At 42.0% G+C, this 102,313-nt stretch overlaps 2 protein-coding genes across 3 annotated transcripts; one reads left to right on the forward strand and one right to left on the reverse strand.

The window, feature by feature from the left end:
• Positions 1-330: 330 nt before the first annotated feature.
• On the reverse strand, positions 331-57,139 carry LOC310984346 (glypican-5-like; the record flags this gene model as incomplete). Its single annotated transcript, XM_083969531.1, has 11 exons — positions 56,936-57,139; positions 54,359-54,520; positions 47,816-48,366; positions 45,986-46,168; positions 43,768-43,952; positions 43,546-43,605; positions 42,833-42,955; positions 29,060-29,180; positions 22,376-22,508; positions 2,645-2,754; positions 331-432 (listed from the first exon to the last, which is right to left on the reverse strand). The coding sequence occupies exons 1-11, from the start codon at positions 57,111-57,113 to the stop codon at positions 331-333; spliced, it is 1,908 nt and encodes a 635-aa protein (XP_083825657.1). The 5' UTR covers positions 57,114-57,139.
• Positions 57,140-61,175: 4,036 nt separating this feature from the next.
• LOC310984563 (histone-binding protein N1/N2-like) lies at positions 61,176-68,073 on the forward strand. 2 transcript variants are annotated; one of them, XM_083969806.1, is made up of 15 exons: positions 61,176-61,336; positions 61,792-61,842; positions 62,582-62,695; positions 62,913-62,993; positions 63,163-63,269; positions 63,546-63,917; positions 64,145-64,215; positions 64,298-64,368; positions 64,487-64,560; positions 65,083-65,271; positions 66,052-66,224; positions 66,336-66,428; positions 66,541-66,615; positions 67,120-67,251; positions 67,860-68,073. In XM_083969806.1, exons 1-15 carry the CDS (start codon positions 61,287-61,289, stop codon positions 67,896-67,898), a joined length of 1,692 nt encoding a protein of 563 aa, XP_083825932.1. In that variant the 5' UTR covers positions 61,176-61,286; the 3' UTR covers positions 67,899-68,073. The 2 variants fall into 2 exon arrangements, with proteins under 2 accessions (XP_083825932.1, XP_083825931.1); XM_083969805.1 differs by lacking the exon at positions 63,546-63,917.
• Positions 68,074-102,313: the final 34,240 nt, after the last annotated feature.

Here is a 102,313-nt window from a genome sequence, read left to right on the forward strand (position 1 = left end):
TATATATATTTGTATTTACATCTCTCTTCAAAAAAAAAGGAAAAAAAGAGAAAAAAAAGTCAGTAGTGCTGTGCAATCTATCCTATTAGAGTTAAATAAAAAATAAACACATGTAGAGGTCAGTACAGGTAATATAAAAATGCATACTGTGCACCTGCAGCTTCGTCACACCAGCCGGGCCACCAAAAACACAAAAACAATCGGAGTGGTTCAGCCGTGCTCACACAAACTCCAAAGAACCAAACGCTACCACCACCGAACATACAGTTTGAGCTCGTCTCTCAGTCTCTGTCCGTCTCTGTCCGTCTCAGGGTCTTTGTGTCACGACGGTCAGCGCGCTTCCCATGTGGACAGCAGCAGGAGCAGCAGGGTCATCAGGGTCAAAGGTAAAGGTTCAACAGTCATCGTGTGGGCGGAGCCTCGCACGGCCACCTGACAAAGAGCCCGCAAAAAGATACAAAATTATAGCAGAAGAGAACGTGAGGGAATGAAAATGTGAAAGAAGGACACTGATAAGTCATTATTATTATTATTTTGATGTGATTAATTGACATAGAGTAACAATCTGTTTGAATTTTCTGTAAAACATTTGTGCATCTGGGTATGTCTATGTGTATATATGCATAACTAACTCTGTGTTTCTGACAAACATGTTAAAGCAGATATCAGCTTCACGGCCGTTTCGGCTAATGCTGCGTTCAAGGCAGGCTTTTGAAACCGTAAGTTACAGCTTCAAGTCACAACTACGACTTGGTAGCGTTCCAGGTAACCCGTAGCTCGTGTTTTTACCATCCTGTTGTCTGTGAAAGTTCCCTATAACGGCCACTCGTAACTTCCGACCCGTGAACTCGTACCAGATCGAACTGGTATGACTTCACAGGAAGGAAAAACACAAAGTACGAGTTTCTTTGAACGCACCATGAGTTAGCAGCCCCCGCCCTTGTCAGGCATCAATTGGTCCTCGTGCTACGTCACCACATTCACGCGCATCCCTTGGCTGCACACACAGCCCTTCATGCCGTTCTCTCTCCTCATTGGATAACACTTGTATCCCACAAGGAAAATTTTCTCCTCGGGTTACAGCAGAGCAGAGTGACTGAGAGACTCGTGTTTAGGCTGAAATACTTCATGTAAGTGATTGCTGACGGAAAATAGGACTATTTAGGACTTATATTAACAAAAACATTCCACTGATATCTGCTTTAAGACTAATCTGTGGAAAATGTTCATTATCCAAAGAAGAAATAACAGAATTAGCTCCAGCCTCTGTGGTTGGTTCTGTACTGACACTGCTGCAAGACAGAAGAGCAGACAGCTCACACTCTTTAAGTTTTTTTTTTTTTATATTGCTGACAGCTTTCTTCAGCTCTGCGATCAGTGCTCTGCCAGTCAGTTTGACACACTGGTGACAGCTGGTACAGGTGCACACGGGCGACTTTGGATGGCAAATGCATTAGGTATAAGTTGTTCTGTTTTTTTGTGCACAGTCTCTTTTCGTGACAAAGTATACTTTCCTTAAATCTTCTAATGCAGGAACTAAACAGAACTAAATGTCTCCATGTCAAGGTTCCTAAATAAAACAGCTTCTGGCTGGCGACCTCTTTTGCAAACTCACTGACAATACTACAGCGAATGTAAATATATTTTCTTATTTTTATTAAAGCAATAATAATTACAATTGTAACAGTGGAGTGTGTCCATTTCTATAATGTTAGCAGGCTAAATGCTAACAAGCAGCAAGATATTACAGAGGCAGAGCAGCTTGGTGTCAACAGGAGTTTATGATGTGATGAAAGATGTTTTGTCTTTAGGCAACCCGAAAGATGAGCAATAAGATATCAATATAATATTAAATACTATTTATAATAATGAACATGATACAATTATTCAATAATCTTTTAATGATATTTTTCCTCATTATCTTTCCAATATCCCGAGGACCCCAGACTGGCCCCTGGTGGCCTCCAATTTGAAAAAAACTCCTCTACCGACATTTTAACTGCATTCTTTTTTTTTTTTGAAAACTAAGACTAATTTCGTAAGACGAGCTTCTGTGTCTTCACGCCTCGTTTTCATGACATTGCTGCAGTTCAGTTTTCCCCCTGCAGTGAAACAAATCTTCTTTTGTTTGTGAAAGGGATTCATGCCTTCGTGGCGCAGCCCCGTTTCGTTGGCCGTTGGGTTTATTAAGCTTCAGGGAAAACAAACAGTGGTGCTGCACCGCACAGCAAAGGGCACAAACAATACTAATGAGCGAGGCGATGTAGGAACTGCACTGATCCTGACGACGAGCTGTGTCAGGATGTGTCTGATGGAGCTCAGCAGGTAATGGACAGATCGATCAGTCTACGTTGCCTAAACAGTAACTAATCAGTGCAGCTGTTGGAGGGGAGGAAAGCCAATATTGGAAAACAGTAAAAGATTCAGTTGACAGATCTGGAGTCAGAAATGAATGATAAAGCTTTAAACTGCATTTCCACTCTTCAAAGAGCGACAACAATCCTCACAAACTCATTTCCTCCAGGAGACCTGCGATAAGAGACTTTTTCTGACCTGTGTGCTGCTCTAACAAGCTTTGACTTCAGGCTGAGACACCGAGTCATTAGTGAATCAAACTGTGAAAGGAGGAATGCCGGCGACCTACCTGTGGAGGTGGGAGTCGCTGAGGGGGAACTGGGCGACGAGGAGGAGGATGAGGAGCCGCGTTCTTCGTCTCTGGACTTCGACCGCTGGAGGAATCGGACGTCTCATCACCTGAACACATGCAACAATACAGTACAATGATATAAGTCTGTAAGATTACATGTTAATCATCAACATTTCTTTGTTTCATTTTACTGACATGAAAATGTTGATGTTTGATTCTTAAAGGTATAGCCTAATATGTAGGAATTACCCCCATCTAGCGGTGCGGTTGCATATCGAAACATATTCTTGATGTTGCATTCACGTGAAATCGGGCAGAAGTCAGACAGGACAATAACAGGATAAACAAGCCTCTATGTAAACAAGTGGTCCGCCAGCACGAGGCAAAACAATACAGGCATGACAATATGTTGTCATGGTGATGTCGGTCACGCTGCCACTGACCGTAAAAAATGGCGATGCAACATGGCCGCCTCGGTTCGGTGCGCCCCCCCTTGTATATTTGTAACGACTTGTAACAACTCATTCTAATACGAGAAAGCTTTAATTTGTATGCGGGTGTGATTCGACTTCAGTGAAATACGTATTTATGAAAGCAATATTTGATTTTTGCTAATAAAAAGCCAAATAAGTTACATACTGGGGCTTTAAACATGGGAAATAAAGTGATTTATGAACCAACTTTTACACGCAATGAGCTCAAATTCAAGGAAAGATCAAGCCAAAGAAGAAAACAAAACAAGTTCAGGCTTCTGCGATCACTTTTATAAAACCTGGTCAAAGCAGCTCCATAAATAAATAAACCCATAAATTAAGAGAATCACAATTTGTGAAAATCACTGCTGGTTCTGTTTTTAAAACTCATGATTGCACATTGCATTATTTATGGCTGTTTTGTTTTTGTTTAGCTCTGAAAGATTTATGGATTTCACCCCACCTACCCACAGCCTCGCACACTGTGAATACCGTTACCTTATGCACACACACACGCACACACACAGATTTGTGAAATGTTGCTTAATTTAATGGGCATATGGCCGGACTTCACCAGCTGCTTCAATGCTTTAATATATGCAGGTGTGTGTGTTTGTGTGTGTGTGTGTGTGTGTGTGTGTTGGCACTTCTCCAGGCCCCTTATGGGAGGAACTCAGGTAAATGAGTGGATTAGGACAAGAGGAAGACAGACTGTGCTGCTGGCTAAATGTGAACACACACACACACACACACACACACACACACCCACACGTATCAGAAAGAGACATTCACATACCCACCTGCGCTGTCACAGAAAACACTTAGTCTCAACATGCGCTATCTTGGCATACACACACATACACTCACTCACACATACACACACACTCACACACCTGTTCTGCCAGAAATCTGATTCTGTCTCCTACAATACACATTGTCCTGCAGTACAATAGACAAAGAGCTTCTTTCAGCGGCTGAGGAATGAGGTGAGTTTGTTAACGTTCACACACTCACACAAATATTATATCTCATCATAATACTGACATAAAGAGAGCGGGAAAACACCCACACAAACACAAACACACACACACACAAAACAACCCAGACACTCTGCTCTAGAAAAATAAAAAATAAAAAAACGGACGAAATAAACAAAGGTATAATAATAATGGTGTGTTTTGTTTCTGACTGTATGGATGAGTCAGATGTTTTATACTCTCAGCAGACTGTTTACCAATTAGGCATCTGTCCTTTATTGTCTGCTCGCTTCACAAACAGCAGCATGGAGCAATATGGGACACCGGGTTCACGGCTGTGTTAGCGTGTGTGTGTGTGTGTGTGTGTGTGTGTGTGTGTGTGAGTGTGTGTGTGTGCTCTATTTCGTGTTCATCTTTTCCGATCAGAACTGAAAACGTTGCACCACATCTGGTGCGACATGGACCATGTTGTGATTATTGCTCCTGAGTAAAACAGAGATCTATACTTTAGTTCAGTGTCATCTGTGATTTCTCCACTTCTCTTTCAACATTAAACAACACAGTGACCTTGTTTGGCTCGTACACTTGAGCTGGGTCAAATGATGAGAAATAGCAACAGCTGATTGGTTTGTGTCACAGCAGACAATACCCAACACACCAGAGTTTCTCTCTAATAGGCGAGACACTACAGGCAAAAACACTGTTTTTTCATGCACTGTTCAATTTTGAGATTTTGGGCTAGTTTTCTTCCTTAACATGTATTCTTTCAGAAAAATCAAAAGAAATGGTAGGAAATCCACATTAAGGTTTTTATTTTACTTAATTTTGTCTCTTTCGTCAGTAGATTTCTCCTACATTTACAAAAAGTTAGCATGCTACTGTGACATACTGTGCTGTGCCTGTTGTCTGACCCATGTGATGTCAGGTATCATTGTAAAGCTCTCTCTCTCCTGAACAATGATGGAGGCTCCAAAAATGACAATTTTCTCCGTATACGCAACCAATCGTAAAAGTACAATTTACATTAACAATCTATGGAATTTTACATTACAAGTCTTTAAAGGCCATTTTCTCAAAACAAGTTTTTCCTCAGACTCTGAGCTAGAAATCTCCACTTCAGCAGCACTTACAGACACCAAACCTTCCAGTTTGATCCCTTTCTATATTCTGAAGGTTTTTACGGAGGGATTTGTTGATATATCATTCAAAGCCTGATTTATACAACATTTCATTTCTAAAAACAGGGCGAAATTGGATTTTTTAGATGCTGGTGTCGGTGACAGTATTTTCTCATTTACAGAGTGATAAAAAGAGATATCCAAAATCCCCTCAGTAAAAACTTCTGACTGTAATATGTCAACAAAATAAAACAAGAATTTTGAAAGGGGCTATATCCATTGTTCAGATTTCGGTTCTGGAAATGTATGCAAATTAGCACATATTTCATTAGATATGGCCTCATTTACATATCTAAACATAACATTTAACAAAACTTGTAATACAAAAAATATTTCTCTTAATGTAAGTGATAGACTTGGGAAGTTTCATGGTGATATGTGCTAGTTAGATTTTTTTACCCTATTCACCTGTAGTGTCTCTATTGGTAAACTCAGTTCAAGGGGAAAAAAAGATTTCAAATAGAAGAATTCAGTAATTAAAGTTGGGAACAAAAGGTTAATGAGATATTACTTTTTCCTGCACTAAATCAAATGTTTGCTATTTTTGCTCAATACAATTATGACTTAATGAACTGCCCCTCCTTGAACCGCCACCTTACCGTGGTGGAGGGGTTTGAGCACCCGAATGATCCTGGGAGCTATGTTGTCCGGGGCTTAATGCCCCTGGTAGGGTCTCCCAAGGCAAACAGGTCCTAGGTGACGGGTCAGACTAAGAGCGGTTCCAAAACCCCTCATGAGTGGAACAATATCGAGGACGTTCACGTCGCCCGGATCGGCGTCACCGGGGCCCCACCCTGGAGCCAGGCCTGGGGTTGGGGCTCGCAGGCGAGCGCCTGGTGGCCGGGTCTCCGCCCACGGGACCCGGCCGGGCTCAGCCCGAAGGAGCGACGTGGGCCCGCCTTCCAGTAGGCCCACCACCCGCAGGAAGGACCATGAGGGGCCGGTGCCGTGTGTTTTGGGTGGCAGCCGTGGGCGGGGGCCCCGGCGACCCAATCCCCGGACAACGACTCTGGCTTTAGGGACATGGAATGTCACCTCGCTGGCGGGGAAAGAGCCTGAGCTCGTGCGGGAGGCTGAGAGGTATCGACTAGAGATAGTCGGGCTCACCTCCACGCACAGCCTGGGCTCTGGAACCCAACTCCTTGAGAGAGGCTGGACTCTCTTCCACTCTGGAGTTGCCCATGGTGAGAGGCGGCGAGCTGGTGTGGGCTTGCTCATAGCCCCCCAGCTCAGCCGCCATGTGTTGGAGTTCTCCCCACTGAACGAGAGGGTCGTTTCCCTGCGCCTTCGGGTCGGGGATAGGTCTCTCACTGTTGTCTCGGCCTACGGGCCGAACGGCAGTGCAGAGTACCCGGCCTTCCTGGAGGCCCTGGGAGGGGTGCTGGAAAGCGCTCCAACTGGGGACTCCATCGTTCTGCTGGGGGACTTCAATGCCCACGTGGGCAGCGACAGTGTTACCTGGAGAGGTGTGATTGGGAGGAACGGCCTCCCCGATCTGAACCCGAGCGGTGTTTTGTTATTGGACTTCTGTGCTAGCCACAGTTTGTCCATAACGAACACCATGTTCAGGCATAAGGGTGTCCATCAGTGCACGTGGCACCAGGACACCCTAGGCCGGAGGTCAATGATCGACTTTGTAGTCGTGTCATCTGATCTCCGGCCGTATGTCTTGGACACTCGGGTGAAGAGAGGGGCTGAGCTGTCAACTGATCACCACCTGGTGGTGAGCTGGATCCGCTGGCAGGGGAGGAAGCTGGTCAGACTTGGCAGACCCAAGCGTATCGTGAGGGTCTGCTGGGAACGTCTGGCAGAATCCCCTGTCAGGGAGGTCTTCAACTCCCACCTCCGGGAGAGCTTTGACCGGATTCCGAGGGAAGCCGGAGACATTGAGTCTGAATGGACCATGTTCTCCACTTCCATTGTTGACGCGGCCGTCCGGAGCTGTGGCCGTAAGGTCTCCGGCGCTTGTCGCGGCGGTAATCCCCGAACCCGGTGGTGGACACCAGAAGTAAGGGATGCCGTCAAGCTGAAGAAGGAGTCCTACCGAGCCTGGCTAGCTCGGGGGACTCCCGAGGCAGCTGACGGGTACCGGCAGGCCAAGCGGACTGCAGCCCGGGCGGTCACGGAAGCAAAAACTCGGGTCTGGGAAAAGTTCGGGGAGGTCATGGAGGAGGACTACCGGTCGGCCTCGAGGAAATTCTGGCAAACCATCCGACGCCTCAGGAGGGGGAAGCAGTGCTCCGCCAACACTGTTTACAGTGGAGGAGGGGAGCTGTTGACCTCGACTGGGGATATCGTCGGACGGTGGAAGGAATACTTCGAGGATCTCCTCAATCCCACTGACACGCCTTCCGTCGAGGAAGCAGAGGCTGAGGATTCAGAGGTTGATGCATTCATCACCCAAGCTGAAGTCACTGAGGTAGTCCGGAAGCTCCTCAGTGGCAAGGCACCGGGGGTGGATGAGATCTGCCCTGAGTACCTCAAGTCTCTGGATGTTGCGGGGCTGTCGTGGCTGACACGCCTCTGCAGCATCGCGTGGCAGTCGGGGACAGTGCCTCTGGACTGGCAGACCGGGGTGGTGGTCCCTCTCTTCAAAAAGGGGGACCGGAGGGTGTGTCCCAACTACCGGGGGATCACACTCCTCAGCCTCCCGGGGAAAGTCTATTCCAGGGTGCTGGAGAGGAGAATTCGGCCGATAGTCGAACCTCGGATTCAGGAGGAACAATGCGGTTTTCGTCCTGGCCGTGGAACGCTGGACCAGTTCTACACCCTCCGCAGGGTGCTCGAGGGTGCATGGGAGTTTGCCCAACCAGTCCACATGTGTTTTGTGGACTTGGAGAAGGCTTTCGACCGTGTCCCACGTGGCATCCTGTGGGAGGTGCTCCGAGAGTATGGGGTCGGAGGCCCTCTGCTGAGGGCTGTACGGTCCCTGTATGACCGGAGCAGGAGCTTGGTTCGCATTGCCGGCAGTAAGTCAGACCTGTTCCCGGTGCGTGTTGGACTCCGGCAGGGCTGCCCTTTGTCACCGGTTCTGTTCATTATTTATATGGACAGAATTTCTAGGCGCAGCCAAGTGCCGGAGGGGGTACGGTTCGGGAGCCACTTGATTTCATCTCTGCTTTTTGCAGATGATGTGGTCTTGTTGGCTCCCTCGAGCCAGGACCTTCAGCATGCACTGGGGCGGTTTGCAGCCGAGTGTGAAGCAGCTGGGATGAGAATCAGCACCTCTAAGTCCGAGGCCATGGTTCTCGACCGGAAAAAGGTGGCTTGCACCCTCCAGGTCGGGGGAGAGTTCCTGCCTCAGGTGGAGGAGTTTAAGTATCTTGGGGTCCTGTTCACGAGTGAGGGGAGAACGGAGCGCGAGATCGACAGGCGGATCGGTGCGGCGGCCGCAGTAATGCGGTCATTGTATCGGTCCGTCGTGGTGAAGAAGGAGCTGAGCCGAAAGGCAAAGCTCTCGATTTACCGGTCGATCTACGTTCCCACCCTCACCTATGGTCATGAACTCTGGGTCATGACCGAAAGAACGGGATCCCGGATACAAGCGGCCGAAATGAGTTTCCTCCGCAGGGTGGCGGGGCGCTCCCTTAGAGATAGGGTGAGGAGCTCTGTCACCCGGGAGGAGCTCGGAGTAGAGCCGCTGCTCCTCCACATCGAGAGGAGCCAGCTGAGGTGGCTCGGGCACCTGTATAGGATGCCCCCTGGACGCCTCCCTCGTGAGGTGTTCCGGGCATGTCCCACCGGGAGGAGGCCCCGTGGAAGACCCAGGACACGCTGGAGTGACTACGTCACTCGGCTGGCCTGGGAACGCCTTGGGGTCCCCCCGGAAGAGCTGGAGGAAGTGTCCGGGGAGAGGGAAGTCTGGGGATCCCTGCTCCGACTGCTGCCCCCGCGACCCGACTCCGGATCAAGCGGATGAAAATGGATGGATGGATGGATGAACTGCATTAATCATTAAGACTGTACTGTATGTCTTAGTTTAAATCAGCATCATTGAAAGGCTGCTCTTGTTTGTGCATGAAATACACGTTTATGTGTGTGAGTCTCTGTGTGTGTGCGCGTGTGTTTTAAAGAGCAAGACATGACACAGTCTAATTCTGCATGCCCTTCACTGTGTTTGTCTCTTAGCAACAATGACAAAACTTGTCATATGGCAATTTATCAAAAAAAAAGTGTGGACCATTATGCCGAGTTCTTCCTGCATAATACAAGTACAAAGCGTTGTGTTGCACTTCAAAATGCCACAAAGAAATAACCTTCAGAGCTCTTCGACCACACTGGACCAATTGAGTTGTTTCTTTTAGAGCATTTGAGTGAGTCTCCAGTTGTAGAGAAACAATATTTCAATATTCTACGTTTTTCTCTGCTTTTTCTACTCTGCAGGCCTCTGACATGTAAACTTACCGAGGCAGCTCCAAAATGTCTGCACCTGACTCACTGGTCCACTGCTGAGTGTGTGACAAAGGCAAAGAAAGACCACTGCTGGATGAGGATGTGCACGAAATCACACACACACTCACACACATACACACACACACATACAAAGCCAGAGATGAATGATGAACAATGTCACCGGTCATACTCATGGGGTAGTTTAACCTTTACTGCAATGACTGATGAGTGTGTGGTTTTGTCTGTCTATGCATGAGTGTGTGTGTGTGTGTGTAGTATGATACAGAAGAGTGACATTTGAAGGATGCTGTCAGTAAACTGCAGCAGTATTTTGCAGTATTCAGGTCAGTGCTGTGCTAAATCAGCTAAAAGTTTCCACCTTCTCATTGACGTGAAACATAAACGGCTCCATTCACGCACAGTTAACGCCCTCAGAGGAGCCGACGGTTCACAAGCAGGGACACGAGTGGTGGTGGTGGTCACCATGTAGCGTTAAGAGCTGAAGACAGGATCTGATGAAAACATTAGGACAGTGATTCATCATCCCATTACAAATAAATGTGTCCTCTTTACCACTGGCTTGTAATTTAGATACTTCTCCCAAAATAATAAGATTAAAAAAAAAAAAAAAAAAAAAACGAAATTGAATTGAGAGCACGGCGTGCACCCGGGGGTGAGAGGACAGTGACGGCCCCAAGCGCTTGGAGCGAGGCCATAAATCAGAGCTGTGGTGAGTGACCCACAGGAAGCAGAGCGTCTGCTAAGCACCTACTGCATCCCCCCCCTCCCTCTGCCCCCACCCCAAACAGACACACACACACTTGTCACTTTACCAATACCGTTCGCTGTAAACAGGAGCAATTTGAACATGATGATAAAATCCTTACCTTCAAAGTAATTCATTTTTAAATAGGTTCTCTAATTAAAATTGGTAAAACATCAATCTAATTATACATATGTATACACATGTGTTTGAAGGTATGTGTATACATGAATGTGCAGGATGATGTATAGATGATGTGTTTTATTACTTATTTATCTAGTTAATCATTTTATTAATTTATCTTATCCATTTCTACACTTATTATTTATTCTTATTTTAATTCCCTCCCTCCTTCTCTCCCCTTTTAATTTATCTATTCATTTTATTATTTATTTACTTATTTATTTACTCGTATTGTAACTCATTCTACTGTACGGTCTATCACACATTTTCAAAGTCATATGTCAGGAAATGTTTAAAAAGTTCTAAAAAAAAAAAAAAATTTGGTAAAACATCTGCCTTTTAATAATGGCTTTTATAAATTCTTATCTGTGTTTCATATAAATTGCACTATGTTCATCAAAAAGCCTCAAGCTGTTGTTGCCAAGAAGCATGCGTGTCTACGGTGACCACACTAAAAAAAAAAGAAGAAGAAGAATATAATTATTAGAGGAAACGCTAACCTGATAACTTGTGAGACATCTTGGTGATTAACTAACCACTGACGTCTTTGGATTATAGAGACAAAACAAAATCACCATATGCACCTGTGGTTCTTTAATCTTTCAGACTTTAGCATTCCTGTATCTACTCTAGACATGCCAATACCCAAACCTCAGCATAACTGTATATAATTCTGTTTCATGCATTCCTCCGTCTGTCTGCCGTGTGAAACAAAACCCCGCTGACAACACAGCATCTTTCTAATAACAGCAGACAAAACTGTGGACGCGCTCACACAAACATGCTCGTTATGCTTTGATCAGACACCTGTACGTAACGACACAGAGGTGAATGAAAGCGTCTTAATATCTGAAACAAGGAGCAGGGTAACAACCTCAGGTAGTTACACACATACTTGTGTGATTATGCTGCTCACTGTACAGTCCGTGAGACTGGAGGAATAAATGGATGTCAAGGCTGCATGATCTGATGAGCCAAAGTTGATAAGTGAACCGACAGCAAAGGTGAATACAGTGTGTGTGCATGTGTGCGTGTGTGTGAAATAGAGTGTGGAAGATGAAGTGTGTTAATGACCGTATCTAATATCAGATGCCTGTGGTGTATTGTACAGAACTGTCACTTTAGGCCCCAATTATGCCCAATCTTGTTGCTCCTCAATTTGTATATATACACACACAACAGACAGTCATTCACAGTCTCACTCTCACACACACACACACACACACTCACACAAATGGTGCAAGGTGACCTTGAAAGCGTCTGGATAACTGGTGTGTGTGTGTAAATGTATCCCCAGCATTTCCAGCTGAATCAGTAATGAGCATTTCATTACTTCAGCCTCAGTTCCCAAGGGAGAGGGGGGGGGCAAACACACACAACACACAACACACACACACAACCAGCACAGCAAAGCAAAGCAAAGCACAGCACAGGAAAAGCATGGTAAGAGGCAGCTGTGGATCATACAGTCAGCAATTACTTATCAGAATCAAATTATAACATGGTATAGCAGCAAAATAAAATAATAAAAGAAACCAACAACAAAGAAATAAAGAGCGGTCGGTCCATGTGCTGCGGACCAGGAGCAGCTTGGAGATCACACATCACCACCAAGGCCAATGACAAACAACACACACCAGCAAATTCAAATTCATAGAAAATGATCCGGATGTGCCGCAAAATTGAATCTGTTCGTCCCTGGCCCGAGTCTCATCCCTCCTCCAAGGTCAGAGCAAACCACTTCAGTACTTTTTAAATGTAACTGCTGCTGACAAATGAACACACACGGGTGAAAACATGAGCTCTGGTAATAAATAGTGTATGTTAAATAATTACTTTGTACTTTGTAAAGAAGGGTTAGAGTTACCAGTGTGATTCATCTCTTCATGTTCATCTTGTTACTTATGGACTTAAAGGGATAGTTGAACGTTTTGGCCAATTGGCCCATTGCCATAATCCCTATAGTCATAGCAGTAGGTTTGTTACCTTTAATTGTCAGTGCAAGCTGTTTTTAGAACGGCGGAGCAGAGCCGCGAGCTGCTCAGAGCTACGCTACGGAAGCTCATGGGATTTCTTGGTTTCCCTCATCAAACTCATCAAATACACAATCCAACAACTCCAAAACGCTCTCGTGGACAAGTTGTGACCTGCACATTCACCACGCTATGAGATAATAATGGAACGTTAAGAGACAGAGTTGTTTTAGAGGTAAATTCATGCAAAACCGCTGATGCGCGTTCCCGTCGGGAGCAGTTTTTCAGCAAGCAGTCTCTGCATTTACCTCGAAAACAACTTTGTCTCTTAACGTTCCATTATTATCTCATAGCGTGGTGAATGTGCAGGTCACAACTTGTCCATGAGAGCGTTTTGGAGTTGTTGGATTGTGTATTTGATGAGTTTGATGAGGAAAACCAAGAAATCCCATGAGCTTCCGTAGCGTAGCTCTGAGCAGCTCGCGGCTCTGCTCCGCCGTTCTAAAAATAGCTTGCACCAACAATTAAAGGTAACGAACCTACTGCTATGACTACAGGGATTATGGCAATGGGCCAATTTGCCAAAATGTTGAACTATCCCTTTAAAGTATTATAAAATTCCTCTGCTGGTCAACTCACTCAATGGGACAAGAATCTGTTCACAAGGAAATCACCAATATGTCCGTGGTGGGTCATTTGCCGTGATGTTTTCCAAGCAATTTTAAGCAAATTTGCACTGAACTACACTGAGTGATAGTGAGGTTTATGGTGTCAGAGGGGGGGAAATGGGAACTTGCAATATATAGCTGAGAGGCTACTGCTGCACACAGTAAATAACTTTGAAGGGATTAACCAGAGATAGATTTCAGTGCAGCCCGATCAATGTTAATTTTAAAACGGTGCAGTCATTATTGCATTACAACCAAAAGCAAACACCACAGACATGGATACAATCAAACCAGGAAGGTGTGCGATGATTAAGGGTTGATGTTCAAAGCATTTCAGAAATTAACAGGGTGAACACAGCTCTTTGGTTTTAGCCAATGGTCTGAGGGACCACTGCATTTCATTACACTTACAGTACTTACAGTAGAAAAAAAAGCTAATGTGTATTTCTCCTTATCACAGCGCTGCAATGGACACAGTCCCAGCACATGGAGGGAATTTCTGTTAAACAAAACGGAGAGTCTGTGGTTGTGATAGCAGCTCTGTGAGGCGGCACTGAGGCACAGCGGAGCTTCAAATCAAATGCTAAGGTCAGCGTGCTAATGTGCTTACAGAAACATTGTTAAAATGCCAATGTCAAGCAGGTATAATATTTGTAATCAGTTCTCATGGTAACACTTGATAACAATTAGCAATCAAATACCAAGTCCCGAGTGTTTTGCATTTACTTGTGGTTAATTATAAACTTGATTGTGTGCAACTTATCTAGTTAGTTTGGATTTCCATCATATTCATCTCTTACACAAAAAATGAACTGCAAAAAAAATATAAATATATATAATATAATGCATAAAAATAATATCTACTTCAATGACTAGAGCTTGTTTTCCTATGACGTTAATAACAGTCAACGGTTTGACTTGCAGAGAAGCGTCTTCCCAAGGTCACACTCACTGAGGTTAAGCACAGCCTCCAGTGGAATCATAAAACCTTTGGAGAAAACACAAGGAGGAAAAAAAAAGAGCTCAAGACTGTGATTGGAGGTGGATGAAAGGATGATGAGTGATTGGTTGAAGGTTGCACATCAACACAACCCAATCGGGGTTGGGGTCTCTTATGTGTGTGGCATGTAAATGCCCATTTGAATACATGAGGAACGAAGCTGGAGGTGCAGCTACACGAAGGGGAAGCGAGACAATGCAAGGGCAGCGGATTTTGTTAATAAGGTCAAGTACGAGAGCAACAGCGTCAGAGCCGAGGAACGTGCTAATAAACAGATGATGTCTAATCAGGGTTTTGCATGAACAAACTCGCTCAGGTGTAGAGAGACGAGCAGGGAGTCAGAGAGAAGGAAACAGGCAAACAGACATGGGTGATAGACAGGCGGGCAGGAAGGCAGTGAACAGAACATGACAGCTAATACAGGAGACGCCTGATTGGAGGATGTGGTTGTGTTTGTTGATAGCTGTGGTGCACAGAGTCGACCCTGCACGTAGTATTTATGCAGTAGCTGTTGCTGTGTGTGTGTGTGTGTGTGTGGTTGGCAGCATTTCATGTAAAGTTCAATTCTATTATCTCTCTCTCTCTGGGTGTGTTGAACACAAGCGAGAGCCCTTAGTCTCGGCTTTGAATCGGAGGCACAGTGAGAGCAAAGTGAATGTGTAATTCTTTAATGAGCCACATCTCCTACCCTCAGGATCTATCATTGTAACTCAACTGCTTATTAACCATTGCCACATGCTGAACGCACACACACACACACACACACACATGCACACACACCATTTATGACTCCTCTTTAACGCTGCACCCACTGTTAACTCCTGACATCCTCTCCTGTATCAGCTCCTCCCTACCTCCTCCTGCTCTGCTCCCCTCCCGATTTGTATCTGTTTGTGTGTGTGTGTGTGTGTGTGTGTGTGTGTGTGTGTGTGTGTGTGTGTGTGTGTGTGTGTGTGTGTGTGTGTGTGTGTGTGTGTGTGTGTGTGTGTGTGTGTGTGTGCATATGTGTGTTAAGCATACTGTATGTGTGTGAATGTGTATGTGTGTGTATGTCATGTTTGTGTGTAGCACTTCTAGTCAATATACCCCAAGCTGCGAGATCGTACACAAACAAAACCCAAGACAACCGAGTTCACAAAAACCAAAGGAGCAGATTAAAGAGAAAGAAGAAAAAAGAAGATTATAAATAACACAGAAATCATAGTGATCATACAAATTTAATTTACATGCCATTCATTTGTTTTGGCAAATTCATTCTGGTGGATACATGACTGTTTGTTACCGTCAATCTCTAAAAACAGATCAAGCTCATATACAGTTTTTGTAGTTGCTTTAAAAAGAAGGGCTGTATAAATGTTTTAAAGCAGCAGCTACACGCGGTAAGAAGTATATTACATGGGGACTATTTCCAGCTGCACTATGACGCTAACTGTTTACGACAGCAGGGCAGTGGATGTGGGACGAAATCTAAAATAAAGCGCCCATGTGCATCTCTGAAAAGACACATGCCACAGCGATGTGCCTCTTTGACGTCTTTGTAATGACTTGTGGAAAACAATGGGGGCACACGGGGATAAAAAAAAAACCATCAGGTTGTAGCTTCACAGACAATATGTTAGAGGGATAAATTCATCTCTGATGGGATTTCACGTCAATACGAGAAATTGTAGAACACACCCACGCGTTTGCTTTAAAGTACGGGAGGAATTCTCGACTTCAACACTGACCTTTCCCTGTGTTTAAGCAAGACCCGGACCGTCTGAGCAGATGTTGTAGGGTGGGCCAATAAAATGGGTAGATGGCAAATATTATGGTAATATATTCAGTATGGACTTTCTGTATGTCAGATTTATTCAGTATACACAGTGAGCATCTCCTCATTATGTCAGTAAACAAGAAAATCAAGGCTTCATTATTATTCCTATAAAGTGAATTTGCTAATAGTTAAGTGTATGGGTGTAAATCTGGGACATGGGCTCTATAAACTAAATGTGAAAGAGCACAATGGGTAGAAAAGGTCTCAGTCTGTGTGCAGCTACTGTATCAGTAGCATGCTGCATCAAATTCATGGCATGTGCATGTTTTACACCCTAATGTCCTCCACTGCAAGCATGTACAAAGAAAGCAGTTTCATTTTATAGCGCTGATCAATCCAATCCAAAGGCTCGCTCTGGGAACTTTTATAGCCACCAGTGCAGATTAGGAGGCTCACCAGACTTTTTATTGTTCTTTCTGGCTCCTTTTACTGAGCAGTGGATGCCTACGAATGCAGATCAAACTGTCCTCGGGCGAAGGGGCAACATGTTCAAGCGCTGGAAAACACTGGCCTTTCCCTTTAAGATGAAATAGCTTCTAAAGGCTTTGCGAATCGGGCCCCAGGGAAGAGGGGGAAGAGAGGGCAGTGGAGCAAGGCAATGATGATGGAGGGAAGATACATGGAAGCAGGACAATAAATAGAGAGATGCTTCGGCAAAGTGTAATATCCTGTTGTATTTTTAGTATTTGGTGTAGATTTATGATGAGGAGCAGGATTTTCACTGCACATTGAACTTCGCTTAACCTGTTTCAGATCTACTCATGCATGTGCGTAACACAGAGGAAGTAATGAGACTTACATAAAGCACAATACATTATGTTGCATGGCCAAGAAGAGTCGACCACGCCTCCTCTCTCACCTTCTACATCACTCTTTATCTCCCTTTCTCTTCTTTTTTTTCCTGTTTTCAAACAGAGCATTGTCATCAAATAGGTACCCATGGGAGGGCAGACCACCTGGTAACCATGGTTACAGGGATTGAGTGCCACTTGTGAGTACACGCGTGCACATTCTCCTATGTACGAATTTGAGCAAACACATCCTGTACTTGGTAAAAGAAAGATACAAAGGTGGAGGACAAACTGGTCTGTTGTCCTCCGAAATATTTAGTTGGAAAAGCTGTGGTGTTTTCCAGACTGGCATCAGTGGGTGTAATGTGACTCATCATGGATACCTGGGGGGGGTTATGGCACCCCCACCTCTGCAACCAACACCACCACATCACAGTTTATAACAGGGAGCAATTAGGGTGACGCAGGAAAGAGAAGAGAAGAGAAGAGAAGAGAAGAGAAGAGAAGAGAAGAGAAGAGAAGAGAAGAGAAGCTGTGATTACATTTACATTATTGACGTTATAGGACCTGGATACGTCTGGGGAGACAGAGAGATCGGAGAAAGGGCAGTTGCAGGAGGAGGATTGTGCTGGTTTGAGGAGAGAAAATCAATCAGTTTAATCTCTGTGATTTCCAGAGAAAAGGAGGGAAAGAAATGACTGAATGAAGAAAGAAGAGTGAAAAAGAAGGGGAAATGATGAATGATTAACTTTTTTTTTAAATAGCATCCGTGACATGCATTTGTGTGACTGTTATCGCACTGTGAAAAGTGTAAAAAAATTATATCTCTAATAATTATAAAAAGATAAAGATGAAAGGTTTTAACTCATGGATCTATAGTTATGTGAGTGAACCACTTCTGTTCTTGCAAGTAGCTAACCTTCAGTAAGACACTGATTAAATTCATAATGTAAGATTTGCTTTTTTGTTTCTTAAAAAAAAGAAACTTTGAAAAAATAAATGGCACAAATAGTGCTAACTAAAGCTCTGTGCTTTTAACTGCTCATATGTTAGGATGCTTGGCTTTCTTCTTAGTTTTTGATCTGCAACAATGTTTGCCAAGTGATTCTCCGTCTCTGGGCCGAGATCAACTTTCCTTGATGTGGAAAATGGACTTAAATCAAATAATAATAGGCTGTGCACTGTCTTGGCATGACTAAATTAACTTCTTACTGTTAACTGGCCCACATAAATAAAACACAGGCTTGGCATTGAAGCGTTAAAGGTTTGACTTCAGCGCCTGGCACCGCATCGCCTCCTCTCATCCTACACTTCTCTTGTCTCTTTCCAGCATTCAATAAAGCCCAAATGTCATGAGAATTAATTACAAGACAGGAGGAATATTCTCCTCATTTTATTCTTCCCTGTTCATATCTGCAGCCCAGGGACTGAAAGAGAGAGGGATAGAGAGAGAAAACTTAAGCTCAATCATGTGTGTGTTAAAGAAAACAGTGGGTCGATATTAAGAAAGACATTACAAGTCAGGACTGAGCACACTATTGGATCTGCTTCAGTCAGACGGCCAGAGAACTGGGCCATCCATAAAACATACTGGATTACGCAGGCCAAGACTCTGCAGACACAGATGCACAGCCTGCAATCACATAAACATATTAACTGTATGTGTTGCACATAAAGCACATGGCAGGCACACACACACACACACACAAAAACACAATGCCGTAAACATTAATTTGTGAGCGCGCATCCACGCACTCGCAAACACCCTTTCTCACGCAAACAGAAATGTTGCTTCTATGCTCTTCCTCTTCTGTGAAATAATAAGCTCCACATTTCAGTGAAGCGGTTTGTCGGCAGAATTTTAAAGAGACAGAGTCTCCGAGTGTGGATGGGCAGATTTAGTGGCAGTTCTATCAAAGAAATCAGACTCCTGTATTTATTCGATAGATGGCGTCTTATTTGTATACTAACTCAAACTACTGATTTAATGCTCAGCATAAGCATAAAAAGTAGAAATAAGTCAAAAAATAAATGACTTGCGGTGCTTTATCTCGGAGATTTGTGTATTCTGGCTGATACTGCATTCGTCTTTCAGCTTCAGTGCATGTGAGCCTTGTTTATATGCATAGAGATGCCAACGAGCACGGAGACATGCAGAAAAACCCCCTTTTGTCACTCTTTATTGTGATTCTTTCTGCAGGAATTCAATGCGGCTTGAGAGGCAAAGGCACGATCCCAAAGCGCCGCCACCAGCTTGGTAAATCATAACCTGCAATTTTCTCTGCAAATAGCCAATGTACCAGTTTCAGGCCCAGCGGGAGGCCAGAGTTTCCAAAGATGTGTCACATCAAGGTTAGCGGAGAGGCTATGACAAATGTACCAACAAATACCTTATTTTATCAGGATAAGAAAACAACCATTTACACATAAATATGCCACGGAGAGGTGTAAATATCAGACGAACACAGCCCTCCACACTAGGACAAAATAATTCTGATGTGCATCTGAAAACATGTCACTCATTATCATTACCATTATCATCATTTGCATTAGATTAGATCAATCTGGTGCTTTTTGCTATTCTGATCGGTGCCGTCCACTTTCCTGCCATCACAGTCGAGATGAGAGAAGATCTGAGTCGACAAAATTGTTGATGATACATCTGAATTTCTGAAGTTCTCTTACTCACATGGTTTAAAAAAGGGCTTGACGAGCAGAAGCAAGTGCTTAGTAGACTTTTTTTCTTGCCCTCAATTTTGTCTTTCAAGCAATATGCCGTACAGGCTGCCCTATCCTACTGCTAAAGAGTGTTGGGGCTGTATGCAGCGTGGAAGCAGAGCCTGCAGACACTATTCAAGGCTGCACAATGTTCCTGCTAACTTAATTTTTTTGTTAATGTTATGGTTACAGTGTGTAATGAAGATACACAGATGTTTGCCGCATTAACAGTGTATTTGAAAAGGAAGGAAGAAAGTTAAACCCATACAATAAACAAGACTAAGAAATCACCACCTCGCAGTCGGGCGTCTCCACCAACCAGTCAATTTACAGGAAATACGGTCACAATGTCCCCGTCCAGTCCTGAGTTATAGCTCTGAATAATGGCCAGAGGGGTTTTTGCAGAACATTATGATGTCACAACGAAGTTCACCTTTGACCACCTGAACATAAAATGTCATCACTTCATCATTTCGTCCTTACAGATATCTGTGTTAAACTGTGTCACAACGAGCCAATGAATTCTTGAGTTACGGCTAAAACCACGTTTTATGAGGTCACAGTGAACTTGACCTTTGACCGGCAAAATCTCATCACTTCATCCCTCCAGGCGTTTTTTTCTGAGATATCACCATCACAAGAATGGCACATGCTCAAAAATGTTAATGTCTCTCTTAGTCTCTGCTGTGGGTGGCGCAGAGGCTTAAAAAACATCCTGAACCCGACCTGAAACCCAAAACTCAGTCTGGACGTGTTGTCGTCGAGACAGAGAGCAAACATTTACACAGCACATGCTAATTGAGTCGGAGTGACAGACTGATTACCTCGCATACTGATGATCTACTTAGTGGAAAATGACAAATGAGGACAGCTCAAGTTAGAAATAACCTATGAAGTTTTAAAACTATTATTTTGCTCTTTTTTTTTCTTCCAATCAGACACAAATGTCCAGAACAACCACTGACCAACAACAATGCATACTACAGTTACAGTACAGCTGTGCTTTACAGTACGTCACTATGGGGATATACACTCCTGACTCCAACAGTGACGAGTACAGTGCATTACAGCGCTGCATCCTGCCCTCGGGGGCAGAGACCCCATCACTCGATGACATCACCAGTGTGTTGTGTTCATGGGTTACCGGGCGCTGATGTGGAAGGACGAGACTTCATTCACTAATTTATGACAATCAATAATCAATGCATCAACGCCTCAGATGACGACATTGCTCTGTTCTACTTCAGCACAATTTCCATCCCAGACAAACACGCTGGTGATGTTGGCTGCTATGACATTTATGACATTATTGATCGGACCTGTAAATAATTAGCTTGGGTCGACCCTTGAAACTCCAGTCACAATCCACTTGGGTGTCATGGAAAGTTCTGTCCCCAGAAAGGGGGGCCGGGGTCTTCTCATATGTTGACCAGTTAGTTAATCAACATATGTGTTTTTCCAGCTAAAGATAGACACGGACAGTAAAGCTTTCCATAGCGCGTGTAGAGGAGGGAGACGCCGCAGCGTGTGAGCAGCCCTTCGAGGACTGTTTGTCCTTCAGACCTGTGGTTTGGAGACACTGATATCCAACAAAGAACTGGATCTGTTTTCTCTTAATCAGTGGAAAAACATCAGTTTGAATGAAGGTCACGACGGTGGATGAAACAATCGCTGGCAGTTTAGACCTTTAGCTTCGCACCATAAACAATGGGGTCATGCATGAATACATTATTATCTGGTTTGCTTTAGATGAGCTTTCTGTATTTATTTTGTATCTCCATCCATCTCTACCCCCACTCATATTTAACAAGCCTCTGAAAAGCAGAGAACATTTTGGAAACTCTGCTTAAATAAACCTGCCCACGCTGGGAGATTTTTTTAAAAGTAGAAGTGACATGCAGCCATTGTGCTAATCTACATTTCCAACACATTTAACAATGCAATGACTACATTATGCTCCAAAACAGAGACCTCTGGTTGGAAAGTCTGTACTTTGAAGAGTTTGATTTAATTTTCCGAATCCTCCCACGTTAAACGAGCTCTACCAACCAGTGGGGTCCTCAAGTTTCCCCACATCAACAACGTTAAGCATTGCATTTGGTCAATACCCTCAACACAGAGTGATGTATTCTGATCAGCAATTTAGATTTTCACCAAATTTTAATTACATTCACTCTGTGGGACAGCCTCAAGGCGCCTAGGGCTCCCCAGACCTCCCCATCATTTACATGTTTTATGTATAAGCACGGGGCACAATGAATAAGTCAAGAGATAAATGAATAATCGCAGTTTATTTTTCCATTTCTCTTTTTGGGTGACCTGGTTGTTAGTGCATCCTTTATCTTGGCCGAGGAGGAGAGAAACAAACTGCTGAGACCAGCAGAAAGAGAGATGGCAGGAGTGAGAGAGAGGGAGGAAGAGAGAGAGAGAGAGGACTGTTGAATCCATCTCTCAGTACTATCCCTCCCTGTGGGCATTCCCCTGCTGGCACAAGATATGTGGAGACTGTAACACACACACACACACACACACACACACACACACACACACACACACACACACACACACACACACACACACACACACACACACACACACGCCTACACTTACACACACACATTCATAATGTATATTTGCTATATTTGCAAAAGACAAGCTTGCATATGTGCAGCACCTCGTGTGTGTTTACTTGTGGGTGTCTGTTTGCTAATGTTTTTTTTTCCCCCCATATTTTTATATGCTTGTTTGTGTTTGTGTGTGTTTGTATGTGTGTGTTTCTGTGTATGTGTGACTCACCGTTCTCCGCGCCAGATGCTTCACAGCCATCTTCATCATCACAGTCGTTTCCACTGCCTGTGTCTGTCTGTGCGCTCCCTCCCTCCTCCTTTGCTCTGGCTTTGCTCGCCCAGCCGAGCTCCACCAGCAGCTCCTGAATCAAACACACAGTTGTACGTAACATGTTACACCTTCATGCATTTCTGAAAAACAATGCTGACATTTCCTTTAACACACTTCCACTCAAACATCATTGTAAGGAAATGGGAATATTTTAAAGGGATAGTTCAACATTTTGGCAAATTGGCCCATTCCCATAATCCCTATTGTTTTAGCAGTAGGTTTGTTACCTTTAATTGTCAGTGCAAGCTATTTTTAGAACGGCGGAGCAGAGCTGCGAGCTGCTCAGAGCTACGCTACGGAGGCTAATGGGATTTCTTGGTTTTCCTCATAAAACTCATCAAATACACAATCCAACAGCTCCAAAACGCTCTCATGGACAAGTTGTGACCTGCACATTCACCACGTTATGAGATAATAATAGAACGTTACGAGACAAAGTTGTTTTAGAGGTAAATTCATGCAAAACCGCTGATGCGTGCAAGCAGTCTCTCCATTTGCATCGAAAACAACTCTGTCTCGCAATGTTCCGTTATTATCTCATAGCGTGGTGAATGTGCAGGTCACAACTTGTCCGCCAGAGCGTTTTGGAGCTGTTGGATTGTGTATTTGATGAGTTTGATGAGGGAAACCAAGAAATCCCATTAGCCTCCGTAGCGTAGCTCTGAGCAGCTCACGGCTCTGCTCTGCTGTTCTAAAAATAGCTTGCAACGACAAATAAAGGTAACAAACCTACTGCTATGACTATAGGGATTATGGCAATGGGCCAATTCGCCAAAATGTTAAACTATCCGTTCAAAGGACTAGTTTGACATTTTGCTTCCTTCAAGACGACCGATCTTGCTTTTAGATCTGTACACTGGATATGAAGCTACAACCAGCAGGTGATTAGTTAGCTTAGGATAAAGACTAGATACAGTATAGGTAGAAACAGCTTCCTCACTCTCTCCGTTAAAAGGTGGAAACCACACGTACACCTTGACCTAGAGCAGTGACTTCCAAAAGTCTTATCGTCAGCGTGGCAAGCCCATTTCCAGTGTTTATGCTAAGCTATGCTAAATGGCCTGTGCTTCACATGGAAAGGACAAACACAGTATTACTCTATTTGCACCAAAATGAGCGTGTATAAGCAGGTTTCTTTTTTCTTTTTAAAAGGCAATCAAGCCCTAACAGCTGAGTTTACCTTTCTGTTTGGAGGAGACACACACAGCTGCAGGCGAGAGAGAGAGAGAGAGTGAAGTGCTGGCTGCTGTGCAGACAGACTCTAAACCTCAGCAACAATGTAATATGTTTATTTCATAAAATGTCAAACTGCTCTTTTAGTGATCATAACAATGCTGCAGCTATTATAACACAGATGCTAAAAAACAAGGGATGTTTTCCAGTGACATTTTTCCTCTTCATGCACCAACTGACCACGGACAACATGTCTGCACAAACACAGAAACACACGCACACACAAGGTCACAGGGCGGACTGAAGGCTAATTGAGGTCATGCAGCCTCTGTATGAACCCGTGCTCTTTCACCACTCTGTTAAGTCACAGCGTGGATGCTGTGGCATGTTACATAATTGTCATGTTGGATGAAAGCCTGATATCTAAAACTAAACTATTGTGGTTGCTATAAAAAAACTAAAATAATCAATCTAGTTTCAAATATTGAGAAAAAAAAAGACAAGATAAACTTTTTTGTTCAAGTTTGAAACTAAAAGAAAAATAATAAATTGTGGACTTATTTGGTTTTCACGTATACACAACGACAGCAACATATAATTGGTTCGCAGTGTGATGAATGTGTATTGCAGAGAGTTAAGGTGGGTAATATATAAATTCCAGCTGAGGACAGAGATAAGGCAAAGAGCCACCAGTTTTATAAAGGAAAAAGATGCATTGTACTGACATTTTATGATATTTTACTTTGCCAGAGGATAGGACTTCTATATAGAGAGAGATGCCACAAAGATTGCCACATCTATATTAATGATTTATGTTACCTTAGTAACAGAAATCTGTCCAGCAAATGAAATCATACAAGAGGCCAAACTGAGAGTCGACTGTATGGGATTTGATAATTACAACCTTTTTTTTTTTTTTTTTTTAACTGTTGTCATGCAGTGTAAGAGTAATTATATCAACGCTCCCCCACCTCAGTTGCTATTCAAAAGCCTACCTACCTTTTAATCTCTTTAACAAATGGTGTAAGTTGTTATTTATTACGCTGCAAGTTGTGATACACACATACTCACTAAGGGAGCACCCACATGTTTCTTTGTTGGACTGAAAAAGAGCAACAATTGTAAACATACAACTGTATTGCACTACATGTGTTTGAAAGGATCAAGGCTAAACAGTGTTACATGGAAGAATGAATGGATATATCTGTAGTATTTACTGAATGTGCAAAAGAATTCATGCACAAATAAACGAGAGCCTGTGCAATAATTCCTATCGATCTGTTTATTAGTTGTTATTTCTTTTATTTATAGTCTTTTATCCAGTCTTTTATCTTTTACCCAGCTCTTATTATGCACTTACACTGTGATTTTATTCTATTGATACATTCGTTCGTGCTCTTACATTGCACACTAGGCTGGCTTTGTAGTGTAGTGTAGTGTACTGTACTGCCTCATCTGTGTTTATTTATTTATTTTATTTTATTGTCCCGTTATTGTATGTACTGGTCTACTGGTCTGCGTTTTAACTGTTTTAACTGTCTGGATGAGCGAGAGACACCTGAATTTCCCTACTGGGATTAATAAAGTATCTATCTATCTATCTATCTATCTATCTATCTATCTATCTATCTATCTATCTATCTATCTATCTATCTATCTATCTATCGAATCTGCACAACACAAACACAATTTGAGAAAGAAAGAAAAAAACAAAACATGGACGTAAATTCCCCCCTCAAATAGCGATCAGGGATACACCCTACTTTTAATGTAGGTTGAGTAATTCCCATCTAGATGCTGGGTGAGTGTCTGAGGACATCTGGCCTCCGCCGTACAGTACAGTAGGTGTGGAGCAGCCATGGAAACAAGGGGGAGCCAAGGTTATTTCGTGACAGCATGTCCGAGGGGACACGGAGAGGGAGACTAGACTCTGTGTGTGGTGATTCACCATCATGTCATCGTGCTGCAAATGAGGACTGAGGGAGGACAAAAATACATTACAGCGATGTTTCCACCAAGGCTGTGTTTTCTTAATCGTGTGGAAAGGCTAGAATTTAAACAGAACTTGGGCCATGTGGCATTGAAACTCTCCGGAGAAACCAACAGGCCGACTTGAATAGGCCTAAGTGAAATTATTCAAGGGTGGCGGCTCCAGACTGAGCTGTCGTGTCTAATTAATGGCAGGAGAAAAACACACAGCTCATAGCTACAGTGGCAACTTCAGATATTATCCTTTTTTTTTTGGTTTGTTTGCATCTTATAAGAATTTAAAAAAAAACCTGTGCAGCTGGGAACTTAAACAGCTCTATACAAGACAGAGAGGACAACACTGATTTAAAATAATGAGCTAACAAGAATGACAAACTCATCAGATAGATAGAGACGAGTATCTTCTCAACTCTCTGCAACTAATCTTAAAAATGTCAAACTTTTTCTTTAACACAACCTAAATTAGATGCAGAATTTGCGATGAGACACAAACTCTGCTTCTCATGATGAAATCCAGTCGTGCCAAACCATCGACTTCCTGTAATGGTGCACGTTGGTGTTATTACTGGATGCAATAAACGGCGTGCTGCTTGTTCAGTTCGTCAAACATCATTCCTGTGGAGACTGAGATAGTCCTCTAACGAAGCCGTCCTCGTGGATAAGAAATGCTGAGACCACGACCCTTTCTATACAGGGCCAGCTCTCACAGGGCTGATTAGGCTCTTCCTGATTGGCTGAGCATGTACATACAAATTTTAATTGCCAGGATAAGCGAGTCGTTACTCTAATAGAATCCCATTAGAGGGCAAAGCCTGTGTGAAACACAACCCACTGCTGCACGGGTCTAATTAACATGTATTACAAATTGGGACAGTGAAATACAAAATGAGACAAAGGGAAAGACGGAGAGGAAAAACAGACACTGGAAACTAAATAATTAAAATTCCAAGGATGCTCCTTTGTCCTGTTACAAATCTATCTGCCTTCTCTCATCCTGGCAGCGCTAGTCTGTAAATGGCACACGTGACACTGTGAATAATAATTCATAAATGGCGAGCGTTAATGTCTGTGACGCACATGGACCGTTGAGCGTGAGAGCAGCAGAGCCGAACCCAGCAGTTGGATTTGGATGATTTGGATAAACTTGTTCGGGAAAAAAAAAAGGGGACACAGGGTTTTTTTTTGTTTTTTTCTGTGTGCACAGACTTGAATTCTTTGAATCTGCTAAGTAGATGCAAAGACGGCACAACCCTGTAGAACTGAAAATAGTTTGCGATGCAGATGAGTTGTGTTGTATCTGACATTCCCCATCTGGTTCATGTTGTGGCCTGTTAGCTTTACCATCACGAGTCCAGTGGGTGTGTATCCCAAGTCCAAAAAACACTCATCTAACCTCCCCTATCTTCACAGAGCCGCCTGAGTCTGTGATAGTATGCATTTGTTCATGTTAGAAGATTCACAGAAGATTCATTGTTTTTTGTTTTTTTTTAATCCTAGACCAACAGACCATGTGCAGGTTACATTGATTTAATGGGCCTGAGAAAGCAGCACATCTCATACAGCACATAAATCGCATGGTGCATGTAGGGTGTGTGTGTGTGTGTGTGTGTGTGTGTGTGTGTTTGTGTATATGGCAGGGTGGGGGATGATGCTGACTTGGCAATTCCTGCATGTAAATGCAACATGATTAATGGACTCGCCACCAAAATTAGACGAAGCACAGAAAGAGCTTCAACAGCGGGAGGAGGAGGAGGAGGGGGGAAGAAAAAAAAACAACCTTAACTTGCTCCATCCAATGATTTTCCATGAATATTCCATTAACATCAACAACACTTACGTTAACAGAATTGATCAGGTTTTCATGACAGACACTTAATGCATCAGCGCTGACAGAACGTGTTGCCACATCAAAACATTTCATTAGCAGCCCGTCTCCGAGCTTGACTGATTTTCTTAAGCATAAACTGAGACCTGATCTCTGTCTTTAACAGATTAATGACTCGGCTGAAAGAAATATTACTTTAAAACTTTGGAGTCTGCCGAGACTCCTGGTCTTATCGATCATAACAAATCCCATGAAAGGATCAGAATAAAGACAGAGGATTGATCTCGCTGCCTATGTATCCAAAGCTTAATATTCCCCCCGTGCCTGCACCGTCCTCCGTTGTTGTCCAAACACGACTAAGAACAAACAAACGAGCCGCACCGTTGAGCCAGGTGACACACTGCTTCGTTATGCTGAACATGAGCTCTGTCGTTTATTTTGAATCGATTCCACACACGGCGTCCCGCTGCCATGAATTCATGCGAGCACGCCGCCGAGAACTGTCCACAACAAATGCACTGCTGGAGGAACATTTGCCAAAAAAAATGACAGCGCCCAGCTGTTTCAGGAAATGATATCGCCTTTGCTGTGTACGGTTTATATTTAAGACCTGTCAGTGCCACAGACAGGCTGGACAGGTGTATTGTTGGCTCTGCTCTTCTCATGGAAGTTGTTAATCACAACTAAAATAGAAGAACATCATCAGCCTTTTACTTTAGTGGCCAATACACCATGTTTCTGTCTGTGTATCAACCTGTCCTGAGCGCAGCCACATGGCCTTTAGCACACGATGAATCATCATCATTATGACGAATCCCCTTGATGTATCATTTTTATGGATTATATTCATATAACTTTATGAATCATCCGTTGCAAATTGTACTGCCATGCTGTCCTGAGCGTTCAAAGTGCTGCATAAATCGGCTTTAATTGGTGAATTAATTAATTTATTATTGCCTGTTATTATCTACACCTGTTTAGAGTGGTGACATTTAAGTTTATTGGATGAAGCAGCACTTCACACACGCAGTGATAAGAGATGATTGAGAGCCTGATGAAGATGAGGACACACACTCAGACTGTACACACACACACACACACACCTGCGGTTTGAGAGAAAGACAAAGGAGACAAAGAGGTTGAGAGAAGTTGATGCTGATGCAGAGTTGGTATTTTGGCCTGGTGCCGGTGGTGAGGCGACAAAAAAAGGAAAAAAAAACCCAAAGTAAATCTTGAAAATGTCTCTCTGGGTGGTGGTGGTGGTGGTAGGGACAAATTAATTCAGTCAATTTCATGACAATCTGCCCACTAGATTTCCTGTGTATGTGACAGCGCTATAATAAAAGGTCAGAGGGGTCACCTACAGACAACTCTTCTGACAAACAACGACATTCAAGAGACCCAGTCATGATCCAAAGTGTCGGTGATGGTGACATCCAGGTCACAAGGTCACCACAACAATCAAGACATCATCTGATATCACATGAAGTGTTTTGGTGTGTGTGTGTGTGGGGGGGGGGGGGGGGGGGGGGGGGGGGGGGGGCAGTGAGGATGGTGTTGCATAGTAAGATGTAATAACATTTAAGTGTGTTTACCTGTGTTAGCTGCTCCAGTCTCTGCTTCGCCCCCTTCAGGACAGGATCTGTATTACGGACGGTCATCTCGGGATTCTCCCTCTGGGCTTTTAAAGTGCTGCCAACCACACGACCTGCATAACTACACAGAGGCAGAACAAAAGAGAGACTTAGTACTTTCTGCCCCAGTTCTGTGTGTGAGTCCATGTGTGTGCATGTGTCTGTGTGTGTGTGTGTGTGTGTGTGTGTGTGTGTGTGTGTGTGTGTGTGTGTGTGTGTGTGTGTGTGTGTGAGTCCATGTGTGTGTGTGCGCTGCCCCAGTTTTCCCACAGTCACTTCACTATACTAATGTGTTCATACTGTGTTGAGACTGGGTTACATGGTTTCATGTTTGTGTGTGTGAGGTGGTCAACTGTTGGATGGCTTTGCAAAACACACACACAGCCACACACACACACACACACAGCCACACTGTAAAATCAGTTTTATTTCTAGCGTGTGAGAAGAGGAGACATCCGAGACATTTAAGCATGGTGACATGAGCTCATCTTCTGGCAGACTGATCGTAATCTTAATCATCTTGTTTAAGGCAAAGATTTTTTTTTTATTAGGGACCATTTTACTGTTACTGGTGGTTTTCAACAAGGTTGCAAAATGAATCACTGAATGGGAAGTTTCCAGATGTATCCACATCCGTGAGAATTCACTCCAACGCATTTAAGAGTAAAAAAACACTGCATCATTATTATAATTGCATTGATTGTGCAGTTTACTGATGATTTTGTAAATTACAACTTTACATACAGCAGGGACTCTTAAAGGATAATTTCCGTTTTTTACAACCTGGACCTTATTTCTAGCATAAAATAAGATCATTTTACTCACCCAGAAACTTTGGTGTCATTTGGAGTTGTTTTGACGAAATTAGCCCCAGTGGAGCGGCGCGTATATCCGTATAATGCGAGAACACGGGGCACGCAATGCAGCCTCTAAATAACACATTATCCGCCGCAAAACTCGTTCATTTCGCCAATATTTTGTTATGATACACTAGTGATATTCCCCTCCGAGCCCGTGGTGGCATGTTATCAACATGCTGCGCCTGTAGGTTGACTACTAACCTCTTATCTGGATGATGTCATCTCCGACCGCTGCCCGGCGCGGCTAACTTGCTACGGCTAATGCTATGGTTCGTTTCTGCGTGTTTCTGACTTGTCAGAACAAAATGAGCAGCTGGATGAAGTTCAGCTTCCACAGGCTTCCTCTCCTCAACCTGGACTCACTAAAGCTCCGGCTAGTTGAGCTAAAAATGGACCCGAATGCCGAGGCAGAATGATTATTATCAGAATGAGCCGGGCAGCGGTCGGAGATGACATCATCCAGGTCGGAGGTCAGTAGTCAACCTACAGGCGCAGCATGTTGATAACATGCCACCACGGGCTCGGAGGGGAATATCACTAGTGTATCATAACAAAATATTGGCGAAATGAACGAGTTTTGCGGCGGATAATGTGTTATTTAGAGGCTGCATTGCGTGCCCCGTGTTCTCGCATTATACGGATATACGCGCCGCTCCACTGGGGCTAATTTCGTCAAAACAACTCCAAATGACACCAAAGTTTCTGGGTGAGTAAAATGATCTTATTTTATGCTAGAAATAAGGTCCAGGTTGTAAAAAACGGAAATTATCCTTTAAAGCCCCTGTACGGAGCTTTTAACTGGATACGCAAAAGTCTCTGGTTTCTGCTGACGTGTCTCTGTTACCTACAACAGCAAATGAGCCCATCAGTGTGAAGATACGCTATTTCTAAGTAGTCTAATTCTATACCTCTGGAAGGCATGGTCGGGTCGGACGACTGACGAAACGATACGAATAGATACGTTACGCTGCTAAAAAAAAAAAAAAAAAAAAAGCAAGTCCGGTCTTCTTTCCGACGTTTACAAAACAAATCTACACGCGCCGGCCAGACAAACGTCTTCATGACAGTGGGAAATGCAGTCTTCATTCTGCCGCTTTCGTCCACAGGGGCCGCCAAAATCAACACTAAATGAAAAGTCTGTACAGGGGCTTTAATGATGATGTACGGCTTCTTTAAACCACCTCTAGATATGTAAAGAACTTCATCTGAGCACCCAACATTTACTGAGTTACATTACTGTAAATAGAGTATTTCATTAATTTAGTTCTCTATTTTTGTTGCTTTTTTGTACATAAGAGTTCATACTAACTATTTGAAAACATTTAGTTTGGGCGGAGAAACTAAAAGTCCTCGCCATATGTTTCTTGATGCGTCTTTCTGTAGTGGGCTTGAAGTATCACATCAGTTTATGTGCGTGGGGGGGTTTCGGAGTGGGTGGATCAAAAAAAAAAGGATGAAGTGAGAGAAAAGCAAAAGAGAAGAAACAACAGTTCATGAGTCATATTTTTCCGAGTTTCCAGAACCAGCTTTGCTAACTAATACAATCAGCCACCAACTCACTAACCACCGAGTCCACACCCTCGAAAAACACAAACATACTCCGGCTATGGCAACAAGGGAAAAGGATTGTGGGAAACGGAGAGCAGAGACTTAAATGGCTTGACTAATCTGCAGAGATGATGGTGAAGTGGTGATGACCCCAGTGTCTGCTCCTCTGCTGATCTGGAATCAGATCCCATTAGAAACTCCAACATGATGCCCACAGTCTCTAATTAAGCTGAGCAGAGCTGCGTTTACGTCTTATATTATAGACTGAGACGTTCAATGCATACAATTTTCCTGATAAAAAGGAAGAAGTTTCATTCATGTTCAAACTAAAGTTCATCTTCTTTCCTGTGTTTTGGCTTCACATTGGGATCCATGCTTATTGCTCTGAGAGTGGATCTTATGAACTCTTATGATCTCTGTTGAGATACATTTTCCAACCCAGCTTTGAGCAAGTTCATATTAAATATGCAGCAAATCACACTCACAACATCAACAGATCAAGAGCAGCATGTTTAATTTAAGAGAGGATGAGTCTACAGATCCTCATGGGGAAAATTAGGTCACTAGAGAAGCAAAAAAAAAAAAAAAAAAAAAATAGTATGATGCAGCGGTGAACACAGCACACGACTATAATCAAAATAATGAATAGAAAGAGACCTAAATAAAATACACATTACGTTGCTGACTCATGCAACATATCCAGCAGCCTCAAGTGGGAGGTTGTGCTGCTCATGATGAGATGCATCAATGGTTGTTTCTGCTGCCAACGCAGAGAGGACCGCTGGAGAAACACATTTTGATTAGGACTGGATATTCATTAACTGATGCTAGACCAATGTACCATAGGGTTTTATTACTTTATTACATTATATATCGTATATTATTGTGATAACAATCCAAGTGACTAATCGCAGTTCACACAGAGGCATATATATAAACAAACAGGATCATGGGTTACACTATTCACCCACTGTAAGACAACTATACATGCTATACACTTCTCAAGGTTTTCTATTCAGCCCATGTCGTGGAGAGCCTGACAAGCCTTTGAACACAGCTACACCGAAAAACAACCAGTCATGGAAAACACTGAGATACTCATATCGCATATCTGGATATGGTCAAATTATAATTGTTCCTGTGACAAACATTGTGTGTAAGCTAAATCGGTGAGTTGATTTGTTAGCGGTCGCACTGTTTACATATCTTTCTCAAATTCCTCAATCCCAACGTGCTTCATCTCCAGAGGAAGTTCGCCACGTTGCACAAAATCAAAGTGAGCGAGCCTTGTAAATCTGGAAAGCCCGGGTTAAGCCCGAAGTTAGCTGTCTAACCCACTAATCTAACTTTATGAGACAGGCCGTATCTCTTGGATCTTTTCTGTATTGCCACATAAACAAAAGGGAACACTATCACCATGGAAACTGCTCATATTGCCTACAAAGATGCACCAGTGACCAGCAGAAAGATCATAAGGCGCATCCCTGTGTGTACAAATAATTCATTCTATGTCTGGAGTTCAAGAGAACGGCTCATAAAAAAAAAGGATACGAGTATTATGTGTAATAACAGGATACATGTAAGTGCATGAACACACACGTGGTAAAAAGGCTCAGCGGACCCTCCCCCCTGAACTGATTTATAAAATCTGAGGCAATAGAAAGGGGAAAATATGAGAGGGAAAGAAGAGGAAGAAAGGGACAGGAAAGGAAGAGGGGGGTGGGATGGAAAGAAGAAAAAAAAAGAAATAAAAGCTCAATTAAAAACCACAGGCTGTGGCCCCTGGGGAAATCCCATGATTCTTCAGACTCCAGCAAAGATTTTAGGGATCAGTCTCAACAACACCACACATTTTTATGAGTTTGTTACAGACGCAAAGATTGTCAACACCTCACAAATAATCTGGAAGATTTTGTTTTGTGTTTTCTTTTATCATTGTGGAAGCTGGGAATTGGCTTGTCTTCAGTCCTAACAATGTACCGAGAGTGAGTGAGAAGTAATTGATTTGACTTGTGTTCATACGAGATTAGCTGAGCACATTTGCTCTTTTTATTGCAACACCCTATATACAGTCAGACACACAGAAAAAAAACAAAAAACAATACACATTTATCATCCAAATCATTACCTGGATGTATGAGGACATTGTTAGGAATGGGTTTGAAGTTACATAAGGATAAAATCTTTAGGTTTTACTATATTCCAATACAAGCACACAGACCACAAATATACAAGAAGGTAATTTTCCAGCAATATATTTGTAATTAATAAACACCAACAGTTATTATGTCTCTGGGTGAAGGACGACCAACTGACCTAATCATGAAAAATGCAGTGGCGATAAGTGTAATTATCTCAAGTAATAAATCCAAGAGCTTAATGGTAAATGGTATCTAGGGGCCTAAAGGTGAGGGAGAGCACATCTATAAATTACATCTCCATAATCGCAAGACGCAAACAACCTCAACTGTACTTCTCCTTCATTTCAGAGATTTCTGCAAGCCAGGAAATTTAACATATTTTCTTTTAAATGCAGTGACCTTCTCTACAGTAAAACCTGCAGAGGAGACATGCAAATTACTGTAGGCTAATGCATATATCTCTGGATCTAGAGAACATTTTTGTTGTAATTAAAAGAGCTTTTTTTTTTTTTTTTTTGCTATTGCTCCAATGCCAACATTAGCTGTTTACTTAGCAGCCCTGCCCAGTGTTTTAGCCACAGCTGTGTTCACAACAGGTCATAATGGACTTGCTGGGCAACGCTACTTCTTGAGCACAGACTGGACATCAAAGTGACTTGTTATCAAAAACAGCTGCTGTGCTAATGATGCCTGCGTAGCAACAGCAAATCTAACTCCTATAAGAGTTGATAGGAAGTAAAGTATTGTTTGCAATAAATCATCATATTGCTTGAATGGCAAAATGGTTTTGGGCTAAAAATGGATTCCTGTTGAAAAAACAAACAGACAATGGGGCTGATTTCACCCTCAAACACTGACGTCTGTCTGATTAAAAAATCATTTACATCCCTTCTGAAGGAGTATGTGTCACTTCAAAAGTACACAATCACCCGTTCAAAAAGCTAAAAAAAAAAAAACATTAATTAAACAGGACAAAGTAAGATAACTGCAGGCATGGGGCTGTGATTGGCCGGAAGAAACAAGACTGACGTGGAGGTCTCTGAGCGGTTTGCCTTCGGCTGTTTATCGATCAGCGTTTCAAGGATAAGTGACAGCTTGGAGAACATGTGAGGTCATTGCAATCTCGACTGCAAACGCAGAGGGACCAGATCAGCCCTATTTTCCACAGCTATGACTATGCAAAATGTAATGGCAGATCAATTATTTATGAACTAAGCTCAGTGACGATGGTCGCAGAGGAGGGATGAAGAAAAGATCTGTGTTGTTTCACCCAACAACTCTGTGAGTAAATTCAAGTTCAGCAAACGTTGCAAATGTTTATTCAATTAATGAAGTTACAACAAATTTAGTTTTTCATATTTTTCATTCTTTTTTATTATTCATATCTTTCTTAGTTATAATTACGATGGCAGATGCACAAATCTTCTTCTGCAGTTTGAGTGACAAATGCGGCCCTGTGGATTTTGCTTTATATTCAGGTGGAGGAGGTATCGGCAGCATCTGCACATCTAAAGCATTTTGTCATGTCCAATATCTGCTGTCCCGCTGAATGCATCGGAAGCTGTCTGTTCTGTGAATGAGCTATTGGCCAGACGACACAGTGTCGGGCTGCGCTGTCTGTTTGACACCAGATGATAATATTGCAGAAAGTGTGCTGCAGATGAGACGACACACGGACGGAGAGAGGTGTGACTATGAGTGACACTTAATAAGATCTGGAAGACGACAGACATAAATCACCAACGCCATAATGACAATGCTGCTCTGCTGTTGCCCTCGGTTACTACAGGGTTGCTAATGGTAACACACACACACTCACACATAGATCCATTCTTCTGTCTCATCCCTGCACCGAATGTTTCCAACGTCTGTTGCATGCACGTAAAACACACTTTCACACGCTCGCACACACACACACACACATACACACACGCTCGTACATGCACAGTGAAAATGAAATTACCTTAGATAGTGATCTGATGCAAGAGAGGTGTGTAATTACAGGAATCACAATCTCAATTGTACATTTGGCTGCACTCCTGATGAGGCATTTACATAGCTCTGTCACAATAACACACACACACACACACACAGATTTTTACCTTAAGGCTTACAATACTTTGAAACAGAAATCGAGCATTTCTATCTAAGGTCTTTTTTGTAACATGTTACATGTGTCTATCGAAGGCTCAACCATACAGCAGGGGACCTCCACAGCCTGCAGAGGAGCTGCATGTGGTGGACACAAACTGGGACATGAAAACATACAAAGGCTTTTTTGATGTCTTTTAACATGTTTTTACCAGTTGATTTGCCAAATATTGTGAAAAATGACTCTAAAATCACTTCAATATGTATTTCAAGACTATATATCATGCATACAGTTTATATTAGTGGCTATTATTGTGTCAGGCTGACACAATAAGCAGCTAATTTAGCACTAGGATTTCCCTTTGAGGTTCTGAGGTAGTGAAAAAAAGGCAGGATTCACACAAGACGCTGCCTTACGGTCACAATCTAACCCACCACATTATAGCACTAAGTTCCTCACTGACTGCATTTCAGTCAAGTAAATAAATAAAAAAAGGTACAGAGCCCACACCCTCAGAACTTCTAAGGAGTGCTCTAACGCACTGTGTTATTTGGTCAAAGACACTCGAGGTCTGTTTAATGGAGAAGTCTTTCATCTACGTGTCGGACCTAAACTTCACTGACGACTGAACCCAGAACCTCAAAACTTCAGAGCAGCCGTCTGTTTGGTCAGACACTTCAGAACTATGAATGTCTTAGAGCATTTGAGTTCTTGCATGAGGGATTTGAAAATTCACTGAGTTTAAAAGCTCATACCCACATCCTCAGCACTTCCAAGCGTTCCTCTAACATCCTTTTCTGGTTGTAAAAAAAAAAAAAAAAAAGCCATGACCTATATTTATTCGAGCCTGTGAATGTTTACTTCAGGTGTTGGACTTCAAAAGTGCAGCAGCACCTGAGGACGGAGCCCAGTTTACTCAAACTTGAGAGAGATGCTCTAGAGCAGTAGACACATTCGAACGTCATTCATTTTGCTTTTGAGTCACTGAACATCATACTTTAGCGAGGATTATCATTTAGCAAACATTTCATCTCGACTGGTATGTGAACAGCTGTTGATGCTTAACGCTGGAGATGTCGCAATAGAATAACTTACAAATGGCTCCTTAAAACCTTATGTGCTCTTTGGAAGTCAGACAACACCATTTACAAGGCACACTGAAACTTGAAACTACACGATCTGAAAATATAAAAACAAGACAGTGAGCCATTTATATGCAGATATACACTGAACCGTCCAAAAAAAAAAGGTGTCACCACTTGGATTTAACTAAGCTAATACGTGAGAGCCTCCCATTGGATGGATAATGATGTTTCAGCTAACTTATCTAACCCTAACTGATGCAGTCTCATTTCTTCCATGTGGTGTAATGGAGAAGATGTTAATCTGTTTCAGAAGGGTCAAATTATTGGCATGCATCGAGCAAATAAAACATCTAAGGAGACTGATGAGACTACTAAAATTGGGTTAAGAACTGTCCAACACATTAATAAAAACTGGAAGGATAGCTATGTGGGGAACCATCATCTTCAAGGAAGAAATGTAGTCCAATGTGACCACAGAGTCCAGACCTGAACCCCATTGAGAATCTTTGAAATTGTATTTAATGCAACTCTGGACGGAAATAAATGTTGTGACATTGCAGAAGCTTATTGAAACGATGCCACAGCAAATGCGTGCAGTAATCAAAGATAACAAAATGACTTTTTTTGGACAGGCAGTGTATATTGACCTAGAGATACAGATGTTATAGATATAAAGACAGAGAGTGTGAGTATGGTATAATATATCAATATAGTATGTGTGCATATTTCCCACTACCCATGTTGGCTACTGGTCCACTATGAATGTGACACAATGAGGAGGTCCACTCTGCTCTGTCCCCCCTAAATTCCTCTCCACCCCCTCTAAACAATACGTATTTTCCTTTCTCTGTAATGTTGCTATGAATGAAGTACAGCAGGATTTATTCAGCACAACAAAACACATCAAAAAAATTGGGTGTGGCAGGTGTTCAGTCTGGTTACTGAGGATGATGATGGTGATAAGACGCCTCCCTCTACTGGACAAGCTCAGCTATTACAGCTCCAACCAGCTACAGTACAAAGAAAGAACAGCTTAATCTGCAACGTCTTTAAAAGCTTCTGTGCTACTTGTACTATCGGTGCTATTTGTATTACCTTTCAGTTCAGAGGTCTGTCAATTAAGAGTTCAAATATCCGATTGAGTCAGCACAGAACTACATGTGTAACATTTGTACCGTTCTGATCTCCATCTCAAACATCGGCAGAGGGAGACATGGTGGAGTTAAATGAGCCACAGATGTCGGCAGGAAATGTTGGATAGGAGGTTGCACAGTAAAAGTGCTGCTTTAAAAAAAGTCAGTGATGATCTGAAATCCGTTTTTATCTCATCTCAGTTTGAGTTTCACAGTTTTTGTCAGTGCTACAGTGTCTATAATATAAAGAAAGGATCACACAATGGTATGTTGTGACTAATGTCCTATTATCTTTGTGCCGGTATGAGATTATTTCTCTGTATGACTTTTTGTTAACAAAAGAAAATTAAACCACATTTGCCATATCTAGTATACTGTATGTGTGAGTACTTGAACATAATTAATTACTGTGTGTCTGTGTGTGTGCGGACAAGGTGAAGTGCCTGCAGCAACTGGAGGACACTTTGCTGCCAGTTGGGTTCTTCCATCACCTTAGTTTATATTTGGCCTTGGGCCTTCAGTTTGTGTTGGCAGCCAATAGCATTTCCTCCCTGGTCTCCAAATTGTTGGGTTGTTTCAGGCTGCTTGTTGATGGAGGTTTTCTCTGACAGTCCGTTTTCAACTTTCAATATTGTAAATATGGCAAAGAGGGTACTACTTAAAATTCCTGTAAAGGTGCAATTTAAGATGCTTTTTATGGAGTAAATGTTTCCACTACATTATTCCTGGTTTTCAGGGTTTGACTTGGACAACGAGGAGGAAATGAGATCTTACGTTGCGCCCTCATTTCGCTTGACAGAGGTGTGACCGTCCGCTCGTTACCCAGAAGAAAAGAGAGGTTTATAATCTGCTCTCCTCTCCTTTATCATCCGAACGCTCAGACGTTCTCATCGTTCTGTGCATTTTGCCGACTCTTTCTCTTTCTCTACCTCACACACACACACCACACACAGACACACACTTTCACCAACACAGACATTTGTAAGTGAAGTGGGTCAGAGGGCGGAAGAGATGAATGGAGGTCTGAATAGACGGATGGAGAGATGAATAGATGGTTGAATTAATGAATGAATGGGTGGATGGATGGATGCAAGAGAGAAGAAGATGTAAAGAGGTCAGAGAGGCACAGACTGGCTGCGCTCCAACACAGGCCAAGTACGACATCTCTTCTAAACCTCTAAGAAACAATTCACCACCCTAAACCACCTAACTCCACAGATGACGACAGTCTGAGGGTTACTCAGGATTTTACTTGTTTACTTGTGTAGAAACAACGCCTCAATAACAGACAGAAATAAAAGTAAAGCTGGGATTTTCGAAAAGGAAACTGAAAATGAAAACTGGCATGAGTTGATTCTGATCCATATTACATGTTACTTGTCAAACCCCTCCGTGTTTTCTTTTTCTGATCTGCCATCAAAAGTTTAGGGACAAACAAATACTGTCACAGTCATGATCATCACTATGTTCAAGAAACTCTGGTGTGGCGTCTGCTTTAAAGGGATAGTTCAACATTTTTGGCAAATTGGCCCAATGCCATAATCCCTATAGTCATAGCAGTAGGTTTGTTACCTTTAATTGTCGGTGCAAGCTATTTTTAGAACGGCGGAGCAGAGCCGAGAGCTGCTCAGAGCTACGCTACGGAGGCTAATGGGATTTCTTGGTTTCCCTCATCAAACTCATCAACTACACAATCCAACAACTCCAAAACGCTCTGGTGGACAAGTTGTGACCTGCACATTCACCACGCTATGAGATAATAACAGAACGTTACGAGACAGTGTCGTTTTAGAGGCAAATACAGAGACTACTTGCTGAAAAACTGCCCCCGACGGAAACGCGCATCAGTGGTTTTGCATGAATTTACCTCTAAAACAACTCTGTCTCGTAACGTTGGATTATTGTCTCATAGCGTGGTGAATGTGCAGGTCACAACTTGTCCACAGGAGCCGTTCTAAAAACAGCTTGCACCGATAATTAAAGGTAACAAACCTACTGCTATACTAGACTATAGGGATTATGGCAATGGGCCAATTTGCCAAAATGTTGAACTATCCCTTTAACTTGATACAAACACAGAGTTGCAATATTGAGAGTGTGGTCATCTGCATTTCTTCAACACATAATACACACTGATGTATAATGCATATTATGTAATACTGTGTGATATCAGAGTGAGTGGGTGTTTGTCCTTCTGAGTTTTATCATATATTTAAAGAGGAGGTCCTGTTCCACTTCTCTGACAGTAAAATATCAGCAGACACAATGAAATGGCAGAGCTATTAAACACAAGGTTTACTGGCCTTCGCTGCAGCACTGATAGTGACAAAGCAAAGTGCCTGGATGTGCGTGTTTGTGTATATGATGTCCTTGCAAAGCTACATGGCCTGTTTCATACGGCTGATAGACCATTAATGGAAAACCTTCTCAATCACAACCGATTCCCCACAGAGAAAGATTGAACTTCATGTTTTTTAGTTTGCGTGCATGTATGTGTGTGTGTGTGTGTGTCTGTGTTTATGTGCACACCTATTTGTCTTGTTACCAGTTTAAGCTGCCAATGTAATCACCATGAGAAAGACTCTGGAAATGAACTCTCTAACCTTCACAACCCTGTCACCCCCCTGCCCTGGCAACTGTTAGGAGCCACGCACACACACACACACACAGACAAACACGCACACACACAGACAGACAGACATGCACATGCACACACACTGCAGCACTTCCATATCTTTTTGGATGTAGAAATTATTGAGTAAAATTAATATACGGTAATGGATGAAAATACCCAGATGAGGCTGTCATTTCCTGCATTTGATGCGTATTAAGTTTTGTTTCAGCTAAATGTTAAAAAAAAATACAAACACTGGATGGATTGTGAACCTCTAGATAACAATGCAGGAGAGTTGACACTCACATCAGACTTGGCTAAAGCAACAAAAACATTAATACAACCAGTAAAAGGCAGCTGAGTTGCAGTGGCACTTGATGTCTGTCTCACACCTACTGGATTATCGCTGAATGCACAATTGTACCAGGATACTATAAGTACACTGGAATAAATACTCCTCCTGTTGTACATTAATATTGCTATGATTTACTAGAGTCTGGACAAGACTAATAGGAGCAATGCAGAATAGTGTAACATGACTACATTCTGTATTGAGATAATAATTAATCATGCAATCAAACACCTCTTTAGATTACCACAATGCTGCACAGCCTGAGATTTAAGTCTTGATCCCAAAACCAACAGCTGATGAAATCCTGAGGGGCAAACATGGCTTAGCATCCACAGCCAGCATTTTTACATGACAACTCTCTTTCTCCAAGGTCTTCTGTTGCTCATTCAGACATTATTCAGTGCTGCAGCATTTCAATAATGAAGTTTTGGTTCTGTGCAAACAATGACATTCAAGTTCCAGGGCTGCAGACGGACACCATTCAAAATCTGTGTAGTGCAACCAAATATTTTCATTGTTCGCACCAGTATGCCTGATATTAAGCAGGTCTGTCTCTATATCAACTGAATTATTTTTCTCCCACCCGCATTCTGCCAAGACCCACTTCTGCTGTGGCGCTGTCTGATTGGGTCTGAACCTCATATTTGTCTCCAGTCCGTGTAGGGGAAAAATAAGGCGTGTGCAAATAAAGCATGTGTTTATTGAAATCGTGTGCTGTAGTCCTCAAGCAAAGTCCTTAAAGGGATAGTAGCATTTTGCAAGTGGGGTTGTATGATGTACAAATAGCCCCTAAGTACTTTAATTGCAGTAGAAGACTCTCTGCACTCCTCCCGTTAGCAACGCCAGCCCATAGCCCTGCCCAGAGATTTACAACATACAGTGTTGTGAATGGACCCAAAGAAACGGCCTATTTTCACGGCCTAAAAGAGGTTTTACCTGAAAAAAAAAACACAGTTCCATTGTTCACTATAATATAATTTTAATTAAACCCCTCAGAGTGCAGGAAAAACACAGTTTTTATTTGGACCTAACCAACAGCTGATCGGCGGGCGCTAACCCTGGGCGGAGGGATACGTGAGTTGGTTAGGTCCAAATAAAAACTGTGTTTTTCCTGCACTTTGAAGGGCTGGAAAAAATTATATTATTGCGAACAATGGAACTGTGTATTTTTTTTCAGGTAAAACCTCTTTTAGGCCGTGAAAATAGGATGTTTCTTTGGGTCCATTCACAACAATGTATGTTGTAAATCTCTGGGCAGGGCTATGGGCTGGCGTTGCTAACGGGAGGAGTGCAGAGAGTCTGCTACTGCAATTAAAGTACTTAGGGGCTATTTGTAGATCATACAACCCCACTTAAAAAAAATGCTACTATCCCTTTAAATTAAACCATACCTGTAATTCAAACTAATAGGAATACTGATTTCCCCCCCCCCAAATGATGCTGATGAGGAAATGTAATTAGTTATGAGATAAGATGCTGAATATTGACCAAATATCTCCAGCAGAGATAGCCTCACCTGACTGCCAGCTAGAGCCACAACATACACAAAGACTTGGATATGATAAAAACTGAAAAAGGTTATATTTGAAATGTATTATTATGACACTGTGAACAATTTGTTGGTGTACCTAAAATAATTTTCGATGCACCTAAAGCAAAAAAAAAGTGATAAAGCTAGTCTGAAACCCTGCATTGTCTCCATGAGGGTTGCAATTTCATTATTTGTCCTGTATTGAACTTGAATGAAATGCCAGAAACTGGTGCTCAACTCAAGTAGTTGCCCAAGACCACATACAATGTCTGAGCAACTGTTCTACATTCTCGATGTTTTGTGCGTCCTTCCTGGGAAATTTCTATTGCTACAAAGTGATGCATTCAGTGCAACACACACACACACACACACACATACCTCTCTGCGACGTCTTGGCCGCTCCAGCATGTGTGCTGCTCAACCTCCATCTCACTCTCACAAAGCATCTCTGGCAGCTCTGAGAAAAACCACTGGTACCGCTGTATAGAGCCCTCAAACTCCCTGAAAGAGAGACAGAGAGTTGTGCACAGTTCATTGCCAGGGTTGTTGTAGGGAGGAGTGGGATCAATGCACCATAAGTTTTTATTTGTTCCAATTAGGACTTGTCACGTCCAATTACCTGTGAAATGCTTTCTGATAGACTCTGGTAAGTTACTGAAAACAACACAGGGAAGGGAAAAGGGAAGCTCTTAGCACTTTTGAAAATGAATGCGTAATCGAAAACTCATCTATAGGGGTTCATTTCATGAGCTGTCTGATTGAAGGTTTTATTTTCTGCAACTCATATTAGATACTGATTGTATCATTTTGAAGACAATAAACATGAAACAAAGAGACTGTATTGCTAAAACGCAATTAAAGCAACCCAAAGTTGAACATTTGGCCGTTGACTAGTCATAGTAAAGGGAATATTTGTTAATTTAACCCTATAATTAATAAAGTTTCTGGTTCTTCTCTGACGAACAGTAAATGAGTGTTGCAAAATACATAAAAATACATTGATTAGGTGTCTGGCATTTTACTTCTTGCTTGAGGACAAGTGTATGGGATGTAACGACCCAGTTGAGCGGAATAGACGGAGGTGAATTTACCTGGAGAGTTTTTTCAGGTTTCGACTCTTGTCACCTCTGGAACCTTTAAGAGGAAACGACCTAGTGGGACACAATTGCACACACAGAAATAAATGAATTGATTTCCTTCTGTTGTGACTCAAGGTTGAAACTAAATAAAACCCTACACCATCTCTGTTTACTGATTTAATTCACCTACAGTGGCCTCAAATGTTCTCATACATTTCATCAGATGTGACTCACCTCCTCGACTGCAGCTGCAGCCGCTGATGAGCAACAGGCGCGGTGGAGGGAGGCGACGTGATGACGGACGACCTCTGTGAGGTTGGAGATGTCTCGGGAGTCGCTGAGGTTGTAACATGGGCAGTGGAGGGATTTGTATTTGTCATCATGGGTCCAGCTGCCAGGGGACCACACACCTTCTCTACCTGAGGGACGAGACAGTCCACAGCGGTGTTTCTGACAGGCTCCTGATGTAGCGCATAGTGATGTACACATGCAGCATCAAGAAGAGTGATCTGAGACATTGATCTTTTTTATTTATTTTTTATTTTTTAGTAGTTTTCACTTGCAGACGCAGAAGTTGGATGTTTCAACCATGTATCATTAGCTATTTTCGATTTTGAGTGCAAGTTATCAGGGAAACCAGAAAAGCAAAGGCATCACTCCTTACAGTGTACTATCATCCTAGTTCAACTACAGCTGTAAAATGGATATAAAGTGGAGTAGGAAATACAATATTTCCTACTGAAATGTAGTGGTATAAAATATTATAAAATAAAATTAGTCAAGCAAAGTGCAAGTGTCTCAAAATTCACTCAGCCTACAGGGAATTAACAGTGGAAACAAAGGGAGTTGCTGTAACAAAAGCTAATATCAAACAGGCAAAATACTAACTAAACCAATACAGCCACAATAAGATAACTGAAGTAAAACAAATTTTAGCCACAGTTAGTTGTTTACATTTACCTTCAGTGACAACATTTTCTAACGGTGAAGTTTGAAAAATGGTATGGTCCACTTTAGGAGAGTGAGAAATTGTATCACAAGATTGTTCCAGACCTATTTTGATGTTCACAGTTACAGGTAATGATGATAGATAAATGCTTCAGCCCGTCCTGAAGCATTTATCTGTTTTTATCTCTTTTAGAGAGTCCAAGTCTTAATCAGAGGGACCACCACCCCAGCCCTAGATGTTTTTATAACCCTGGTTATTTTAAATTATATGCTTAGATGCAAAGTAATTTGACTTTCAGTAGCAGATGACACATTTCCAATGTTGCAGCTGACTTGAAGTTGTGCGGTTTTGTGACCAATTCCGGCTATCACTCGAATTATATGAAGAGTTCATTTGCAAAAGCAGATAAACGCCATTTTGAAAAAAATTGGCTGACGCTTGTGAATTATTCTTACCATAGTGTTGTTTTCAATAAAGCATTATTTTTTTGAGATACGTCTGTTTTGTTACATCTCATCTCCTTGGTTAAAGCCACTCAACTTTGGTTTGACTATAAACTCTTATTATAAACTCCCAAAATAATATAAAATATAGCTGCAATCGAAAACATCGGAAACTGGATGTACCTTGCAAGTTAAGCGTCCCATTGTGTTAAAGAAGTTAGGTTTTCTCAGTTATTCTTTATCTGTTGGAGCCTAATTCAAACTTTTCGCAGCGCTTTTTCAGAAATAACCGCAATCTATAACCAATTACGGCACAACTATCCATAGACCCCAAATACTGCACCTAGTGTGGGTAAACTGTTGAGCGGGTCAGAGGTTAGCCTTTAGTGATGTGTCCAATGAATGAGAAAGCTTGATCAAATATTTGATGAAGTGGTATTTTCTTATTAGCCACAATTAGCAGTGTGATTATGCTTGTGTGTTTGTTTACCTCTCAGGAATCTACTCTACTAAGTCCACAATGTTCTCTCAAAGTTGGACGGCTACTCTATTCCTTCCTCCAACAGTGTGTGCATGCATGTGTTTGTGTGTCGTCTGTTTGTCCAGAGATTAGCCACAGAAACTTTCTCATCACTCTGAACCAAGCTGCATTCTGGGTATCGGTTGTCCCGCCAACCAAAGCCTTTGTCTGGCACTGGATCTGTATTCACACTCACATACACACTCGCACAAACACAGACTGAGGGGAACCCCAAATTCTCTGAAGAATGAGGCTGTTTTTAGCCCATCTAGGTACAAGGCTTTTGTGAGGAGATCCAACTGCCATGGCTGAAAGAAACCCACGGCCTTCTTCACTCTGTGTCCAAAATTCAAATGACTTTATTATGGGACATATGAGTAAGGATGTTTCAGTAATCTGTTACTTCTCCTGCTTCAGTTCCGACCTGTTCAATGATTTTATTTCACAGGCGGCACAATTATTTTTTGGTATCAACATCCTGAGTCCATATGTCTAGGATGCTTCCCCTCCCTCCCTCCCATCATCCCTCTCTCCACTTACTGTGGCTGTAATCCGTGGCCCGTGCAGCTGAGCGTGCAGTATGGCATCGTTCACATGGTTTCGCACCGCGAGCAGAGCCAACTCCAAGCTGTTGTGGTTGCTGCTAGTCGCTAAAGTGGCGGCTAACCGTTGAAGCAGTACCACCAAACTCCCCCAGGGGGCACCGAGCTCTGACACACCCACCTGAGGAAGACAGGATTAACAGGATGCATTAGAGGTTGTAGAGATGAAGAAAGAGGAGGTAAGAAAGAGAAAGGAACTCATTGAAGGCAAGTTTAACTGGCATCTAGCATTTGTTGGCGTGCAAGAGCCTTTTTTTTGCAAACACAACTTGGAAAAAACACCAAATGTCAAAATCAATAACTCAAAAACAAATGGATGGAAGGAAATGAGCCAATGTTTGAGATGACTGTCTGTCAGTTCCCGTCTCATGACAGGATAGACCACATTTCCCATGAACCAAATGGCTCCTCTCACAGTAGGAATGTTCCTCTTGTCCCTTTGACTCTCTTTTAGCTTTAATGTCATGTGTTTTTTTTCTTTTTCTCTGCTGAAGAGAGGATAACTATGTTGGGAGTTGTTTTTTCCGTCACATTTTCTTCGCTTCCAAGAAACTTTCAAGCAGGATAAACAGTGCCATCTTCTACTTTTTGTGCCATAAAGAAGTCTCTGCATTGTGGGCACTGCTAAAGCTGTCCAGCAAATTTCGAGGCAGCCCAGTAAGATGCACAGAAGACACTGCCAGCTCTCTTGGCAAAGCTCTCGTTATTTGTCAGTCTCAAACTTGGGAATGATTTATTGATGATAAAACGCTGCGACTTGGTGAGTCAGTAATGTGAGCGATGGGAGCAATGCAACAAATCTTTACTTGCTTCTCAAGAGGCAGAGGAAAACAAATACTCCCAGAGGCCTCCCATGCATCTAAAACAGTATCACAGACACAGTGCAATACACACACACACACACACACACACACACACACACACACACACACACACACACACACACACACACACACACACACACACACACACACACACACACACACACACACACACACACACACACTTGACCTGAAAAGAATAACATTAGATGACCTTTTGCTAATCGCCAAATTCTCAATCTGGAAGGAGACTACAAATCATTTTAAGGTGGCAGGAAGTTCTACAGAAAGTGAATTTAAAGGAATAGTTTGAGATTTTTAGGGGAAATGGGGACCATTTTACATTAGTTTTTGTGCATGGGTTTAATAATTAACATATTACAGTAGTTAGTAAAAAAATTGAGGTGCTTGTAGGCCAGTTGTTACACATTGTAGAGGACCAACCAGGGTAACTGTTTCCAAGTGCTTCCAGTTTTGGTAACCCTTTAATTTACAGGCCGCTAATTACGTGATGTCAAGAAATAGTCAAGAAATAACAAATAATTGCATCATAATGTCTAGAAATAGCCTAGAAATAATTGTCAATTGCAAGGACTTGGTGGAGAAAAATTCTGGCCTTTCCCAAAAAATTCAAAGCATGAAAAGCATGTGTAATCTTTTGCTTTAATGAAAAACATAACATTACTATAATGAAATTGACTGTTATTTCTTGGCTATTTCTTGACATTATCATGTAATTAGCAGCCTGTAAATTAAAGGGTTACCCTAGTTTTTATGCAAAGCTAAGATAATGGACACCCAGCTCCATATTTAGCATTTAGAGTGTCATCAGTCTTCTTATGTCTCCCAAAAAGTCAAACAATTCCTTTGAAGAGGCTGGAGCTTCCTGTACTCACATATTTAGAGAGAGATTTATATATGAGCGCACCAACATTTCAACCACTCACCAGACATCCTCTCATGATGTTAACACACAGTCCGGTACAGGGCCGTATCAGCGTCAGCCCTCTGCAGTGGGAGCAGTACTGCATCCTCACTAGCCCTCGCCCACACTCTCTGGACAACGTCGCCTTCTCCGTCGCATTCACGACCTCTCCGGCCAGTCTGAGCAGTCGGCTCAACGCTCGGCCCGCCCCGAGCGCCCGGGACAGGCCGCTGACCAGGAGGCGAGGGTGGGGTCCGAATGGGCTGACGTCATGCCGCGTCATCCGCAGGCAGTCGTCGTGAGTGGTGGAGGTGGAGACCGGATGAGACTGGGGCGACATGTGGCCGATCCCGGGGTTGAGCAGCCGGCGGTAAACCAAAGGGAAGAGGTCGTTGTAGAAGCGACGCACGGTGTTGTCTAGTGAGGAGTCAGAGTCTCCGGAGAGGTGGCGTTTGATGTCGCTGAACAGCTGGAGCACAAGGGGTCGACAGTCGGCGGCCAGAGCGGAGTAGGCGCTGTCGAACAGAGAGCTGGTCAGGTTCAACGTGAAGGACACGAGCGACTCGAAGGTCTCTGCAGCAAGAGAGAAGACAGAGGGACAGGTATTTAATTAATTTATGTGTGTGCAACCACAGCAAACATCCATGATAACTGGTCAGTCTTCCATCTAATGACCCATCATCAGTGTTGGACAAATAACCTCCCAACAGTTAGCAGTGACTTCTTTCAACACTAATTTAATTGCTTTACAAATTACTTCTTCAAAAAAGGAATTAATTACTTTGGAGAGTAACTTTTGCATTACTTTCTTTTCATTTCTCCTATTAATGTGCACACATGTTGCTGTTTTGTTGCTCCTGTAGCAAAGTGTAGGACAAGACAGCTGTCAGAGTTCATCCATCATTGTGCCCATTTTCAGTAGAATTGATGCACAGCACAAAGCAAAGCACATACTAGATGACGACACCACAATATTGTTTTGTTTGTCTTTTGTCTTTTTTACATAAAGTTAGTAAGTCAAAAGCCAATTTAAATGGTGATAATTGCAATTATGTTGTTGGATTTGCAAAAAGCAATTGTTGTTACTCTATTTGTTACTGCAAAAAATAGTGGCCATTACCACAGCACATTTTCATGCTGAACAAGAAAGTGTTTGCATACCAAGCATTCCTGTTGCTCACCTGTCTGGCTAATCCAGATTTTAGGACCTTGCAAAGTGAATTTAATTCACAAAGTAATGAGTGATGATGTTTCAAACCTTTGAGCGTCATATGAAGTTAGAATGACAGTTTTATCAGTGTGAACTGACTCCACAGATTTTGCATAGACATTATATATTTAAGCCAAACACATTGCGCTCCATGTGTGAGGCTTTTGGCAGCCGCTGATGATTATATTTGCTGGTGACGTGCTGCAATAATACGTTGTTTTCATTTGGCTGCTAAAGTGAGGGGTCACCACAGCGGATCACCATCCACATATTTGATTTGGCACAGGTTTTTACACCAGATGCTCTTTCTGATTCATCCTGGATTAAGCCTCCAACACAGAATACCCAACCCCCTCTACTTTTACAATAACATCAATAGCTTTAATACTAAGTGTTGGAGTGGTATTTGGGTATCGTTTTGAGGTGCTTTCACTTCTGTCCACTTCTTTATAGCTCTATGCTACTACACTACATTTATCTTACAGCTCGAATAACTTGTTACTCCTTAAGATTTTGTGTACACACATGATAAACCAAGCAGTAAAACACTCCTGTCCAACCCTTTGGGCCTGTAAACATCATATTAAAAAAAAAGTGCAGTAATTATTGCCTGTTGTCATGTTTGAGTTATTAGCTCCACCACAGAGAGAGAAAGAGAGAGCTGCTCTCTTAACATCTCACATGGTTTAATTTCATTTAGAAAAGATTAAAACTGATTTGTGTATCAAAGCTGTTCTTCTCCTATTCATCATCTCATGGCGCCTTTTTATCTTGTGACCCTTTGGAAAGGCCCAAACCCTGAGGTTAGAAACTCAACCAGCTTCATATTAAGTCCTGCTAAAAACTAATGCATTAGTACTAATCCAACAGTGTCATATCCTATTGTCCATCAGACAGATATAATAATACCTAAAAAAATTACATTTTCTATATATGATCATCAATTATTATGTGTTATGTGACTTTTTTTCACAGCAATCCTATATCAAATGGTAGAAAAAAAAACTCCCTGGTGAGCCGACCTTGGACTGACATTATCCAGCTGCATGTATGAGCCAAAATAGCTCACAACTTAATTCATCGCCGAGCTCGTTTTCACTTCCCTGTTATCTATAGTCAGGTGATAATGAGAAACTCAATCTCATGATCCGCTGTGTTTCCGATGTCCGGCAGGCTCTAATAAAGTGGACAGCACCTTCCCCTTAACACAGGCTGTACGCCTCTATGTGTGTGTGTGTGTGTGTGTGTGTGTGTGTGTGTGTGTGTGTGTGTGTGTGTGTGTGTGTGTGTGTGTGTGTGGCTATGTTTGAAACTTGCCAAGTAAAAAGGATGATGTCAATCTGCTGGCATCTTGACACACACACACACACACACACGGAGAGAAAGACTACTGGGAGTAAGAGAGAGAGAGTGAGACAAACCTATTTATCTGTGACTTTCACCAAGCCCAGTGAGTCAGTGTGCAAGTTCGTATGTGTGTGTGTGCGTCTGTGTCTGTGTCATCTTCGTATTTCACTATCACAGCTGCAGCCACCTGACTCTCCATGTGACTGCAATTTATTAGGGATTTTATTTAATAACTCTCAAATGCACTAAATAAAGAAATCAAATACCCAAGTCAGCAGCAGCAACATTTGAGCTGACTGTAGGGTTGGGCGGTATGACGGTATTATACCGCGTGACGGTATAAAATGTCTACCGGTAGAGATTTTGCAATACCGTTTATACCGGAGAAAGAGCAGATGTCTGCGGCATCTCTCTGAGTCACTGTAGTTAGACCGCCTCGACACACGGGGGAGCCGGCACTGCAGCAGACTGCTTGGCGTGGTTGCATCAGCATGACGAAGAAGATTCACTCCAGCCGTAATTTTTTTCGATCGATCAGCTGTGTTTCACGTACGTTTCACGTACCGTTTCATGTGTCATAGTTCTGATGGTTAGACAGATGAATTAGACCTCTAACACATCCTAAAGTTTGACTTGTCAGAGTTTTTCAGAAGAGGAGTAAGTCAGGTTATAAGCGATGCTAATCTCTGTTAGCCCGTCTATGGTGTTTTACATTATACGTTAGCATTAAGCTAGCGGGCTTTTTATGCTTAGTTGTGACACTGGCTGTGTGTGTTTTAAACGTTGTTTCAAACTATGTGGGTTTGATTGAACATCTTTGATGCCTAAATATATATTGCCGCTTAACATATTGCTTTACTCCTCTTTCTATGTGCCATTTTTACGGTAGGACAGGCTAGGACACAGTTTATTATGGTCACTTCCGTCCCTCCCACCCACCGTTTTTCCGTCAGTTGTTGAAATTTGAGCCCTTTTGTACTACTTTACGTTGACTGTAAAGGTTACTTAGGAACTCTAGAGTAACTTCTTTGATTTTCCCGGTTTGACCTGTTTGAACAGCCATAGACAGCACAGACCGTAGCCATTTTTGTAAAATGCAAATTTGTGATTCTGTCATTTATTTTTTTTATATATAATTGCACTAACTGGAGCCAGACTGCTCTGGCATTTTTCCTGTCTTTTTTAAATAGAAATCCAAGTTGAAAAATAAAAGAGGAAAATGATCAAATGCGACAGTATGGGTTATTTTAAGCCATTAATTGAATTTACAGGGGGAAAAAACATACCGTGATATATACCGTTACCGTGATATGAAATTACTCATACCGTGATATAAGATTTTGCTCATACCGCCCAACCCTAGCTGACTGTATTAAAAAGTGCATTTCTTTTTTCTTTCTTTTTTTTAACTGTGACCTGCAGAGGAATTAACGCAGCATCGCATCATTTGTTTTCATTCTGTGCATTCATACTGAATAGATGAAGTAAAAATGTGCGAGCAGAGGAAGAGAAGTGGTTGGGGGATGAGGTTTTACAGCAGCAGTGGCGGGGGCTCTTAAGACTAATACGCAGAGTGAGAACGTCTCACTTTTATGTGTTTGCATACCCATGTCCTGGCAAGAGCAAGTCAAACAACGCACAGCATCAAGTGACAAGGCAAAGACCACTCGGGGGGTCATGTGATTGGCTCTTTAGCCGCCGTGATTGGACGACAGCTGCAACGTGGAGAAGAGGGCACCGGGGTCTGGTGGTGCCAGGAGAAACACACGCAAGCATGCAGACGCATATTCACTCACACACACACACACGCACAGACACAGACACATGCACACACACAAAAGTAATCCGCAGAGTGTAAATGGAGCCTGACTACAACCGCTCTGGGCATGTCTCAGTTTCTCTAGTGGGTTATAATCACTGTGCTGTGGAGAGGAGATCCTTTGAGATTCGGCTCAGCTGTTCAGGAACGCTGCCCACAAACCCACTAAACACACATTTTTCTCACTTTCTACTTCAATTGTTTAGCTGTTTGGATAATTATTGTTTTATCTGTCAGTGTTTCATGATATCTGGTTAAAAAACTGCAGCAATAAAAAAAGTTCACTTCTTGGTCTGCATTATATAAAAAAAAAACATCAAATTGTCATTTCATGTCTTTTCATCTTCACTTGCAAAATATAAAATTGGTGATGTGATTTTTTTTTGTTGAGTCTTGTACGAAACAGACACATCCCATTTGTTAGTTTCTGTAGCAACATACTCATGATGCTAACAATGCACAACAAAGCTGTGACACATTTTACCTTTATAAGAAGAAAAAAAAAATCAGCTCCTGCTCTTTGGATTCAATTTCACAGAAAGTAGTGGTTGACCACGGTTCGCCCACAGAATATTGTGACTGTGTGGTCTCTGTTTGTCTTTTATTGTATTTTTATATTTCTCAGTGTTTTATCTGATCTTATGTTTTTCTTATTACTTTTATATGCTTTTAATTTACTGTATTTTAACTTTAACTTTCTTTATTTTACTGTTTCGTATCTCTTGTACAGCACTTTGGTAACCTTGTTGTTTTTAAAATGTGCTATACAAACAAAGTGAATTGGATTGGATTGAATTGGATTGGATTGGATTGGACTGGACTGGACTATATAAATGGGATAAATAAACATTACAGCAGGTAAAATCCATGTGTTTTCATTCCAAGTATTTTAACAATGAAGCTCGACTAAATAAAGACTATCCTCTTTTCTCTGTCCGTGTTGTTCAAAATGCTGCAAAAACTGTAAAGTCCCATTCACTCCAACGAGTATTTAGTTGGCTGCAGTGCACAAATTGTATTGTTTAAGCCCGTTCAACTCTAAGTGAATAAGCAAACTGTGAACATGATTCCTCTGAACTTGCTGCAGTTTTAGAGGCCAGCCGCTCTTTGTGTATGGGTGTTTTGCATTAATTTTACCCATGGATGCTTTGGCCCTCCGCTGGGCATAAATAGCAGCTGAAACTGAGCCTGAGAGGATTCAGATGTAGCAGTGGGGGGACGAGAGAGAGAGACAGAGGAGACAGAAAAAAAAAGAAAACAGAGAGGTGCATGTTTGCCTTGTCTGTCTGCTAGGTTTCATCAGCTCGATCCCTCTCATAATATCCACACTACATCAGCACACACACACACACACACATAGACACACAAGGTCTCTCTCTCACACACACACACATGCTCACACAGACTGGTGAATAGCGTTGAGAGACAAGTGGACAAGCAGAGTATTCTTCCTCCTATTCAGAGCAGCCGTTAGAGACCGGCTGTTGCCCACGGCAACAACACTTTGCTGCGGATACGTACTGAATGTAAACATTCTCCGTCCCCTCGCTCTCTCATTGGTCAAGAACAAAACCTGATTATTGCGGCGACAGAGACGGACGGACGCAAGAAAGAGAACGGAGAGTTGTAACAAAGTTTTCCGCTGCTCCCTCTGAGAGTTCGCTCTCACAAAGACTCAATCGAACATCAGTTGTTTGTTTGGCTAGCCACTGTGGCGCCTCACAAAATAAACTGGCCTCGCACCACCACCCTGACACAAACTAGCCATTTCATGATGAACACACAAAGTGAGAATGACAGGGGGGCTACGGGCACTTGACAGAACTGTTAAAGCACCAGAATCAGCACCACCATTAAAGTCACTTTGATTTGAGTTCCTGAACCACCCACAGGCATGTCTCTCCAACCATTTAGGCCAATAAATAGTAGAAAATACTGGAAAAAATACTGGGAAATAGCCACAAGTGAGTCCAAAATGAAGTCTCGGATAGTAACGATGGGAATGCCACACAAAATCTAAGGATATTGATGATTTGATGAATAAAATTTTTTTTTAAAAACTTGATATATAGCTACCGAAAGTGCTGATTAACTGCTCAATAGCTTTCATGTAGACATTGTATTTGTGCATTGCTCTCTCCCTCCTGCAAAATCTAACACGACCCACCCCATGCACCCTCCCTCTCTACCTTGGTAGGCCCTGGTGTGTCCAGCGATCAGGTACTTCAGTTCGAAGCTGTACGACTGCATCTTCTGCTGCGTCTCACTGCGGACTGCCGCCATGTAGCTGTCCTCCATCTTGCTCGTGCAGCAGGTGGGCCCGGGGTGGACACACACTCGGAGAGACTCATCTGAAAGACACAGACGGGGGGGAAAACAGCTTTTACACGGGCTTTTATTATAACCTTCACTTAGAGATCTGATTAATCTGATAAATATCTAATTTGCTTTCTAGAATCGGGTCCCAGAATTAATTCTACCATTATAAAAACTTAATAGACACTCAAAGTTATAAATTTGTTCCTATAAGCTTAATGAAAACACTGTATAATCACTAAATAAGTCACTGAAAAGAGTCCGTCTTTGTCATCAGTGAACTTAGTTAATCCACTGAGGGAGCTGAAGGCATTTAGTGCACAACGCTTCAGGACAACACACACAAAAATAATTTTACAATGGGCCTGTTGGGACCCGACATGATGACATGCACAGTGGGCAACACTTCAACACTCACATCAGAGTGTGTGCATGTGTGTGTGCGTGTGTGCAGCAGTGTGACTTTGGTAGGCTGCTGAAAGCCAAGCTGTCAAGCAGCTGACCGAGATCAAGGCAGAGAGGGAGAGATGAGAGAAATGGACTGTTCACCTACGTCTGACCTGACACACACATAGACACACACGCATATGGATCTGTGTCAGACTTTGAGCTATTCATATTAGCTCTGGCCCACCGTGGAATACATAACTGGGATAGCTACTCTTTATTGGTAATTGTGTGGTCCATCCCTCAATCGCAGTTAGAACAACAACAGGTTGGTTGGAGGTTGGAGACGTCACTGACTTAGATGTTAATATCAGTGTTTGTGCATCAAGATGAACGTCCATTCACTCGTATTCTGGCTGTTTTCATAGGATTAAATCATTGTGGATGTGTGTTGGTGATGCTGGAAGAGGAAGTTTCTTTACCACAATTTGAAATCTGCAACGAGCCTGCAACGCGAGGTCAGGTTGGTTGAGGGCCTGACTATAGTTAGACAGTCAGACTGCGCGATGTAGGCTCGGATTTTGAAAATAACAAAATGAAAGCAATCCTATGCAATGTCTAGTGGATAGTTTAGTTGAAACTTTACAGCATTTATTAAACATATTTTGTTTGACAGGTGCAGTAAGTGTTTGAGTGGACGTCTAAGTCAAAAAATAAAACAGTCAGTCACTTGTGGAAAACCCACATCATCTTCCACCCACGGTCCACAGCAGATCAATGAGCGCCAGACGAAAAGACTCAGGAGTAGACGACGTTAGTGCAAAGACTCTGCTGTCGTAATTATCTATAATTAGCAGACGACTCTGCCAAAGTCTGCTAAGGTCGCCACCACAGTATATTGTTAACTAGCTGTTAACAATCACAAGCAGAAGCACAAGGCATACGGCCAGTCAGCGCAGTAATAACAGTGACATCACAGAAATATTACAGTGCCTTATTTGGTTACCTGAAGTTAAATGAAAGTAATTGTGACTTTTTTTTTCCTCTTTAGCAGCTGCATGAGCTTCATCTATAAAGACACTGTGTCTTCTTGTTATATAACATGAATGTGACCCGTGTCTTGGTGAGAACCACCACCTTTTTCTGCGCTTGGGATTCTCTGCAGAAATGGATGATCTGTCTCGCTCTGCCATTAAGAAGTGGTTGCACACTTGCAGCAGTCTGCAGGTTGGTAATAATGTGCATAGGTTTTACTTATAAGCTGCAGGGAAAATCTAAAATGGGCACTTGTATTTTAGAAAACAGCATCTTAACACCACCACTTATAGCCAAGCAAGCGTTTTAGTAGATCTATATATGTGTTATATATGTGTTCCAGTTAGTTTTCAACAGATATAGCCTCTCTCCATAGGTGCTGGATCATGCAGCATATTTGGAAATTGGGCCTGTACTTCCAAAGCGCATGAGATAAACTGTGTGAACCACATGCTGCAATCATATCAATGTTTGTATTTTATAAGCATTTTAAATTTCAAAGCAAAGGAGGTATCAAGTTTAATTTAATAGCTACTGCTGTGTTAATAGTGACATCTGAAATCCCAATTTAGATCATTAACCTTGAGAGATGACTCAATAACATGACACTGAAAATCTTTTACTTTATTCCATTGTTAGCTTATTATACCCCCATGCATTGATATGCAAACGACATTTTATGAGGTCTGTCAAGGTGGAGCTACTTCCAACTACATAATAAACTAGATTCATTTATAACAATGCATTATATTATTTTATAAATTCACCATGTGTTTTTATTGTACAGGATAAAGGGCAGGATAAGTAGCTGTCAGATCAAAGGGCAGTAGAGTGAAAAGTTTAGGCTATGCTTCACCCAGAAATGTAGTGAAATACATTGAAAGTTTGTTTTTAAGTTATAGCCTATATGATAAGTACAGAGCTTCAGTAAATAGATGCTTCCCACCCCTGTGTGCTCCGTGTGAGTTTCTTTTTTAAACTAGAATGAGATTCCTGCTGCTCTAATATTTCCAAAGGGACTGACTGACCTGTTCCCGGTTTGTCTGGCACGAGCTCCACCGGGCCAATCTGGCGCATCATGTAGGCTGTCTTCACCTCATGACAGCTGTCTGCACCGGCTGATCTACAGCCGCTCTCCGGCAGCAAAACTAAATAGAGCAAAATCACCCAAAACAAGTCCACGTTTTGTAAGGCTGCACGGAACATCGCGACATCTCAGTCATAAGATAGAGAGTCTGGATGTTTGATATGAATCCCACAGAGTCTCCGTCCGGCGCAGCGCGAATGAAAACTTCATCTGCAGCCTGAGTGAGAGTGAAGAGTCCGCCCGGAGCTCAGAGTCCGGCTCAGCGCCCTCCTCCTCCTCCTCCTCCTCCTCCTCCTCTCTCTCTCACTCCCTCGCTCCAGCTCAATTACTTGATGGACATGTGCCATCACACTTCTCTCTGAATCCTGGTCTGCAGTTGTAGCAAAGCAACAAAAAAAAAAAAAACACAAAAAAAAAAAACATGTGTGACATTACAATCACAGGAATAATAAAATAATAAAATGTAATTCACTCACTTCTCACTAAGGTGTGAGTTTGAGATTTTATTTATAAATGTTTGTATAGTCTATCTCTCATTTCCAAACAGCTGCTCCTGGCTCCATTAAATTTGACGGACTTAGTGAAAATATGGAAAACACTGTTTAAATGGTGCATTGGCGCCACCTGCTGGTAACTTAGAGTCATAGCAGTCATAAACAACTGAAAGAAATATATAAATTAATTTCCCTCCCTTTTTTGGATTAATTGATAAGAACATATTCTCATGTTTAAAGGTTAAAAAGAGCATTCAATGTTGTGAGCGTGTGCAAAACTCTGAAAGCAATAAAAATACATAGGCCTAGAACACATTCAAGTTCATCTAGCAACCTCATTCCACTAATCATTTTAGCTGTGTCTGCCATTTTATACTGTACTCTGACCATAGACTGTAAAAAGAAATGGACGTAGACTTCCGGTCTGAAAAGTGAAGCCAACGCGGAAGTAACTTTACTTGCAATCCCCCCGAGATCCGCTAGGGGTGTTTCCAAGAAGCCCTGGTTCCAATCCACTCCCATTCATTTTCAATCATGAAATACTCGATCAATAATTTTTTTTCACAACTGATAACGGTCTAAAAAGCTAAAGTTCCTCATCCTTAAATATGAACTGGTGGTCCATCTGAAAAAAATTATATAATTAATTAGATATTAATCCTTAAAGGTTGGTATAACTGACCAATCACCTTCCAGCACGGAATATGATTGACAGCCTGATGACACAGACGTCACAGGTCAGACACAGTGGATCAGACACCGAGGATTAACACCGGAGGGGACCTCCCGTCGTTTGCGTATTGTGTTCAGTCAGTTTTAATTTAATTTCTGATATTTTGTCGATATGTGTGGATGATAGATAGCACGGGTACAGTGTTGGCAGTTAATTAATTTCACCCAGTTTTTCGTTTATGATTCGTCCGACGGTGCTAACAGACCGGAGGAAGCTGATATCACGATTTGGTGAGTAAGTTATTTTTTTCTTTTTCTGAATGTGTAAAAATTATATTTAATTTGTTGTATATTCCAGAAGACCACTGATTACTTTCCTGTGTGTTCTCCTGTGTGTTCTGACCGGAGAACATGAGACTGTCACCGTCCAAGACAAGTTAATTTATAGTTAATGTGAATAACCGATTCACTTTGCTACACGGCTAACGTTAGCTTGCCGTTAGCTCCGTGTTAGCTCCCGTGTTAGCCATGCTAACCGTTAGCTCGTCTCCGACTTTTACCGGACCGGGATAAATCCGGTTTAATATTTAACGACCACGGCGTCATGTTTAGCAGAACAGTGATCGGTAGGATCGGTCTACAAGCTGCAAAGCCCCCAGGTTTATCCATCAACTTGTTATCTTGCTCGTAACGTTATCATACTGTAACGTTACTGATAACTACAGGTGGGGATTTGTCATTTACTGCTGTAAAATCACACACAAAAAACTGAAGCAGACAGTCCTGCACCTCTCAACAATGTTTTAATTTAAGTTCTTGTGTTTTTCTGTGATTCTAAGGAGCCACTGTGAGAACTGAGTGACCGGTGCCAACAGAAGGAGGACATCATGTGTGGAGCTGCTATGATGATGAAACCAGAAAACCTCTGATGAGAGAACTAAACAGACCAACTGTTTTATTATTCTATGTCCACATTTGACCTCACACTTTTTAGGGTGAACCTAAAATTGACAGTGAAGATTTTGAAGCAGCTATTTTCATAGTCCAGTTAATACAAATGCTTTATTCAGTCAATGATTGTTATCATTGAACATGTAATAATAAAGAAAGTTACTGTGATTAAACTGTAGTATTTCTTTTACATATTTAACATAACCTCGTGGCCAATATAATGTGACACTTTGGTGAATTATTGTTTTCAGTATCATAGATTAGTTGACAAGAAACATCAGGAAAGCACAAGCTCTGATATTCATCTCTGGATGCTTTATTATCATTTCAAGGAGGGTAACAAGATTAAACATTTGTATTTTTCTTGTGTGTAATGAAAGCATACATAGAAATAGTCCTGTAAGTTTTTCCTGAATTAATTGATTACAGCAGTGTGTCTTGGCATTCATGTTACTGTACAGATCTGGCCCATTCAAAATCAGTGAAGCAATTCTTAGTAAATACATTAATTTCAGGTTTAAGATGCACTTATTTTAGCATTTTACAGCACTGAAAACGTTTTATAAGCTGTGGATGATGTTAAGGTGAGCCATACTGTCAAAAGACAAGCTTGTATTGTATTAGCTGAATTTCCAGTACATCATCATGTTGGTAACCTGCAAAAAAGACGTGCATATATATAATAGGAATGTAAAATAATAGCTAATAGCTGGGTGAATCTGCAGTGTAACGTGGTCGACAGGTCGGAGCTGCAGCAGCCGATCATCGGTGATGCAGGTGAGGTAACGTCAAGTCCAGGAGCCGTAACCCACCAGTCTCAGTCCATGACAGTTTAATGTGTTGCAGCTTTACAGTCTGAGACAGAAACTAGTCTCTGGGTTCTGAAAAACAATTTAAAACAATATCATAATACGTTTCACAGCTTTACATTAGCTTATTAATGCTAACATCGGCTACAATAACGTGTCACATTACTCCTCATGGGATCTTATGTAGGCTAGTTCAAACATGGACATGTATTTAATAAGCTTCTGAGATTACTTTCACCATTAAATATAAAGTTTACCTCGAGTTGTAGATGCTAACGGTGTTAGCAGCGTAGCCGCTCGGCAGTTAGCCGGTGTTGCTGGGTAAACTAGCAGCCTCGGAGACACGGGTCCGACCCGCCCCTCGACCTCCTTAGCTCCGCCCCCTCGTCCAAATATGGTTTCTTCTGGCTCCAAAAATCAAAAATGGCGGCGCCCTGAAAGCCAATCTCCTGGCTTCACAAACCAATGGGTGACGTCACGGAGGGTTGCCACCTGACTCTGACCCAACAATTTACTGTACCAACTAGCCACCACAGTAAAAGTTTTGTTTAGTTTTTTTTGCCACCACAGTATTGTTTTTATTTACATACCGTTTCTGAGGTAACATCTTCGATTCAGGGCTTGGACTTGTATCTTTCAGGCTACATGTGGAAAAAAGCAACAACAAAAAAATACCAAGGAAAATGTTGAAGTCAAAGTTTTGGGAATTGTAAACATTACACACAGAGCTTGCTGTAGGCTAGTAGCAAAGATACCGTCTTTGCTAGTAGTCACAGGTCAATATCTGGCTGTGTATTTAGCAACAAAAAAAACGGTTGGTTAGTTGGTTTATATCGCTCTGGGTTTATCCATTCATCCTTCTCCAATCAACTTACCTGAGTCAAGGGCAAGTTAATTAATTGCAGCTGTGGAAAAACGTGTTAGTTCGAACCATGAAAAACTATTGAAAAGTCCGAATTTGACTACAAACGCACGTGTGGTGTTTTTTTTGTAAAGTGAAGGATCTATATACATTTCCCATCTGTACATTTAGGACTTTTGTGAACTCGACACAAGCTGTTTTCTCTTTTTTTAAAAACACTTTCCATCGACACCATGCTCGTATGTTACGTTTGAACGACTGTATTTTTTCCCCAATGCGCCGTGAACGCCTCACCACCGCGGTCCGTGCTGCGGCCCCTTTAAACTCAATCTCCCGCGTTCCAAGTTAGGCGGAAGTAGAAACCCTATCTGTTCTCTATTTAAGCGCGCCAACAAAGACTCAACAAACAGGAGGTCTATCTTGCACTTCGTTCACGGAAGCTCCACGCCGCCTGTTGTCATCATCCTCTCTCTCTCTCCCCTCCACCGTCTTTCCTTTTTGAAGATGCCAGAGGAAACGTCCGCCGCCGCCGCCGCCTCGTCCAGCACCGGGAGGTAAGAGCCGTTTGAGCCGTTGGTGGTGGTGGTGGTTTCTCTGCCGGGGAAACGCGGCTAGCTTAGCGGTTAGCATACGAGCTAACCAACCAGCGCGACCTACGGTGTTTTAGTTCAAAGTCTGGGTAAATGTCGACTGTACAGACGTGTAACCGGTGGCCGTGGCTGTTTAAGTAACCGCGCTGTGACCCGGTGGATGTTCACGTCACGTCACGGCGCTAACGGACATCACTAAAAGCTCGGCTAGCATGCTAGGCTAACCGCCGCACGGCTGCAACACCACAACAATAATACAGATATTAAACTGCGGCTGAACGGTGAAAACTTTCAGAGCGCACAAGACTCTGGTTATTATGTTTTGTGAGAAAGTGACTCGGATTACTTTGTTTGTTTTGACGTTGACTGACTGAACTCGTTTTGAACTCACGTTTGTTTTTGTTTTTTAACTTTTGCAGTGTGGAGGAGAAGCCGTGCTCGTCGTCATCAGCCGCAGCAGCAGCAGACAGGTGAGAGAGTGTCTGCACGGCTGCATGCACCACATCTGTTCACATTGTTATACAACACTTGACATGCATGTCCTCCTGTCACAGCAGCAACTGTTATAAACGGACATTAAAATGCAGTCTTTTGCACAATTTGCACGCATCCCAAACAGAATAATTTGCATGCAACTTAAACAATCATTTAATATAGTTATTTCTATAACATTTTGATATGAAATTTCGTGTCTGGCCTTTAAAATTGCAGTAGAAAAAAAAGAGTGAGTGAACTAGTCCATTATTTATTTTTTATTTTTTCAAAATGTTCACATTTGCTATACAACATTTGACATGCATGTCCTCCTGTCACAGCAACAACTGTTATACAGGGTATTACAAGTTTAGTTTATTTGTTTAATTCATGGAAAAAATAAAACGGTTCAATACTAAATAATTATGCAACTCTGAATGAAAGGGGGCAGAAAGAAGCAAGAAATCCTTCTACAAATTATGGTAGATAATGTTTGTTCACATTACAACACTTGATGTGTATGTCGTCCTGTAACGGCAGCAACTGCTATATCACAATACACTTTTTTGCGTGCGACCTAAACAATAATTTAAAAGTAGTTTTAGTGATTTCCATAGTGTTTGATATGAAACTGGCCTTTAAAATGCAGGAGAGAAAAAAGTGAATTAGTTCATTTCCCACAATTATGTATTTATGGTCATCAATAATATGTACTTTGTTTTTCTTCCCTTGTAGCTCTGTCGATGTCATGGAGGAGGCAAAGAAACTGATTGGCACAGGGAAAAGACATCTAGTGATGGGGGATGTTGTAGCTGCCGTCAGTGTTTTTCAGGAGGCCTGTGCTATGCTGTGAGTACTTGTCTATTAAGATGGACATTTGTTCACTGTTCCTTTTCTGATGATAAAATAACTGAAATGCTTATTAAAATGAGGTCAGATCATATCTTGGTTTGTTGCCTCATTCCAGTATTGCACTTTACATTGTGCAATATTCAGCTGCACTTTGACCCATCGCAATAAAACAAATCTTCACAACACTTGTGTCTTCTCTTTTTTTTTTTGCCAGGGCTGCAAAGTACGGGGACACTGCAGATGAGTGTGGAGAAGCCCTCTTCCTGTGTGGGAAGTCCCTGCTGGAGCTTGCCAGGTCAGTTGATGCAGTACTTAATGGCAATTTTGGATGTGATGTCTTTTATTAAACTGGGTGCAAAGTAAAATATCGTTGGACTTGACAAGTTCTCTCCAACCCAAAGCAGTTATCTCTGTTTATTTTGGATAACCCGATGGGCCTTTTTTTTTGTGTGTGTTTTTGTCAGGATGGAGAACAGTGTCCTTGGTAATGCCCTGGAGGGAGTCCCAGAGGAATCGGAAGAAGAGGAGCAGCAGCCCAACTCAAATATTGAGAGTGCCAACAACCTTGATGGTCAGTGGGAAACTTTTCAGAGAATGAGATCTTATTTTGAAATGGATGAATGATGATCAATGTTTTTAACTATTTATATTAAAAGCTGCCTTCATGGTTAGATGACATTGATACACTTGTCATTTCGTATAAACCCCGGTGGGTCTAAAGCATTTAAACCCAAAACACATCAAGATGGCAGTGGAACAGTAATTTTCTCTTGCATTAATCTGGCAGTGTAACTCACATTTGTCAGTGTCAAGAAAAACTCAGCTTTTTCATGTGACACTGGTGCAGAACAAACTAGAGATGAGCTACGAAAGCAGGTCTATGACGCAATGGCCGAGCAGGAGGCGACTGACACCAAGTCTGGAGATCCAAAGAGCCCTGCTGAGGTGAAGAAAGAAAACGGGAAGGCAGGGTCCCCAGTAAAACTCGTGAATGGGTCGGAGAAAGCCTCCGATGCCCCCGTGAACGGGCAAGAGAAGAGTTCAGTCCAGGACGCTGCAGTGAACGGAGCTGAGAAGACGCCAGATGCCCCTGTGAACGGTGCGGGGGAAACTCCTGCTGCCGAAACTGTGACGGAGAAGAAGCAGAACGGAGAGACGGCCGAGGCCAAGCCGAAGGATGAGGAATCCAACCCAGAGGCTGAAGAGGAGCCTGAGGGCAGTAGATCTGTGGATACTGAGCACTGTTGGTGTGGATGGGTGTGGCACAAGTCTGGTATCGATACAAAATAGTCAACAGGTGTTAACAAGGTGGAGGGGAGTGCACTGGAGCAGGTGGAAACAGCACTTTTATTTATGTATATGTGCAGATTTTCATTCGGTTTCTATTGAAAACAAACTAGAAAAAAAGAGTGTCTTGCTCTTAGTAATTATCCTCCATCTCCACAGATGATGACGATGATGATGATGATGACGACGATGACGATGAGGAGGATGGAGCGCAAAATGGACAAGAAAAGGCGAGTTCACTTCCATGGGAATTTGACACAGTTGTCAGTATGGTTTTGGTTTTGTTTTTTAACATGCGACTCTGTGTTTCAGGATGAGGAGGAAGTTGGGAATTTGCAGTTGGCCTGGGAGATGCTGGAGGTGGCCAAAGTCATCTTTAAGAGGTAATCACTTGGAACGATGGTAAAAAGAAATCAACCAAGTCAACATTTAACTCTCTGCCTGAGTGTGTGAGGCAGTGAGGTGACATTGCCTTTTATTAATTCATTTTCATCATTGCAGGAAGGAAAGCAAAGAGGACCAGCTGATGGCATCCCAGGCATATCTCAAACTCGGAGAAGTCAGTGCTGAGTCCGGTATGTTTCATGCACAAGACGACAAACATGCAACATTCACTGGTCATATAGATGCCCAGATTTCACCCTCTGAATTTGTGTGTGTGTGTGGCCTCTTCTTTATCTTAAGAGGTTGAGTCAGATCAGTCTGAACATGAACAGTTTGAGGGGACAATCTAAATAGTTTGTGCACACATCAGGAACCTTTGGGATGGTTAAGTTTCTATAAATCATTAAACGGTGTGGAGAGGCTGCGTTGTCTGTGTAGAGCTAAAACGACTGCATTCACAGCTAGAAATACAACGTGCCAATGGACATTGTTCTAAGTTGACTTAATTTTCCAGTAGTGACAACTGGTTCTACTTTTTTCTTCCTTAATGTACAATGCTATAGTTTATTTCAAAACTGATTTAATTTTTAATAAAAATGTACTGAGAGAAAAGAAAGAAAACGTGTAGAGATGATGAGGAAGACAATCAAAACTGACATGGAAAACCAAAAAGCACAATGCTTTAGTTTAACTAAATGTGTTGTGTCATCCAGGTAACTATCCCCAGGCACTAGAAGACTTCCAGGAGTGTCTCACCCTGCAGCTGAAGCACTTGCTTCCCCACAGTCGTCTGCTGGCCGAGACCCACTACCACGTCGCCACCACACTGTGCTACATGGACCAGTACAGCCAGGCCATCCAGCACTACAACAGCTCCATAAAGGTCATCGAGGCTCGTCTGGGTAAGAGGTTTTTTCAGAAACTTCTTCTGCATAAGACTGAGATTCAGGCAGGTGGAGACAACAGACTGAATTTATCCACTTAAAGGGATAGTTCAACATTTTGGCAAATTGGCCCATTGCCATAATCCCTATAGTCATAGCAGTAGGTTCGTTACCTTTATTTGTCGGTGTAAGCTATTTTTAGAACGGAGGAGCGAGCGGCAGGCTGTTCAGAGCTACACTATGGAGGCTAATGGAATTTCTTGGTTTCCCTCATCAAACTCATCAAATACAAAATCCCAAAACTCCAAAACGCTGTCGTGGACAAGTTGTGAGCTGCACAATCACCACGCTATGAGATAATAATAGAATGTTACGAGACAGAGTTGTTTTAGAGGTAAATTCATGCAAAACCGCTGATGCGCGTTGCGTTCAGGGACAGTTTTTCAGCAAGCAGACTCTGTATTTACCTCAAACGGCTCCGTTTCGTAACGTTCCATTATTATCTCATAGCGTGGTGATTGTGCAGGTCACAACTTGTCCACGAAAGCGTTTTGGAGTTTTGGGATTTTGTATTTGATGAGTTTGATGAGGGAAACCAAGAAATTCCATTAGCCTCCATAGTGTAGCTCTGAACAGCCTGCCGCTCCGCTCCTCCGTTCTAAAAATAGCTTACACCGACAAATAAAGGTAACGAACCTACTGCTATGACTATAGCGATTATGGCAATGGGCCAATTTGCCAAAATGTTGAACTATCCCTTTAATGTTCCTGTATCATGTATTCGTGGTCTATGCACAGCCATGTTGCAGAAAGTGATTGATGCAGCAGAGGGAGCGGATGCAGCAGCAGCGGAGAAGAATGAGCTGGAGGAGCTGAAGCAGCTTCTGCCCGACATCAAGGAGAAGGTGGAGGACGCCAAGGAGAGCCAGAGAACAGCCAGCACCGCCTCCCAGGCCATCCAGCAGACACTAGTGGGTGCACACTCGTCAGCCTGGATTAAAACCCGCTCGTTTTTGGCTCACCAGGCTGAGTGCTGATGTAGAAACTGAACACAAGTGTGGTAACTGACTGACCTCTTGCAGGGCGGAGCCTCAACCTCATCGGCGTTCATGTGTGAAAACGGGGGCCCTTCGTCGTCGTCCTCATCGTCTGCAGCGTTTGCCACAGTCAGCCAGGTAAGGACTTGTGCTGATGTTCACTCATCTAAAAACCATAATTTGAAAAAAAAAAAAAAAGGAAAAATATGCAACACGAAGAGATGAGAGCAATCAAACTTTTCCCTTTCAGATTCCAGTCAAGAAATCTGACAGCGCCTCGTCTTCCAAAGCGGTCTCGGACATCTCCCACCTCGTCAGGAAAAAGGTGAGGACGACTCATCTTATGCAGCTCCTGTTAATAAAGTTTTTTTTTTACATGTTGTCCTCTTAACCAGTTTGATCCGACTCATCAGAGGTGGAACTTGACTCTCAGAGCTGCGGAAGACAAACTATTCTCCTCTTATAATTAAAACTGGCCTTGTTGTTGTGCGGTTTGTGTGATTGCCTGCTTTGGTTGCAGGGATGTCATCATGGCTTTGTGTTGCTGCTTTTGTGTGACGTGTGCGGTGACTGTGAAGTGTGACTTTGGTGTTGGTAACTGTAGTGTAGTTGTGGTCTGTGTGTGTGTCAGATGATGGAGTGGTGGAGCTGAATCCAAGATCATGGGCTTGATGCGTGTGCATGATTCATTTAAATTGTGACTTCAATGGGCGATGGCAGCTCGTGTCGACTTTGCACTGTTTTGCTTTGAATGAATCCAGTTGTGTCAGAAGCCAACAATTTCCTCCTCACCACCCCTCTTTTGACCTGGTCTTATGTTTCTACACAGAGGAAACCAGAGGAGGAGAGCCCAGTAAAGGACACTGATGCTAAACAAGCGAAACAGGAAGCCACAGTTAATGGCAGCGGTGACTCTAGTGCCAGCCAAGGCAAAGGAGTCCAGGAGGGAAAATCACAGGAGGCGAGTGATAGGCTCATGTCTTTGTACTCACGTCTGCACGATTGTGCTGTGACGTTGTAGTCGCATGTAATTTTGAGTTCTTTTGGCTCAAGTTGCCGTTTTTAGTATCTGAAAGTTTTGCCTGGATGAAGAAATTTGCCTCATGCAGCCAAATCAGAAGTTGATAACCTACAGGAAGTTGAGTCCTGTATAATTTGATTCTTTTAGCTCATGCATGTTAAACATGATGAAACTGGGACTTGTCTTTGCTCAACAAGGTATAATCAAAACTCCAACTTCTCCAGTCCTTGGAAGTGGCATTCATCTGTAAAGAGGCAAACGACGGCACCAGCTGTTGCTGTGGAAGTTGATGCAGTCTTAAATCGTCCAACTGGACTTGAAACATTGTCTGTTTGCATCACTTAACGTTCACAGCTCTCTGTGTAAACGTTTGTCTACAGTTTGCAAAAGGAAACAAATAATCTATCAGAGACAAACCAGCAGTCTGGAAACATTTCCTCCTGATGAGGATGTAGAGATGCAAAGCAGGAAGAAAGCAGAACCCCTCGTCTGAGTATTTGTTTTTTTGATGTGATGCTAAATGCTTGTTCTTGTCTCATTTCCTGTAGCCTGCCAACCAGTCAGCCTCTGTCCAGTCTTCAGCGTGACGGCCCAAGTCTCTTTTCTGATCTTCAAAACCAGCACAGCATGCCTGTCCAGCCCCTCTCCACCTTCAGCAATTTTGTTCTGTAAATAAGATCCATTTTCATAGATTTGTCTGTCCAGTTTTGTATACTTGTAGTAAAAAAAAAAAGAAAATAATAAAGAATTTGCAGATGTAAATTTGTATCAGCACTTTATTTTTTTTGGGTTAAGATTTTCTTGGCAACTTGATTCAGCCAACCAGGTCCTTACACCTGTGTGGGCTTCCTCTTCCATCCACCTTTTTTGTTAAAATTACACGTGTCCCATGATTATGAACAGTCATGAAGAAAACCAGACATTTTTATTTTCATTTGTAGTTGAATTAATCAAGTTCGTCATTTGTCACCAGGCTCTTAATACAGTTTCATTCCCTATTAGTCATAGTTTTATGTTTTCCATCATTGTGCTGCTCCTCATGTATCTAAGAGCTGTTCTCATATGTTTCTATAGTCGACTCCCTACAACAAAATGATACAAAGAGAAGGAGCTGCCTCACTTAAACTCCACATGATAAAATTTTTACATTTGAGATCCGATGATACAGTACGTCCTCACTGTAGAGGTGTTTTCCGCTGCATGTTTGTTTCTTTCAGCTCTGCCTGGCTTCATCCGTGGGTGGAAGGTCTGTGTGCTGAGCTGCGGTCGGTGGGGAGGAGAGATGATCTCCTCCTGTGGCTCGTGGAGCTGAAGCCATCAGAGCTGTGTTTCTGTGGACGGTCGCAGGGAGAGAGGACACCTGTGTGGAAACAGCAGTTATCACCAAATGAAATAGCATTCACCTGATTTTAGTGCAAAGTGATTATTCCTTTCCTACATCTATGGTAGCCCTGAGAGCTCAAGGCAAAATTGCAAAACTTCTTCCAATAACGTGGCTTCTCATACAGAATAGTTAAAGTCAAAAATCAAAACTCCCCTGTTAACCTACCACAGCTGGGTATTTGTAGAGTCTGGTGCTGCTCAGGTCGGGCTTTGTGAGGGTCTGCACATCTGCATCTCGGCCGTTGACCAAACGAACACACAGCTCCATGTTGCCCACCTTCAGTTTACACAAACGCACATAGTCAGGTGTGTTGTCAACAACCTGAACCCCCAAAAACTACCTCTATTAACTCTATGGAGTCTAGTCTTTGTACCTGGGGTATTGAGCTGAGCTGAGCAATGCTTAGTGAGGGATTAATGGGCAGCATACGCACTGGCGCCCTCCAGTGGCCGCTACGGAGCTGTTGGAGTTGAGAAGATAAAACTTTTCAGTGTTTTTAAGAGCAAAACAAAAAAAAAAGTAGCAGATGGTGATTTTTCAGATCGTTTTAGACTACGGTTAATAAGACTAAACTCTGCCAGATGGTGCAGCCACTTTCCTAAATGCTGCGGCAGGTGAGGTGCAGAGAGGTTTAGACATTTTGTCTTGAAATAAAGAATTTACTATTTAGGCCTGTGGTCATTCCCAACCACTTCAATGATGAATGTTATATAGAGGATGGCTCTAAACCGACAACTCCATCATTTCAAACAGCAGTTATGTAGCATATCGACCTGGTTGTAGTGGTCGAAGAGCTCCAGTTGTGTCCAGCCACAGGACGCCAGTCTGAAGACCTCTCCTGCTGCCTGCACCTCCACCAGCAGACAGAGGGAGGGCGACGGCTGCATCCTGCAGGACAAAGGTCACTGGACACGTGAGAGTTTGGCCATGGCTCTAACTTGATTACTTATATGCTGCTCTGTGGTGGTGGTGAGGTTTTTATATAGTTTATTACGTAAACCAGCAACCATTACATAGTAAGTTTTTTCCTTCTGACCTAAGATGATTTTTTGGTTTGTTTCCTGTCCTTTTCAATTTTCAAATAAGTGCCTACAAAAAAGGAGAAAGAGAAAGAGAAGGGGAAAAAAGAAAAGATAGATAGACGAGCTGTGTCCACTGCTATTTTGCTTGATTGTTTTCTTATTATTTTATGTTTCATCATCTTTAATTTTTTGAAATAGTGTATACTGGTGTTGATATTAAGCCAATGCAATTACAGTATATATCTAGCCTATAGAAAGGGGTAGCCACCATAAGTTTTTCTTTATCCTGCTCCTTTTTCATTTATCGTGTGAAGTATGTAAACCATGAATGGAATAAATGGAAATGAAATGATGATAATCTACACTGCCCTTACCTGGTTGCAGGTTGTTTGACCGACAGGAGTGCACAGTTTCCAGCGGTGAGGCCGGTGCTGTAAGGCAGGGACCTGACAGGAGGCAGATGATGCGGGGGTCCTACCTGCAGACCCTCGGAGTAGAGAGCTGCTACCAGACGCAACGCTTTCTGAGAGGCATCGAGTCCCAGAACCAGGTCAAAGAAAACCACAAAGCCTGCTCTGAAAGACCAGAAGATGTTGTTTAAATGTGTTTAAATTTAAAGAAAGTAAGAGGTTAGTAGAGGATGTGGTATGATTAATGTGCAGCCAAGTCTTATCGATTCAGACATGTAAATGATCTGTGGGTGGTGTGGAGAAGGGAACTGACTCTGGATCGTAGGGAGCTGGACCCAGAGCATCCAGTGGGTCCATCATGGCTCGTCCGGACAGAGAGGAGAAGGACCTCGTCTCCAGCTGATGGAAAAACAGAGATTATTATTGTTATTATCATCAACCTCGAGAATCAAGACAGCTGCAGAACCAGTCTCTATAAACTTGTACCAGTGAGAGTGGTGCATTGGTTTGGAGTGGGAGTGGACCAGGAGGAGGTGGAGGAGGAGGTGGATCGTGTCTCCAGGGCCTGGGGGCTTCTTTGCTTCGCTCCATCTCTGCCTGTAAACTGGAAATCTGCTGGAGAGTCTCCCTCTGGATCAGCTCCAGCTCAGTCCTCCTCACTGCTGCTGCACAACAAACATGTGTAACTAACACCAAACACTGGAGGACTATAGGACAGTGAAGGTTACACCTGCTTTTCACCAGCATGTTATTTATCTCCACTGTGGCTCAGTCTTATTATATCAACATCACTAAACAAGCGAACAAAAGCATTTTAACCACGAACTCACAGAGGATTTGTTAAAAACTGTGACAATAAGACGATATATAAGACTGTCTGACCGTCGTTGTCGTGGTTTCTCTCTCTGGCCAGTCGGACCCGGAGGATCTCCTCCTCCAGTCTCTGGTTCTCCTGCTCCAAAACCAGCAGCTCCAGGGTCAGATGCCGCTGCCGAGGCTTCACCTCTGCATGTGGAGGAAAACAAAGACCAACAGGTCATCTATACCCTCAGTTTTATGACATAAATTTGCAGCGTGTCAAGTACTGTTGGCTTTGCTTTATTTCGAACATGTATGAGTAACACAAGAAAGTAATCTGAGAAACAAACAAACAAAACCAATGGGGCGTCGCGTGGCGTAGTGGTTAGAGCGGGCGCCCCATGTATAGAGGCACAGTCCTCGCTGCAGTCGGCCCTGGTTCGAGTCCCGTGTCGGGCGCCATTTACTGCATGTCATTCCCCCTCTCTCTGCCTCCCCGTTTCCTGTCTGTCTCAACTGTACTATCTATAAAAGGCATAAATGCCCCCCAAAAAAAAAAAAAAAAAAAAAAAACCAATGAGAATAGTCAAAACAACAATAATAATTTGAACCCAACATGTCCGAAAAGGAGTAAGATGAAGCTTATGCTTATTTAAACCCTTTTCCACTAGTCAATTAACAACCAGTCTCCCCAAACATACATATTTATATAATACATATTTACAAAAAATAGAAAAAAAACAGATACATAAATCATTTATGAAAACACACGATTGTTAAATCATCAATCATCATCTTTCTTGACCCTAGATATGATTTCCATATTTGAGTGTGTGTGTGTTAGTCATGGACTTAGTGCAAGAAATCTGTAAAGTCAGCTCAGTGAGTGCAGCTGTGTTGACAGCCACTGCGTATTTATTTATATTTTATTCATATTTACATGTTATCCAGGCTTACTTGTCGTCTTGGCCTTGGTGGAAGCTGCTGCTGCTGCTGCTTGGTTCCTCTCCAGACTCTGGGCTTCTGCCTGCAGCTCAATCATCTGAGCCACAATGACTGGATCTGACCCACCGGACTGTACATAGGCCCGTCGCAGGCTTCTGCAACAACCAGACCTGATTTACCCTCAAACACAAAGAGGCAGCTCAGGAAAACTAATTCATATTCACAGGCACAGGGGTTTTTAAAAAATAAACCCCTCAGGATAAAATGGATGTTTATACTTTATCTGGGCAGAGAGAGGGTCGTCTACACAGGAAACAAACTCGTAGTTGTCATGATGCATCTTTTTCTCGTGGGCCGGATCTGGCTGATCAGCAGGTACAGAGACCTTTTGTGCACTTAGAAGAGAAGAAAACAAAAAAACGCAGTAGATCATCTAAATTGGATCATCTTGTGACATCAATGGAAAGACTCCGAGCCTGAAACTGCAAAACAAAATTCAATCTCCTGTACCACAAATGTTGCAATAAGGAAACTACTTGGGAATAATAAAATACAGAATTGATGTTCTGTGTCTTAGAAGCCTGGAGGGGGAAAAAAATAAAAAATCAGATTTCACAGAATAATACTCTTGGTGGCAAAGCAGTGCAGACAGTCGTTTCTCTACAGAAGTGTTTGTGCAGACATAAGTCACCTTATAAACACATTAAATGAACTCTGTGTTGAAGCAGTTAGTTGTTACAGGACGTATGTTACCTGGGTGTTCACATTTTAAGTCTTATTCACTGTGTTGAACTACAGTGAAATCCTGTACCTTTCACTTTATGTCTTTTACAGCTGCAGTTACTTTACAATTTCAAAATGTATGTAGTTGTACATACAGTAATCACTAAAATCGTTTCCATTTATCATCTGTATAAAAACAGTTGGATGAAACTAACAGAAATGTCATATTTTCCACAGTTTGAGGTTTGAATGGTCCTCTTTTAATGACATCATCACATTGCGCCCCCTTCTTCTATAATTGCCCACGTTTATCTCAAGGCACTTATTTTCTAATATTCAAAGACTGCATTTCAATGAGCCTCTATTGACATTTAGTTGCAAAGCCAATAAATGGCTCGTCCTCTTCTTTAGGTCTATTATTAAACTATGTTTAGGCTTGTACTATAATAGCGGCAAATTACTGGGAAATTACATTAATGATCAGAAAAAGACAATTAAATCGTCAATTGCAATTATTTTTATGGCAATTTACCATCAGCCAAAATGTTGTGATTGTAACAGGCCTAAATGTAATATTCAAGATTCAAGGTTACTTTATTTGTACCCTTAGGTAAATTTGGACAGGACATGTTTGACAAAGAGACGACAGTACTCAAGGCTAAAAGGAAAACCCCCGGTAAATAACCAGAAAAAACAACAAAAAAGACACAAGATATGAATAAAAGTAATAATAAATTAAACAAAGGAGTAAGAACGAAATAAAAGAAATATGAATGAAATAATCTGCAAAAACACTCGTAGGTAAAAAAAAAAAAAAAAAAAACGTTGACCAAGTGGGAAGATGAGGTATGTATGCCATCAGAAAGAAACAAGATAAAAGAAACATGTATTTGAAAACTTTTCATAAATAATTTAAATGTCATTATCATTATTACCCAAAGGAAAAATTACATGCAGATCACAGAATACACCTGAATGATGTCTATAGTGGTCAGGATAGAAAATAAAATAGAAATAACAACAGGAACACTGGAGCGGACACACACACACACACACACACACACACACACACACACACACACACACTTACTGTAATGTACGTAGATGTTCAGACAGCTGGTTCAGTGTTTCCTCGTTCTTCTCCTCCTGCTCCCTCAGCTCCGTCAGCAGGTGCTCCAGGTGAGTCGTGTTGTTCTGCTCAGACAGGAAGCTCACCTGCTGGGTCATCTCTGACACACACACACACACACACACACACACACACACACACACACACACACACACACACACACACACACACACACACACACACACACACACACACACAGCACAGGGTGTCACACAGAGGCGGCAGCAGCAGCAGCAGCTACTTGGCCTGTGCTGGACTCTGGCAGCTTTGTGTTGCTCACCATCTCGCTGCTGCTCCAGCTGCCGGTTGTGAACGTGTATCAGGGCCAGTTGTCGTTCATGGAGCGTCGCCATCTCCTTCATCTCCCTCAGTGTCTCGCTGTGACCCAGATGATGACGACGCCCACTTGAAGCCTGAAGAAGAGCGTGTGTTTATAAATGGACAGATTTATGCACAGCGTTTGGGCTCTTGAACACGTTGCACCCTGGAGCAAAAAGATTCATTTCCTGTGTCACCTGGAGCCCCAGAGTCATTAAAGTGTGTGACCTGTGACTCAGAGAGACTCCAGGGGCCGAGGACTTAGTCTATTATTCAGGAACTCCTCCAGTATAGAAGAAACATGAGCACTTATAGTATCCAGACACACATTCAGGCGCTAATTACACATTATATAGGCTGAGTCGAGCAGTAAGGGGAAGAATCACCCATCCTACCTCGGTGTGTGTCGACCTCGGTGACCAGTTTGTCGGATTTTCCTCAATGGACATCCTCAACCTGTGAAACTGAACATCAGAGGAAAGACATCATGTTGTTTTTTATTAATATATAAATAACACTTGGCTGTGTGTATTGTGTGTCATGTGTAATATAATACCTTGCCTAATCCCTTTTGGAAATTGCTCACCCAGTGTGTCTTGACTGTCATAATCACATTCAGACATGAATTTTTAATCAAAGATTATTTGAACCGCCTGCAGTGTTTGGTAAAATGACAACAAAAATACACAACATGTTGCAATGACGCCTTCGTCTCTGTTACAGTAAGTTCTTACGAATCAGGCTGATGGATGAAGATGCGAAGAAAGTGTGTCTGAGGTGCATGACTGTTCGGCTTTTACCTCGTCAGTCAGATTTTGCAGAGCAGCTCTCTCTGTGTGACGACTTCCTGCTTCGTCTTCTGCTCTCACAGGCTTTGGCTCGACGTCCGCACTCCTCCGCCTGACGACAACGCTGTTCACCCTCTGACCTCCCATCTACACACACACACACACACACACACACACACACACACACACACACACACACACAAACACAGAGTCAGGTTTGTTTTCAGTTGTTTAAAATCAGCTTCACTGCTGTTCATCTCAAAGATCTAACTAGATAGATAGATAGATAGATAGATAGATAGATAGATAGATAGATAGATAGATAGATAGATAGATAGATAGATAGATAGATAGATAGATAGATAGATAGATAGATAGATAGATAGATAGATAGATAAGCCGATTGATAATAACAATGATAATAGGTAATAATAAATAACAGAGTAATTAAGTCTTTGTTTCCATAATATATGTGTTTTGATGGAGCTTTTTGTGATTAAAAGAGAAAAATCAGGAATTTATTAGTGATTTATTAATGTTTGTTTTGATTTACCCCCAAAAAAGCTGGATTAAAAGAAAAATGAATGTGAAAATGTGATATTTATCGTGTAAATGTATTTATATATTCACTTTACTTCACTCAGTGACAAGTTCAACTACAGTTACAGCAACATCATTTAATTCTTCCCTTCTAGTTTAATCGCTTGACATTATTTGGTTTCCTGTATCGTAGGGTCAGATGCTACAGTTACCCGTGACCTTCGACCCTGCTGAGATCGCTCACCTGAACCAGATCAGGCGTTCTGGTGTGTTTGGGGTCCACCACGCCTCCTCCACCTCGGCCGCTGACCCGTCCTCCGATGCAGAACAGTGCAGCGTGTTTCTCCAGCAGCCTGGTGGAGCGAAACACCATGTCACAGGCTCCACAGAACAGATCCTCCTCCATCTGGTGTCAGAGCTGCTGTTTTAACAAAGAGACAAACTAAGATGCAGGATGGAGACACTGTGATATTAATCTGATCACCTATTAATATCCAACCCACTAACTGAAATACAGGAGGAGGAACTCACTTCAAAGCTGCGAAACAGAATAATATCAGGTCCCAGAAGATTGTCGCAGAGAAAGGTAGAAAAAAAACTCCTCTTATTGTTATTCCAGATTAAACCAAAACAATTGGCTCAATTAAAACTTGCAAAACATGTTTGGTTTGTTCCTCCTCAGCTTAGCTTCATGTTTGTTGGTAACTGTCACCATGTCACTGACTCTATTGTCAAACCGTGGTGAGTTGTTGCTATTGCTACCTTTCTATTACATGTGTTATTTTTCTTATACTTTTCCACTAAAATTGGGCACAAATCTCAAAAAGAACAGTTTGTATGGAGACGGAAATTCAAAACTCAACAAAATGTGGGACACTGACTCATGAAGAATGATCAAATACTGTAGGAAGACTTAGAGTTGGAAAAGAAAAGAAAAATAGCTTGTGTGAAGTTAATAACCTGCTACTTACTGTGTTATTCATCTGGTAATTATTATAATCTTTGTGTGCTCTTCCATTCATAATTGAATTTACATTTAAATATATATATATACAGTATATATATATATATATTTAAAGGTGTCTTCCCCTCTATATAGATAAAGGTTTGAATGAATGTTAAGTCTTAGACCTTGTGAATCAATACATATCCAACAATGGGTCATTTTTATAAGGTGCACCGCAAGGACACAGCTGAAGAGATTTACACACATCTGTTTGTGATGTGTGTGTTTTTGTTGTTAAAGATATGCATATTATGAACACGTCATGTTGCTGTCAGACACAGACTGTCGGACATGACGCTTCTTCTTCAATTAAAGCAGTGATTTAATGGAAGATTTTGAGTGGAAAAACAGAGAAAACAAATGTGTTAATGGAAACATAACAAAATATATTTTACATAAGTTTTAGTTTTGATTAACTGGTGCACATGTGGATGATTGGGAACACATGTAGCTGCAGCTTTTCACCCACTGCAACTTTTAGTTTTCTGTGATTCTAGTTCAAGGAGAGAGGTCAGATAGTGATTATATTTATTACCAACAATCATTCATATATACAATTGCAACTATATTGTTTAATTCATAAAAGGCCTTTAATCATCACAGCTCTTTGGCCTGCTGTGGTGTCCGTGGAGTAGCTACTTGTGATTTCTCTGTTCCACATTTAAGCCAACATTGTCCATATGTTTTCTTCTGTCCTGCTGAATATTTATAACATGGCTTTTTTTCAGTGCTCAGGCTGCCTGATGTTTTCTCACCCTGGAGTGAGGAGTGAGCGCTGTGAGCAGCTGTCTGCAGCTGTGCAGTGGACGTCCGACTTTGTAGTGACTGCAGTAAAGACCAGGAAAACCTCAGTGAAAACAACAACCTGACATGAAACAACAAAACTCATCATAAAACTCTCCAGATAATAAAAAAACAAAACAATATTCTCACATGCTGCTGAGGTGACAGTGGCGGGTAATGGGACACCTGCTGCATGAATTTTGAGTTCAGGACATGACAAGGACAGTTCCTCGGAGAGGAGCTTCACTCGTCCAAGATAACACCTCAGATCCGTCACACACCAGATAGACACAAGTTTTTTATCTGTTTCTCAGGCTGTGCTGAAAAGTGTAGTTTAGCATCAAAGCATTTTTTTTAAAAAGCATGTTTTTTCTCCTGCTCCTTTAATTTTTCATTCTTTAACCACAGAAGACAGCGCCCCCTGCTGGCAGCAGTTTGTACAACCAGCTCTACTGTGTCCACAGCTTCAGCACTGCAGTAAGTTACAACAGCATCATGCACTTCTTCTTTTTTTAAATGGGAACAGGCATATACAATGTATAAACCGACAATACACTGACCAATAAACAAACAGATCATGCACTTCTTCACAGAATTAACCTACACACTAACCAGTCTGTGTGTCAAGCTTGCACAGGATTGTGTGTCTGTTGTGACTTGTGAGTAATAATGTCGTCAGATGTGGAGAGAGTTTCTGTGTATGAACTTTTTTGAAACTTTTCTGCTGCTGGACATTTTTTAATCCCCTTGAAAATCTACAAATCAACAAGTCAAATGATGTATTTTAAGTACTTTTCGGGTATTATTATTATTACAGTGGTGTATGCAGCAATGGGCCACAGGTTGAATACAAAGCCATGAGCCACCAGGTTCCCTCAACACAGAGAATATATTAGATCTGGTTGGATTAGTCTTTGCAGAGCTCAGGATTTGGGGCCATGTAGCTCCTTCCACCCTAGATATGTGAAGTGAAACAGCTCATGCACAACAATCAAAGATTAAATGGAAACTTTTCTTTTTCTTGTCATTTCAAACAAACACCTCCACTTTCATCAGATCCAGATGCTGCTTTGAGTGTTGCATCACCGGCATTAACGCTGCTGAGCGGCTGTCACTTCAAAGACATCCGCTCTTTATCTCATTAGCAGGATGATTTTTAAAAGTGCTGTTTGTGTTTCCGTGGCATTAATTTGGTTGTTTGTAGCCTATGTGTTTTTAGATTTGTGCAGACAGTGAACCAGTGCAGCTGAGAGGAGAATGAGTAGGAGGAAATGTAGAGGTTAAGTACATTAGGTAAAGTTAGATCCCATTAATGTAACATGACAAGCAGGGTCGCAGCATCACTGAGGTCTCTGAGGTCGGGTCATCGCCATTTCCTGTGGGTTTTTTTTTTTAGAAAGGTGGAGAGTTTGTTCTGGTATTTCAGAGACCATACATTTACATTTCAGTTCAACAGACTCATGAGAAAGGTAAAATATTCATTACTTCCTCAGCACCAGTGTGAGAGAGTTCATAATTTTTTCGAGTCATTATTGATGTCACACTAGAATTTTTTTTGCATAATAACATGTTCAATATAACATATTGATATAACAATATGTTTTTCAATTTACTACAATATACAAAGTTATCACATGACAATATAATGATGAATGAATGATCATCACTCTGTGTGTCATAATAGTGTGAAGATAAATTGTTATATAACAATTTTGTTAGTGCAGTAGACTTATAGTTATGATGTGATAAAGTGTTTTCTTTTTTTTCTGTTGTGGTCGTTTTACATTTCCACATAAAACAAAGGTCATGTGACCACATATGTTCAGTGAAGCAGATTTGATTTGACTGCATGGTGTTCTTTGTCTTTTCATGAGATTCCCTTTAAAAGCTTTGGAGGATGTAACTCAGGCTGCTGAAGCCTCATCGTGTTCACACTTCAGATAAATTTTGCAGCACATGCAGAGCAAAGACGATGGGGTTTGTCCCTCAAAACTGGGATAGAAGCTCATGAGTTAAAGGGATAGTTCAACATTTTGGCAAATAGGCCCATTGCTATAATCCTTATAATTTTAGGAGTAGGTTTGTTACCTTTAATGCAAGCTATTTTTAGAATGGCGGAGCAGAACCGTGAGCTGCTCAGAGCTACGCTACGGAGGCTAATGGGATTTCTTTTTGGTTTCCCTCATAAAACTCATCAAATACAAATACACAATCCAACAACTCCAAAACGCTCTCGTGGACAAGTTGTGACCTGCACATTCACCACGCTATGAGATAATAACGGAACGTCATTTGCCTCTGAAACAACTCTGTCTCCATAACGTTCTGTTATTATCTCATAGCGTGGTGAATGTGCAGGTCACAACTTGTCCACCAGAGCGTTTTGGAGTTGTAGGATTGTGTATTTGATGAGTTTGGTGAGGGAAACCAAGAAATCCCATGAGCCTCCGTAGCGTAGCTCTGAGCAGCTCACGGCTCTGCTCCGCCGTTCTAAAAAATAGCTTGCACCGACAATTAAAGGTAACGAACCAACTCCTAAAACTATAGGGATTGTGGCAATGGGCCACTTTTCCAAAATGTTGAACTATCCCTTTAAGATCTTGTGTGAACAGGAGGAGTGTTGCAGCCTGTGTTAGAGCTGATATCTGTTTTAAGACACATTATGAAACTGTCCTTTGACTAACTAACTAACTCCTGCTGCTGCATACAGTCGCAGCAGCAGCAGCAGCAGCAGCAGCCTCCATAGTGATGAGACAGAGCTGCTGCTGAGCTGAAATATTCAGCATCCATCCACACTTTGCATAGAGAGACAGAAACACACACAGGGAAAGAGAGAGAGAGAGAGTTGAGGACTTGAACTCCTTTCTCTCTCCCACATCTCTCTCCTCCTGCTCTGACTGCAACACACACTCACACTCACACATGCCAGTCTGTTGTTGCTAGGCAACTGTAAAATAAAGCAGCAGGCTCTGGAGTCAGAGAGAGATGGAGAGAGGGAGGTATAGCTAGAGAGAGAGAGAAAGAGAGTTCACAAGTACTGCAATCCAGTCCTGTTTGTTTGGCTCTGCTCATGATCCCACCACCACAGCCTCTCTCCGCTCCCATCTGTGGATCCGTGTGTGTGTGTGCATGTGTGTGTGTGTATGTGTGTGTGTGGGGAGGACTTGACTGTGACTTCTGGTTCTCCCGTCAGCCGGCCAATCAGCGTCGGCGAGGGGGGACGGGCCCCAGCGGTTCCCTAGGTTACCTGTGTGATTGACGTCCAGCCTCCTGCAGCGGAGCGCGAGAGAGCGAGCAGAGCAGCGTTATCACTGATGCTCCCGCTTCCCCACACCACCACCACCACCTCCTCCTCATCATCATCCTCCTCCTCCTCCTCCTCCTCCTCCTCCTCCTCTGCCGGAGACTGTGTGGAGCAATCTGGAAGAGAGGAGACCTGAGAGGCAACACGAGAGCGAGAAGAATGACAATTATTTAAAGTCTTCATCTTCTTCATCTTCTTCGTCCTCTTCCTCCTGCTCTCTTCACGGGGAAACGATGAAAGCTGGAGCGCAGGAAGAAGCCGGCTGAAGGGAGAGGGAAGGAAGGATTCCTGGAGAAGGAGGATTTGTTGGTAAGAGAGAGAGAGAGAGAGACCCTCACCACTTTTTCTGTGTATGTGTATAATGTGTTTGTGCGTGTGTTTGTGTTGGCTTTTACAATCACCTGTCCTCACCAGCAGCACTGAATGACAGGCTCACAGGTGAACAGATATGTCCATCGGCTGTGTGTTTCTGTAAGTGTGTGGGTGAGAAGAGAAGAGAAGAGAAGAGAGGAGAGAGAGAGACAGGTCCTCTCTGCATGCTGCGTGGCTGTAGAGGGGGTTTGGTGTTACTGTATGAAACCCACATCACACTGGATGCCTGTTTTACAGTATCACTTATGCAAAAGCTGCAGATCTCTGTCTGTGATGTGGACAACACTGTATATGTATAGGAGCTGTCTCAGTCCTTTTGAAGGGCTACAGTTCCAGCTGAGGCCAGGATTTCTCTACTGTATCTGCATAGGAGGAGGAGTATTAATTACATAACGCTCCATCTATACTCTTGTATCAGGGCTGTGCAGCATCACACTGTCCCACTGGTCCAGAAAGAAGAGAGAGTGTGGTCTGTCAGTCTCTTTTACTGTAACCTAGAAAGACTATAGCTACAGCTTCTACTCTCAAACAACTTTATGTGGAGAAATCCATATGTATGTGTGTGTGTGTTAGCAGCCTGCATGATGCGCTGCACCGGTGTGGACTAGGTGTGTGAGTTAACAAGTGGGCAGGTGGGGGGGGGGAAACACTTGTGAACGTCATATAAAGAGATGAGGAGGATATGAGTCGTGCTCGGTGTGCGTGCAGCACAGCAGCCACCAGGAAGAAGACACCCCCCACTTCTCCATTAGTAACCCGAGGTCAGGCGACAGCCGGCTCCCCCTGCCCTCAGGACTCCTCTTTGCACCATCATGGACTCAGGTTTTCTGCTCGGCTGCCTCCTCCCCATCCACAGCCTTCAGCCCCCACCACCTGTGAACACTTACAACACTCTCAGGCTCTATTAGATGAGGTGTGAAAACTTTCACTCGTGCAACGTCTCTTTTCCCCCTTTTTAGTCGAGTCTGTGAGGTTGTGTCACACACATGCATCCAAAAAATAGATTCAATGGCTACTGTACTGTTTTATCAGGAGTATAGGGCCCTAATGATTGATCCTATAGGTGTACACCTCTTTTGGTCCCTTCAAACTTTGCAGGTGAACTGCAAACTGTCTGGGTTTAACTTACAGATGACATCCTTGCATTGGTCTGCATTTGATGTAGTTGTTGTGGTTATTCAGCTTGTGGTTCTCTCTTTTCTACAGGTTTGCTCCACACAACACTGTAGTAATGACTTATTAGAAGCTTTTCCCCTTTTTGTTGTTATTCTCATTGATGTCATTTACATTTTCCAGGACTTTTACTGCAGTGATGCACTGAGGCCATGGTGGATAATAAAAGTTATTTATTGTTAAACAGTAAAATTAAGTGTTTAAACCATATCTTAAGGACTACTGTAAAAAATACACAAGGATAATCAGTTATCAGACTTTTTTTACTCTCTAATATATCAGTATCAGCCCCAAAAGTCTCATATCATGTGGACTCTAATGTAGAGCTTGACGTGAGTTTAGATCTCCCATCCATCCATCCATCCATCCATCCATCCATCCATCCATCCATCCATCCATCCATCCATCCATCCATCCATCCATCCATCCATCTTCAAAACTGCTTATCCAGCATCGGGTCGCAGGGTCAGCAGATCCATAAATGAGCCCCAGACTTCCCTTTTCCCAGCTCCTGCTGTCAGATGTAAAGTTGCAGTTGCTGTAACAGACATGTCATCAAAGAACTACACGTTGGTTTTTAAGTCTGAATCTGATCATTGTTTAGAGTACTAAACTTTGCAAAAGTAGGAAAGAGATTTCATGTCTACTTGGTCAAGTAGAGACGACTTGAAACAACACATAGGCTATATATAACCCCAACCCTATATGAATAAAATGAACTGAACTTGACTATAATAAAGCCTCACAGTTTTTATCTGCAGTTAACTGAGAGTTTGAGCTCATCACCTAGTGAAATAATGATCTCATCCAGTTCCTGAAAATCCCATATTTTATTAAATATGTAGATGACTTTAAAAATGTATGATGGAGACGGCCAGCACTTGTTTTATTATGGGCTGATAACGTTTTTGAAGAGGATGTTTTTTTGCTTCTTCGGCCCCATTTTCACAACCTCCTCCTGAGTGGAGACATTTTCATTCCAGCCGTCGTGATGTTGTCTGACTCACAAACTCATCTGCATCATCTTATCAACAGGAAGTGAACTTGACATTAAGGGGCAGCTGTACTGTCTTTTCTTATGCATCCTATAGTTTACCATGTCCATATATCTCATGAAGCTGTTTTCTGTTTTCTGTTATCAAGTGCAGACAGTGAATTCAGATCCTCACTGCAGGTATAAATCAACAGGGAAACATCTGGGAGCTGTAACAGCTCAGGTGGAGGCTGCAGGTTTCCTGTTTGTTGTCAGAGAGTTAAAACATCCTATATCATGACAGTAGCTACACTTGGAGGTATTAGCGCCTCTCGAGCTGCTGCCTGTCTGTCTGCCTGCGTAGGAGGAAGCATCTCAGCCTCTGTCTATTGCAGATATAAAGCTCTGGGAGTCGTTTCTGCTTCATTAGATTGTATGCAGAGCTGTGGCAGAGAGGACCACAGAGAGAGAGATAGAGAGAGAGAGAACGAGGGGATGAAACAGGCCAGGAGCCAGATTTTATCCTACGGCATCGCAAGTACATGGCATTCACCATAGCCCACGGATTCACTGGTATGCCCCGCAGCTGAGACAGTCCTGTAGCCAAGTGTACAGTAGCAGCAGTAGAGTCCTGTGATTACAGCCTGAGCCCCGGTATAAGCCTCCAATCTCCCCCCTGACTGCTGGGAGGTTTGACTGTAATGAATCATGTTTGAGTAAAGTCAGTTGGATCAAAGAGTGACAGCGTGTCAGCGACTGCGCCGCGTCAGGACGAGCAAAACTGTAATTAATGCCAAAGTCAATCATGAAATATCACTGAAATGATTGATAATGCAGGTGTTTCCAGCTGTTCTTCAGGGAAACTTTCCCCCGAGAGTCAGTTGGTATTTGACAGCTTATCAGACATTTCACAAGAAGAAGAAGACTAATCACAATTTGTATTAATTTAAAGGGACATTGTTAATGACTTCTCAGAGCTAAAATCAAAAACAAAATTAAGTTAAGAAACAGTTGATTGCTACCTGCGCTTCATATTTAGGAACAATCTGAGAAATTATGTTCTAGTAGGCGAAATTAACACTTTGAACATTAACATCCTGTGGATATTCTTACAAAACCAATTAGAAATTCTTCATTCTTCAGTTTACTGATTGGAAATCAGTCAGAAGTATGTTTGTAAGTGTAGCTGGCGCTGCTGAGGCTGTGTGGTTTGGTGGTGCATGGATTATGTTCATGCTTATGCTTATTTCAAATATGTTATTAACAAAAATAACAGACAAGAAACAGTTACAAGGTAGAGACTGTAAAGATGACAGACAATGAAAACTGAAAAGCAAAGAAATTGTCAATTGTCTATCTCAGCTGGCTTAGGGCAGGAGGCGGGGTAGGCTACACCCTGGACAGGTCGCCAGTCAATCATAGGGCTAACATATACAGACAACCATTCATACTCATTTAGAGTTGCCAATTAACCTAACCTGCATCTGCGTCTTTGGTCTGTGGGAGGAACATGCAAACTTTCACCTCCTGCTGTGAGTCAACAGTGCTAACTACTGTGCCACCATCATCGCCACCACAAACATTTGTTGATAGTTTGTTTAACATAGGCTATACGAAAAAGAGTGAGAAGAAGGAAAAAGGTGAAATTGAATGCATGATCAATATTTGCCTGTGAATATTCTCATTTGTCCAGGTCATAGTTATCTCAAGGAAATTTAAATCAAACGCAACTGGACTTGGTTATTTGTCTGGGAAGACGTTTCACCTCTCATCCAAGAGGCTTCATCAGTTCATGTTTGCATCTGACCAGGCTGAGACTGGTCCAACTATCTGGTGTGGAGATATTGTATCAGCAGTCATACTGTATGTGATTAGATGAATAACATTTTGTCTAATGATCATGATACAAAATTAAAAAGAAGCATGTCGTCTTATCACTGACATGATGGTAATCTGCTGGTTTAGCTTCACCTTAACCTTCTCAACTTCAAATCTAACTCCTTCGTGCACACTGCACACTGTTTGTTACAACTTTATATCTTAAAGCTAAATATGAACCCAGAGAAGAAAAATCTTCAGCTTAGCTTAGCATAAGCATTTAGCCAAAATGTGAAAATGACAAGTTCCTGTGCTTCAAATCTCCTGTTGGCTGTATCTTAGTTTCTAAACCTGCACTAGGCTATGTGATCTTTTTGATTTTAAACCAGTGCTTTGACAACTTTATTCTGGAGATCCCAAACTTTCAGAGTGCGTCTGGATGAGCTGTCTGAAAACAGGTTTAGTGTGAAAACCACAGCTTTTGCCTGTAATCTGCGTGCGGGGACGGGACTGAGTGAGTCACATAAGGGGTTTTACTGGTGTTTGATGACACTGACACACAGTGCTCAGGAGAGGTGAGTCATGCAGAGCTGGCTATGTATAATTTTATACACCCACATGTGTATAAAATGATGCACAAGACATAGAGAATATTTATATGTGACAGGACGATGCAGCCAATAAAAACAAGGCGTCGTCAAGCAGGCACAGAAAATACTTCAGGTGATGTTGTCAAAATGTCGAGATAGTTGATAGAGAAGTTGATATGATGTCGTGTGGAGGTGGAGGATTTTCTCTCCACAGGCAGATTCTTGTACATTTGGTGTTGATGGTTTTGATTCAGTGTCCAGCTGGTGCTTCTGTCTGTGTGTATGTATTTATATCCAGATGATTGTCCTGTCTGGTTTCAAGGTTACTCTGTCTCTACCTGGTCACAATGACACCCCTGTGGCCCACACACACACACACTAAAACATGCACGCACAACACTGTGGGGTTCAGTTATAACATCCTACAAACACAAATGTAGTTGCTAAGCAATATCATCCAAGATGCTGCATGGAGACTGCAACTGTATCTGTTGCCTGGTAACATTTTCTCATGGAGCTTCAGCAGTTTTGATTTCTAATGAGATGAACCGGTGACACGCTGACCCGTGTCGATAGAGTCTCAGCAGTTTCTAGTATTTGCACCACGAAGCTTGGCGGGGAGATTGATTCAGGAACAGTTATTTCTATGTATGGACGTCCTCCGTCGTGCGCGGGGAGCGTTTTCTATCGATTTAATTTCATCTGTACGTCAGATAAACAGGATCTCGTATTGACAACATCACCTGGTGTGAGAAAATGTTTTTTTTTTTTCCAGAGTTCACTGCAGCAACTACAGCAAGAGGAGAGGGACAAAAAGGATGGAAACTGTTTAAGAAAATCTTAAACCCAAGCTTAGATACTTGGCTTGCTGTGCGTCATCATATATCCAATACAAATGTTATACTTCAACTGACAGCTGACGTCCTCCCACACGTCTATAAATAAAAGTCATCGCTCATCATCATCGCTGTTAATCACACTGTGCCACACATTGTACCTAAAATCCCCATCAGCCACGGGCAGAGAGGCCATACAGTACACACAGTCTTAAGTTGAGAACATTGGAGAAGGTTTAAGAAGCCAGTTCAGGGGGACTATTTCTTCCCGAGGCGGAGGGATATGATTCTAGTGCTGGCGACAACTTGATTAAAGTGTCTGCATGCACAGGTGTTTTCACTGCTGGCTGATTACAGCTCGTGACAGGACTGTGTGGGCACGTACAGATCAGACTGGACACACTCTGTTCCTCTCATGCACCGGACGGAAAGCTGGTGATGTTTCACAAAAAACAGAAACCTAGCTGCTGCACCCATGATTCAAGTGAAGTAGCTGTATTATGAAATGTCATAATGATTTGGTGATCCTGTGCACAATAGGCTCTTTTTATCATCAGGGGCATTTTGACATGTCATGCAGGAAGAAGTGGGTTTGAGAGGAAGGAAGGAGCCACTGTTAATGTTATTAGTGACAAGTCAAAATGTCTGCTGTGAAAAAGGTTGTTTTCCCACTGGGGGAGGAGATCTCATTCATCTCATCAAGGACATAATGTATCTGCATGGACAAAGACTCTTTGAAAAGTTTAAATGACAAAATATGTCATTATCTGTCATATAGTTGCCAGTGTTTGTTTTCTGAACTGTCGCCTTGGAATCGTGAATTATGATTATGTCTTTTTTTTTAATCTCCAGAAACCGTTACAAATAAATCAGCTTCATGATCTATCATGTGATTTAGAGTTAGAGACAAATGTGATTGTTTGCAAAAGAAAATTTTCTGCAGCCTGACCTCCTCACAATGTTGACTTATTGTTACGCTGAAGTGACTGATGCTTCTTCTCCAAAATGTTTGTTGGACATGACCTTGTGACCTTGTGTTTCCATATCTACCATCCTCTGTCAAATCTGTCCACAACTGGACACCATGCAGGCTGGACCCTGACACTTTTGAGACATGGCACTTTATTCACCATCTTTGTTTGAGGGTAGGGTTTAAAGCAGAAGTAAGCGGAATGTTTGTGTTAATATAAGTCTTAAATAGTTATATCTTTCGACAGCAATCACTTCTATAGAGTGTTTGGTCTGAAACACGGGTCTGTCAGTCACTCTGCTCTGCTGTAAGCCGAGGAGAAAACTTTCCTTGTATCCTACAACCTTTATCCAATGAGGAGAGAGAACGGCATAAAGGGGCGGTCCTCTCTGTGTGTGCAGCCAAGGGATGCGCGTGAATGTGGTGACGTAGGGACGAGGGCGGGGACTGCTAACTCCGTCGGCTGACAGAAAGTTAGCCAAAACAACCGGATCGCTCACTTCTGCTTTAACTTAACAGAATAATAAACAGAATCAGTATAGCTTTTATTGCCAAATTGAAATAGCGTAGACTTACAAGTATTTTGACTAGAATCTGTGCACAGAACAAGAAAGAGGAATTGTTACATAACATACTAAACAGTATCCACTAAATATAGATAAGGACAAATTAAGGAGGAACTATAGATTTTTTTTTTTAAATGTCAAAAAAAGCTGTGGTTACAGTGCAACACAGTCTACCACATTTACCTGGCTGCCTCTGTCACTTGTTACGACATGTAATGTTAAAATTGCATTAATGCATTTAAAAAATAAAAACAGTTTTATGAGCAGCAAGCATTAAGCTTAGAGAAAAGCACAAAAATGAATATACATTTATTTATTTCTCTTATCTGGTGACCTTGAGGTTGAGACCTTGTGTTTAACTACCAGTACAAAGTAAAATGTTATTTATTCATGGATGCATCAGTGTTAACAACCTAATGAAGTCATACTGAACTATTTCTTTGATACTTATAGTTTAGTATTTAAAAAGAAAACTGCAGTGGCATCTCAGTAATGGATCTGAACACTTCTTTCATCCCTGCTCACGCTGACTTTCAGCAGTGAGAGTTGATAAACGACCCTCTTGACTTTGCTATGATTTGAATAGTAATGATAATACACGAGAGGACTGAGGGCACCTCTGACTGCTGCTCTACCTGTTGTAAAGGTGAGACGGCTGTTTTGAAGCTGATGAAGATTGATAGATAATCACAGAAAGAGTCACAGAAAAACATCTGTAAAACCAATCAAATTAAAGTAGGTCCTGTCACAACTGGGGCGCCCCTGACCTACATATACATATACAGACAGAGCTGGAAACTAGTAAACGTCTTTTGTCTGTGAATGAACACAGACAAAACGCAGATGAAATATTTCCTAAGTGGTCTGGTTTAAGAAATACTTGCGTATGTGTGTCACTGTATGAGCATGTGTGTGTGTGTGTGTGTTTGCTTGTCTGTCTGTGTGTAGTTACTGTATGGTTGCATCATTCTCCGTAGGATTATGAAACAGCGAGAAATGTGCAGAGAGAGAGAGAGAAGACAGAACGAGACAAAGGGATAAAAAAGACAGAGAGAAGGAGAGAGAGAGAGAGATGAAAGATGTAGACGTTGCCAGGTTTCTATGTGGTTTTTTGTTTTTTTGTGACACTTAATAGCAACAATAAAAATATATTTTGTTCATGTGTCACAAGTCAAGGAAACGGTATGATAGCACAACAAGTACTTTGCACTGAAGTAGAGACTCTCATAACTTTTGAGCGTTTTGTTTTTTAAATTATTATTATTGACAATCATGTAAACACATTAATCTGTGATCAGCACGCACACAACAACCAATAATCAATGTCAGTAATTATCCTGCAGCTTAAGATAACCACAGTTGGTCAGATCCAACTGTTTCTATCTAGTGTAATGAATCAATACGCACAGAGCTGAGGATCCATGTTTTTAATGTAATGCATGTTTGTCTCAGGTATTTCAGAGACACAGTTTTCTTGATTCAACAATGAATCCTGCTTGTATAAAACCACATCCGCCTACAGTCGCTCCTCAGGCTCTCGCAGGAGCTTTTGTTCTTTCTTTTGTCTCCTCTGAGCAAAATTTCCACTCGGTATAGTTCTTCACTACAGAACCATTCAGGGAGGCCGAGCACCGCCATTATCCCAGCACACCTGTTCCCACCTGGAAATGTTTCCCACTCATACTTTCTTTTGTCTTTATTTCACTTTATTTTTTACCAAGTACAATTACACATTGTTTGTCATTACATGCCTGTTTTTTTTGTTTTTTACCAAACTGTACAATATCATAAGAAATAAAGCGCTAAGGCGGAAATGACGCACATGTAGCCTATAAAAAGTGTTTTACTCTTCTTGTCTAGTCTCTAACTCACAGTTACTATACTATACAAATCCTTTTGCTCACTACTTGATATTTTTTAAAGTTGGATTAAAATTCACTTCAAACTAATTATTAATCAAAATAAAACCTCCATAGGTCAGTCAGTATCCTTCCCCACGAGTCATCTTTTGCAATTTAATATAGGTCTAATGTAAAGTCTTGTCTCAGGGGCCTGATAAAGATGACCCACCCTGGCCATATACTGCTAAATTTATCCTGATGCACTCTGAGGGAATGTCTTCATATCTCCATTGTGGTTATGATGGACTATTTCAGTCAGACAACTCATGAGTAAAATATTTTGCAGCTTCAGTATAGAGAGTATAGAGTATGGCTTTACATTTGGAGCATGGCGTATAGGCTCTGAGCATGAATAGGATTTTATTAAAGGGCTAGTCCAGCTTTTTTGAAGTGGGGTTGTATGGGGTACAAATGGCCATTAAGTATACTACTTGGTTTTTCTCATCAAACTCATCAAATACACAATCCAACAACTCCAAAACACTCTTGTGACCTGCACATTCACCACGCTGTGAGATAATAACGAGACAGAGTTGTTTTCGAGGCAAATGCAGAGAATATTTGCCGAAAAACTGCTCCCGACGGGAACGCGCATCAGCAGTTTTGCATGAATTTACCTCTAAAACAACTCTGTCTCGTAACGTTCTGTTATTATCTCATAGTGTGGTGAATGTGCAGGTCACAACTTGTCCACCAGAGCATTTTGGAGTTGTTGGATTGTGTATTTGATGAGTTTGATGAGGGAAACCAAGAAATCCCATTAGCCTCTGTAGCGTAGCTCTGAGCAGCTCGCGGCTCTAAAAAAATTGCGTTCTAAAAATAGCTTGCACCGACAATTAAAGGTAACAAACCTAATCCTTATAGGGATTATGGCAATGGGCCAATTTGCCAAAATATTGAATTATCCCTTTAACCTGCCCGTAGCCTGCTGGGGTGGTGGGGGTGCTTAGGCAATAGGCGATAGTACGCGGACCAACAGTGTCACTGGCAGCAAAGATGGTGGAGTTATACTTTTTTTTTACCTGCAGTCAGCAGGATTGTCCCAAGGCCTATCTCTTGTGGGATATTGCACAGGTAAAGAACATCAAATCTAGAAGTGACAGTGGTTCTGAATACTTCCTCTAAAGTCTGATAGATTCCACTGATACTTCAAACTTTTTTCTATTTTTACTTTTGCTGGTGTGTGGGTATAAACAAATTACCCGAACTGAGTTTAACAAATGCTTGCAGGTGCAGTCAGACATTTATTTGTTTCTCCTTACGTATGAAAGTATTGAGATCGTGCCTCTGTATCAGTGCTGCGGCCCCCTCAAAATCTGACTCACCCCCTATAAAGAAGCTGATACTTTTTGCTTATTAGCATCCTGGATTGATTACTGAGAGAGCCCAGTCAGCAGAGGCCCCTGAACCAGAGTCTCTGTGTGAAGTGACAGATCAGACTTCATGTTGGAAAATGAATTAATGAGCACACAGGGCGGTGAAGAGAAGATGGGTCTATACACCCATACTCCTATCTGCAGTCATTTCGTTATATAACTAAAAATCATATATGTATTTAAATCTAATTTTACTTTTTGCCACTTTATGTGAAGTTATATATCATTACAAATAAATATAGGCTAAGTGGACTTCAATGATATTGAGTTTTCAAAGCGCTCTATGCTACATTCGTTCATTCTTACAGAGGCTTCCCCTACACATATAACACTTTTTACTACAATGCATGAACATTTACCCACCAGTGACACATCAGGGCCAGTTTTTGGCTTGGACAGGAAGAGCTGGGGATTGAACCACGGATCTTCTGAGCCACAGCTGTAATAATTAGCATGTATATTACTGCCAAGAACCAACTCTCAACACATTTTTGCTTCGCTCCCCCCTTCTTTAAAAACTCTGAAGCCTTTGACTTGATCCCTGCTCTCTCTGCACCGGTGTGGTGACTTCAACTGACGTCTGACAAAGTGCCTCTGAATCATGTTGTGATTAATTTGCTGCATTGCGCTCCAGGGTGAACGCAAAAAAAACAAAAACAAAAAAACAGACTAAGGAACAAAGGGCTGGTATGTTTACAGCCTTACAGTTTCTTTGTTTACATCATCAAGTGTCACAACAGCAAACAAAACACAAATCCACCCACAATCACTTTTCTCTGTGTTTGATTTGACATAGAGGGGGGAAAAAAAGTTCCAGAGATTTCCAGTAAACTGAAAAATTGTCTTTTCCTTTGTGATCAAATCTGGTAGTTCAATAGAAAAGTAAATTAATTTGATGATGTCGTGGGCATATTTGCTTAGTGTTCTTGCTAATTGTCATTTTAGCATTTAAGTTATTAATTTATAAAGGAAGTTGACAGGAAACAAATCATGATTCACTCTGGAGTTAAAAGAAAGAAGCAGAAAATGGCCGCGTTTCCCAGATTCGATCTTTCTTAAGGACTTAAGAAGGCTCTTAAGAAGGGTTCGGCTAAGAAGGAGCGCTAAGATACGGGTGTTTCCCAGATGCGTTCTTAACTGCCTTCTTAAGATCACGCCAAAGAAGCTTCTTAAGAAGCTCTTAACGGGAGCTGTCCACCACCACAGTACTGAAACTGAATCAATCGATGCCAGGCAAATCGATTATTATATCACACGCCACCTAATACACACATAGATCACACACAGTGACAAGCGCAGCTGCACCGACGGGCGATGAATAAACCGAAGACGGGATTTCCAAACACAGGTCCCGGTGTCGGCGGGCCTGATTAGAAACTTCTCCGCTGTTGTTGCCGCGTTGGTCACGGGCAGTGACGGACTGGCCATAGATGACACGGCACAGCCGCGTAAAGATGCGGCCGAGACGGCTGCGTGACCATGTGATTGATGTGTGTGAAAATAAAAAATAAAAACGTGCGCAGGGGCTGGCTGGTTTACAGCCAGACAACTCTGGAAAAGAAAGTGGAAGCATTGCCGTGGTCTGGGTTCGAATCCACCCACTAAAATATTATTTTGGTGATCAACACGTTTTTCTTTTCTCATCATCATTAAATGATCAATGCAAGGCTACATATGTATAGGCTACATATATATTTAGGCAGTGGAGTGTTAATGCGTGACAGTCTTTTTGGTGCCAGTATAACATGGCACAGGAGGATCGGTGTCACGGCTGCCACACTCCGTGACACTGACCTTTGCTTGCGATGCCCCCACCACACCAAGAAGCTGCCCACTGTGTAAAAACACGATGAAACAGCGACACTAGGGGTTGATTTAAGAACGGTTGTTTTTGATGTTCATGCAGATATGGGACGTGGATGTGTGCGTAAAAAGTTATGATGAATGATGATGATTAATTTTATTTGTGTGCCTGTCCCTGATGTGCAGAGCACATGTTATTCCTCATATTTAGTTTATTATTGTTCTTATTTTATTTTTTTTATCTCTTTATTTTTTATTTCGGCACATAATTTAATGTTTTAAACATACGATGTGCACTGTTTAATATCTTGCTTAGTGTGATATTGATTTGCCTTGAAAACGTGAGCGTTGGTCGCTAAGAAGACTCGTAAGAGTGGGTCCGCTCGATCTTACATTTCCTTCTTAGTGAAAGATCTTCTTAGGCTAAGAGCGACTCTGGGAAACACGTTCTTCTTTCACAGCGCTCTTAAGAGCGCTCCAAAGAAGATCTTAGCGCTAAGAGCTTCTTAACAAATCTGGGAAACGCGGCCAATGTTTGTTTGTTTAACTGAATGATGGAAATTGTCTCTTGTCTTGAAGAAAAAAACATCTGAAAAGTGAAATATACCAATAGATGTAGAATAGATCATGTAGTCTGCACCAAACACCAAACAAATATAAAAACACCTTGCAGCTACATTTTTTACCGTCTGTGATAGTGATCAGTAAACTGCTTGTTCCTCCTGTTGACAGCAGAGACAATCAGACTGCTGTCTGTTAAGAATCAATAGACTTGAAGATCAGGACAAGCCATCAAAACACTTCTGTGAAGATCTAAAAATAATATCTGCAGGGGTGGAAATCCACCTGACGTGTGTGCCTCTGCATCTAATATCATCTGCCAACTTAAAAAACACTGAACCCACTTGTACTGACTGAGTTTACAGACTGAATGCTGTGATTATTGAAAAAAAAGGACTGATCAGCCTGATAGATCGTGATCAAGATCTGCTGGAGCACTTATCGTCCCATGTGCTCCATGCGTGATGATGGTTCAGCAAAGCGGCGCAGGGGCACAGTGGTGATAAATGCTGATAATATGCTGTTATTAAAGGAATAGTTCACCCAAAATTCAAATGTCACTCATTATCTACTCACCCTCATGTCGACTAAGAGCTGTGAGAATTTTCAGAGTCCTCCGTGCCTTCTCTGAGTTACGGGGAGGTCCGCGCAGCAGTATTTGTCCATATAATGGTTGTGAATGGATACCACTTTTCTTCGTCGAAAAAGACACACCAAAAAACATCCAAATACCTCCATACTGCTCGTCTGTAATGTCCCTCTTGTATTGAAGCCCTAACATGAGAAATTGTTCCAAAAAAAATTAAATAAGTATTTTAAGCTTGTTTGTAGCGGAAGCTCCCAGTGTCTCAGTTCACTGCTCTTCCTGTGTCAGTGCAAATCTCACGTGATTTGCACTGACCGGCGGAACAATTTCTCATGTCGGGGCTTCAATACAAGAGGGACATTACAGACAAGCAGTATGGAGGTATTTGGATGTTTTTTGGTGTGTCTTTTTCGACGAAGAAAAGTGGTATCCATTCACAACCATTATATGGACAAATACTGCTGCGCGGACCCCCCCGTAACTCAGAGAAGGCACGGAGGACTCTGAAAATTCTCACAGCTCTCAGAAATTTGAATTTTGGGTGAACTATCCCTTTAATCAGGCGTAATGAGCTCCATGTTCACTTCTGTAGTTTTTAGCACACTGACTTTTACCAGTGAGTATGAAAAACAAAAAGTGAAGCAAAACTAAACAGTTCGACAAAAAAAAAGAAAAAAGAAAAAAAGAAACATATGAAAAAGTTTTAACAATTCATCCTGAAGGCAACAGTAGTATCTGAACCTAACCGGTGGGTCATCAAAATCAATATACTCTACTGTCTGAGGTCAGTATGACTATCATGACTGTTCTCTTTTGGTTCAACGGTCAGATTGAATTTCGGTTGGAGATGAAGCAATTAAAAGTGATTGATCAGGAAACAAATCAGTGCTCAAGGACCTCAGAGGTCATAAAAGGAATATCTGAGTGGTTTTTACAAGAATTATAGGTCTTATATATTGGTCAGTATAGGTCTGGATTAAATTTGTGAAACATCCCTTTTCCTTTCCTTTCCTTTCCTTTCCTTTCCTGTCCTTTCCTTTCCTTTCCTTTCCTTTCCTTTCCTTTCCTTTCCTTTCCTTTCCTTTCCTTTCCTCCCATCCTAAGCTGCAGCTCTGTAGGTTACCATAGCACCCGCGAGAGAAAAAGTCAACCCACACAGAGTCTCCTGCCTACCACTCATTCTCTTCCTCTCTCTCCCGTTCAAGTCAACCATTGTGTCTTTCCTCTTCTTTACTCTCTCCATCTACCTCACCTATCTCTCTTTTCTCTCTCTGTCCTTCCTCTCATCGTTGTCTTTATATCTCTGTCGTTGTTTTGTTTACATCTCATGGTGAATGTTGTCCACCTGAGTGAAACCATCATAGATGCTTGGTGATGAATATGCAGATATGTTCTTCCCAACATGACAACTCAGCCTCACTGTCCACCCACACACACAGGATGCCCATGGACACACACACTCACACACACAGAGATCCACAGGGGAGAGTGGGCTCCGATCGAGGCCCGGCTTCACATCATCCAAACTTGTTTCCTGCAGCCAGCTATAACACAGGCCGCTAATGTGTGTATAGAGTCCTCCGTCTCCTTTTGTGCGTTTGTTTTCTTTGCATCCCTTTGATACTCGTTAAGTGTCTGTTTAAATGCTAATACAGCGTCCATTGGAAATATGTCATTGTTGGTGAGTTTGTGTTTGTGAGCGTTTGAGAGCGACAGTGAGTGAGTCATCAGAGAGCCTTTCCCACCATTAGCCAATTAGACGGGGCGGTCTGAGGCTGCCGGTGGACGACAGCCTGCGGTTCTTACATGAAAAAGGCGGGTTTACATAGTGTGAGTGTGCACAAAGTGAAGCTGAATTTATCTACTGTATGTAACTGTGCAGCCTCTGTCCTCCTTACACTCATCACAGATCAAATCAGATTACGTTTATTGTCTCCAATAGGGGAGACTTGAGATGACCATTCAACATATTAATTATAATACAAATGTACATAGACATATAACATATAACAAAAATAGATGGCCTAATCAGAGTATTGCAGAGTATTCCCCCTCCTCCCCCAAACACACCTGCCCCCCACACACATGCACGCACACTTCCTGTCTTAGCAGTGGAGAGAGTTGAACTAAAGACAGTTTAAACTTTTTGAACTCACAGCTCAGTAACCTAAACCTTCGGCCTGAGGGCATCAGCTCGTACTCTTTATAAAGGATGAGATTTGATCGGGTGATTTTAAAGCCTCCACAGCTTCAACACCGTTTCCTCAAACATGTATAAAGCCGTCACGTATACAGCATGTTGTCATATATACAGTACAAGCAAGACAGAAGTATTAAATTAAACGCTTTGACCATTACAAAACTAACTTGGAGAATTATTTGGATTCAGGCACAAAAGCTACTGTGTCAGTGTGCCCTTATGTATTCATAGATTTTGTTGCACTCTGCTTCATGTCTGGTCCTTCACCAGCTCAGCTCCGTCCCACTAGTGAAATCGAAGCATTCAAGGGCTTTGTTGCTCAATTCTTTTCAGCCCTTTCTGCAACTCCGCAGATTTTGCTCAAGGAAATAACCCACAATGCTTAGCACTGTGGTATTAAAACTGTAAAGTAATATTTTACTTTTGTATTACACACACACTTACATCATTTACCAGAACTGTGAATGTGTGGTCTTTTTGCAGGACGGGGAAATGTTTTACTTCCAGCATTATTAAAATACTTAATTCAGCATTTATAAAGCATTTTTCTTACACTAATTGGTATGTTATCTATAAACTGTTATGAATGTTAAACTCTTGCTCAATAAGCGCGTCTATAATAAAACAACAAAGTTAGTGACCACATCATTGCATAAATGTCTTGAACTAAAAACTAAATAGTTTGTTCATCATTTAATGACATTTTATGAAGTGATCTAATGAAGCTGTTAACAAAGTCTGCATGAAACTCCACATGACAAAATATGGAGTGACTGGAACTGGGAAGAATAAAGGGGAGGGAGGCGAAGAGGATTAGAGGAAGGACATGAGGTAAAACAGAGGAGAACAGTCTGCTCTGGCACTCCACCCAATCTAGTTTCCAGTGATCTTTCACAATACCATCTGCTGTCTGCTCCATTCACTATTGACTGTATAAATAATCAATGTGATCTGATGATCAGCAGGATGCTTCACCATGCTGTCCGGATTTGGAAATTTGGCAAACTTGGTCAATCCTGGGATCCCCAAATTTTCAATCAAAGTTATTGTCCACAACAGCAACAAGGTTAAAGCAAAGTGTGACTAACAACATGCAAATTATTGCAGTAATGAACGTCATGAGTATTTATCACCTGAATCTGCAGCTCTAAGGAGGTTTATACCAAATTTTACCTGTGATTCACTCTGTGCTCACTCGCAGCATCTAAAATGCATCTATCTAAAAAATATCAAAGGTTTCATCAGGAATATTAGACCTGATGGACCCACACAACACATTTGGTGAGAAATTAATTTAAAAGAAAATCAGCACAGGGTCCTCGGAGTCTCATTACGAGATGCAGTGACACATCCTGGATAGATTCATTTCTGTAAACTGCAAAGCTCAATAAAAAAGCTCACAAAGTAATTGCCAAAAGACCCTTAGCAGCGGTTTGTGTGATGCTGGTGTTTTAAGAGCAAAAATCGGTTGTGAGGTGGCGTGGGCTGTCCTCGGTCAGAGAGTTAATGGAGTTTTTGCACAAACAAAAGCAACAGGTGTGGGCAGGTAGAGGGAGAAATACTGTATGAGCACTCAAGTTGAGAAACTCTAGAGGTTGAGAGCGTGGTCACTTCCTTGCTGATGTGTTTAAAGACACATATATGTTGTGTGTGTGTGGTGGGAGTAATCGTCACAGACTGCAGTAAAGCAGCCTCTGAACACAGCTGGAAAAAAAAAACGTGAATAATTTGTAAGTACGGCCGCCGTGAGTCATGTTGAGAGAACTTTATTCAGATTTAACAGAGTTGTGATTCTGTATGATAATGAGTCAGAGAAGCATAAAAAGGTTTGTTCGTAATGACAGATTAAAGGATTTAAATGCTGTGTGTATGTGTGTGTGTGTGTGTGTGTGTGTGTGTGTGTGTGTGTGTGTGTGTGTGTGTGTGTGTGTGTGTGTGTGTGTGCTTTGTCCTCCACCACAGGGGGTTGCACGCCATCAGGCTGCGCTGGCCTCAGAAATCTGACTTCCTGTTCAGTGAATGAGCAGGAGGAGAGCCTTGACAGCTGTGTGTGTGTGTTTGAGTATGAGTGTGTGTGTGTGTGTGTGTGTTTGAGTATGAGTGTGTGTGTGTGTGTATTCCTATGCATGCGGCAGGTGGAGCCCTGGTTCCAGTATTGAATGTCACACTGACATCAGACACAGCTGTGTGCCTCCTCCTCCTCCTCGTCCTGCTGCTGTCTCATTGTGGGGATTTACCTCCTGGTCCCTGCATGGTTAACAGCTACTACAGGGTTAAGATTTGTTTTTTTTGGATTAGGTTACACTCACCTACAGGCAGAAGGTAGGGTGAACATGTGAATCTTGGCTGAATAAAACGAGGTTAGAGGTTAAGCATTGTTTTCACCGTTAGTAGTTACAGGTCTGTGTAAAAGAATCAGCTCAAGACACCACTGCACTAGAATAAATACAACAATATTTATTCACAGACTTTGTTCTTTCGCCTGATAAATATTGTTTATATTTCTCATACACAAGTGCCGGTCTCTACTATTTTTTGGGTTAGGGTAATGTTTTTTTTTTACCCTACACCTGGACCTGCTGTTGTGCGGATGTGTTCTCCACACTTTGTTGATAGTAGAGAGCAACATACTTCACTACAGCCAAACAATCCCACAAAACTGTCCCAACTCAGATCTGAACACTGTGAATATGCCAGATTTAAAAAAAGAAAAAAAGAAAAAAGAAGAAGAAAAGATTCAACCGTTATTTCCTGAGAAATTGATGAAAACATTGGAAAATGTTTGTTTCATTTTAAAGACAAATCCTACATCCGCTCCTTTAACTGGATCTGCACCAGTGCGTTCCTCCCTGACCCACGTCCCACATCTGCACAAAGTTTTGTCCAAATTGGTTCAGTATGTTGTTACTGTAATAGTCCTGCTGCCAAACAGGACACGGACAGAGTGCAGATGTCAAACATACATCAGACTACAAGGGGAAAAACAAAACAAAACAAAATTACACTAATTGGTCTGAAAGTACCTACCCCAAAATGTAATGGCCCTCTGCCTGTGGCATGTAGATAGATAGATAGATAGATAGATAGATAGATAGATAGATAGATAGATAGATAGATAGATAGATAGATAGATAGATAGATAGATAGATAGATAGATAGATAGATAGATAGATAGATAGATAGATAGATAGATAGATAGATGTCTTTTCCATGCTCAGCTCATTAGTTTCCATGGTAACAGCGTGTTGCTGAGCTGGTCGTCAGGCTGCCCACTCAGCCCGCACTCACCAAACACACATGTACACGCCAGCACAATCAGTTATCTACTACACACACACACACACACACTGAGAAATGCAGTACAGTTGCAGTGACTCATACAGAGACAACACAACACACATTAATGACACAGTTACATACAGAGAAATGCACACACACAGAGTTGAACTCATACAAGTGCTTTGATGTTTCGAGGCTTTTCGACCATTAGTAGACCTTGCTGGTCATCTCTCCCATCTCCTTTGACTCTGAGCAGTGAGTAACTGTGTGTGTTAGTCGCAATATTACGACGAAACGGAGACAAAACGACTCTCTCTGCGTCAGTAAGGTCAGTGGTCAGATGCTTCCTGACCCCCAGCCCAGACATAAAGACATGTTTATTTCAATTAAATCATGGTACAAGTGCATGAACACACATGCACAGAAGTCGTTGAGATATGGTGTGTATGGGGTACTGTAGCTAGCCCGCGCCGAGCGCTGCAGAGACAAAGACTGAAACAGAAATACCAAAGTAGGTTAGAGCAGAGCATTCTGGGATAGCAGGATACCCCCTGGGCTTCTGCAAGAGGCTCTCTTTCTTTTTTCCCTCTCACTGCTTCTAGCTCTGACTCTTTTCTTTCTTTTCACTTATCTTCTGCATGTTTTCCTTCCTGCTCTATTTCTCTCTTTTGCACCGATTTCATCTCTCTCTCTCTTTTTCTCTCTTTCGTCTCTTATATCAATTTAAACTTGCTTGAGTTCCCGTGTGCATGAGAGAGACAAAGAGACTATCCCTCTCAGACACCAGATGATGACTTAAATCAGTGTTCAACTTTAATTGGACCCAAATCTTCTGATGTGTTGAGTGCTCATTACTTTGTAGCTGGAGCCTTCATCCTTCCCCTGCTGTGTCACATGTTGTGTTGTGAGACTTTCTTGTTCCTCTTTCCTGCCACTATGTGGAGTCGTGACAAACAATCTTCAAAGTCTTGTCTTGATGTTTAATCTCTTATATTTCATGATCAAGTACCATCAACACTTTGTCAATTCAGTCAACCTGTTGGTGTTGTTCACCTTCCTCCCTGAAAATAAAATGCTTTGAGAGATTTTTTATACAGTTTTTATTTTATTATAGGTCTATTTTATTTTGAGCTGCTGTTCCAAAAGTATAATTGAACTTCCAGCTCCATTTAATTTATTTTAACCTAGTGCAGTTTTATTCTACAACAATTTAAAAAATGTAAAAGCTCATATTAAAACCAATATTACGTAAGTCCCTTAAGTCTAGTGTTGGGGTTAGTGAATGCTCGTCAGGCCAGTGTTTTCAGGTGCTGAGAAAATTATATAGGCTACTGCTGTTTCCAACTTAACTTTTATTGAGTACATAGCTCTCAATATAAATTCAATATCTTAACAATTCCTCTGTTCTGAGTTCTTGTTATATCCCAGGAATTAATTTGGTCTGTTTCTTTCCAACCCACATCTCTGTATCCGGGGTGTAATCGTTCAGAAATAAAATCTGAAAATGAGAGATTGAGTATATAGATTGTATAATCACTTTGATGTTCACAATTTCCCCATCCACCAGAGTAACTCAAGAACCAGAACCAGCAAAATCTGTAAATTGTACATTTTGTAATCTCAGCATAAAAGTTTTCTTTCCTTATTGATTCTCACCTGTCTTCTTCTTGAGCCAGGTCAGTGTTATTGCTTTTTTGGAAGCTGCCAGCAGTAAGACAAGTATTTCTTTTTTATCTCATATATTTTTAACACTGTATCCCCAATATGACTAACAGTGGGTCTCTATGGAGCTTTAAAACAAATTCTTTTTTATCTTCTTCTTTTTTGAGTTATTACAATATTCCTCCTCAAAATGTATCTAGGACAGGAGATGAAGATGCTTTATTCTAACAATATGACAATCTTTGCCAGAAATTTGCATTATCTCTAACATGATATATTTAGAGTTAATTTCTAGACTGAGTTTATATAAACTAAATGCCACCTTAGTTTTGGGAAGCTAATGGGCAAGCAATTAAAATCAGTAATCAGTAATTATAAAAATTGTGAAGGCCGAGGCTGTGTCATGCGTTATTCATCAGCTGATGGGGTGCTGTCCTCTCAGAGCATTTTAAGAATTTACAGATGATGGTTGATTTTGTGATATATTTATATTGCTTTAGGATGGATCGGCATGAAGTGTAGCTATTAGCCTACACTATTGAAATGTGTCATCACGTTATATGCTTAATGTAACTAAATAGAGAGTAAATGTTTGAGCTCTGAAACATTAGTGAACATTTGTATGGCTCCAAACAAATGACACTGGGAAGATGGATACATGTCATCAATGAGTTTGCATCACGGTGGGACTGGCAACATACCGTAGATAGATCCAGGGGCGTCTCTAGGATTGTGACACATCCGGGGCTTAGCCCTGAAAAGTTTATGATGTGCGTGCTTAGAGCGCGCGCCCGAAAATTTTGGACATAGAGACATTGATTTATCACGTACAATTAGGTCTCTGCATTAATTCTGACTCTACACCTACTGTCTTTGTTCATTTCTTGTTTGTAACTTTTTACTTTCACTCTTTCTCATTTACTTATATATATCAAAATGTGTGCAGCTTTTTCAGGAAAAGTGTTAGTGCTATATCTTTTCTCTTTTCATACTATACATACATACTATACCGATCTCAAATCTCACTGCTCTGCTCTGTGTTGTGCGTCTATAAATAGAACAGATACAGGGGTGCTCGTTAAGATGTTTATTAACACAGTTCCCCACAAACACATGATAAATGAAATAAGACTGACAGGATGTCCATAGGAAACGAATTGAACTCTGACAAGTCAGTCACGCACAA

This window comes from Trachurus trachurus (genome assembly GCF_905171665.1).
Source record: "Trachurus trachurus genome assembly, chromosome: 4".
NCBI classification, from domain to species: domain Eukaryota; kingdom Metazoa; phylum Chordata; class Actinopteri; order Carangiformes; family Carangidae; genus Trachurus; species Trachurus trachurus.

Bases quoted from the DNA above. Each gene is read 5' to 3' on its own strand.
- LOC310984563 (XM_083969806.1), top strand. From the start codon at position 61,287: ATGCCAGAGGAAACGTCCGCCGCCGCCGCCGCCTCGTCCAGCACCGGG. The intron at 61,337-61,791 runs GTAAGAGCCGTT...TAACTTTTGCAG, and splicing joins GCCTCGTCCAGCACCGGGAG to TGTGGAGGAGAAGCCGTGCT. The intron at 66,616-67,119 runs GTGAGGACGACT...GTTTCTACACAG, and splicing joins CCCACCTCGTCAGGAAAAAG to AGGAAACCAGAGGAGGAGAG.